Raw genomic sequence first — 121,896 nt, forward strand, 5'->3', positions numbered from 1 at the left:
AAGTTTATTTGTAGTAGCAAAATTTAAAAAGTTGAAATCAAAACAAACTGTTTCAAAAGGCCCAATTTTGTTGGATTTTCAGTTCACCAACATTTTGAGATTTTGACTTTTTCTTCTGACTTGGGACTGGAAGAAAAAAGTCAAAATCTTGAAAATTCTTGCAGGACAGGGAAACCATTTCCCACTCAGCTCTACTCCCTGATTACTTTCCAGCATTTACATGACTATATATGAAGTCGATGGCCCTGTAAATGATTCTGAATGAGCAAGCTTAGATAGAGCCTTGCATTGTTTTCAGGAATATGTACGGATGATCAATGGGCCGCAATGCTGGTCTCTGCAGATAGTTCAATCAGGCCTTTTTTGACCAAGGAAGTTACCATGCTGTCAAGCTCGTGAAGGAGGAAGCAAGATGGAGATGGTCTCCATTGAGGACTATTAAATAAAAAAATAGTTGAAATTTTTTTTTAAATGATTAAAGTCCTATTAAGATATGAAAGCAGAAAATGTATGTTCATATTAACTTCTTATTGGGGAAGAGTATCAATAGCTGAAGGAGATTTTATAGAAACTGGCATTTAAATAACAGTTACTATAGTTTGAACAATTTTAGAACTTACATAAGACAAGAACATTTTAGAACTAACCAGAGAAGCAAAACGTTGGCTCATTTCTCCTCCCTTACTCAAGTATATCTGAACAATGGTCATTTTGACAAATTAAGGAATCAAATTGTGTGGGCTACATTCTGTCCTCATGCCCATGATGTCCATTGACTTCAGTGTCAGTTATATGTGTGCAACTGGAGGCAGCATTTGGACACATGTTTCTAACTAAGTATAAAAAAATAAGGTAATTATGTGGAAAACTAAGAATGGAAATTAGTTTTCCATGTCCACTGAGAGTAGGATTAATCTGCAGTAAGGGAGATTTATGTTAGATATTAGGATAAACTGTCTAACCATAAGGGTAGTTAAACTCTGGAATAGGCTTTCAAGGGAGGTTGTGGAATCTCTGCCTCAGCACAGGGTGCTGGACTCGATGACTTCTCGAGGTCCCTTCCATTTCTACATTTCTATGATTCTGTGAGCTAACATGAATAATGTTTTAAAAGTATATTCAAAGAACAGCTTAATTTGTGTTTCATAAGACAACTAATTTCAAGTACTGTTAACCTTTACATATAAATGTTTGTGGTCAGTTCATGGTATTCTGGGCTGAAAAATCAGCAAACCCACTCATAAAGCTCCAACTAGGGTACACATAGATCTAAAGTATCAATGTGCTGCCATGTCCTGGGATCAGCTGAAAACTCTTATTCCTAATGTGTAGTGACAAAACTCCTAAAATCTAATATGAGTTATAAGTATAGGTAAACTTATATAGTCAGGTATGCTAAAACAATGTATTTCTCTAGAAGATGTGGTAACTGTGGTGAGATACACTGTGTTTTAGGGGAGTTAGTGTGGTCCAATATATAGGAAATCAGTCTGGAAATTAAGAGATTTAGGCTCTGCTTCCATCTATACCACCAGTATACTGTGTGTCCTTAGGAAAGTCATTTATACTTTCAGTACCTGAGCTTTCCCATCTGTAAAATGGGGATATTAATGCTCAAATGAAGTAAAAGGCTTGGAAAGGTATGGATCGAAAGCACTAAGTAACATATATAGTATTAAGTTTCTTTTATGCCCCCACATTATTAAGCAAATCTGCTTATTGAAGAAGTTATTTCTCCAATATAAAACAATAGCCAAGACTACATATGATTTTTTTCTATAAAGCTATTTTTAAGTATGAAGAAGCAGTGCAGGAGGAGAAGGTGCAATGGATATCTAATAGAGCTCCATCTATATTTTGTTTTCCTCATAAGTTTGATATGTAGCTAAAACCACATCTCTCATCTACTTTGTGTTCTCAGATCGTGTTAACCCACATTTACAGAAAGAAAATGGATGGTTAGGTTTGTAGTGATGCTGTGAACATTTGACTGAGAAAGTCAGTGCCTGTGGCAAATTTACATGTGCACTTAAAGAGACTGTGTTTAAAAATATGGCCCTAGATCACTTTGAGTATCCCATAAGAAGATAATACTGCTATAGGATACTTATTAGTAGCAGTACTGAACTTAATTGTAGCACTCAAACCAGGAGAGTGAAGGACCTCAACAGACCACCTTGCTGTAATAGGAATTAGGAGGATTATGGCTAATGAAGGGCATGTGAAAAAATCACTTTAATTTTCAAGATATTTAGGTAAAGGGGGAGAAGTAAGCTTCCAAGTGTTAAAGATGGGCACACCCAGAAGTAGTGTGTACAATGATGACCTTCTGCTTGGGTAGCAAAATATATAACTTTTGTGGATGAAGATTTTATTTTTATGAGTGATGTTTCTGATGTAATTTTGTTGTAAAATTATACGTATTCATCAATCAAGTTCTGTCCTTCACTTCTGGATGAATGACTTGTCATTTGTGCCTGTCAGGGGGTCTCAGGGCAAGGCTATTTAAGTTGTCAGCAGAAATGACATGGAAAAATCATCACAAATTATATACAGATATATATGGCAAACTTTCCACATGGAACTAAATGGAGAGATTTCATGGTCATTAACGCTGAAAGGTTTTTTATCATTTTCAATATTTTTTCTTCTCCTTCATCCATAGTTGGTGACAGGGCTGACAATGCTGGCAATATCTGAAAATGAAATGATATTGATATGAAAAGTTGACTTGAATGTGCAGTGACATGTTCTATATCTGCACTCTATATTATTTCATGAAGAATTACTGCAGGCTGCAGATTTTTCAGGTAGTCAGCTTTGTTTTTCACTTTTCTCATTAAATTAAGTGGTCTGTACAGTGACTAGTACATGATGGAGAAGACTGGTAATTTTGTGCTGCAGCCACCCACCAAGATCCATGGATCTCTGAATTTTGGCACAACCTGATGAAATTGTTAGGATGATTATTCTTCTATTTGCCCTAATATAGTATTCATTTGTGAGGAAATGCTAGCCGACATTTATTGTATTGATCACTCTTTCCAGAAGTGTCATCATCTTAGCTGTTGTACTGCTGGAAATGTTTCAGTCACTGAAATACTTATTTTGAGGATGTTGACACATCTCTTCCAGCAGAAAAATGTCTCAGTACTGCAGGTCAGCAGGCAACACAATAGTTATGATACTGTACACTTATTTGTAGTGCACCTGGCTTCAGAAGATCTCACATTACATGAGAAAGCATTAGACTTCACAACACTCTTGTGAGGTAGACACCATAAGTATTATTAATTTCATTTTTACAGATGGGCAAACTGAGGCATGGGAAGGTTAAATAAGGTTGCCTCTTGTCAAAAAATGATTCAAAAGCAGAGTCAGAAATGTAACCCAGGAATCTAGAATTTCAGTCCTCTGCTCTGACCAGTAGACCAACACTACCTATGAGTGTGCTGTGGTGCCAAATTTTTGACTATGATCACAATATTTTCCATATGCACATTCATAGCATAACCACCTTGATAAGAAAATACATGCTGTGATGGGATATTAGGGTGACCAGATGTCCTGATTTTATAGGGACCGTCCCAATATTCAGGGCTTTGTCTTATATAGGCACCCATTACATCTTACCCCAATCCTGATTCTTCACACTTGCTGTCTGGTCACCTTATGGGGTGTCTACCTCACACAAGGCTACAAGGGGTAAAGGTGGCCTGGTAGGCCAATTAATTTCCTGGGCTACACCTGAAGGAGAAGCCAAGGAGCAGGGAATTGATTAGACACGAGGCTCAGCTGGACAGGAACAAGAGGGGCCTGTATAAATCCCAGGAGCTGAGAGCAGAAAGGGGCTACAGGGAAGTAGTCTGTAGTTGCCTCCTGGGAAAAGGGAGGGATTTTGGGGGCTACAAATGAGTAGCTTGAAGCTCTTACCTGAGAGAAGAAATTTTGGGCTGGCAAACCAGGAGGTGGGGAAAGCTAGAAAGGTAGGAAAGGCTCAGGGGAAAAGCAGCAAAGAATAGGAGTGCAGACCTTGGCTGCTGATTAAAGAACCCCATGAGCTAGAAGCTGGACTAGAGGGTGGGCCTGGGTTCCCTTCCCAGCCCCTGGGAAGTGGCCCATAGTAGACAATGGGAAGCAGACTGCCTGGGACAGTTTTGCTTTGAAAGATGTTGATGCTCCAGAAGCGAAGGACCATAGCAACCTAGCTGGAGGGCAAGTTGCAAAGAAGAAGCACATGGAGTTGCAGAGACAGGTAGAGAGACCACCACAGGAAGGCACAGCACCTAGAAGGAGCTTAACCCCAGAGTGACTAGGAGGAGATGCCACTAGTAGTGAGTGTGCCCCAAGACAGTGCTTTGCATACACAACATGGAAGACAAACTAAATTTGTGTGTGCAATTTAGCAGGTAAGCTTGAGACTAGTTTGAAAATCTGGGCCTTCCTTTTTATTTAATCACTATTACATCTCTACTGGGAATGATCCATTGATGTGGAGATATTTATATAATGTTGATGGGGTCTGGCTACAGAGGTCACACATTAAGTTCATTCCATTTTTGGAAATGTTACAGATTTCAGAGAGATTTCCCTCATACTGAAAATCAGAATACTACTAGGCCTAGCTTGGAACTAACATTTTAAATGTGCCTACTGTAGTTAAATTTATCTGAGGACATTTTGAATAAATGCAGACACTGGCCTTGGTTCAACATTTGTCTGTGGAGGAAAGAGATCCTTTTGAACTTTTTGTTTCATTATGTATCTGTCTCCTTAAGACTGGCAGCACACTCAGAGGCCATTCAAGACTCACTCCCAGATAAGCCAGTCTACTGCTTCATATCATAAAATTCACGCAGCTGGTTCTTTTCATGTATATTTCCTTCCCAATAAACACTTTCAACTTCACCTTCAGATTTCTCCTCTCTAGCTGTTTCTACCTTCTTTGTACAGTCAAAGGAGGTCATCTATATAAGGAAGCTGAATCTAAGAATTTTTAAATATGCATTCTAGTGAGGGGGTGTCCCCTTCCTCTGAGACTGATGGGGAGGGACTGCCACTCAATCCCTGGAGGGTGGAGCCAGGGAAGCCATACCCACCATGCCAGAGGCAGGGGGCGGAGCCAGAACAGGAACAGAGTGGGCCCTACAGCTCAGACAGGGCCCAGCCACTGGAGGAGAAGGACGTCTTCTGCCAGCTGCTGGAGGAAGGAGCCATCGAAGACTCCAAGCCACTTGAGCAGTTAGACAATCCTGACTGCCAGCAGTAGAAAAAGCAAGTCCTCGCAATGTACCCCAAGGAGGCGGATGATGACCCTTGGGCCCAGGTACACTGGAACAGGGGTGGAGGAAGTAGCAACTTAGGTCCAGCTGGGCTTGCACTTGAGCACCTGTCAGTGAATTTTGGCTGGAGCCCTGCTGGCCCAGTGGTGGAACACTTGGCCACTGATAGGGCCCTGAGGCAATAGACTATGGAGAACTAATCCTCTTCCTAAAGCTTTCCCACACAGGTGAGGCCCTGAGGGGATGTGGCCTCCCTCCAAGACTGACAGGGAGGGACAGGCCACCTCTTCTATATGCATATTCTCTTTTTACTGCCACATTGTGTGTAACTTGCTAAAAATATTTAGGGCCTAGATTTAGTAGATAAATTACATTTACATTCCCTTATCCTGTCATCCCTACTTCGGAGACTTTTCAACTGCCTCCTGCACTCCAGAAGACGCACACAATTTCTTGAAGTTGGAAGCTTTGATTAGTTCTGAAACATGAAAGATTTCTGCTTTCTTTGATATACCAAAGATTCTCTCTCTGGCCATCAACAGTTTCCACTTCAAGATCTGTCCATTCAGCCTGCAAAACAGAATTGCCAAAGGCTACTGGGGAAATGTGTCCCTGTTAAAATAAATCCTCCCTCTCCTTACTAGTAATATGGTTACTTGATTTAATTAAAAGGATCTTAATCTCTCTTTCCATATGTTTTAAAGCAGTAGCCAGATGAAGGCAATTTGCGAAGTGTTCTCACAGGTGATGTTATGTCTAAGCATAGGGATGTTTCCAGTATTTTGTAATAGGTATTTTTCTTCTTGAATTTTACTTTCACTATTACTGAGGCAATTTATAGAGCTATCTTAAGATGTTGGAATGTAAAATACTCAAGAGCTTTTCCAGGGATTTTATATATGGACAGGGTTTATTGTAATTCATTGATAGTTGTATGCTGGTTGATGAATGAGCAGGCAGTAAAAATATGCTTCTGGAATGTTAGAGGCATAAAGCACCCAATTACATGATATAATCTTAAATTTCCAAAAAAAAGATAATGTGCAAAGAGATTTATTATGTGAAAGTCATTTTTCTCCATGCAATAATAATGAATTTAAGGAATAATGAGTTGGGTTGGTCCACGAATAATCCATAATCATGGTACGTGTGAGTGTACTCAAAACACAATTAGACCCAATAGACTTGGACATATCTACAGTATTAAGACAACAGCAGTGAGTAATGAAGAAAGGTGCTTGACTGAGGAAATAAAACACTGCTTGTAAATATAGAACAATAAGGACAAGAACAGCTATTTAAAATTTGACAATGAATAGTGTAGAAACTACAGTTGGTGTCAAAGCATTATTTCCCAAGGCAAGAAGCTTTAACTCATAATCAGAGTTAAGCAAACTTTTTACAATCTTTTTAGCCTTAATGAACTTAACCTTGTCTCTTTTCAAATTTCTGCAAACATTTTGATTAACATTTATTCATTATTCCAAATTTTGCAGTAATGTTCTTAAAAATATTCACCAGTCTGTGGGCTGTTTGCAAAACTATTTTCTTTGATTTTTGACTTCATTGTCTGTGGCATGCAATTGGTCACCTACATTATATTGCTTCCATTTCCTAAAATTTTAGGAGTAAGGGACCAACACTTCTTTCAGCTTGGAAAAGAGACGATTATAGGGGAATATGATAGAGGTCTATAAAATCATGACTGGTGTGGAGAAAGTAAATAAGGAAGTGTTATTTACTCCTTCTCATAACACACAAACTAGGGGTCACCAAATGAAATTAATTAGCAGCTTTAAAACCAACAAAAGGAAGTATTTCTTCCACAGGTTGACTCTGCATTGTGTGAACTCCTTGCCAGAGGATGTTGTGAAGGCCAAGATTACGACAGGTTCAAAAGAGAAGTAGATAAGAGCCACTGATTCTCCATGAAATTAGCCATATGGGCAGGGATTGATGTTTGCTAGAAGCTGCAATGGCAATAGGATGATTACCTGTTCTATTCATTCCTTCTGAAGCACCTGGCATTGGCTATTGTTGGAAGACAGGCTACTAGGCTATATGGACCATTGGGCTGACCCAGTATGGCCGTTCTTATGTTCTTCTTGCAGGACTACAGAAATCTGATCAGGGTATTATATAAAAGTATGAGATCTTTAAAACTGAGAAACAGGGAATAATGCAAATCCATTTCTATTGGGCCTGAATGGCTAGGGATGGCTAGTACAAATACAAACACTATACAACATTTGCTCCAGAGAGCACTCTGTAAGTGAACATCACAAAGCAGGGAATATGGAGTTAGTACACAACTTTTTTTTTTTTTTTCCCCCTGAGCATGGTCTAAATCTCCAGAATTTCCTGGTCAGACTGGGTATGTCCTCGAAAAGGAAATACACTCACAAAAGAGAGCTTGGGAAAGATTATTTGGATACTACCACTTCTGAAATGTATTCATTCAGATCAGGGACAGGATTTTGAGAACTACCCCATTAGAGCAATTGTGCATTTAGCTGAGGTAAGAAAACTAAGACCAGATCCCAAGCCATCCTCAAGGAGATTCTCAAACTGAGCAATTCAATCAATACGTGCTCTAGAACATTTTGGGAACTCCGACACAACTGAAAGCAAAACTAGTGTTAGCACCTCAGTGTCTTACCCCACGTATAAAACTGCACAAGTAGTGACGCCATATTTTGACTCACTTTTGTGTGTTTTGGAAAAAGGCTTACTTGCTAGTTTTGAATATTCTGGCAAAACACAAGATCTCCTGCCAAAGGAAATCACAGCCATGTGTCACTGAAAAAAAATTGTCTGGAAAAGCAGTGTATAAAGAAAAATCTGAACATTTAGAACCTTGTAAAAACAAACAAACTTATTTACCTGTTTAACTGATGGTATTTGAGATGTGGGTGCAGATGTGTATTCCACTCAGTGTATTCCACTTGGTGCCTAGTGCACTAAGAGCTGAAGACAGCACCCATAGGGGTGGCATACACATGGCTACTCCTCCTTGTGGCCCCTCCTAAACCTATATAAGCCCCAACCCCCTTCAGTCTCTTTTCACCAGATGGTTTAAGAGCTGGGATGGAGGGTGGGTTGCGGAATAGTCTGCACCCACATCTCAGAGAACAGTTATAGAACAGATAATCATTTTTTCTTCTTTTAGTGGTTGTAGACATCTTTTCCATACATGTAACTCCCAAGCAGTACCATTTTGAGGTAGGTTCAGAGTCTAGTTAACAAGGATGGCAATACTACTTGCCAAAGTTTGAACCACACCTGGATGTGGCAGTAACTATGTAATGTCATGTAAATGTACATACTGAGGACCAAGCAGCAGCCCTACAACTGTCCAGTAAAGGAACATCTTTCAGGAAAGTGACCGAAGTAGTCTGAGCCCGGTTGAATGGGCTGATACTCTGTGGAGCAGGGGTATTAGGTGCTCTGTAAGCTGTTGTAATATAGGAAGCAATCTGTCTTGAAATCATGTGCTCTGACACCACCTGGCCCCTCGTGATCAGTGTAGGAAGCAAAATGATGAGGTATCTGTGTAAAGGGCTTGACCCTATCAAGGTAAAAGGCTAGCATTTTGATATCAAAGTTATATAGACATTAATCTTCTCTACCAGAATGCAGTTTCAGAATTCTTTCTGAAAGATATTTTCAAGGTCAACTTTTAATTTAAACCAACTTCAGTTAAAACTTAGGATGAAGATGTAGGGCTACTTTATCTTGAAAGAATATTGTATAAGGAGGCCTTGGCATCAAAGCTTGTAACTCAGACACTTTTCTGGCTGATGTACTGACTACGAAGAAAGCCATCTTCTGACTTAGGTGAGGCCAATAGCAAGGCAAAGGGCTCACATGCCAGCCCCATAATCACAGTGGTAAGGTCCACGGTGGTACCATATCTGTAATAAATGAGTAGAGGCATGTGACTCTTTTGGAGAAGCCAAACCCTGGGCCACTATATCTTCTGAAAAGTGAAAGGACAGGATCCCTGGATCCAAAAGACACTTCCTGGGGCATAGGCTGGTCCTCCAAAGAGGAAACTTAGGAGGATAGAGGTCATCTAATGCTTGATATAGTTGCTCTGAGATTTGGACTGCCTCTAGGTAAGGGGATCTTGCATCCATGCTATACAGAGATCCAGATCTGTGGGAACAATAAGCACCCCATAGGTCCCAGGAGGGCAGGGGGTGGGGCACTGCGACATATGGTACAGCATAGGAGGCTAGTACATAGTAGACCAGGGCGATATGTCCTTACTAGTTGAAGTCGACCATGGGGGTTGCATTCATGCAAGTGTGCAGGGCCATTAATCGCATCCTATTGTGAAGGACTGTGGCTATAGGTAATGTGCAGGAAATAGTGGATGGCTTTCCACGCTTCACTAAGTGCAGTGGGGCAACAGATGGCATGCATTTCCCAATTTTGGTCCTGGACCGTCTTGCGATGGAGTACATCGATAGAAAGGGCTATGTCTTTATGGTATTGCAGGCACTGGTGGATCATCAGGATCATTTTACTGACATCAATGCAGAGTGGTCAGGGAAAGTGCATGACACATGCATCTTCAGGAACACTAGCCTGTACAGAAAGCTGCAAGCAGGGATTTTCTTTCCAGACCAGAAGATTCCAAAAGGGGATGTTGAAATGGCCAAGTGACCCTGGGAGACCCAGCCTACATCTTACTCCAATGGCTCAGGAAGCTTTACACTGAAATCCTTGACAGCAGCAAGGAGTGCTTCAACAACAGTATCAACAGGTGCAGAATAATCACGGAATGTGCATTTGGCAGATTAAAGGATTACTCGTGCTGCCTTTTTGGCAAGTTAGACCACAGTGAAGAAAATATTTCTATGGTCATAGCAGCCTGCTGTGCTCTGCATAACATTTGTGAAGCTAAGTGGGAAAAGTTTCCCCAGAGGTAGAGCATTAAGACAGAGTGCCTGCCTGATTTTGAGCAGCCAGATACGAGGGCTATTGGAGGGACTTAACAGAGGGCTATTCAAATCAGGGATGCTTTGAAGCAGCATTTTGAAAATGAGCCCCACTAATATGTGTTTCCGTAATGCATTCAGCCAGGCTTTGTGTACTTGCCACCTGGAATGATCCCTGGAATGATTGCTCCCTGAGCATGATTTGTAATCTACAAATGTGCCAATTACCACTGCGTATAAATTCCAGCAGCAATCTCCACGTGTCGGTGAAAAATAAAGATTAATTTTCTTTCCAGGAGTACAGTTTTAGCAAGCAATAAGCAATAGACAGTATTCAGTTTCTTGCAAGGGACATGACACTGACAAGCACTCTATTAAAAGAGGTTCTCGTGGCTGTGTCAATCCAGCTGTCATTAGAGAACCTGTCCAAGGGGGTGGAGTGAAAGGGATAGTGAGATGGTCCGAGAACATGCAAAGAGTGTGTGTGTGGGGAGAGGGGGAGGCAAGGGAATTTGAGTAGAGTAGAGTATGGCACACAGTTCTTTGCGCTGCAGTCAGAACACGTGTACTCACCTCCTCCTGCAGCCCGTAATCAGGGACTTCAGCATTGCTGTTTGGTCCCCCATCGGTTTTATCATCTACTCCTCGCCCTCTCCTAATCATCTATTTTCAATTTTTTTTGTTAATTGTCTCTCCACACCGTGTGATCATATTCTTTGGTGTCAGACAATTGGGGCACCTCCCTAAACAACTGGAGCATCTCCTTATCTGATGGAGGCACGCGGCCAGTGTGTAGGGGCACATCTCCAGAAGCACAAGGAAAAAAATAAACAGAGGCAGTATTATGAATGCAATCACAGCACTGAATCATAACTGTTAAATACACCTCTTTCTCACTCTCCCGTGGCAAGCACACAGCTCGGCAAGTGCCCTAAACATAGTGAGTTTGGTGTGGGGAGAGGGGGAAGGCCAAAGATGGGGCAAACGGTCTAGGTGATTTTTTTTAAGGGGATCATTGCAAGCACCTAGGGACACTGTTGTAAATTCTGCCACCATTTTCCACATTCGGGGGCAACAGAGGATGAAAGTGTGCACCTCCCACGTGCGTGCTGTTTCAGACTGGGTCCCTATGCTGCTCACCTGGGTGCCGCTTGGGACCCTGCAGAAGTGATTGCCAATTGGTGCAGCAAAGTTTCTTATAGCAGGGGAAGAAACAAAGCAGCTCTGCCAAGGAATTTTCAGCAGAGAATTGGCAAGTACCTCCAGGAAAGTTTTCTAGAGATCTCTCTGGAGGATTCCTGTGAAATTTTGGTGTGCATTAACAAACTTTTCCATGGGGCTCCATGGCATAACTGAATAGGGGAATGGGAAGCAGATGCAAACACTGCTATACATTTCTATCCCTTAACCCACTTTTAACATATAACAAAACAAAGGACCAATTTGTTGATAGGCATGTATAGGACACATGGATCTTGAAAGGTGTGTTGTGGAGGGGTACTGATCATCATCGTAGTGGAGATAGGTCTGCAGGTTTTGCATCTGTTGTTCTGTGAGGGTCTGGTGCTGCTTTGAGTTGGTGTGGCCCGGTCTGTGGTAGGTTGGGGGGAATTGTTTGAAGGCCAGAAGTAGAGGTTCAGGAAAGACTATCTCAGGCTGTGTTCCCCATCCAGTATGGCTTGTAATTGTTTAATGATACCCCATATGGGTTCCAGGGTCAGGTAGTAAGTGACAACCAGAGGTGTCCATTGGGGAGGGTTTTATTGCTGGGGATATTTGGTTGGCCTATTCCATTACATATCTATTTCTCTGGCAGAGTGTCCTTGTTTGGGGATGGTAGTTTCTAGTATTATCCTGCACTTTCTCCTCTGCTCATATTAGATTATTCTGTTCCAAACTATATAACAGTGCAGTGTATTCTGAATACATTTTGTGTGAGGAGTTAGTGCATTTTTACTGAAGTTTGAGTTAAGCAGAGCTCGTCAAGTATCAGAATTGATATTCTGAAACTTGTTTTCATCCCAAATCAGGCTGAAAAGTCAAAGTATACAATTTTTCACCGACATGGTTCTGATAAATTTCAATATGGAAATGACAAAACTTGTCATTTAGAGACTTTTCAATTGAGCTATGTTGAAATGTTTTCTTCAAATGTTTCATTTTTGTTAAACCTAACTGAAATAATTTTTGTCTCAGTTTGACGTTGAACTGTGTCTGCTTGAGCTGCTGTGGTCCCTTATGGGAACTGCAATTTGGAGACTTCATCTCCATTTTCTTCTATGGTCTGGGCTCCTTGGCTGGACCACATTGCCCAAGATGCAATGGTGGCTCTGAGAGTCCCCTGATGCACTGTCTGTTTAATCAATAGGGTGCTTTCAGGTGGTCACAGATTAATATCAAACTGACTTGAATCAAAACATATGGATTCAGCTTAACAGTGTCAAAGGCAGTGCATTTCATTTGTTGTTCATGTTGCTTAACCTCTGATTCAGGTTCCTTGTCTTCTCCCCCTCCCCCCCATCAAATAAGTGTCACCTTGTGGGTTACTACTTGGAAGTTGTTAAAACGCAATCTGATTGCCTAAGGAATTTTACTAATTCTGCAACTACCCTGCATTAAGTAGTATTTCCTGAGGATTTACAAGTATTATCTTCATCTTGCTGAGGGGTTTCAGAGACTCAGATGGCTAGATAGTTCCTATGTTGCAAGCAAAGCAGAGCTGTGCCACCCAGAGTGGAAAACAGGATGTAAAATATCTCCCAGAGGTCCCCAATGCAAGGAGAACCCATGCATGCCGCTACATCTCATGGCCAGAAAAATACTCTCTGCTAGCTGGTGTTGTGAAGATGTACACTTTTATATATACTTTCTCCCATTCTTTAAAAATCAGATTTAAGTTAACATGCTCTCTAGTAAGCTGATCCTAATGCAAACATAAGGGAAGAATGAGGTTTTTACAGGGGAGCCAGCATTCAAGGACTGTAAAATTGCCCCAAATAACAATATTTGTAAAGAAATGTATTCTATTTTTCTAGGAGAAGGTCCAGGAAGACCATTTATTAAAAAAAAAAGAGAAGGGCCCAGACTCGTGTGCTTCCTACAGGCCAAAATCTCCTGGTAATGTGAATAGTAAAATCCTGTGCAGCACCATGGCTTAGGCCTGAAATACACTTTCCACTCATTACTCAAGAGAGCAGACAGGCTTTATTAAAAAACAAAGCTCAGCCAACAGTATCTGCTTAGTTAATTTGCTTTGCTCTGAAATCTAAAAAAGTCTTACATTAATGCTAACAGTGAGTGCCAAGAAAGCTTTTGACTTGAGATTTAATTATTCAAGTTTTGAAGGCATATGGTTTGAAAAAAAAATTGTTAAATAGGTAGATTTTAGGACCATGTTTTGTGTATTCTCTGGATGTAAACCTACATATTTTAGGCCTAAAGCCCATATTGTCACTAATTCTCTAAGATATTAAGCTTCTGCTTTACCTGACAGTTAGGTAATAGACAAGGCCAGCTGCATTTGCCTTTATTGTGTAAGTATGTAACTGAGTTTCCTGCTATGAGGAAATAGTTTTTTCATTATGCATGATATCATGGGTCCATATAGAGATTTGTTCCTCCATGTAGACCACAATAGGATATTTGCAACTCAGGCTTTAAAAGATCACTCCCAAAATGTTTGTGATTGACTTAGATAGACCAGTGGCCTGCTACAATGGGTCAAAACATGGGCTCTGAAATTTCACTTTTTTGAGAAATAGGCCCATTATTTGATAATACACCAAAAATGTTGTTAACTTAGAATGAAGGTTGCTCAGTGCATTTCCTATCAATATAATCACTAAAATATAAAGGTCACCAGTTAAGACAACCCTAACATCAATACAATCCTCTATTCACCTGACTTACCACCCAAATATGAACATGTCAAAATAAGTCAGACTCCTCATATCCATAACAAGCCCCTCCCGAGGGAGTCAGTTTAGGCAGTTGGCTTGGAATAGGCAGTTGAATTCTGTGCTGCTTCACCTTTTCCTCAGTCCAACAGCCTTCACCCATTTCTCCAATCGTACCGCAAAGCTCAGCTCCCTGCTTTCATGGCTCCCTCCCCATCACTCCTATTCCCTTTACCCAGTTCTACATAGAGAGAATTTTTGGAGTTTATTTTTTGACATTTTATTGACTTTTTAATTCTAATACAGTTAAAAAATATGGAGATCATCTGAATTATATCAGTGTACAATGGGGTATGGAGACCTGAAACATGGAGGGAGGGGAAGAAAGCAGGAGGCCCAGTAAAGTAGAAAGCCAGGTATTAGGGTGAGAGAACTTGGCTAATCAAGAGACTGAGAATGGGTTTTCCAGCAGGGAACCCGGGTACCCTGCCATCCTCCCCAACACTCATGACAACCACAATGCTTGTCTTATTCTTGTCCCAACATCCTCTTTCACAGAACAAGGCTCCATCAGCTAGAGTAGTCTGACAGATGTGCTAAAGATCATTGGAACCAAACTCTCCTCTGATGAACCACAGGAGTTTCCCCAGATGAAGTAGCTGTGTCTGTAGTAGAGTCACAAGATGTGCTTCTCAAACAACTTCATCTGCAACTCTCCCCATCTATCTGATGCCTTTTCACACCATATCCTAGCCCTTTCTCCTCCACCCCCCATTATCAAGAGCGGACAAAGAAAGGTGAAGATTTGTAATCAGAGTTTCTACATCTGCTATGAAAGCACCATATTGGTCTGGCAAGCATCCTGTGAGCTGCCAAAGGTGATCCTGTGGTCCTGGGACTCCACTGCCAAAGGCTGTCACAGGACATATATAGCAGGGTGGGACAAGATGATTGTAAGGCATGTTGACAGAAACCAGAGAATGAAAGAGCAGGAGGGCTAGCAAGTTGGGGAGTGGGAGAGAAACAGTGTCAGAGAACAAAAGAAGCTTGCAGATCTTGGCAATTCCTTTGTCTTGGCTTTGCAGTGCTAATTTAAATTATGTCAAGTAAGGGGAATATGTTGTGTTTAAGCAAAATAATGTAAAAGTTTAACAATTTCCACTCCAAGTAAATATTTTATCAAACAAATTATGAGCAACCCAACCGTCCTCTGAAGAGTCATTTGGAGATTATATTAAATCTCTGAACTGTGAAATAGAGGGATTATTCTGAAATTAAATTGAAATCTCAACACAACTTTAACTATGGAGTTGCTACCAACACTTCTATAATTACTAGGTCATGCAACTACAGTCTGTTTTATTCATTTAGCAGAGATAAGTGAAACAGGCTAAACAGAGAATCCTACTTTGTTAAACCTCTGTTTTTAACTCTCTTTTCAGTTCATTCAGTAATCTCCCAAACAGATATTTGAGCAACTCTAGAGAGCCAAAAGTCATTTGCAAAGTTTGTAAAGCTCATGAGCCACATTTCCACTGTCAACTTTGTGAGGCAAGTCTTTTTTTAGTTAGGCTTAAGTAAATCTGTTTCTGCAACCTGGACCCAGCTGAATTGAAATTATTTGCATTTCTTCACCTCGAACATAATTGCCTGGTTCCAGCATTTGAGAGCAGTTGTAAGTAGTTTTATGCACACCTACTAAGCAAGCAAGATATTTCATCATTGAAACTTTCTTTACATTCTCTGAGGCACAATGTCACAATCTGGAACTATTTTAAGTGGGAAGACTATATACAAAAATAAATTAATATCCCTTTTCCATGACTTCACCACCTTGCAGAAGGAAATTGGCTGATATTACAGAGTTGATAAAAAGACATGTCGACTTCAGTATCACAAGAATTATAATTACAAATACTGGATTAGTCATGGGAAAGTTAAACTAAACAATCTGTGTATTAAACATATGATGTCTCAAACCTATGAGTCAATATGAGCAGAATTCCATTCATGTTTTGTCACACTACGGATCCACAGCAAAAGCAAAGCAATTTTTACCCAGACAGTTTGGTCAGGATTTATTTTTTAAATATGTTTATAGATATATGTGAAAGGTACTTACCTGTAACCAGATTTGTTTGTGATGCCCTCTGAACACTGACACTCAGGGGATATGTTGATGGTGCTGCCGGGATCATTGGAAATGTTTAGAAAGTAATGCCCTTTGGAGTGCCCTCTCAGCTCTGAACAGTCAGAGGGTTAGGGTATAAAAACAAGGCATGACACACTAACAACCTCAGTTCGTTCCAGTCTTACCTGAAAATCTGATTAAATTACCTGGACTCTGGGGCAGAGGGGAAAGTGGGTGCGGAGTGTGAAATGTATTGTCCATCTGAAGAATCTGGTTACAGATGAGAAACCTTCATTCCTTTTTCACATGGCCTCTGCACATTTCTAGTCATGGGAGTTTAGGAAGCAATATTCCTTACCAGGTAGGTCAGATGAGGTGAGGAGGACTAGTTAAACAGCAATTGGAGTATTCTTCTGCCAAAGTGCACACTAGACTTAAAGATCAGGTTAAGGAAATAACATTTCACAAACATATGGATAAAGCTCCAGTGCCTGCTCTGTCTAGTTCTGTGACAGGACTGTTTCAAAGGCAAGCCATAGATGTTGCTTTGCCTTAGGGCACTCTGGCATGGGTGGGTAAGATTTCTTAACACTCCTCAGTGTGGAAAAATGATTGGATTTTTTTTTCCCCGCCAGAGAATTAGAGGAATCAGGGGAAAAAAGCATAAAGAATCCTCTTCCCCTAGTGGAGGAGGAAGGCATCTCATATGTATCTGTTGTCTATTCCTGCACTTGAGCAATTTTTTTGGCATTTGTTGTGTTTTGTCACTAACAGGTCTATGACCAGCTGATTACATTCAGTGAAGATTGAGTCTGCTATTGCATCCTTCAAAGATGACTAATGTTGATCTGGTTGATTTCTGCTCTGTTGGTCTGCTGTCTTTTCCTGCTAGGTGAATAGTCATAGGATAAATGCTGTGATAAATACATCATTCCCACAGAGCCATGGCTTTCTTGCCTAATTGACTGGAATGAATTTCCCCCACCCCCTTCCTTAATGATATAAAACATTGCTGTGTTGTTGCCTGTAACCACCCGGACTACTCAGTCTTGAAGCTAGAGAAGGAAAGCTTTGAGATTCCAGCAGTTTCCACTCAATTTTGAAACACATAGAAGTTCCAGTGGTCATGGAGATTGGGAGCATCTGAGATCCCCGTGGCAGAGGGAGGAAGAAGGTTGAAAGATACCCCTCTGCTGACATTTTCATTTTTTGTTCACCACTGAAGGCACTTGAGTGCCACTTTGGGCAGCAAAAGTCACATACATGCTGTCTAGATAGGGTGTATATAATTTACCAGTCAGGGTTGAAGTGATCTCATTCTTAAATTCTTGATAATGGGGTTACATTGCTAATACCATAAGACCTATCAGCTTGAGGAATAATATCCTGTTGATGTGAACTCTCCTGCCATGACTGACTGTATTACACTGCAGGTTCTTATAAATTGGTCTTCTGGAAGGAAGATTTGGCCTTGAGTCACATCCAAAATTAACCCAATAATGGTTATATTTTGGTCAGGATCGGTGTGGGACTTTTCACAGTAGATAATCAACTACAAGCTCTGAACTATTTGGATGTTACCTCTGTGGCCTCCAAGACAGCTGCCTGGGATAGTGCTCTTGTCAGCCAATCATCTAAATGAGGGTAGATGTGGATGCCCTGCTTTCCTCAGGTCAGCCACTGCAGAAAGGCATTTCATGAATACCCAAGGCACTGTGGAAAGGTCAAATGAGAGGACTTTGTATTAGTAGTGATATTTGAATTTTAGGTATTTTCTGTGGTTGATGCCAATATGAAAATAAGTATTCTTCTGATTGTGAACCCAAAATTAGTCATGAAGGGAAAAGGAAGGAATAAGAGACCCAGGGTGATCATGTGGAATCTGATCTTCTTCATAATGAGTTGAGTTCCCAGAGGTCCAGGGTTGGATGAAGCTCCCCATCCCCTATTTCCCCAAAATTCAACAGGAACTTCTTCTGTTACCTCCACTTGTAAGAAAGATTTCACCTCTTCTCTTGGCATGTTCCCATGAGAAAAATCCCTGAAGAAGGACAGGTTGGGGGAAGGATGGAGAATTGGATGGCACAACCTTACTGAATATTTTCTAGGATCCATAGAGCTGATTTAAATCTAACACAGCAATCTGCAAAACGTTTGGTAGGTAGCCTTCAAAGTTTGGGGCAAGGTACACAGTGGTTACACCTAAGTTTAGATAGTCCATCATGCTGTCAAATTTGATGCTTTGAGATGGATGGGCCAGATGTAAGCAGTGGCCACTGGAGGCCCTCCTTCTAGAGGGCCTTCTGATCCCAGGCTGAATGTGGAGCATACTTTTTTTTGTTAAACACATAAAACAAATAATCTGGATCCAAACTTCTCCAAATCTCAGTGAAGTTCAAATCCACGGTTTGGACCTATTATAGAAGAGTGACTCAGTTGCAAATTTGAAGATCTGAAACCAAATCTCAACATTTGAATCTATGGTTTTGGATCAGGTCCAGCAGTAGGGTCTTTTCATTGACTCCAGTATGCTTTAGATCAGGCCCTATCATTGTATGATGTTTATTTGCTTTTATATCCTCTTATACACAAGTATTTGTTTCTTATTCTATAATTAGTTGAAAGCATTATTATTTACACACATCAACATGGACTATCATTCCTTTAATTAAAATGTACATAAGAGAGTCTCTCACCCTACTTATGGGTAACAGAGAAGCTACAGTTGGATAGCACTTAATTAAAAAGACAGACTTTTGTCAAGGCGTTTTCCCTGAGGGCTGCTCGACTCTGGTTTTCACATCCTCTCCAGTCCAGAACATTCCAAATCTTCAGTGCATGTTATAAGGCATCTATTTTTCCAGGATCTGTGGTAGTACAGATATGGCTGAGGGTTCATATGCTTTGCTGAGGGTTGGTGGGCTTAGGGAGGATGTGGTATTGTTAAGGCACTTTGTTTGACTGGTTAATTGGTTTAGATCAACATTTTCAAACATAGTTACCTAAATTATGAACCTAAATACAGATTTTGGCATGTACTCAAGTGGCCTGATTTTCAATGGTGCTTAGCACCCACAGCTTCCATTTATTCCAGGGGTAGTTGTGGATGTTCAGCATCTATACAAAACCCAAAGCAGATCGGTGACTGCTCTGCTTGGTCAAAAGCAGGGGCAAAGCATTTTTTGTAAAATGTGATGCATCTTTAGTCAAAATTGACATTCCCTAACTCTCATATTACATGATGTGTGGTAACTAAATGCCACCCTCTGTTCAACAGGTGTCTTTATTTCAGTGGTGCTGTATGTATCCAGATTGGGATATGCTTTAGGATCCTTCAGATTTAAAAGGAATATAAAAAAAATGTATTGTTACGTATGTTGTTTAAGTCCAAATTTGAAATCCACCTATACCTGAAAATATTTGTAAACCAATATATTTTAATCCATACCCTGAAATAACTCAAGACTACTTCTGAAAAACAAGTTGACTGTATTGAATATTCTCACATGATCTACATTTTTACTTTTTAATACAGTACACTTTCTAGCCACAAGTGAATAAATGTGTGGTAGAAGGAGGCATATTTCAGTGAAAACTTCTAACAGGGATCAGTGAAATTGGAAATGAAAATACTGCTTCATGTATTTGGAAGGCTAAACATACAGTAGCGTCATGCTGTAACTTATCTTCAGTGTGACTTTAAAGCTTTCCTCCCCTGCAAAGCACGTATTTCTTTATGAAGGCCTATATGAGGGCTCTGCATGTGATTTGTGTTGCTCTCTAAAAACTATTTTAAAAAAGTGTACTACAACTATTTTCATAAAATCATTTTTGAAAGATTCATATTTAGAGTATTTTATTGAATATATATTATGATGTTACTAAAGTGCACACTATACAAGGTACAGCTACATTTTTCACTAAACACTTTCATGACAAATCAAATCTTCAGGCAAATAGGAACTTATTTAATCATAGAAGCAAGTCTTCTAGACAGCACCTTTGATTTTAAAGGCTGCCAAGTATTGCATCCCTTTCAAAGTAAGCCAGTCAGCATGTTTTTCACTGCGGTCAGGGCTTAGGGAGCAGACTGCCCCAACTATTAGCAAGCTTTGATAGTATGGGCCTAAACACAAACAGCATAAGCATGTGCAGGTACCACTGAATTATTATTACTATTAATGTGTCATGTCCTAAAGTATACTAGCACCTAACATGCCCTGAAGAGCATGCTATCTAAGGACCCAGTTCTGCAACGAGATCTATATGGATGGACCTCTTCATAGGGATCCCAGTTGACTTCAAAGACCTCTACATTGGTGTAAGGGTCTGCCTGTATGGATCAGATTGCAGCATCTAGGCCTAATTTCACACAATGCAATGACAGGACAAGCAAAACAGTAGATGAAACTGGGGATCATGACCACAAGATTAAGTGGCTACTCAGCAAAGTTGTGCATACAGCATCTCCGAACAAGGTTTTTTCTTCCTTGTGAAGTGAAACGTCATGGCCTTGTCATTTCTTTTGGATGTCATAGTTGATGTGAGTTTTAAGAAGGGAATCTGAATGAGGGTGGTAGCCTGGTGAACCAGGGCAATTTAGTAGATAGTGGATCAAATGGGGAAAAAAAGATGTGGCAATACCTGTGTGAGAAGACTTCAGAAGGAAGATTTCTTTATACTTGGTCTGAATTTGGTTCCTTGCACATATTAAAAAAATTCAGACTATATCAGATACATTTCCTTCCCAGGACAGCCTCCAGATATTCTGCATTGATTATCTGGGGCATTCTGGACCAGTGAAGACCCGCCACAAATTTAGAATATTTCAGGTATTCCTCTGGAAACAAAACCATATTGTGAGATGATGTAGAACCTTTAGGATGAGAATAATGAGCTTGAATTCGATATGAAAATTTGAAGCTAATGAAGGGGTCTGAGCAGTGGGGCTGATGGTGTGAAAAGGTGAGCAAAGAAAACTACTTTAGCAGTGACATGTTGCAGAGGGAGAAAGATGGGAAATAAAAACAGAAAGGAAGAGTTACAGATGTCAAGGCACAAGATGACTGGGAAAGGGACAAGAATTTTATCTATGAGGACAATAAGGAAAAGGCAAATCATGGTGGTAATGAAGTGACAGAATATAGCAAGAGATGGGATGTTGTGGGAGAAGAATACAGAAGTGCAGATTACAATGAGATCGCACGTCTATCATGGATGACGGTCATTTTGCCCCCTCAAAGGGATGTAGTTACAATCACCATCAATAATGGACTCCAGACATCCCCATTGGCCATTAATGTAAAAATTCTTGATCAAAACAGTTTGTTTTGTGTTGTGAAGTTAGGGAATGGAGGCAAGATCCTCAAATGGTATAAACTCCATTGACTGCAGTGGAGCTAAACTGATTTACATCAGTTGAGAGTCTGGCCCTAAATTTAATTCAGAGTCTCCCTTACACTCACATTCAGAGGAGAAAGTGCTTTAGTTGTTTGTTGATGCTGCCCTTAATTTTAGTTTTTAGGAATAAATTTCCTCCCACCTCCTTATCTCCTTTTATCAGCTTCATGCATTTGCTAATGATTAGGAGCCAACACTGTCCTCCTGTTTGATTGGAAGATCAGTTATCTGGGAAGAAGGAAGGAAAGAAAGAAGAGAGATTGAAATATATGTTTCTGCTGGAGCCACAATGCCATTTTCTCCCCCTCCCAACATTAAATTACTTGATGCTTTTTAATGTGTTCTGCTTTGAAATAATCCACTGAAAATTACATATATATCATTTAATTCATGATTTATAACAGGGCTGTAGTGTCATAGTGTTTTTCCAATATTCAGAGATATAAAATTGTGCTTCTGGAGCACTTGCAGTAGGTGAATTGAGATAAACTATGTTGTTCCTCAAAGTACCACCACTTTTCAAAAAGAGCAAGCTCTCAGGGGAGACTGCTGATGACTAAGTCAAAGGGTCTCCCAGACTTAGGAGCCTTAAAAGAAAACTGCAGTGGAATGCAGAACAGTCACAGATCACTTGATCGAAACTAAAACTATATTTCTTCTAAATACCATATATATGAAAGATTTAATTGTGAAATAACAAAGTAGCTATGTTTCCTATATCAACAGGAAAATCAGAACTTTTGGGAGTGATGCAGGGAACTGAAATCACCTACGTAGGGAACAGTAGCTCTAGACAGTTCCATGGACCCATTTCTAACAGAAATACATGTGTGTGGGTGTAAAGTTACTCATGCACATAACTATCTTCAGGGTCAAGGCCTTAAGAAAGCTCTAGTGGCTCAAAGTCACAAGATGCTGAGCACTCAGCACCCCCAGTCAAACAAAGCACTTTGCAAGATTGAGCCCACTATTTTCTTTGTGGGTGTTTTGAGAGACTGTTCTGAGTCTGTGGAAGGGAAGAAAAAGGAACATAAGGCACATTCACTTACATCTTCCAGTCTTGATGCAAAAAGCTGCACTTCCTATTAGAATGATCACTAAAATGGCAGCCACCACGGATTTCATGGCTCCCAAACACATATCATTGGAGACTAATATTTTCAGATGGTATTTTTAAATATAGTTTCATAATTTACTTATTAATTATATGTATTCTTATTAGGTAATTTTTCCTGTAGTCATTTAGGGCCTGATTCAAAGCCCACTAAGTAAGTGGGAATAATTTCCATTGTGTTCAATGGAGTAATGACCTCAAAGCAATATTAAAAAAATCTCTCAACAATATTTCTTTAATAAGGTTGGAGATTTAAAATAAATTTAGAAACCTTAAAATATATTATTGTAATGTTCTTCCTGTCTTTTCCCCGTCTTCTTGTCACATTTGATTTGAATGCAATTTATTGTGACTCTTCCTGATGAGTTTAGTCATAAGATACAGATCCTTTCTGTTAGTGTAACATCCAGCACAGCCAGATTTGTCCCAATGGCTGGACATCGAGTTTGCTGATACATAGTGTACAGAGTGACAACATAAGTAAGGAGCTAAAAATTATTTTGCTAGCCTTCCTGAAGAAATGGTACATCTGAAATAACTCATGACAGACAACATTTAAAGTAAAAAACAAAACAAAACAAAAAACCCTAACCTGGGGGATTTGTTTTCTTTTCTTATTTGTACATTATCAATAGCTTTTGGAGAACTGAAGGAAATTGGAGACATTCATGTACTATATACAAGGGTCCAACAGCCTGAGGCACAGACAATCAGTTCCTTGGCCCATAATTTGCCTGCTCTGTGTTGCTGTGGCAACACAAGCTGCCGGAAAGCTGGCTTCACCAGATAGCTCAGAAGTCTCCGGATGGTATACTGGTCCCTGGGAACCACAGCCTGTCAAAGTTTAGAGCAGCTTCAGGATTGCTTTAAATTATGGTACTGAGCTAGCCAGCATGGAACTAGACCCAGGATCAGGGGGTCTCAAATGGCTCCCTTGTGACTGTCCCCTCAGCTGAACCCAGGTCATAATGCGCACAACTGAGAATCTGGGCCAGACACTTCACATTTACCTTTTAATTTGCTCTCATATATGGTAAACATCTTATTTAGTAAGACTCAGAGATGAGTACATCTCAGCACTTCAGGTTTGACTTTCCTCAACATAATGTTAAGTCAAGACAAAGCAAATTGTCATGTGAACTGTGAAAGATATCCTTTAAGAAATGAATGAATAGTGCCCATCTTTTTCCACAGAAGTGCATAAGATAATTCAATTAAATTCATCAGCCTCTGTTTTATTTTTTTAATGATATTTTGATGATGACTGGACCATCTAGTGATTAATTTGTTTGTCAATAATCTGCTACCAATGTCAGGACCATAACTATCCTATTTTTAAAAAAAATCTTGATGTGGGAAATCTCCTAAGAAACATTTAAAATACATCTGCCTGTTTCTTCTAATAACAAGAGGCCAGTTGCAGATGACAAGAGTGGAGGAATTAATACTAAAGATTTTTAATTGTTTGCAATATCTATTGTTATCATTCTGTACTGCATCAAAATAAACAGCAGTTCCAACTAAATGAAACTGAATTATTTAGTATAATTTGTTAAATCTGTGCATCAATTTATACTCTTAATGAACTCTAAGTACGTTTTATACATCCTTCTTGACTCCATCTCTCTTTTTGTTAATCCTCTTTACCTCCTGAATGGTCCTGGGAGCACTGAGGGTTTGTCAGATTAAAGATTAGTGGGTGTGTTTTACTTGCAGGTTTACTGTCAATGAATAATTAAGAATATATGCTCAGATGAATAAAGCAGCTTTCAATTATTCCTTCCTACACATCAGTTTCTTCCATTTAGTTTATGCAATATGGTCTTACAAGTTTAAAGTGTAAGCCTGAGGATACTAAATAATCTTTGCTTCTTTCCTTCCACTACCATCATCCATTAATTATCCAGATACTTGCTGTTACAGTGTGTCCTCTCCTCCTACGTGCACACACAACACATGCTACACTTCTTAAAACATCTTCCTGGAACACTTTAATGAACAGAATTTGGGACAGCAGTTGCAAGAAATAATGTTGGCAGCAAAATGGGAATTTTGATTTGCATTTCTTTTTCATCTACCTAAAGATGCTTGGGAATTTTCCATCAAAGGGTTTTTTCCCCCATCAACTACAGTTTCTGAAAAGTCAAAAAATGTCCATGGGAAGTTTTTCAATTTTCCTGATGGAAAATCAAAATTAAATTCCTCATTTCAAGCCTAGCAGACCCAGATCAAAACATACCAGTTTGACAAACAATCAAAATATTTCCCAGGAGCTCAACATTAATCTTTGTCTAATTGACTACTGTGGTAATTCATATGAGCTATAGGTTGGCTGCCTCAAACCCCTATTTTCTTCTATGAGCTGAGCTCACTATGGGGACTACTACTTCTATGATGCACCACAGTGTTCCCTCTGATTAAACTGATATAGCGCGTGTAGGGAGTCACCTTATCACAGTGCGTCAATCAGATGTGTAGTCCGACTGGAGAACCCAGTCTGTAGAGAACAGGGACAAGAGACACTTTTTATACAACTTATGAGATGTTACAGCAGCTTGGGTGACATTGTTCAGTGATGAACTAAGCTAAAACAAACTAGTTTCAGTTCAACAAATGAAAATGCACATTTCAATTCAGGAATGTCAGAATGTTTAGTTTTGATGGAAGTGTCAACATGCAATGTTTAGACATTTTTGAACAATTTTTTTTTGAACTTTCCATTTTGTGAAAAACTTAATATTTTCACTTTTCATCCCAATTCAGGATGAAATTAAATTTCAGATATCAGAATTTCCCATGAGATGGATGCTCCTATTGTCAACCAGCTTTAATACTAGCTCAATCAACTGTTTCAATCAAAGGAGCATGTTAGAGAGAAAACATAAAATGAAGTGTCTGTTTCTGAAACAAAATTATTATTATAAAAATCACCTATACCATACAATAAAGGAAGGGAAACAAAATGAGAAGTTGTAGTGTGTAGGAAAAAAAACATTTGGGCCATGGATTACCCTTTATATTTGCACAATATTTATAGACAGAAACGAAAGATTTGTGCGGCTCAAATGTAGTATATATAAACCAGAAGAGGGAAGAAGTACAGCAAAGTAATATGGTCATTGAAGTAGATTCAGCATATAGAATATTGGATTATCCTATATTTATTTCAGATGTTCAGTTAATATTGCTGTTACAACTTAAACAAAAACTACAGGAGTTCAGAGACAAGTACATAGGTCAATATCACCTCTGAATACAACTAAAATTTTTGCTGACTTCTCCAAATTTAAGTTAAAGTTCGCCTCAAATACTCTGAACTAAAAAAATTTATCAGTAGTGCTGGGTGAACATCAAAGGGTTTGGAGATTTGGTTCTGTCTGGATACAAATGCTCTTGTGCTTATCTCAAGTTAATCAGAAATTTTTGCCTAAAAGTCAGAATGGAAAGCTAACAAGAACTGTCTTTTAAAGAAGTTTCCAGTAATTCATAATATTGGCTGAGTCAAAAATGCCATGAGTAGTCTATCCAGACCACGTCAAAATAAACAAACAAACAAAAACAAAACAACCAGCCACCCATCCAAAAAACCAAACCACCACCCAACAACCACGCACAAAAACGAAAACAACCCCGCCCCCCCAAAAAACAAAAACAAAAACCAACCATCACCCCCACCATTATCAAAAGTGCAATTTCTGGGAGGTTTTGTTATTGTTTTTAAATATTCCAAAGTTTTTAGTTTGAAACAAAAGTTTGATTCAAATTTGAATTTTAGGCAATGGTTTAAATCAGTTTTTATTCTCACCAAACCAGATGAGCTGCTCTAATGAAATACTATTATAAATAGAAGAGGGGGATAAGCTTTTGGCTTCATTCCAGAAGATCATTGGCTGGAAAATATTAGAAGTTTTCTTTGTTTAGTACAGCATTTAATTGAGGCCCTTTGCACTCACATACTTGATAGTAATATTTGAGAGGAAGTCAATGAACTCTTACAAGCTCAGGTGAAAAAGCCACTGAGCTCACAAATTTAAACTTATAAATGTATTGCTCAACACATTCCTCAAAATAATCCCTTTGCTCCCTCTAAATAGCATGGCTCCTATGAGACCCCCCAAAGAAAGCATGTTGCATAGAGCAGCTGATCCCCAGTTTCCCATCCTCCATGAGTCCCCTGCCTGCAGGGATATGGAGCCCTGATCCCACAGAGGAGCCCGTGAGTTGTTTGGAGACTGGGAGAAAATACATTGGAGCTGCTTGTCTCCAGGCTTCCACTGTTTTTGCTCCATCTATGCTACTTCATGTTGCTACCCTGAGCAGGAGCAGAGGACAGCATATGGTCTAGTCCACAAAGAAACAGTGACATCTAGAGGCAGCCTCAATTCAGGAGAGCAATAGTCCAATTAACATCACTACCTCTAGAGCTGGTTGAAAAGTGTCAACTGTTTTTCTCAGGAATTAAAAAAAAACCAAAACAACCCCCAATTCCCTCCCCCCCTCCCCTCTGCCCAACCCTTTAATTTGCCACAAAAGAGTTTTGGTTTTTCAAAACCCAAACATTTTTATTTTATTTAGTTGCAAAATGGAAAATTTCAATAAGAAAAAAACCAAAAATATTTGTTTTTGTTGAAAAGCCATTTTCATTGGAGAAAAGGTTTTAATGAAAGATGTTCAACCATCTCCAGTTATTCTTTTTTAAATGAAGACTGAAAACCTCCCACATTTGATAAGAATAAATATTTCCTCTAATTAAAGGTCATTCTAGAAGTACATCCCATTATAAGATCCGTTTTCAGTCCTTGTAAATTTATCAAACTTTAACCATTTAGGCTGAAAGTTACCATACCGAGTGTCTGCATTAGTCTGATTTTTATTATTTTCAACTAAAATGGTCAGGAAAAAAATACATTGCCAGATTTTTTTTAACATAGGCAAAACAAAGTTGTCTTTGAAAACTCTAGCTCTCCCATGCTTTGGAGCAGGGACTTGAAATGTTACCATCCTCCTGAAAATCTGTTCAAATGTGGTTAAGTTATAAGCCTTTGAAAAAATTGCAGTTTGCACATGCTCAGTAGAAACTTCTTAGATTTTAGCAGCTTAAATTTCCCAAAGATTTTATCCACACTGAACATGTTCCAGCCCAGGTCTGAGCAGACTTTCTTTGTAATTGCAGCGCTAGGCTACTGCAGGCTGTGCCGAGTCCAGGTTGGTATATCTGAACTGAGAGCAGGCAAACTATGTCTCTATCCCCACACCCACCTTCAGCCCAAGCAGCATGGAGGAGCAAGCTTCCTGATTCAAATGCAGAGGGGATGAGAGCCAGACCAGGGATAAGGGCAGTGGATTGGGACAAGGAGCCTAGGGGTATGTGGGGGAGATTAGGACTCGAGGCTGGTGAGTGGGAAGAAGGGAAATAGCACTGGTACTTGGGGTGGGAGATTGGGACTGACTGGGCAAGCAGATAGAGACTGGAAGTCAAGGCAGTGGTGAGCCAGTGTAGCGGTGAAGGGGGGAGGCAGACTGGATGAGGAGGTGGGTGGGAAATTGACTGGACAAGAGCCTTGAATTGAGAACCAGTGGGGTAGAAGGGAAGGAGGTGAGTGGGAAATGGAGACAGGTCCAGTGAAGAGGTGGGATGATGGGGGAGAACTGGGACTGGCTGGGCAAAGAGACTGGGACAGGTTGCTGAGGGGAAGACATTGAGATTGGGACTCTGAGCCAGTGGGGATGCGGTGAGGGAATCCACAGGCCTGGGTGGAGAAGAGATCAAATGAGGAGCCTGGTGGGGACTGGGACTGGATGGGAAGAGAGACGGGGGTCTGGAGAGTTGTGACTAGGACTTGCTAGGCATGGAATGAGAAGCCTGGAACTCGCTAGGGGAGGCAAATGGACCTGTGACAAGGAGCCAGTAGTGGAGAAAAGACAATTGGGACAGCGACAGATTGGAGGGGATAGGGCTTAAGGGGTCTTGCTTGTGGGGGAAATGGACAGAGAAGAGTCTGTGCAGCACCTGGAATAGAATCTCATATTCCTGAGTCTCACTATTCCTCTGCTGGAATATCTGTGACATACCTGTCAAACTCACTGTCCCATTCCCCTCTAGTGGACCTGCTCTGTGGATGAATGAGGCAACCCTCATTAGTGAAGGAGACTTGTCTATATGACTTTGCCTCATTTGTTGGCCTGTATTTAGAGCATGAGGCAGGGGATTGCAGGAAGAGAATGGATGTCTCATAGTTAAGGCAGTGAAATGCTGCCTTGGAGAATTAGATCAATCACTGCCCACGCCACAGCGCTCTTATGTGAAGCTAGTCTACCTACTTAAACCACACTTTTCAGAGGGGGGCCACTAATCATGTGTTTCTCATTTTGTGGATGCCTGACATAGGAATCTGGGGTCTGATTTACAGACATGCTGAACAGACAGCTGAGGTCAACAGGAGTCGAGCTTTGAGCATAGAAAATGCTCTATAATGCTGAGTACTCCAAAAATATCAGGTCCTACACATTTCAAATTGGGCATCCAAAATTAGTGAACACTGTTGACCTTAACCTCTCCGTGCCTTGGTGCCTCATATGTGAAGTGGTGACAACACCCACTCAGCTCAGAGGTATTATGAAAATAAATTCATTCATATTTGTGAAGTGCTCAAATACTTAGGCTTGATAAAATTTGATGAAAATTAGGTTAAAATATCAATGATTAAAAATAGATACAAATAGAAAAATCTTAAATAAAAATGGAGATATTTGTAGTTGTTGGAAATTAAGCAGGAGGGGGAGTAGCAGTGGGGAGAGAGGGGGTTAAGGTTAGAGCATCACTGACAGTGGGGCTGCAACATGCTCCCTGCACAGCTGAGGGGCCCAAGACACAGGAATGCAAGGTGCAGGGGAGGCTGGAGTAGAGACCCCTGGCCAGGTCTGCAAGGAGGAGGAAGACCCTTCAGCTGTGGGGTGTTGCTGAACAGTTTCTGTTTGGTAACTGCTCTCATAATCCTGGTTGGTGAGTGAGTGGGCAGGGCCATGACAGCAGGGCTGCAGAGGGCTTCTCCTGCATGGCTGTGGGGTCAGTGATGCCTGATCCTGCAAGCACAAGATGTGGGGAAGGCTGTGGTCCTGCTAAGGCAGAGCAGATAACCCAGAGAGGGGGTTCCCTAAGGAGGAGGCAGAGTCCCCATCTTCAGGGGAAGCCACCCCAGTGTTGAATGGCTCCTGCCTGGGGATGGAACTATTCAGCAGCAGTGTGGCGTCCCCTCAGAATAAGGCTCCTCATCCTCATTGTCCTGTGGGGGGGGGGTCTCTGCTCTGTCCCACCCCACCAGGGCTGCAGGCTCCCCCTGCACCTTGTGCAGGCAGGGATCAGGTGTCAATGGCCCTGCGGCTGTGCAGGGAGACTTCTGCAGCGTGGCTGTCACAGTCCTACTTGCTCACTCCCATGAGCGCACAGCCACAGGGCCAGTGACGCCAAACTCTGCAAGTGTGCTGACTGTTCCCCCGTGATTTTCTTCAATAATGTCTACCAACTTTTAGTGACTGAAATCAAATCCTGACAAGCCTACAAAGATGATAGTGATGAGCGCCACAGAAAAACCCATGAAGTTAATAATTCTCTTTTCAGAGCAAGGTTTGAAAGTGTGCAGTAAATGTGGGTTGGAGACACACAACACATTGAACTATCCAGATAACACAAAACATTGAATTCTGCTTATTCTGTGATCACTGTCCATCCTGTGCACTGAATGATGCAGGGGGCCTGCAGAAAAAAATAGTATGTGATCATGTAATTGAAGATTGTAGCATCATGAATTTGCACAAGGAGGCCAAATTAAGATTGCACGGGCAACCTAATTTTGGCATTTCCTAACTTTTGAGCATTTGACTCTCATTGACTTCAACAGCAGCAGGAAATTCCTCACTTGGAGCTCATGTGAGGCTGTGCCCCATATAAATCTCATTCTACTAGGGAAGCATTAACCTAGTCCCTTCCTTTCTGTAGATATTGAGGCAGTGCTGGGGAGGAGGGAATTACAGAAGAGTGCTATGAAGTGGAGAGTGAAGCTTCATTATTGCTGCCCCTGCTGTGCTGTGAAAATGGGCAGCTGAGCAAAAAGATTTGTTTGGATTTAGCTTCAAGTTTGTGCAAAATGTTACTGCATGAAAATAGTGCCAAAAATTGCTTCTAAAAATATAATCCTATTAGAAAAAAAAATCCTCTAAACACCATTAGTTCCAAGTCATGCCTTTGATTCAGAGGTAAAAAAATATATATATTCTGATTCCATATTTGGATATTTTCAGAATCATCCATCTTTGACAGGCATGGCTGTGCATGGTTTTATGGCAGTGTTACACTCTGATAGTGAGAAATGATCTTTCAAACATACAAATATGTGAAACAAATATCCTGATACTCTCTTGGGTGAGCTGGGCCTGCCATGTACCACAAATGGGCAATGACAACATCAAAAGGCATAAAGAAATCTTGCAGAAATATTCCTGCTAAAAAAATCCTTCCAGAATTAGAATCCACGTATGGGTCCCTTAATCGGTGGAATGAAATTCATCCAAAATGAGAGAACTGAAAAAGTGGTTATGCTATCACATCTCTGGAAAGCTAACAGCAAGAGAAAATAATTTTTAATATATTTTGATATTTGCTGACAATAGAATAAAGCTACATGTAGAATACCTAAAATCCTTGTCCAAACAGACTATCTTGAATCACAGGTGATTTTAGTAAAGATACAACAAGGGGGAGTGTTGGCTATTGTGAGCTATTTGACTTGCTGCTCCTACTTAAACTACACTACATGACCATTAGAGACATGGTGTCCTAAAGTTGTCTGCTCAAGATCTATACATAAAGCCCTTTATTGCCTAACAAGATTTGAGTTTGTACTTTACGCGGGTTTAAAAATGTACCCCTAAATGGCTACTCTACGTCCATAGGACTGTAAACGTGCCCTTCTGGGGGCAGCGTCGGGGGTTCCCCTCTGAGTGCTTTCTAGAGGGGACCACTCTTCCTGACTCTCCCCTGCGGGGGAGCCTAGTCTTTCGCCCCGGCCCTAGGCAGGGCTGGTCAGGCAACAGACAGTCTAGTGCCCGGCCTGGAGGCAGGGCTGGTAAACAAGCAGTCTAGCGCCCGGCCCGTAGGCAAGGCTGGTAAGGCAACAAATAGTCTAGCGCCTGGCCCTTAGGCAGGGCTGGTAAGGAGGGTAAGGTTCTCCCAGGGTGGCTCGGGAAGGGGGGAGGGGGACGCAGGCCCACCCGTCTCCACTGCGTCCCTGCCCAGGGCCCTAGCAGTGGCAGGGATACCTGTCACTGCGTTGGCGGGGCTCCTGCCGCAACACGCCAACCGGGTTGCCCCGTACTCAGCCTCCGTTTAGGGCTGTCCCTGGGCTTCTTCCTCCCCGTACCCGCAGGTACCTGATTCCTCCGGGTCGCCAGGATGTGGTAGTCCCATCAGGCCCTCCTCGTCCACCGGTGGCAGCTCCGGCAACTCCATGGGCTCCTCCTCAGAGGGGAGTTCCTCCAGGTCCTCCGGCCCCCAGGCCGCCAGTAGGGCCGGTAGGTTCTCCAGGTCCCAGGCTCGGTACTGCTCAGGTCTATCCTCCTCGGGTTCCCTGGCAGCGGGTGATGCAGGTGGGCTCCCCTCCGACTCCCAGGCAGTAGGGGACTCAGGTAGGTTCTCCGCCAGTCCCCAGTCTGGGGTTAAGATGGGCCTTTCCCCTTCAGCGTGGGCCTCAGGCCTGGTTCTAGCATGGAGCCTCCAGAGAGAGGCATCCTTCTCCCTCGGCCATCCCCGCCTGACTGAGCTCGTGGGCCGGGATTTTAAAGGCCTGGCCCCTTCTCCCTGCTTCCGGTCAGGTGGTGTCCGCCCGGCTTCTAAAGGCCTGGCCCTGCCACCCTGCTTCCGGTCAGGTGGTGGCCCGGTTTCTAAAGGCCTGCCACCCTGCTTCCGGCCAGGTGATCTTCTTCTGGGCTCTAGCAGCCAGGGTGGGTTTGGTTCTCCCTCTGGGTCCCTCTCAGAAGGGAACCATCCCTCCCGGCTACAGGACCAAGTCACTGCCATAGTATAATAATAGAAAGAGTAATAATGGTTTAAATCAACATGTGTAAGTATGGCATATATTCCATATGATTTGTTTAAATAGCTGATTATCATACAAACTGACTTGTCGGAGCCAAACTATAAAGCAAGTACACCAGGAAACATGTTAGACTGTAGCCTGGTGTTCAGTGTTTAGATGTTATTCTTGCAACTGTTCTTAACAGGACCCTTCAGTCAGACCTTCATACTATACCTTTGCTCCACTTGTACATGAGCTTCTTCCAATTCTATTTTCCCTTCCTTAAATAAATCACTTACTAAGCCGGATTTTATTCATGACAGCTCTTGAAAAGAGCTAGAAAACTACCATCTTACACATTTCCCTAGTATATCTGTTTTGTAGGTTAGGCTCACACAAGACATTGCCTAGATGGTGATAAATCTGTGATTAAAATGGCCACCCAAACTCAGCCAGAGAAAAGAATCAGGGAGAGGAAGGGGAAAGTGGGGACTAAGCTCCAACAGGCAGATTCCACTGCAAGGTGCACATAAGTAGAAGCCCTAAGATGTCCACCTCCCCACCCCACCCCTTCACACACACATGCTACAGGCAACATCTCAGGAAATGAATAAATTAAAATGGAGAAATTTCCTAAGTTCAGCACATTGACACATAATTGTTGTCAGATAAACTACGCATGCTTTCAGCCCGGTTTTGGTTAGCATATTTATTAATGATCTGGATGATGGGATTGATTGCACCCTCAACAAGTTCGTGGATGATACTAAGATGGGGGAAGTGGTAGATATGCTGGAGGGTAGGGATAAGATACAGAGTGACCTAGACAAATTAGAAGATTGGGCCAAAAGAAATCTGATGAGGTTCAACAAGGACAAGTGCAAAGTCGTGCACTTAGGATGGAAGCATCCCATGCTCTGCTACAGATTGGGGACCGACCAGCTAAGCAGCAATTCTGCAGAAAAGGACCTGGGGGTTACAGATGACAAGAAGCTGGATATGAGTCAACAGTCTGCCCTTGTTGTCAAGAAGGCTAACAGCATATTGGGCTGCATTAGTAGGAGATTGCCAGCAGATTCAGGGAAGTGATTATTCTCCTCTATTTAGCACTGGTGACACCACATCTAGAGTATTGTGTCCAATTTTGGGCCCCCCACTACTGAAAGGATGTGGACAAATTGGAGATAGTCCAGCAGAGGGCAACAAAAATGATTACGGGGCTGGGGCACATGACTTATGAGGAGAGGCTGAGACAATTGGACTTATTTGGTCTGCAGAAGAGAAGAGTGAGGGGGTTAGAGTAGATGACATCCTGAGGTCCCTTCCAACCCTAATTTTCTATGATTCTATTCTTCAAAAAAGAGTTGGCAGTAAAACCCATTCTTCAGATCAGTTATACATCTAGAAGGTAGTTAATACCTAGCTATTTTTGTATATGGTAAACTGTGTGGTGAATTTAACATAGCTACATCCCTAAGCAAATAAAACAATCAGTATATCAATTCTATTTCTTGGCCTATAAACAGTGGTTACTGTCACTATTTAAAAAAAAGAGGAGATATTTACCCACAATTATCTTGTATTCTAAGTCTAGGGGAATATTGTACTATTTCAGATACCGTGATTTAGTAACTGTTGCTAAAAACTGATTAATAGGAATCACAATAATTCCTCCTTCGCCCCAAAAATGAAAATAGCTATTAAAATTAACAGTTTAACAGTAATATTATAAATTGTAGGTAACTAAAAGAATTCATTCCAACTTTTCAAGCCCGGTAATTCAGAGTCAAACAAGCAATTAACCCAAGTCTTTCAGAAACAATTCCTTCTGAAAGTTGCCTGTTGGAGTCTTTTCAGGGAGGGAGAGGAATTATTTAAGTTCAGCGCCAATGTGGCCACAAGAACTAATGGATATAAACTGGCCATTAGGAAGTTTAGACTAGAAATTAGACACAGTTTTCTAACCATCAGAGGAGTGAAGTTCTGAAATAGCCTTCCAAGGGGAGCAGTGAGGCAAAAAACTTAGCTGGCTTCAAACTGAGCTTGATAAATATATGGAGGGGATGATCTGATGGGACAGTCTAGTTTGGCAATTGACTGATCTTTGACTACTGAGGTAGGTATGCCAATGGCCTGTGAAGGGATGTTAGATGGGGTAGGTTCTGAGTTATAATGGAGAATTCTTTCTTGGGTATCTCACTGGTGAGTCTTGCCCACATGCTTAGGGTTTAACTGATTGCCATATTTGGGATTGGGAAGGAATTTTCCCCTAGGGCAGATTGGCAAAGTTCTGGGGTTTTTTTTGCCTTCCTCGGCAGCATGGAGCATGGCTCACTTGCTGGTGGATTCTCTGTACCTTAAAGTCTTTAAACCACGATTTGAGGATTTTAATAAACCTCTAACCTATAGCTGAGTTATTACAGGAGTGGATGGGTGAGGTTCTGTGGCCTGCATTGTGCAGGAGGTCAGACTAGATGATCATATTGAGCCCTTCTGAGCTTAGAGTCTATGAGTCTATGAGACTGGTTTTGTGTCTGATTCTGCATGTCTAAGTGTTTCACTGTCTGCTGCCAATGGCTGTTTCATGCCTGGACAGTAATTTTTCTTTTCAAGAGCACCAAAAACACATACACTACTAGTCACTACCACTGATTCTGCCCAGGATTTCACTTCAGCTCTAGAATTAGAGATTCAGGTCAGAAATCTGAGTCTGCAACAGCTATTTGGTTAACATATTCTGCCACTTTCTCATTTCTCTCTGTGCACCTGGGTAACAGAAAGTCATACAGTCATACAGTAAGTCCAGAAGGGAGCACTAGAACATCTAGTCTGATTTCCTGTGTATCACAAGCCACCAACACCACCCAGCACTTGCACACTAGCCCCAACAACCAAAATAAGACCAAACTATTACAACCCACAGGAGACTAGATTATTATGTGCCACCGGCAGAGAACAGAGGGACTGAGGTATACCACTACTTGAGGTCTCCTCCCCCACAAAGGCAGGGAAATGATTAAGTGAGATCTACCCAGATGATCCTGGCAAGTAACCCACACGCACACACTACAGAGAAAAGCGGAAAAAAAAAACCCAAGGTCATGTCTTCCTGACGCCACATGTGGTGATCAGTTAGACCCTGAGCACATGAGTAAGATCCAGCCAAGCATCTGAGAGCTTGTTCAGTGCCACCTCAGAGCGCTGGCCCACCCCACCAAGTGTCCAATCTCCAGCTGTGGCCATCTTTGATGCTTCAGAGGAAGGAAATTTTAAAAAGTCCTCCCAGAATATATTTGGGAGGAAAAATCCCTTCCTGACCCCTGCTGGTGGCCATCTGAAACACAGAAGCATGAGTAATAGAAGCATTTAGTAATATAAGACAAACCAAAAGTGAGTCCCAGGGCTATTGAGCTCTGCCCTCTAACATCACAAGCAACCTCATCATACAATAGCACCCATACATGTGTTCAGCTTTCTTAAACTAATTAAGTTGTTTGTCCCCACAACTCCTTTTGGGGTACTGTTCCAGAACCTCAACCCTCTGATGATTAGAAACTTTCTTCTAATGTCCAGCCTGAATTTGTTGATTACCACTTTTTATTCATTTTTTTCTTGTGATGACATTGTCCTTTAAAATCATAGAATCACAGAATATTAGAGTTGGAAGGGACCTCAGGGGGTCTTCTAGTCCAACCCCCTTTAGCTTTACTTTTACCTTAAATAGCTCCTCACTCTCCCTGGTATTTACCCCCACCCCTAAGTATTTATAGAGAACAATCATATCCCCTGTTGTCAGTCAGTTATGGCATGCATGCTGGTGTGAGTTTCCCCTCTGGGTGCTGCCTCAGCTTTTTGCAGTTAGCTAAATGGATAGACCTTGTTAAGCACGACACATAAATTACCACAGACTCCGATAAGCAGCGAAGGCACTCGGCCAGGTTTATTGCAAGCAAAGCATGGTACTAGCGTTGCATAGGAGCTACAGGTACACTAGGACGTGTGTGCTCGTCACAATGGACCAGCTCAGTTAACGGCGGGACTTTCCGTTAACCCCTAGGCCAGACAAAGATGCTCCTGCTAGGATCCCCTTCTTATACCCTGATACAAACAAGTTTCACATTGCATCTCTGATGTCGGCGATTGCTTTCAAATCAAACACATTTTCATCCATCATCCTGTTTCTTTTATCTTAAGGTAAGGGTGCCTCTGTACTGTCTCTCATGATTATGTTTATGCACCACTGTATCTTGGGGTGAATCTGTTCTGCCTCCCTATATTGTATGTCTGTTTGTGGAGCATAGGTACGGTCTCCCAGGATTGTGTTTATGCAATCACCATATATTGGGGGAGTTAGGACTACTATTGCTTTTAACAATATTATGTTTCTGTTACTGCTCCTTAGGAATGCCAATGCATTAACAATGCTGTGTTTCTGCCAAGTTCCTGTATCAGTCAGTGAACTTGTAAGCAGGCAAACAGTTGCTGTTTCCTAAAGCCAGACTTTGGTTCAGGCTTCATATCTTACATCTAGGCCTGTTATACTAGGGCTCAGGCTCTCACTTTCTACTACATTCCTTCTCAACCTTCTTTATGCTAGACTATACAAGCCAAGCTCTTCCACTCTCTTCCCATAAGATAGGCCCTCTATTGCCCCAATCATCCTAAGACAGGTCTTCACTTACCTGGAAATTCAGCAGCAGTCCATGGAAGTTACGCAAGCTACTCTGCATAGCTTGCGTAACTCCCATCAACTTCGTAACTCTTCTTCTACGCAACGTCTTCACTGTGCTGTGCTGATGGGAAACGTGTTCCCGTCAACGCTGCACTATGCCACTTGAGGGGGCATATGCCTTTTTTGCAGCTGCATCATATTGGTGACACATAGTTGTCCTGTGATCGACCCACACATCCATCTCTCTCCTCCTTTGTTACTTCCAGCTGATGATCCCTCCAGCTTGTAGCAGAAATTTTTATTATTAGACCAAGTGCATGATCTTGCACTTTGTACTATTGAATTTCATCCCTGTAGGCTGGTGGCACAGTCCAGCCAGGGGAGTTGCAACCTTTCCTTGGGTCCAGGCACCAAGGAAGGCCACGCCAAGGAAAGCAAAGCTTTTTGCCACTGAATCAGCAGTGATCCAGCTGCAACGCGCTGACTGACTCAGTCACACTCAGCCGCTCTCTAGTTGACTGTCCCTAGGCTACTTCCTCCCACCCAATCCTTGGGTACCTGCATCCAAGCGTCTCCCTCCAGGTCACTGGGGTAGATGGCGAGCAGGTGTTCTACGAGTCCCTCACCATCAACCGGTGGCAGGTCCAGAAACTCCTCGGGGTCGTCGGTGGAGGGCAGCTCCTCCAGGTCACAGGGCTCCAGGGGTTCCTCTGGTCCATGGGGTTCCGTCCACTCCGGTGGGTCCTCCCCGTCAGGCAGCTCCTCCAGGTCAGGGCTGGCCTCAGGAGGTTTCTCCCACCCAGCGGGCTCAGGTAGCTACTCCTAGCTACTAGAGTCCGGCAGCCCTCTCCAGTCACTAGGGTCCAGCGGCCCTCTCCAGTCACTCGGGCCCGGCGGCCCTACCCAGTCCTACCCACTCGGATCTGGCAATCCAGGCAAGCTTTGGAAGCTCCAGCTGGCCGGGTGGTTGCGCCAAACAGCCGTAGGGCCTGGGTCAGGCCTAGACCACAACCCCTGGGAAGACATGTCTGACTCCGGCAGCTACTTCCGCCTGACTGAGTTGCTGGGCCTGCCTTTTATACTTCCCTCCCTGGCCCTGGCTCTGCCTCTCTGCTTCTGGGTGGCTTGGCCTGCAGGGCCCGGTTCTGTCCAGTAGGGGTATCGCGACCCTTCCTTGGGCCCAGGCGCCAAAGAAGGCCACAGCGCCTTGCTACAATCCCATTTCTCTAGTCTTCAAGATCATCCAGATCTTCCTCAATAACATTTCAATCCCCCTGTACATTGACGATGCCTCCCAAAATTGTATCATCAGCAAATTTCATTAGCACATACCTACTTTTTGTGCCAAAATTTAATAAAATTGGTTCCAAGACCAATCCTTGAGGAAATCCACTAGTAATCTCCTTCCAGTCTGATCATTCACCTTACAGCACAACCCATCGCTTTCTCCCCTTGGACCAAATCCCTATCCACCTTATAATTCTTGTGCTGATCCCCAACTGGTCAATTTAACTAATAGTTTCCCATGTGGTACCATACCAAATGCTTTACTGAAGTCCAAGTATATCAGATCTACTGGACTTGCATTATCTCAAAAATCTCAAAGAAGAAAATCAGGGTGTCTAACATGATCTACATTTGGTAAACCTAGGTTGCATTATATCCCCTTTGCCTTTTAACTTTATAAATTATTCTCTCTTTCACAATTTGTTCTAAAACATTGCATCCTACTGAGGACTGACTAAAGAATCTGTAATAGCCCAGATCACTCCCTCTGTCCCTTTCTTAAATATAGATATGACGTTAGCTGTTCATATGGTATTACTCTGGACAGATTTATTAAAAATCCTTGCCACCAGATAGCAAGATAACATGCCAGTTCTTTTAATATTCTGGGATAGAAGTGATCTAGTTCCCCCCAATTTGAGTGCATTAAGCTCTTTAAGTTTTCTTCCACCTCAGATGTGGTAATATCCATTTCTGACATCCATTTCTATCAGCTGTGCTGCCTTCATGCATATGGTCCATATTATCTTACTTATGGAAAACCAAGGCAAAGTATTTGTTAGTTTTTGGCTATCCCTAGATTATCTTTAATCTCCACACTGCATAGTGATTCAACCTCATCCTTCCTTAGTCTCTTTTTATTCATATAATTAAAACAACCTATTTATTTTAATGATCTTGGCAAGAGCTAATTCAATTAGCAATTTTAGCAATTATCATTTTATTCCTACATTTTCTAACCCCCACTATGTAGTTTTCTTTACTGATCAACCCCCTTTTCCATTCCCTATAAGTTCTCTCCTTACCCCTAATAACCTTTTTGAGGTGGTTATTCTTCCAGCTGGGTCTGGAAACTTTTCCTACAAGTTACCCCCCCCCCCCCTTTTTGGGGATTTGAAGAAATTTCAAGCTTCCTCTGCATTTAAGTCCTTGAGTTCTTCAGTCCAGCTGACTTCTTTAACTAAGTCCCTTAATTTCCAAAAGTCTGCCCTTTGAAATCAAAAGCCATAGTTGACAACCTGGTTTTGATTATCTTTCCATTTAATTTAAACTGAATCAATTTGTGATCACTCAATCCAAGGTTATTTCCTACCCATAATTCTTGTTCCTCGGCAAAAAGGAAAAATTGTGTCATAAATCCCTCCAAAGGGCCTGACCAAAACTAGATACAGCCAGATAATCTTGTCTTTGAAATGTGCTCTCTGAACTATATAGATAAGTTTTTGAATTATGTCCATTAAATCATAGTTTTCTGTCCTCAGTGGTTCATCTCCTAGACTGCAACCAATCCTCAAAGCCTATTTGGTGTTTAAGTGACTGGAAAAAATGGTTTGGAAAGAAGAGAGATGTAAATATACCCCAGCCAGCCCACAGAAGAGAACAGGCACCCAAACTACAACTCCCATGCGGCTATGGCAGCCTTTCTGAAACAAAATTATGTGTTTTTTCAAAATGTTCAATTTGATTTTTTGCTGAAAAGTCAAAATATTTCAGGGCATAGGGTAGAGGAAATTCATTTTCTGACCAGTGCTACAGAAGGATACGTAACTTCAGGAACCTTTACCCTCCCATTCAGTCTCAGTCAAGAACCATGAACAGAAATGTCTCTTCCAATCAGTTGTGGTGAACAATCATAAGAGGATAAGCCAAAAGTCTAAGGAGGAGTAAAGAATGGGTAGGGATTCAGATTGCAAGCTGATATGTTGTTCCATAAAACAAAGGAATAAAGGAAACTAGCTTGAAGTTCTCTGACAATTTCAGATGTAACTCTTGCAGGGGTTTACATACAAAGACATAAAAGAGACAAACTTCGAATGTGGGTGGGATAGATGCATCTGCAAAAGTGCACATCACCCTTAAAGCCTATTAAAAAACCCCTACAACACTCAGTTACACATGTAAATTAGCATTTGTGCCTACAACTGTTAGTTATAATTGTATGTTATTGTATTACATTAGCACCTGAAAGTCTACCTAAGTTAGGGCCCCAATTAGGGTCCACAAAACACTGTACAGACCATATTAAGAGAAAATCCCTACTACAAAGAGATTACAGTCTCAATTCACAAGACAAAGAGTGTCTGGGAATTAAAGTATTATCTTCATTTAATACAGGAATTAAATGACTTGCCCAAGGTCACACAAAAGTCTTTAGCCAAGCTGGGAACCAAAGCTGAATCTCCTGAGCACCAATTCAGTGTCTAAATGACAAACTACCCTTGTTTTGTGTGCAGGTGTAGTACACTGGCAGGGTGTGAGTCATGTCCTCCTCTAGCAGGTGGTCTATTAGAAGATAACAGTCTACTATTGCTACCAGCCAAATAAGTAACTTCAGTTCAGGTGACAAATCTGTGTTGTGGTGCTCATGGTTCAAACACTTCTAATGATCCATCCTGAGGATACATACCCATTGCATCAAACTAAAAATTTAAATATAAATATACATCCAAACATAATCTAAGTTATGAATGTCCCATTATACCATCTGCTAGGTATGGCTCCATTTTAGAATTATTGGATGTGTGTCCTTCTGGTCACTTCACCAATGACACTCAAACAAAAGATCTGACTCATATCTGAAGAGTCAACTAATTTGTGTGGCAGGGCAAAGAAGAGAAAGAAGGAAAGGTTTAGTTTGATATCAATCAACTAAAAAAAGGAAACCAAGAAGTAGTATAATTATCTTAAGAAATTATTGTAGCTTCAGCAAAGTGTGACAAGATACATGCTAAAGTGTTTTACTCTAATTGCCTATAGTTTGAGGCAGAAGGCAGATTGTCATATGCTTAGTTTCAGAAATCCCAGAAGAAAATGCATTGTGGGGGTTGACGAGTGTATTCAGTGCAATTATTTTACAGATGATCCTGAGGCATCATTTGGGGCTCAAAATAATGATTATGTAGTCCTCTGACATGTTGCCCCCATCCACGAAATTATAACACAAATGTACAGAGGACACTCACCTCTTGAATACCTCCTGCTGGCCTTTCCCCACATTTGACACCCCGTGTAGATTGTCAACCTCGCTTGGTAGGTCTTCAGTTGCTCAGCATTCCAGCCAGGTCACACAGTCAAAATGAACCCTTTCCCAGGGTAGCAAAGAGTCCAACAAAACTGTCTGTCTGCCCCTCTCCAGGTCCTTTGCTCAAGCTTCTAAATGACCCTTCTCCCCCTTCTCAGGGTTTACACTCCCAATGAACCTTGTCCCTTTCTTGGGGTTTACACCACTTTGCTGGTGGTTGGGTAGGCCTACCTCCTACTCCACGTTCCAACCCAGGGACCCTATAAACAACAACCATGTACCACTCACTTCAATTAATTGCTGCTACTTCTCTGGGCCTCACCTGGATCTTTTATCTTCACCCCTCACCTTAAATTTAAAAGTCTCAGGTCACCTCACTCCCAGCTTAATTAAATGCAGCCAGAACTAAGCTCTAATTATCCCTCAGACTCCTCTGGCCAGAGAGAAGCACCCTTCTTTGCCCCTCCAAAACCAGCCAAGAACTGAACTTCTAAGGCCCTGCAGCAACTTTTATCTGAGAGTGCTGGTCTCTGATTGACTGTTTCCATACGGCCTCTATAGGCAGGCCTACAGGACCCATCTTCACTGCCCATTTCCTGGGGCAGGGTGTAGTAGGAATGCAGGGCCTCCAGCAGGAGGCTACAAAAGGCCTAGTACATACCATCACACTTTCCTCTGCAGTTGTTAAAAGCTTTTTTAAATCCCAGGCCCTGACCATAGAACATTTGCAGGAAGGCCCCCATAGACATAGAAATTCTTTTGGCATACACAAAATGTTTGATGCCTATTTTTCATATTATGTATAATGTCCAAGTTTTGGTGGATAATTGAAGGAAGGATTATCCTAGAGAATAGATAATTTTTAGTACCTGCAAATGGTTCTCTGCAGTTCACTGTACAACCTGTACATCCCTAACAGTGGCAGGATTCATTCAGCTGTGTACTTGTCATGTGAAAAAATGGCCCTTAAACTAATTTAAGGACAGCATGATACTTGTGCAAATTATATCTAATACAATTATAATTCAGATTTAAATATCCTGGGATCCTCAACTAGATCCTCAACTAGTGTAAATGGTAATATATATTTTTACATGTTGAAGTCAATAGTGCTAACAGTTTACACCGGTTGAAAATCTGGCCCACTATGTTAAGTACTTCTGTATGGCAGAAACAGAGGAAATATCAGGAGAGAATTATAATTTATTATAAGAAATTGTATGTTTCCTCCCACCCTTCCAAATCAAAATCCCAAATCCAAATAAATCCAAACTCTGAGAATGTTAAAAATCTGCACGCAAAACCAGTTACAAAATAAGTTTTGCTCGAATGAAAGTTGCCAAACTGACAGCTCTGAAGTTCTTGATCCAAAGAATAATTCCATCACCAGTAGCTGTAGTGGAAGTTTCCCCTTCTCTTTTCTACTATGTTGCTCAATCCTGTCCTGGAGAGATTGCCTCCATTTCTGAAAAGATAGCTCATAGCCACTGTTTGCTTTGCTCTTCTGCTGAGACTGCCAATAATGTGTTCATTACTGCTTGGTGTGGGGTTGTTTACATATCGAAAAGGCATTAGATAGAGACCACCAACTCATTTCAAATAAGCCAAACAGCCTTCAGATAATAATGACTTTAAATCACTAGTATCCTGTGTGGGATTTGAACTGGTGATCTCTAAAGCTTATTAGCAATTCCCTCAATGTATGGGAACACAAAGACTGATAGAAAACTGGGCTTGGCAAGAGTACATCCATGTTCAGGACTTGCACAGAATTTATGACCATACCGGAAATTTTGACTTTCAGTATCTGATCTCTATTCCAATGCTCAAATCTCATTTTCACTACATGAAAAGCAATATAAATTGTGAAAAGAAGATTTTATGAGCTCATTTGTACATGGCAAACCTATCAAATTCACTAATCTGAATTTCACATTAAATGTGAAATATTTGCAGAGCTCTGCTTATGAACTCTAGTCCCCATTGGTAAAATATGAGTTTATTATCAACTCATTGAATCTACTATGAAGTCCTTCTCATGGATCAATTATTGTGTGTAGTAATGAAAAACAGGAAAATATGTAGTTACCGTGAGCATTGTCATGAGATTTTGAGTAACTTCCCATGAAGACTTTTGATATTTCACAACAACTCTGTTTTATTCAACGGGGTCCTATTGTGAACTATTGGGCTGTGAAAGGAGGCTTTGAGAAGAATGTTAGTAAAGAACAGCAGATTCACCATTCATTACAAGTAATGCTAACTGTAACCTGATGGTAATGTAACCTGCATCTCTGTGAGACTTAGACCTGCTTTCTCCTTAGGAGACCTGCTTTCTCCTTAGGGCCACCATGTCAAACTATAATATCTACAACCATGTACCTAAAAAACTCATCACATTTTCCTTAATATTATCTTGGTTTGTGCTATTAATATTTCATAAACTCTTCAGAGAGTTGCAGGTAAAATTGCTAAAATAATACTTGAGGAGAAGTGATAGCCTGAGCTGTGAGTACAAAGGTTGTGAATAATGTTGTGTAAAATATATAAGAAAAAGAACATTATTTTACTGAGGTCACTGTGGCTCTTATCAGACAAATGGGTTTGAAAGGTACAGGTCAAGATGATTCCCTGGGAATTAATCATTGCCACAGCACAGAACAGCTAATGGGCACTGTCCACTGATGAAGCTTTATCTTTTTTATATTTTTGAGGCCCCTTGCAAGGTTAAAATACTCTCTATTATGTATTAAACAATGGGGAAAGATTCACTTGGAGCGTCTATACTAAGCAAGGGCTGTCAGTAATGTTTTATTTTAACTAAGGACACAGCGTTCATTTGAGGATGTGGTTTGACTCAAAGCTTGATCCAAAGCCCATCAAATTAAATGAAAAGACTCGGTTGACTTCAATGGGCTTTGGATCAGGCCCCAAGTGCTCTTTGGGATATTTGTGGTAGTGGATCCCCATCTATAGCCTAATTTTAGGTTTTCTTCTTTATTATGTATGCACTCAGATTTGAACAATACCGTTTTCTCTTACAGTGTTGCAAAATAAAAACTATAAACCCTGTCACCAAATCATGCATAACCAAATAACAACTGTTCTTTTCTTTACCCTTCCTTTCCAAACCACCCCATTTCATCCGCTTTACATTTGTTTCACTCATACAGTATCCAGGGGCACCAGATTAATTACCTTATTAGAATCTGCCTGTTGTTAGTAATAAAGTATAATGTAGGCCACAGTAAGAATAAGCCCTGAGCATCAACTTTATTCAATCTCTATTTTAATCTTCAAAATTCTAATGATACTAACTAAAAAAAGAGAGGTCTTTCCTTTGAAAACTGTCTCCATCAACACTAAAATCTCTGCAGAAAATGTCTTTTTCAGTAATGCACCACTGAGGAAGCCTATACCTAATGTGATAGTTTTAGGTTATGCCAAGAATGTAATCTTTACTTTAAATGGAAACAGAACATTGTTGTGTACAATCTTAGGAAACCTATAGAAGCACTATGTTTTGTAAAAAAAAAAAAAAAAAAAAAAAGTATATATATATATATATATATATATTCTGATTTATTAGCTAGTTTAAGCTGTATGGAATTTGTTCAAAATATATTATGCACTTATTAGGCCTAAGTGGTTAATTATCTATATTGTTTTGCATATTGAATTAAAAATGGGCCAAATTCTGCTTTCAGTTACACTGATATAAAATATTAGATGCATCTAAATAGTCCAATCCATGATGCACAAATGCAGCCACCTCCTGTATAGTAAGGGACATTTTACAGACTTGAGATGAAATTCTGGCTCAATTGAAGTCAATAGGAATTTTGCCAGTGACATCAATGGAATTTCACCTTTTTTCTTTTAAACATGATCAGCTATTTGACTTTCCTGACTGTAAGGCAGTGTGCCCTACCTCCCAGATATCTGATCTAATTGCAGACATGAGATTTGCTTGGATTCATCAGGTGAAATTCTAGCCCCATTGAAGTCAATGGGATCTTTGCAATTTACTTTAATAGGGACAGGATTTCATCATCATGTTTGAACGTCAGTTATGGAAATACCACCTTTTTATTAGCACTGGTTGCTGCATGAATGTCATTCATAAAAACATAATTTCTGAAGTGGTATTTTATGGAATAAAGCCAAAATATAAGCATATCTAGAAGCTTACCTAAAGGTGACCAGAAATTACTTAAAAACATGAACGTAAATAACTGATAATGATCCCACTCTACTAATGGACTACATACCCTCTGTCTCAATGTCTCTTCTGCCACGGTAGATTCACAACCACTCTTCCCTGGATTTGGAAATACATCATCTTCCTCCTGTGTGTTACAGACCGATATCAAAACATGAAAAAGAAATACGAAGAACTTTGACAGATTGAACAAAGTCTTGGCAGGTAAAAGTCCTTTCACATCACCTTTAAAAGTGCATTTATATATAATGCTGAACTTTGGATACAAACTCTGAGTTTTTAAACAATTTTTGAAAATATATTTATTTTATTTAAAAGTAATTCCATCTTTAATGAGTCTTTTTAAAAAAAAAGCTCTTTAAATCTTTAGGTAAAGAAACAGAACTTCACTCACAATGAAAAATATTCAAGTAGACTTGTCTGTGTATAGGAAAATTACTTACCTTTAATAACTGGAGTTCTTTGAGATGTATTGTTTATATATGTTCCACCTATGGTTGTGTGCATGCACCCCATATGCTGCAGATCGGAACACATTAGCCAACAGCATCCATCAGTCAGAGCTTGAGCCCCTTTCCCCCCAGGATTATAAAGGGAGTGGAGTAACCAATCAACCCTCAGTTCCTGCACCACAGATAAGTCCAGGCTATTAGACTCAGAAGTCATGGGGAAAAAAAAGTGGGCCATGGTACACATGTAAACAACACATCTCGAAGAACTTCAGTTATTAAAGGTAAGTAACTTTCCTTTAATCTTTGAGTGCTTGTTTACATGTTCCATTCTGGTGATTTCCAAGCAGTATGTAATAGATAGAGGAGGGTACCACAAGTCTCATTAAACAAAGACTGCAAAACAGTGTTCCCAAACTGGGAATATAAATTGCCTTATTTAAAGAGTACTGGCTAGAGGTATGTATACTGCTTCAAGTAGCAGCTCTACATATATCAGCTATGGGTATCCCCCCAAAAGAGGCTGCAGAAATGTCCTTTGCTCTGGTAGAATGTGACCTAACATGACCTGGGAATTCTATATTGGCCAGCTCACAACATAACTTTGTGCAGCGTGATACCCAATTAGAGATTCTCTGAATTGAGATTGCCTGACCCTTGAATCTCTTGGCAATGGAAATAAATTGCCTAGGGGATGGCCTGAATGGTTTTATTCTATTCAAATAAAATGACAGAGCACAAATATATATAATTGCAGTGAGGAATGATGTCTTCATAGACAAATGGAGGAAAGAACATAAGGGTAAGGGCTCAAATGGAGGTCTGGTAAGTACCATATAAAGATGCCAAGTTGGAGAGAATAGTCTTATTGGAGGAAAATCTCTCAGAAGACCTTTCACAAATTTTTTAACTGAAGGATGAGAAAAAAATTGTGTTGTCTTGAATTGGTGGATGATATGCAGAGATAGCAGCCAAATGAACACATAATGAGCTTAGCAATAAACCAGAGATTTTCAAGGGTATTACATACTCAAGGATATGGGGGATTGATGTCTCTTGTGCAGAAGGATTGTTCTGGTAAATCCAAGATGAGAAATACTTCCATTATGAAGTATAAGTTGTCCTTATAGACTGCTTTCTGCTATAAATCAATATGCACTCTGCATCAATAGAACAATTCTTCTCCAAGTCTCTTAGCCAGACTCTTTCCATGCCATGAGATATAGCAATAACAAATCTGGAAGAAATGATGTCCCATTGTTCTGAGTAATTAAGCCTGCTAGAAGAGGTACAAATATTGGAGGTGTTACTGATATATTTCTGCTGTCTGAGAGCCAGTATTGTTTGGGCCAATCTGGGTCTATTAGGATAACTGAGGCCTTGTCCTGTCTGACCTTCATTAACAGACATGGGAGCATAAGAATTGGGGGAAAGGCATACAACAGACACTGAGTCCAGGGGATTAGAAAGGCATCTCCTTGAGAACCCGAATGAGGACCCCTTTTGCATTTCTTGTTATGCAAATAGATCTATACAGGTTGCAGCCCTCTGATTGAAAATGGAATTGATGGTTGAAATCTTTATGGACTATTCAAAAATGCCTGCTTAGATGGTCTGCCAGAGTGTTATGTTGGCCTGGAAGGTGAAGTGTGGTCAGTGTTATGTTGTGCTGGATACACTAATTCCGTAGATTGATTACTTCTCCGCACAAGACCATTGATCTGGTTCCTCCCTGTTTGTTTACCTAAAAAATCATAGTGGTATTTTTGGTTCTAATCTGTACACTCTGATGTTTGATATGAGGTAGAAAGGCTATGCAGGCAAGCCATATCACTCTGAGCTCCAAGAAGTTGATATGAAGTCAAGTCTCTCTTTGAAACCATTGAACGTAGACTGTAAAGTTGTCAAAGTGAGCTCCATAACCCACCAATGATACATCAGACATTACTGACTTTGTGGGAAGTGCTGGGGAGAATGGAACTGGGGAGAATGGTCTGGTGTGTGTGTATCTTTCCACCAGTTGAGGAAGTACAACACTTCTTCTATATATGTTGTGAACAGCAGGGCAATAGGCCATCCATAATGATTGAAGACACAGTCTAGCAAATGGGCTGATCAGAGTACACGAAACCATGTGACCTAAAAGCTGGCAACATGTCTGTGCTGTAATACATTGATTGTTTTGCAGTTGATTTATCAACTCCAGCATGTTGTTGAATCTTGTTTGTAGCACGTATGTTCAAGCCATTGTGAAATTAAGTAGAGCCCCAATACATTTTTTTGCGCTGGCACTAAATGAGACTTTTTCTCATTTACTCTTATTCCCAGTCTCAAGAAAAGAAGCAAGACATACTGACCACTGCTTATCACATGCTCTGGAGACAACCCTCTCACCAACCAATCATTGAGATATGGGTAAACCAACATATTTCTCTTTGAGATGTGCTGTTATCATAACCAGACATTTTGTGAAAATTCTCGGGGCCATCAGCAACCTGAATGGAAGCACTCTGTATTATTAATGTGTATTGCCCGCTACAAAATGCAAATATTTCTTGTGTGCTGAATGGATATAAATGGAGCAGCTGCCATAGGACTGAATTAATAAATAATTACAGGTGTGTAATATAATTAATGCCAATCAACATGCATTAATGGAAAATAGATCCTGTCAAATTTACTTCATATTTTTTTTATTACAAATTTTGTTAGTAAAGGTACTAATGTTTGATGTAATATACTTAGATTTCTGTAAATCATTTGACTTGGTACTACACAACATTTTGAACAAAAAATTAGAACAACACAAAATTAACATGGTTCACATTAAATGGATTAAAATATGGCTAAGTATTAGGTCTCAAATTGTAATAATAAATGGGGAATTATTGAGCAGGTATGTTTCTAGTGGGATTCTGAAGGAATCAGTTCTTAGCCCTATGATGTTTAACATTTTTTATTAATGACCTGGAAGAAAACATAAAATCATCACTGATAAAGTTTGCAGATGACAAAATTTGGAGGCCAGTAAATAATGAAGAGGTACACTGGTACAGAGCAAACCGGATTACCAAGTTATCTGGGCACAAGCAAACAGTATGTTTTAATATGGCTAAATGTAAATGTATATATCTAGGATCAAAGAATGTAGGCTATACTGACAAGATGGGAAACGCTATCTTGGGAAGCAGAGACTTTAAAAGAGAATTGAAGTCCCACTGTGCGGCTGTGGCCAAAAGGGCCAATGCACTCCTGAGATGCATAAATAGGGGAATTGCAAGTAGCAGAGAGACGATTCACCTCTGTATTTGTCACTGGTATGACTGCTGCTGGAATACTGGGTCCAGTTCTGGTGTCGATAAATTCAAAAAGGATGTTAATAAACTAGAAAGGGTTCAGAGAAAAGCCACAAGAATGATTAAAGGATTAGAAAACATGCCTTAGCGATATACTCAAGCAGCTCAATTTATTTAAGGTAACAAATAGAAGGGATTTTAAGGGGTCACTTGATTACAGTCTGTAAGTTCCTACATGTGAAACAAATATTTGTTAAGGGTTCTTCAGTCTAACAGAGAAAGTTATACCATAATTCAATGGCTGGAAGTTGACGCTAGATGAATTCAGACTGGAAATAAGGCATAAATGTTTTATAGTGAAGGTAATTTACCATTGGAACAATTTTTCAAGGGTCATGGTGGAGTCTCCATCATTGGCAATTTTTAAATCATGATTGGATATTGATGCTGGGTACTCTGGAATTATTTTGGGGAAGTTCTATGGACTGTGTTATACATGAGGTCAGATGATAAAATAACAGTGGTCCCTTCTCACCTTGCAGCCTATGAATCCATGAATAAGCCTCTCTGGTAGATATGTATGCAACATTTTTCTTGAACAGTCTGAACTGGGATCTCCAAAGGTTCCACCATTTTGTGGACCAGTTCTTGAAATGACTTATAATCATGTAATGAAGATGCCTCAGGAGGAGCAATAGCCCCTTTCTGGAAAGAAAAAGATGAAATATTCTCTTGGATAGTTTCAAAAACGTTGCCAAAATATATGTTCATGTAGAGACTGACCTGGAGAAGAGTCTGTTTAAAGAATATGTACAGATCGCTGTGACTGTTTTTGCATGATAGGTGGATCCTGAAATAAAGGAAATCTGACCCTGGAAACTGAAGCTGAGAAATGAGCTTTTGAACAAACATGCATATATTTACCCCTATGTCTAACCTGACCTCAAACATATAGGGGTCATAAAATATATCCCTGAAGGGTAAAAGGGTGAATCATCTCTGTTTTCAGAAGAGAATGAAGAGGCATATCCATCCTCCTCTTCTAAGGGGAGGGGTGGTCATGAGGGGGGTCTGAGAATTACCCACTGAATAGGGATTACCACAGTAACCGCCAGCTGATTTAGAAGCATCTCCTGATTGACAGAAACATCTAATAAAGGGGAGTTAGGTTGCATGGAAACAGCCAAATAAATTCCTGGTAATAACAAAGCCCATGCTGGAGATACAAATACAGAGATGGTACATTAGAAACAGAAGCATCAGGCTTCCAAGACACATGCACAGGCAACTGCTGCTCAGTGTGAGGATACCTGCACTGAGCAAGTCAGCACTGCAGGGGTGGTAACTCATCCAGTCTTCAGGGAGTATGATCAGCAGGAGCCCCTGCTGCAGACAGCTGAGAGTTGATCAGGAAAAAAGGGCAGTGGTGCTGGCAGCAGAACTCTTCTTGGGTGCCCATAATATGGACACTGGTGAAATCTTCTGGGCTGCATCCTGCCAAATAGAGGTGTAAGGGGCTGCTTACAGAGCTCCCTGCTTCCCTGAGACATAAAGGGAAGAACCAAGCCTTTTCCTCTTTGTGGAAGTCTTGTGAGATCTTCCTCTGTGCTCTGAAAGGAGTAATGCCTGTTACAACTCACAGCCACAGACGTAGGAGCAGGCAGAATCCCAGAGGTTAAGACAGTTGCTGGGGCACTTTTCACTGAGGATTGTCCCAGTCTAGGAAATCTTGTCCCCTATCTGTTTCAGAGATTGTTCTCTGAAAACATCCACTCAATGTTCAGCAGCAGTCAAAAAAGCTAACAGAATTTTAGGAATCATAAGGAAAGGGATAGGTAATAAGAAAGAAAATATCATATTGCCTCTTTATAAATCCATAATACGTCCACATCTTGAATACTGCGTGAAGATCTGGTTGCCCCATCTCAAAAAAGATATATTGAAATTGGAAAAGATACAGAAAAAGACAACTAAATGATTAGGAATATGGAAAAGCTTCCATGTAAGGAAAGATTAATAAGACTGAGACTTTTCAGTTCGAAAAGAGACGATTAACGGGGGGTATGATAGAGGTCTGTAAAATCATGACTGATGTGGAGACAGTAAATAAGGAGGTGTTATTTACTTCTTCTCATAACACAAGAACTAGGGGTCACCAAATGAAATTAATAGGCAGCAAGTTTAAAACAAAAAAAGGAAGTATTTCTTCACATAACGCACAGTCAACCTGTGGAACTCCTTGCCAGAAGATGTTGTGAAGGCCAAGATGAGGTTCAAAAGAGAACTAGATAATTCATGGAGGCTAGGTCCATCAATGGCTATTAGCCAGGATAGGCAGGGATTGCTGTTTGCCAGAAGCTGGGAATGAGCAACTGGATGGATCACTTGATGATTACCTGTTCTGTTCATTTCCTCTGAAGCATCTGGCACTGGCCACTATCAGAAGACAGGATCCTGGGGTAGATGGACCATTGGTTTGACCCAGTATTGCCATTCTTATGTTTTCTGAGCTCTCTCTAAAAAAGAATGACTTCTTCCTGTTGTCCCTAGATTTAGCTGCATTCTTAGGCTATGTTTACACTTAGAGCTAAGGATGTGATTCCCAGCTCACACAGGTACATCCCTGTGCTTGTTGTCATTGAGTTAGCATGCTAAAAAAAAGTGTCTTCGTGGTAGCATGGTCTAGCAGCTCAGAGTACAAACCCACCTGCACCCCATGGGTACCTACTCGGAAAACATAGCTCATGCCACCACTCACTGTTGCCCATGTTGCAGCGGCTATTCTAGTCATTTTAGCATGCTAGATCAACGAGAGCTAGCACAAGTATGTCTGCAAGCTGGGAATCACATCCCTAGGTCCCTAGTGTAGACATTGCCTGTGTGAGGGTTTTACAGGCCTTACATTTTAAATGTCCCTCACCTAAACAGAAAAGACAGCTTGAATGTCGGTCATTGGTGGGCATAATAGCCCCACAGGACTCTCAAAATTTAAAGCCCAGGTGTTTTTTTCCCACAGAACTCTATACAGTGCAGAAAATAAACCTAGAGAAATCTTAAAACACCTCACTAATTACTACGCTATATATCTATGCTGAGGAAGAACCCAGACACAGGGGTCCTTACTTACAAGTCCATTGCCCAGCGAATAGTCCAGAATTAGCCAAACAACAGATTAGCAAAGTCAGATTTTTATTCTTTACGTAAAGAAGGTGGTCCCTTCAAATGTAAGGAACGACAACTTAGAATTTTATGTTAACAGCTTATATAGCCCCACAAAAATCTTTATACGTCACAGCTTCCATGGTCATACACACTAAAAAAACTACCCATCCAGGAATTTTCCCAGCACAGCATTTTCAACTTTCCTTATCTAAGTTACAAGGTCTTTCTCTGCATTCCATCTCTGCTGGCGTCTAGGTTCCACAACTATCTTGTTAACCCTTAACATTCTAAGATTTAAACTTCTGCTAGAAAGGCTCTTTCAATCTCAGGCTTTTGCAGCCATTTCTAAAAATCAATTCTCAGCAGAAAGAGAGACCCCATCTTCTTTTCCCTTTACAATGCTAAATAAGTAACTATTTATGAAATCCTAATAAAATACACAACTGGAAAAAAGAGTTGGCACTGCTAGCTGGGTTGTCTCACAGCCAGGTGATGAGGAAATGAGAGTCAGGGTCAGTTGGTCACTCTACTCCCACTCTAGCTTGAGCAGGGAGAAGCTTTAGTTCATCAGGGGAGCAGGCAAGACCACCAGTCATTGCTGGCTAAAGTGTTATGCTATCCAGAGCATTCACACCACTAGAAGAAGAACACATTTAAAGAAACATTCAAAAAAGACTATCTAAATAATTTTATGCTATTCACCCCCCTCCTCTTTTCATTTATAATTTGAATTGTTTTAAAGCACTGAAGATTAAGATCACCACAGAAGGAGTTTTCATTTAATAATTATTCCGTGTTTGGATTTAGTTTGTAAAAGAAACCACTGGGTTAGCATCCAAAAGTTATTTGATATTTTCGTAGTGCATCTGGAAAATTACAGAAATTCTTTTTTTTTTAACCCGCTAAGTTACATTTTGTTGGCAACTAATATATGCGTCCTGGATATATCATCAAAGAATTCTAGTTCCTGGAGAGTTAAATCTTGAAAATCAATATATCTTTTCAACAACTTGCAGTTTCTGGAATTCTCATCAAGAGTATTCTCCCTACAATAAACAGCAACAAATACAGATGACACCTAGTTTTTACTCAGTCAAGAGGTTTGATAGCAAATTAGTGAGTGTAGTGAGTATAGTAGATAGTACCTATAATAGTAAATAGTAATACTACCATTTATATGGTTTAACCCCTGACTAATTAGCCTCAACACACATATGTGAAGTAGGTATTAATTCTTCATCTTAGAAATTGAAGCAAAAAGGTTAAGGCCCAGATACTCAAAGGAATGTAAGCACCTATCTGCTCTTTAGTCACCTGAGTCCTCCACTGAGGCATCGCTGACATTTTCAAAACTGTGACACAGCTGCTGTGTACCCCATAGGCACCTACATCTCCTAGGTTGCTGGTGGTAGGTATGCACAAAGTTGCATAAGCCCCGAGGCTACCTCACAGATAATGAACACCTCAGAGGCTGAGTCAAAGGTGCAGCCACAGAGGTCCAAATCAGAATTCTCAAACTAGGCAGGGGAACGACTATCTTGCCAGTGAGGCCCGATCCTATAGATATGCTCTGAGCACTCAGATGTGATAATTGTCAGATCCTGCTGCAGAAGGGCCAGATGTGGGCCACCAGTAGGTGATGGTGTGGGGGTGTGTGTGACAGCACAGTACTTATACAAGATAGCTGAGGGCACAGGGAAATTGTGTATAACTTATAACTAAATTGTACAGTGCTCTCTGCCAGATGGCATGGTGAAGATGTACTGATTGTGGGAATTCCATACCATGAAAAATATTTTCAGATGTGAACCCCTTAATAGGTATCCAAATCTCAAACTTTGAAGACACTCAAAATGGCAATTACTATATGTGCACAAAAGGGCTATTTATTAATCATTATTATTGGTATTTCTGTAGTAGCTAGGAGCCCCAGTCATGGACTAGGACCCCAGTGTATTAAGCACTTTACAAACTAAAAACAAAATATGGTCCCTGATTAAAAAGCTTAAAATCTAAGGCCATGTCTATACTACAAAATTATGTCAACCTAATTTACATCGGCATACAGCCACCACAGGTATTAAATTACTTACCTGTGTGCACTCTTGGATTCTTGTGTCAGCAGTGCACATCCTCACCAGAAGCACTTTTATCAATTGTTTTGTCAGTGTGGGGCATTGTGGGATGGCTCCTGAAGGTCAATAAGAGTTGACATAAGCAACGCAGTGTCGACACTGACACTGTTTCAACCCAATTACACTGACTGTGATTCTATGCCACTCGGGGAGATGGTGTTACTAAATTGGCCAGAGAGGCACTTATTTCGGCAGGAGCCAAATTTCAGTGAAGACACTTCCACAGCTAAGTCTACTCAAGGCAGCTTACGTCGAGCTAACCATGTAGTGTAGACCAGGCCTTAATGTAAGACAAGAGACTACAGATAGATACAGACAGATGGATGGGGGAATACAAGGAAACAATGAGACAGCATTGGTCAGGAAGATAGACTGTGGTCTTAGCACATCAGCAGACTAATTGTAGTCAAGTGTTTTTGTAGACATCATGATAAAGGAAAGTTTTGAGGAAGATATTGAAGGCGGGGATAATGAAATAGATTTGTAATATTTATGGGAAGCTTCTCCCAAGTATGTAGGGCAGCATGGGAGAAAGTACGAAGGTGCTTATTTGAAAATGTAATAAATGGGTTATGGAGGCTGGCATTATGCATCAAAAACCAGAGGTGACATATGACATCGCGATAACAAATGAGAGTTGGCAAGTAGTGCTGAGGTAGGCCATGAAGGGCCAAAGATGAGCAGCTTATATTTGAAAAAGAAGGGGAGCAAGATGCAAAAATGGTGAGAGTTTGGACAAGAGTTTTAACTATGTGGATGGATAAGAAAGGCTGTATTTTAGAGATGTTATGCAGAAGGAATCAGCAAGATTTAGACATAGCCTGGATGTGAGGACCTAGGAGGAAACCCGAGTCAAAGATAACACCCAGATTACAGGAAGAATAGTGGGGTTGTCCATAATGATTGACAGAGGAGGAGGTGTGGCGTCGTGGTGAGAAAGATTAGGCACTCTGTTTAAAACACGTTGAGCTTGAGCTGATGGCTAGATATCCACAGGGAGACAGACCAAAATTTTTGTGTGGACAGATAGAAACAGGTTTGGCGTAGAGAAGTGGATCTGTGAGTTGTCAACATAGAGATGGTAGTTCAATTTGTACTTCCAGATGAGATTATCCAGAGTTAAGTTTTAGAAGAAGAGAGGGGGATGAAGGACACTGCCCTTTGGACCCCCAAAGACAGGTAGAAGACAGATAAGGAGAATCCTCCAATGGATATGCTGAAGAAGTGATTAGTGAGGTAGGAGACCCACAAGAGGAGAGGGTAATGGAAGCCAAAGGAGGACATAAATCATGAAGAAGAGAATGGCTGACATCAAAGGTGGCTAACAGGTTAAGGTGGATGAGGTTGGAGTACATTTTCTAGATGTTAGCTAGGACGAAATCATTAGAGACTTGACAAGAGTGGTTTCAGTGGAGTGCAAGGGGCAGAAGCCAGACTGGAGAGGATCTAGGATGGTTTTGGAGAGGAACTCTATACAGCAATTGTAGACAGTGAGCTTAGAAATGAAAGGGAGAAAGGGTGGTAGCTGGAAAGCAAGTGGGGTCAAAGGTGTTGATTTTAAAAAAGGCCAAAGCATACTTCTATTATGACAGTAAACATCTAGAGGACAGTGAGAGTTTAAGGAGAAGAGTAAGGGAGGGAATGAGAGTGGGTGCAAGGGAGATCAGGAGATTGGGATGTGGTCACGGGAGCAATTGGAGGGGTTAGAGGAGGAGAGCAGACAAGAAACTTATCCATCTATAACAGGGACAAAAAACGTGAGAATTGTTGGAGGGGAAGGGGGTTAGAGAAGGTAAGCTGAGGACAGGGGGAAGGTCATATGGTATTTTTTCAATTTTCTGTTGAAAGAAATTAGTGAGATCCTGAGAGGAGACAGAATTGGAGGCAGAAAGAGGGGACAGATTGAGGTGTGAGTGGCATTGCGGGTGTGGGATTCAATTGAGTTGGCGAAGTAGAGATGCTTAGTAAGGTAGATGGCAGAAATGAAGGACAGCGGCATCAATTCAGATATTTCTTTGAGCGGAGGGCAAGTTCTGGTCCCCTCAACATGGACCCCAGGTCTCTCTTCGCTGGGAGTCTTCACTCTCTCTTACCCACACAATGTATGAGCCTGTGCTGCCAGGAATCAAGTTCTCAGCAGACACCCTGTGCAGCAGGTCACAATGCCCTTTGGCCCAGCCATACCTCCATCTGGACAGAGGGGCAGCCGGGACAAATTTCAGTGGCATTGTGACCCCGTGTGCCAAGTCACAACACCACTCACCCCCAAATCTCTCCTATTTGGCACCACTGCTGAAGAAGAGAAAAATATTGTAGTGGAGGAAGCCAACCTGGCCACAGCATTTCCCAGAGATACTGTGTCATCTACCGCTGTGCTCTGTCAGTGCAAGAACAGGAGCAGAAGAAGCAGATGCTGAGGGGAGCCAGGGCTGGGGGTTGGCAAAGCAGACTTTGCAATGGAAGAGAGGGAGCAAAAGAGTCAAGAGTGGAAGTTAGTGGATTATGGAGCGAATCAATTACAGTTAGCAATGGAAGAAGGGTAGGGGGAGATGGCTGAAACCAGATGAGAAGTCATCACTACTGATGGCTTAGAAGCCATAGAAAGGCCTGGGCCTGGCTGGGGGGCTAATGGGTGATACTCAGAGAGACCAGGTTACGGTCAGAGGGGGAACTCAGCAACAGAAAGATCAGAGAGAGAGCCATCCTTGCTGTGATGTCCTTGAGCCCGCCCCCCCTCCCCAATACACAGGCTTACTTTTGTGTTTGTTTCAGTTTTGCTGCCTGAACAACAAAGTCTCCACAGCAGATAGCTGTGTTTCTATTAGCTCCCTCTGCATCTCAGCAACTGCTGGGCCAAATACAACATATTGGTGATGGGGAATTTATATCCCACGAGTGTCCAGTGCTCCCAGTGCCTGAACGAGGACAAGAAAAATTAAGTAGATAATATTTTTTTTTAAAAGGGAAAAAAGTTCACCTGGCAACAAAAAGTGCAGACTGCTGCTGCATTTTGTTTCAGGTACAGGGTGAGCCAGCTAGCAGCAGACAGGAAGTAGGCAAATAAAGCCAGAACAAAGCAGAAGAGTTCTGCAGTTACAGCCAGAGCTGTGCAAACAAAGCAGTGAAGAGAGAGCCTGCAAACCTTGCAGGATGTCACATACTACACCTATGGGGCTCAGCCTAGTTTACTTCATGGCTCCTATGCTAAAAATAAACCATTTTTTTCATGTGGGTAGCCATTCCATGTCAAGAATGACACATGAAATATATTATTGGAGTATTTAAAGGGAAAACACATCAGCATTCACTAATTATCTCACTGGCAAAGTGCTGCGGAAGATTTAAACCTTAAATTAAACCTTGGATAATAAATCATAAATCATTTGTTTCAAAGATCCCTGTGTGCCACATACATAAAAAGAAGAGAGAAGAAGAAAGAGTAGAAGACAAAATACTGGGTAATTCCAGTCTCCACAACCAATTACTTCAGTGTTTAGTTAATAGAAAAAAAAGTAGGGGTTTTGTCATTGAATCACATTGCTCTGCTCTGTGATGACAGTAAGAACTTTCATAAAATTTAGGTATAAAGGACCAAAATCAGTGACTGTGTCTGAGGGAAGAAAAGTTCTAAAGCTACCTTTTTAAAGCCAAGAGTGGGTCACACACATGCACCTAATTATAAACTATGTAAGACTCATGTGCATGCTTTATGTGCATTGCTCTGAAAAATCTATTCATAAAAGCTTACCAATATAGACAAATTGTCCTTTTAAGAGAAAGCTTTATTATACAATAATGAATCATCATAACCAGGTATTATGTCTGATTTTTAAATCCAATTTCCTAAAGGGGGAAGGGTGTGTGTGTACTAGATTACTGAAGTAAAATTATGTTATACGCCCCCATGTCCCGCAAAATAAATGATCATACAAGAAACTTGAAACACAGATAGGGCGAATCACTAGAAGCAGCAGTACCATGTTACAATGGCCACTTTTCTTCTGTTCTTAGTGACCATTAAGAAATACCAGCATTATGCCTTCAAAAAATAACTGTTTAAGTGAGCTGTTAGCTAAATTAACCTTAACTCTGCCCTGGAGTGAATGCCATGCTATATGGGCCTTAATTACATGAAGAAATACTATATCTCAATGATACTATAATTTCATACTATTAGATAGTTAAGTGTATCATCTTCTAGTACTGTGTACTGCTTTATGTATATGTCCCATAAGCCTGAATGTACCTTAACTCATTTTGCACTTGTTTTTCAGCAGCATTTCTTGTACATAAGAATACAACAAATTAATAGTGAAAATTTGCTGGTATATATAAGTCATGTAAGATTGCAGCTAAGTTAAGTTTTCAGTTATGTTCCTCATCACCTGAAATCCACCTAAAAAAGGTTGTATTGTTGCTTGAAACAATAGTACAGCACACGATGCTGACAGTGGCCAAAATTTTCCAACCTGGATCACTCAAGTTAGGACCTTAAATCCATTATTACAGACCTAAATAAATAGTAGGGATCCAATTTGCAGATGTACTGAGCTCCCATTGACTTGAAGGGGAATAATAATGCATTACACAAATAAGTTAAGGATTCTCAAAGTTAATATTGCTCAAATCCTGCACCTTATCTGTCTGATTTCTTTTTTTCATTGTACCTGTATTTTTTATACCATAGATAAGTGGTTTTGTTTGATTAGTCAAATGCCACTTCAGAGGAAGAATCAAATCGTAGGAACTTGTTTAAGTAAATACAGAGTAATCCAGATGCCAGTTAATGTAGGGTCTTGTTTTTTTCCATATATAGGTGCACAAAAAACAGGACTTCAAACACACAGTCATAAATCCATAAATGACTTAGTGTTGATAATAATAATAAAGGAACTACACTCCCGACCAAAGATTAAAACTCGCCTGTTCAGCCCACCCATTCAGGAGAAGTCTGTGTAGACAGATAAGTTCTATAAAGTGGCCATGTCAACAAACAGTCTTTTGGACTAAGGATAAGGGAATAAAACTGCCAAGAGAATTCCACTGAGAAAGCCTTGCTCAAGGCATCACATGAACAAATCAAAGGGCAATTGAATTAACACAAGCATTTGATCTCAACTGCTATCTTGGAGAAGGTCCAAACCATAAAAGGCTTTATAGAGCAAAACCAGTGCCATCAGTTGCATCTGGAAATGAACTACAAGCCAATATAGACTATGGAGGCCAGGCATAATAGGCTCTATGCATAAACTACTGTTAAGTAGGCAGGCAGCCACATTCTGCACTAGTGGAAATTCCGGAGTGATTTTCCCTAAGTCGGATTCATTACAATACTTCAGTCTGGAGATGGCGAAGATTTAGATAACCGTAGAGAGAGAATTTGAAAGAAAAGGACAAAATCTGCTAGCCAAGTGAAGGTGGAAAAGCATTCTTGGCCATTGTTCCTAGCTAGACTTATAAAAGCAGCTGAGGATCTGACAGCCCCCAAGGTTGTAAAAATGTGTGACAAATGGTGGACATTTGTCCTCATCAAAGCGTGGGAGTGGATTACCCCTATCATCGCCTCATTCTACTATTTTCTACCTATCCACCAGTCTCAGTTCAGTCTCATTCAAAGTTAATTTGAGCCATTTATCTCAGGCAAACCATATTCTCAATCAGATGCTGGGAAAGACCAGGGATTGTGCTGGTTGGGTCCAATGAAACAGATATAGGACCTGATTTTCAGTTACACTAAGGAGTCTTTGTGCCTCTGGCAGCATAAAGGGACCTAAAAGTTCATGGCATTACTCTGATAATACCCTGGCCAGCGTAAAACTGTTGTAAGGGTTCTTGAGTCCCATGCTCCCATTCTATGGTTTAGGGGATGGATTGATAGTGTGGACAGAGTGCACTGTTCTATGGTTATTCTCTGCTTTTCAAAGCTTGTGTGGGTTATGCTGTATATTCAGTAATGTACCAAGTTTAAACTTCTTGTCCTTTCCTTCAAAGCCCTGCACAGCTACATCATCTACTACCTACCCTGCCTACTTCCTTATAATATAGTTTCTTCCATTCCTGCCCCTTCATTCCACCAGTGCTGGTGTCCTTGTGGTCCTGTTTGGTCTCTTCTCCCATAGTGATCTCTACATTTTCTTCCACCCTATTCCTTATATTTGGAACACCCTGGCTGAGTTGGTTTGCCAGACCACTACTTTCTCAGTCATGTCCCTCCTTAACCACTACATCTGACATCATACATGTAAGAGAACAATCAATACAACTACTAATTTATTTTATGTATAGTTGAAATGAAAAACATTAATGTGTTCACCATGCTGTACCCTAATCTTAGCTGAGTAGCTGTGTAATCCTACTGCTATAACCACTGTCCTTCCCCCGCATCTCATCTCTACTGTTCTGTTTCCCATTCATCACATCATGACTGAAATTAGTGTTCTCTCTCTCTCTCTCTCTCGTTCACACACACACACACACACACACACACACACACACACACACACACACACACACACACACACACACACACAATTACTTCAGCTTTAATTGAAATACAACAATTAAAAGGCCACAGCGTGCTGCACAATAGTTTAGGATAGGAAATGATAAACAACATATGCAATTGAAACTACAGGGGAAATTTTAAATAGGCAGAATGCAATTATTCAGGCAAATTGGAGATTATCCAGATACTTGTGCCAACACTCAGACTACTACAAAATTATATAGGACAATAATATATAATAGTCATTATGCTTAGAATTTCTATAGCACTTTCATCTTCCAAGTACTTTATAAATATGAATTAACTCTCACAACACCCTTGTGAAATATGCTTGGTTATACTTTAAGGACCACAATTACTCAGGACATTGCTTTAACATCTCACCTAAAAGCCATCACCTCCAATAGCATGTTACCCCCTAACATCAAACTGGGACACTCTGACTCAAAAAGCCAAGCCATCCATAGAATCACCAACAGTACCTTGCAATTGCACTGAAGTTGTACTCAAATCACTCCTAAACAAGTAATGCTTAGGTCCAGTAGTGTTTAACTCATGAGATAACATACCAAGTGGTATTATTTCAGGAGACTTTGTAAGAATTATCACGGGACTGTCTTCTACCTTATATATTAACAAAGATATACGGTGAATTTCATAGTCCATATTATCCCTACATGACTTTTTCTTAGTTTGTCCAAACTGATTTCTGGAGTTCAGCATGGCATCTTTAAGTGCAGAAGGCTAGAAACATGAAAAGGTTGATAGAGAATAAATAATTTGCATCATTAATGTCATTTGATCCCACTCAAGGTTGGGAGATCGTACAGAAGTAATATTAATATTTTTGTATTAGTTAATATTTGCACAGGTCTTCAAAGATACAAAGTGCTATATAAGTGTTAAGTATTAATATTATTAATATTAATATGTTGAAGCTCTTGTAGTTATACTGCTACCGCTTTTGGGGTAGTATAAAAAGTGAACACATAGGGTGAGTTTAACAATCACAGAAATGTAAGGCTGGAAGGGACCTCAAGAGGTCATTAAGTCCAACTCCCTGCAGTAAGGCCAGATCAAGTAAACTTGGACCATCCCTGACAAGTCTTTGTCTTAACGTGTTCTTTAAAATCTCCAATGATAAGGATCCCACACTCTCCTTTGCAAGTCTATTCCAGGACTTAACTATTTCTATAGTTAAAATGTTTTTCCTGATATGTAATCTAAATCTCCCTTGCTGCAGAGTAAGCCCAGTATGTCTTCTTCTACTTTCAGTGGAAACAGAGAACAATTGACCACCATCCTCTTTAAAACGGCGTTAAAATATTTCAAGGCTTATATCTCCCCCTCAGTCTCTGTTTCTCAAGACTAAACATGCCCATTTTTTAAACTTTTCCTCAGATCAAGTTTTCTAAACCTTTTGATCATTTTTGTTGTTCTCCTCTGGACTCTCTTTTAAAATGTGGAGCCCAGAGTTGCACACAGTACTCCAGGTGAGGCTTCACCAGTGTACAGTAGAGTGGGATAATTACCTTCTACATTTTAGCTATGAGACTCCTGTTAATAAACTCCAAAATTATATTAGACCTTTTCATTACTTCATCACATTGTTGACTCATATTCAATTTGTGATTCACTATAACCCCCAGATCGTTTTCAGCAGTACTGCCACCTAGCCAGTTATTCCCCATTCTGTAGCAGTGCATTTGATTTTTCCTTCCTAAGTGTAGCACTTTGTACTTGTCTTTATTGAAATTTCATCTTGTTCATTTTAGACCAATTGTCTAATTTGGCAAGGTAATTTTGAATTCTACTCCTGTCCCCAAGTGCTTGCAACCTCTATGCATTATACTAAACCACTGCAGAGTCTGTGCTGCTGATGTTAGGAATAGTTGGAGGCATGTTGCAGAATTACCTACTGAAATGTCTCTTTCCTGTTTCAGATGGCTGTGTTCTAATATGATTAGATGGGGGTCTGACCTCACTTATAATGGTGTTACACTGGTGTCATGTCACTAACGTCACTGGTGTTACTACTAATTTACACCAAAGTGAAATAAATAAATCAGGCCCATTCTCTTTGTCTCTTCACTGTATTACATGTGCTGTTTTTGTTAGCACTGAAAAGAAGAGGGTTTGATCTGGTAATGTTTGATCTGGTCAGTTCTGAGTACAGCCACTTAACTAGCTTTGCTGCTGATGCTTTGTATAGATTATCGTTGCCCTTTTTGCTATCAGCATCATAATAAAGATAACACAGTTTTTCCCTTTTACGGTAACTTCCATGTGAGTATCCCAAGCATTTTATAAATGTTAACAGATGTAACCCTGAGGTAAGTATTCCCTCTATTTTATGAAGAGGAGATTGCTGCTGAGAAAGGTTAAGTGACTTTCCCAAGATCACACTGCTAGTCTCTGTGAGAGTGAGAAATAGAACTCAGTTGTCTTCACTCCCAGACCTGTGCTTTAATAGGCAGTTATATTACTAGCTATTGCAATGCTGCTGTTTCTTCCCACTGCATAACTTGCCCTTCTAGAGATTCTGTGCCTTTTAAAGCTATTTTCCCTGCTATTCTTAATGACCACATTTTCTTTCAAAGCATAGAGTGACACAGTCACTCTCTCCTGTATTTAGGCCCAATTTACATTAGTAGCCTGAAAGAAACCAGTCATCTTTAGCTGGACGATTTGTTGCAGGAACTATTACTCTTGTTTTGGGCTCAGTAATGGGTCATCTAGTGGCTCATAAAACAGTGAGCTTCTTGCTTATTTTTAAGGTTACTTATAGTACATTAGGACAACTGAAAGAAATCCAATTGAAGAGAAAGCAGCATCTTTCTTTTCCTGTCTCCTGCAGGTGGCAGACAGATTCTGACAGGCTTAACAACCAAATGAAATATGAACAGGTCCTTAATAAATAATGCAGTGGTATAAAGTTATCTGGTAGAGATGAAATCCAGAGGCCAGGATTATTTGGGCCCCTTTTATATGGCATATGTAAATTTTATATGACATATGTAAACTTATGTAAATTATCAAACATTTTTAAAGTGAGTTTGGGGTTGTTGAGAAGTAGCAGACTGACAGACCTGAAGACTGATTTTTGTTTTCAATTTATCTTTATAACAGACAGATTCTTCTTCACAAAGTTGCCTTAACCATAGTTTGGTGAGACTACCTACAGGAAGGAGAGTAGTTCAGGGTCCATGCTCATTTAGTCTTTGACCTGTCTGCCAAAACCACAGGCAATGGTCCTAGATAGTACTATTTGTATTGATGACTGTTCTTATGTGGAAGCCTGTCTGTCTATCTATCTATTGTACTGTCTCTTGTGATACACAAGGGGGAAGACGTGGTTGTAATTAATATAATGAGGACTCTTTATTGAGATCAGTAGACACAGATACAGCATGTGGTTCTGTGACTCAGTCACTCCCAGACCTAATCGGTATATCCTGCCTCTTCTTCTTTTCCTTTATGCTGCATTTCCTGGTGAGGGTTGCAGTGGAAGCATGGAGAGTAGGGGGGACCAGACCTCCCTTTCTTCTGCAACAGGTTCCAGCACCTCCTGGGGGATTCCCAGATGTTCCCAGGCAGTCAGGAGAAATAATCCCTCAAGCGTGTCCTGGGTTGGCCTCAGGGCCTCCTCCCAGTAGTATATGCCCAATCTACTTCCAAAAGAAGCCTACTAGGGGGCATCGCGTGCCCAAACCAGATCAAATGACTCCTCTTGATCCAGAGGAGTTGCATCTCTACTCCAAGGTTCTCCTGAATAGCTGAGCCCTTCACCCTATCTCAGAGAGCCAGCCCAGCCACCCTATGGAGAAACCTTATTTCTGCCACTTGTACCCGTGATCTCATCCTTTTGGTCGTTACCCAAAGTTTATGTCCAGAAGTGATGATGGGGATGTGGATTGATCTGTAAACCGAGAGCTTAGTCCGAAAACTTAGCTCCTACTTCACCACCGCGGATCAGTACAGTGCCCACATCACTGCCACTGCCACACTAATCTGCCAGTTAATCTCATACTCCCGCCTACCATCACTCGTGAACAAGACCCTAAAACATTTAAACTCTTCCATTAAGGGCAGCTGTTCCCCCTTCACCTGGAGAGAACACTCCACATTATTTTGGGAAAGAACCATGACCTCTGATTTGGAGGTGCTGATTCTCATCCCAGATGCTTCACATTTGGCAGTGAAATGTTCGAGTGTGCGTGTCCCAATCTGAAGAAGCAAGGAGGACATCATCATCTCCAAACAGCAGAGATGCCACCTCCAAGTCCTGTACCGGATACACTCTCCAACTCAGCAGCGCCTTGATATCCTATCCATGAAGATCAGGAAGAGGAGTGGGGATAGGACGCACCCTTGGCAGAGTCCAACGTCCACTGTTGAATGAACTTGACTTAATGCCAAGAATGAAGACACAACTCTCACTCTGGGAATAGAGGGAACAGATGCCAGTGCCACTGCTGCATGCTATCTCATACTCCCACAGAACTTCACACAGGACATCTTGGGGAACATAGTCATAAGACTTCTCTGCTACCCAGAGTTCCTTGATCCAGTAACTTTTAGTCTCCTCAAGTCGGTATCAGGAAATAAACCAAAGGAAATATAGTACCTCCATCTGGATATGGCTAGATACAGACAAATCAAAACCAAATGCTTTTAACTTAAAACTTTACTTCATTGATCTCTAGCAATTCCCATCAGAATCACTTTTACTGGAAGTCTTCACTTATTAGTCTTAAGCACATACAAATACAATAGGTGGTTAAAGTACCCCCAAAACTTGATAGTTACCCCACAAATCTGAGGCAGTTTTTGGGTGAATCAGTCACAGATTTCTGGATGGCTGGTCCTTCCGTATGTGGAATAAATCCATATGCAAAATAAATCCATATAAATCTGTATAAATCCGTATGTGAAATAAATCCGATCCTATCTGGGATTTCTGGCACTGCCTCCTGAAAGGAGGGCATGTCCATCAGGTTAATGGACCTTTCACCTCTCAACAATCTTCTCAGTTGCGGTCAGCATTTCACAACCCTTGCTGAGAACAGCCTGGGCAACATTCTGGCAACCCCTCCTAAGGTGACAAATGGTTTGCCAGAACACCTTTGAGGCCATCTGGTAGTCGTTCTCCGTGGTCCTTCCAAACTCCTTTCAGGCCCAGGATTTCACTTCAGTGACCATCACAGCCATAGCCCTCCTAGCTAGCTGGTACCTCTCAGTCATATTAGGAGTCCAATTCATGAACATTTCTCAGAAGGCCTCCTTGTTCACTTTGACAGCTTCCCTCACCACTGGTGTCCACCAATGGGTCCTAGAATTGCCACCATGACAGGCACCAACTGCCTTCAGGCCACAGCTTTTTGTTGCTGCCTCAATGACTGAGGCCCTAAACATGGTCCACTCAGCCTCAAGGTCCACAATCTCACCCAGAATGCAGGCGAAATTCTTCCAGAAGTGGGAATTGAAGTCTTTCCTCATAGTGTCCTTGACCAGATGTTCCCAAGTAACCCACACTGATGGTTTGGGCCTCCTGTGTCTATCCGGCTGGCATCCCATGCGTCAAATCCAACTCACCAACAAGTAGTGACTGGTTGATAGCTCTGCTCCTCTCTTCACTCGGGTGTCCAGAACAACAATCTTAGGTCTAAAGTTGATCGTCGATCTTTGGCCCAAGGTGTTCTGGTACCAGGCACATTTATGAGCAATGTTGTGTTCAAACATGTTGTTCATTATGGACAATCCATGACTAGCATAAAAGTCAATTAACAGCTCACCTTTCAGGTCCAGATCAACTAGGCTCTTCTTCCCAATCACTCCTCTCCATGTATCATTCCCCAGATGGGGTGCTGAAGTCCCCCAGTAGAATGATAGAGTCAGTAAGTGGCACTCTATCGAGCACCCATCCCACCATCTCTAAAATGGCCGAGTATTCTGAAACGCTGTTAGGCATGTAAACACATGCAGTGGTCAGAGTTTTCCTGTTTGAGACCGGTAGTCTCATTAAAGTGACCTTCTTGTCTACTGGAACAAACTCCAACTGCACAACACCTAGCTGGGGACTTGTGAGTATCCCCACGCCTGCCCGGGGTCTCTCACGTGGGGCCACCCTCGGTTGAGAAGTTTGTTTCCAGAGCCCCTGGTATGTGTGGAGGTGCAGCCAATTGTACCTAGCTGGTACCTTTCCACTTCTTCCACCAGCTCTGTCTTTTTCCCTGCCAGCAAAGTGGTGTTCCACATTCCTAGAGCAAGTTTCCATTGTGGAGGATCAGTCTGTCATGGTCGATCCCTCTAGCTGCCATTCTGGCATCGCACCTGGCCCTCATTCTTCACCTTGTGGGTGGTGGGCCCACAAAGCAGATCCACTTCGCCTTTTCAGCCTGAGATCATCTGGATTACCTGGGTGGCCCAGCCACCAGACACTCACCTAATATCACCCCCAGGTCTGGCTCCAGATGTGGGTCCTGATATCCCTAACCTAGGCAAGGTTCATGTGGTCATTTTTGGGCCTTCCTGAGGGTCTGTTCACCTAGGGTGACCCTACCAGAGCACTAAGCTCCTGACGACACAGCTCTGGTGTTCATCGGAACATGCAAGCTCCTCCACCACAAGATAATGATCTTTGGAGGGTCAGCATATTCTATACCTAATATTATTACACATGGTCTCCCTAAATCCTGGCCTGAACTAAGTAATAATGGAAGTACATTTGTGCCTCTATCATTCTGCTTCAGCTACTATAACAGTTGGTCCCTTACCCTATCTGTAAACCAGACACCAGAAGAAGACATCATATGAACATGTACTCACATAGATATATAATATACTGGCTATCTTCATGTCTCTATTTATACTACAATTATCACTGAAGTATCTAAGTAAGAATAACAAGAAAATAAAATAGGGTGTTCATTGCCAAATGGTATTTTCTCCTCTCCCATCCCACAGTTGTGATGGGCATTAATTACTAGAGGAAAGCTAAGGTGCACAACTGTTTCTTAATTCTGGATCTAAAAATTAGTGAGATTCATGTTAAAAATTGTACTGAGACAACCAGCTTATTTTGCATAAGTCACCTAATAGTTATCCAAAGTTTAACCACTCACTCGGCCTGTATTTGAACCTGTGAGTACAGATAAAAGGTTCTTTAACCCATTACCAGTGCCCAGAGCTTTCCTACTCTTATGGAGCAGATTCTGAGAAAATCTCATGTTGAATTGTACCTTGTTCCAAAGTAGTCACAGTGTAGTAAACTGGAACAAGAGTATCCAAACTGGCCCTATTTCAGCTATCAATAGCTAGGAAAACTTCAGTGGTTCTGCATATAACATTTTAATTATTGAAAGAAAAGAATATTAGAACTTGGTACCAATCTCTATTCAGAAGGACTGCAGTTGAGAGAAGACTGTAATAAGGTTGGTGTTTTACATGAGAAATTAGCACTTTTTTTCTTAAAATGCACCAGTGGTCTTCAAGTTATATTTGTGCTTGAAAGATAAGTCAAATGCCATTACTCTGTCCTGCAGTAGTCTGTATTTTTAGAATAGATGAAATAACCAACACTTGCATTTTTTACATCTGTGATATGAACCAATAAGTCCATGAAATTGGATGAGCACTAACCTTCTGTAAAAAACGATTAGCCCTATGTTCTAAGATAAAAATAATAAAATATGAAAAATATTTGATGGATGAGAATTGCTCTTTCTAAGTTGACAATTAGGTTTCTTTGTCAAATCGTTAAGAGCAATATATTTTTTCCAGAAATATATGAGGCAGTGAGTTAATATTATTTATTATTTTAAAATTCAGTGAAATACAGGAGGACATCTGAGAGTGATATACATTTCTAAAAAAAAATGTGCTAGCTGATATTTATGTTCATGCCTTTTAATTTGATATGTAGTGAGTGCATGCAGGGCAAATTTGCCAGTGGTGGTATGAAGGATGAAAGAACCTGTACTGAGCTTGATACTTTAATAGGTGTCAGAGTTAGTGCATCCTAAGTATTATTGGACCTCAAATTCAAACATGGGTTTTAGATATTATATTGTATTTGCTCGGGACATCATGGAATTTTTTTTTTTCAAAAAGAATATTTTTATATATAGTGCATTTGAATTTGCAAAGTAAGTATAAGCATGGAACACTTCAACAATTTCAGCATCAAGCTTACAACAGGGGTTGCATGTTTTTTTAATACTTTATGCTATAGGTTCTGGCTTTTGTTTTTTATTTAAAAAATACTTAAATGGCTCACTCCTATTAATTTCGACATTTGTTAAAGGCACATATTAAAAGTAACAGGATATGAATTTAGTCATGAGGCAAACAAGATACAGGGTACATTTTCAAAACTGTATACATGACTTAGGAGCCTAAGCTCTATTTCAGAAGTGAGTTAGCCACTTAGGAGCCTATAGGTCACTGAAAGTCAAAGGGGCATAAGCTTCCGAGTGCCAAAGTCACTTTTGTACTTGGGACGTTGGATCCTTAGTCCCTTAGGTACTTTTGAAAACATTACGCACTGGAGTGACTTAGCAGAAAGAATGAAAACAAAAATATATGAAACTGCAGCAGTACATTAATAAGGCATTTGTTAGACGCTAACTTTAACTATCTGTGCATTATGGGTTGCTGAAATACAGGAAGCCTATTAAGACATTAGAGTAGATATAACAAAACGGGTGAACAAAGACAACAGTCCTCAACAATGTAACCTATGGAAGATTAACACAAAGCAGTAGAATTTTACAACGTAGAATGGCTTTCTTTATCCCAAATGTTGTATTATTATTTTAATTATCATAGCATCTAATCATGGACTAGGACCTCCTGTGCAAACAGAACAAACAGACTTACAGTCTCCGAAACAGCTTATAGTCTAAGTACAGAGTAATGTTATATAAATACAGAATTAATTCAACATTGGTAAATAATAGAGAAGAGACATTCTTTCAACTGAGATGGAGGGTCAATAAGGTGAGTCATTGAGTGGGACAGATACAGGAAAAGCCTGATTCACACAACAAGAGTTGAAGAGGAAAAGGTTTTAAGACCAAGCGTATTGAGATTGTTAAGGGACAGAGGAATAATGCAAAACAAAAATCTGTGATAGGCTGGAGTAATATAAGGTTTTAAAAACAAGGAGATCAGTTTGAAACTGGATCTTGAAATAAATAGGGAACCGGTGTAGTTATTTGAGAACCAGGAGCAATAGATTCATTCTTGTTTATATCTGTAAGAAGCTGAATAGCAAAATTCTGCTCGTGATGGAGTCTGGAAAACTGGGACTTGGGAACCCACAATCAAGGAAACTTACATTTGTGAAGCTGAGAGATAAGAGGGATGAAGATTGCATCAGAAGAGGACCTGAGACAATGGCATACATGGAAAATAGTGCCAAGGTGGTGACAAATTTGCAGAAAGTTGATGAAGGTCAAACAGACCTCTCTTATATCTGTGCCTGCTTTTATATCAGCTAGTTCCACTTCATCCTGTTGGACTCTGACAGGGCCACAATGATCTAGGCATTTATTACATCTAATTTTGATTACTGAAATGCAGAGATAAAGTTGCTGACTGCAAAAAGACTCTAATTTATTCAAAAAACAGCCCATTTATAGTACTTAGCAACACAGACCAGTGAAATCACATCAGCCTGTCCACATACTCTGCTTCTTACACTGGTTCCCTATTGAAAAAAAATCCATATTCAAGGCTTCCATCCTGATCTTCAGAACCCACCTCCCCCCCACTCCCTGTAAATGGCCCAACCTAAGTAAGGGACTGCTTCTTCCTCAACCACCACGACTGCTTTCAGCAGCTACATCCCACTGGAACAATGGAACCGTCAACCATAAAAGAGAGAATAGCAGCCCAAGAGACAAAGCTTTCTTAGCCGCTGGCCTGCAACTGTGAACCTCACTCCCAGAGTTCATTGGAATTCCTGGAAGCATAACAAAGTGTAAAATACACTTTTTTGACTTAGCTATTCCACACTAACCACACATTTTAAAAACTCCAAAAGTAAAGCACTCCTCCTCTGAAGGATGGAAAGTGAGAGAAATTGAGGACATATTTCTTTTAAAGTTTGCAAGGTTCTTAGATCCTATGCTGATGAACACAGTTAAAACATAGATTGGATAGATTAGATAAAATAGACAGGGTAACATACATTACTAAGCTTATGGAGAATGGAGACAAAGTTAAGATCTGAGTCAGGAAGGGAGGTAGAGGAGATGGAATTCTGTTTAAGACTTTCCTCCTCTTGAATGAAAGAGACACTTTTGTCTTCAGGAAACTTAGCTAAAGGAAGATGAAACCAAGTCCCAAGTTTACTAGTGAAAACCAGCCAATAAGATTGTGATGTTGGCCTCTATGGGAGCCACGCTGAGATAGCTTAAACAGGGCAAACCTGCAAAGAATGGGGGAGGCAGACACCCGTGCTGGTGGTTTTTCTTCCATAAGATATACCAAGCTAGCAACAAACAGCTTCTGAGCACCTCTCCGTTTATTCAAAAGACAAGAACACAGTTTCCTTAAAACCATCCAGCCCTCTGGCTTCCACCCAGACAGCCAAGTCAAATATGATGGTGATTACTGAACATCTTTATTCACGATATGTAAAACAAGCTCTATCAATCCCAAAGGACTGAACACACTACCAACCAGGTCAATTAATATTTCAGATCTTACCCAAATACATGTTTAAAGCCAATGCTTATTAACTAAATAATATTTATATAAAAAAAGAGTATCAGTTAAAAGGTCATATACATACAGATGAAAATAAAGGCCATAAGTCAGTTCCAAAGTAGAGTTGATAACTGAGTTGCAAAGTTCTTAATTCACCAGAGTCTCTGGAAGTTACCCAAACAGCTTGGCGGTCATCAGTTCTTGTTTAGAGCATCTTTGTTAGAAATCCAGTCCAGAGAAATTAAGAAGGAAATGAAGACCTACAGAGTCTGTATAATTTCGTCCATAAGAAACAGAAGGATGAGCCAATCTCATGACCAGGACCTTAGGTTGGTGACTTGAATCTCCCTGATGAAATCCAAGCAGTCCTAAAACAAACAGGATTGGGTCCAAAGCTTCTTTTATAGTCTTTTAGCAAGTTATGACAGTCACTTGGCAGCAGACATCACAGCAGGTAATCCTTAGGCATAATAGATAATCAGTTGTGGCTTTGAAGTAACATTTCCTATTTTCTATGCCCACCAATAACTAGCTACATTAGCACAGTTAATAGCTAATTTACTTAAATCTCAAAAGAGAAATACAGACAAATGATGTTATTACATCCATGGTTAATCTAAATGTTAATATTCCATTTTGATCTTTGAATCAATAGAACAATAGTAATAGACACCAAAAGAGTTTATCTACATTGTTAACTTCTAACAAGATATAGGTAAACCATATCAAGATATAGGTAAACCACATATAGGTAAACCAACAATACACTTGCATTTCAAGGCTCTAGCCTATATGATACTATTTACAAGGAATGGCTCAAATTACCATTTCAATACTTTTAAACATGTCCTTAAAGGTCGATTTTGATTTATTTCAACCTGCTAGACATAACCCTTTCTGGTCCAGTGTCACAAAGATAAAGACAGAGGTGGCCTTAAATGTATCAAAAGATTATAAAAACAGATTAGAGTCACTGGCATAAAATGAATTCTAATGAAATCTACAATGGCCGTATTAAACATACAGATAAAATGATCAAAAGGATAGAGGGGAAAAGCAGACGGAAAAAAATACCCAGAAGACTTAGAATTGAACTTTGTGGACCTCTAAAGAGGAAAGATCTTGCGTCACAGAAGAAACCACTAGTAAAGACCAAGCAAGTGTGATCTGATTGGAGAAAGAAATCAGAGCTGCCTGTCAATAGCTACGAATGTAGTTCAGAAAGCTGGATTTGTCCACATTGCTACACAGATGCCAAGGAGGTTGAGTTGTGAGTAGTAGCCAGAATAATTTCAAATCTACTCTTTTATATTACAGATTGTTAAATAGACTTGGAGGGGAAAGTACAGCTTTCTCCCTGCAGAGCATAGTAAATTTTAGCTAACAACAACAAACCCAAATCCTTGGGTTTCAGTGTCCATCTCTATTCTGGATGATCCATTAGAGTTAGAGTGGGCCAGCTCTGTGTACCTTACTACTTGAAGAAATGAAATTTTCAGGTAAGCACAGATAATTATTCCTCTTCTTGTCTACAGATCCATTACAATGAAATTTTTATAGCAGCTTGCTTCCAGGGTGGGAAATTAGGATCATCATTCAAATATAGAAATAAAAAATGAGGAATATCTCCATTTTCACCTGGGCACTAAGGTGCAGAGAAGACTTTTGCAAGAAGAAGGGAAATAACATTGGCTGAGACTGGATGAAATATGCAGAATTTGGTGAACTAATGTCCTTCTGGCAAATATAAGTACATGGGACGTGAGGTATCTCATCATGGATGTCAGTGCTCCTAAGGACTGAATTTTGATGTTTAACTGAAGGAAGACTATGTCTTGATTTTGCTGAGGGAATGAATGCTATCACAATGGTGAGGACTACCTGTTTGAATTAGAAATAGAATACTAGGTCTCATTGTGCTATATTATCTGTTTGATCTCATATTTAGCTGTGGCATCCTGAATACATTCCCAGACCTGAAGAGGAGCTCTATGTACATTGAAAGCTCCTCTCTCTCCACCAACAGAAGTTGGTTCAATAAAAGACATCACCTTACCCACCTTGTCTCTCTAGGTCTCATTAGAGAAAGCTCCGAACTTCAAATAAAAATGTCATCTGACAATATCATAGCTATTGGGAGGCCTACTCTAATGGGCAGCAAATATAAACTGATTAGTGCTGTTAAGAAGCAGAATGAGGTTCCAGGAAACTTTGTTACCCCCAAGACAGGACAGTTCCTCTCTGTGGTAAGGCTGATCAAGTTCTTCCTATTTATTATGAAAAGACACTGACTGTCCTGAAGAGAACAGGTCTGCTATCCATGAATGGGGCCACACGCTGATACCTCATCTGAATCATTATGTGCCAGATAGTGGATGATCTGTCCTTTTCTAGTACCCATTCTCTGAACTATTGTGGTTGGATCCCTTCAAAAAATCTGATTCTCTGCCAGAGGATCCCCAGTTGTGTGAATGGAGGATACACAAATGGAGCTAGATCTCTGCCAACAAACGAGGTAGAGTGCGATGCATACAGTGAGATGCCCAGAATTACCAGACAGGTATCATATGAGCTCTAGCTCATTGAAGCATCCCTATGTATAAAATCAGAATTCTCAACGGGGTCCAGTAAGAACTTTTTTTTGTCCTGTAATACCACTTGTTATCCAATATAGCCATCTTTGTATGTTAACATTCTTCTGGTCTTAGCCCAGGCCTATGACTGAGCTGTGGTGACACCATGTGTCTGTGTTTGTCCTGAATCTAAGATACTCCAGAAACCGTATCACTCTGTGTTTACTTCAGCTTTCTCTTTCTACAAAACCCTGATTAGAAATATTGTCCCAAGAGAGAAGTAAATTTGCTTCTTCTATAAAGCCAATATTATTACTACCCTGATTTTGGAGAGAGGCCCTGGGAGCACACACAAGATCGAATAGTAATGACTGAAGTTTGGAGAAGAAAAAAAGCTGCCATCCATCTGCACTACATAAGAATTGTCTGAGGATGGTAAAATCAGAGTGCTTAAATGTCAAATCTCCATTAGCAACTTATTTAGCTGTTTCAGGCAGGGACCTGCACTGCTCGGCCCCAGTTTCCTGAAGCTAGAAATAGGATGAGGAATGGCTGCAGTGCTCCAATCTAATGCAGACAATGGATGATTTCATTCATGCTGTGGCCTCTTCATGGGTTGCTGAGACTGGGAATGGGACAAAGCTGTTCCTAAAATTCTTGCACCATTTCATAGGGTTCCCTCTCTGGACAATGACTAGTCACTTCATTTAATCAAAGCTAGAAGTAGCCCTTTTGCTCCCAAACTGAAAAGAAATCCACTTCCTGGACACTACAATACAAATAAAGGATGGTCACTTTAATACCACCCTATACCAAGAACCAACTGACCGCAATACATATCTTCATGCCTCCAGCTTCCACCCTGGACACATTACATGATCCATTGTCTACAGCCAAGCCTTAAGATACAACCGGATTTGCTCCGATCCCTCAGACAGAGACAAACACCTACAGGATCTCCATAAAACATTCTTAAAACTACAATACCCAGTGGAAAGGTGAAGAAACAAATTGACAGAGCCAGATGGGTACCCAGAAGTCACCTGCTACAGGACAGACCCAACAAAGAAAACAACAGAACACCACTGGCCATCACCTACAGCCCCCAACTAAAATCTCTGCAACACATCATTAAGGATCTACAACCCATCCTAGCAGATGATCCCTCACTCGTTCAAGCTGTGGGAGGCAGACCTATCCTTGCCTACAGACAGCCCCCCAACCTGAAGCAAATATTCACCAGCAACTGTACACCATACAAGAAGAACACTAACCCAGGAACATACCCCTGCAAAAAACCTCGTTGCCAGCTTTGCCCACACATTGACTCTAGTGACACCATCATAGGTCCTAACCACATCAACCACACCATAAGGAGCTCATTCACCTGCACATCTACTAATATAATATATGCCATCATGTTCCAGGAATGCCCCTCTGCCATGTACATTGGCCAAACCGGACTGTCACTACGCAAAAGAATAAATGGACACAAATCAGACATAAAAGATGGTAACATCCATAAACCAGTCGGAGAGCACTTCAATCTCCCAGGACACTCTGTGGCTGACTTGAAAGTTGCTATACTTCTACAAAAAAACTTCAAAAACAGACTTCAAAGAGAAACTGCAGAATTGGAACTCATATGCAAACTTAACACAATTAAACTCGGTCTAAATATGGACTTGGAATGGTTATCTCATTCCAAGAAGTAATTGTCACTGTTCACACATTATCACCTCCTAATCAATGGTTGTGAATAGGCCTCAACTACTCTAACTGAATGGACTTTGCTCATACCTAAATTCCCCATTGGTGTTCCTTACCCTTAGATGTATATATATATATATACACACACCTCCTCTCTGATTTCTATTCCTTACATCTAATGAAGTGGGTTACAGCCCATGAAAGTTTATGCCTGCAGAAATTAAATTTGTTAGATTTAAAGTGCTACAGGACTCTCGTTTTTGAAAAGAGCCTGGCGTCAGTTGGGGATCTAACTCCAGCTAGGCTAGGAGACCTGCAAATAGCTGTGAAGCAACAGAAGGCAGCTACATACCCTGCACTTATTCTAGCTACCTCTTGCAGAGGTATTTTCTACTGTTGCCCTTCAAGGATTGCTTCAATTTGTTATGTGATATGTATTCCTCTCTATAGTGCCAGTCAAGAGTCAGGATTGTAAATTCACCTTTTTGATGGTTCTGCATAATGTCATCTTCTGTAAAATTTCCCATTGTATCACTAATATGATATAATATCATTTGTGTGTGTATATATATATATATATAATAATATGGGAACTAATATATTTGAGCCTCCAATCCCAAGGGTCAAGCTCCATATAATTGCATGAAACAAATTTTAATTTCAGTCCCTCCCTGCTCTTTTTTTTTCCCCCATGGAAAAACCTTCAGGCCATATGATGTTTATGTTGAGAAGAACGATAGTTGAAATACTGTCCACCCTTGTTATCTTTACTTGTGAATGTATACAGAGGAACTTAGAGTGTCAGAAGTTCAGATTTGTTTGTTTCTTTTTGTTGGCCTGATGCCACCTGACAGTTTTCATACCCACAGGAGTGGCCTGAGAGAACTTTACCCTAGATTTGGCCACCTGTGAAGGGTCTGTATAGGGAGGAGGCCACTTTTCAGTTGAAAATCTCCCCCCGATGTAAATGCCAGGTCTCAGATCACCAAGAAAATAGACACAATTATCTACAGTAGTGATACCAGGTTAAAACTTTTATTGGTGCATGTTGACCGGTTGTTTCCCCCATTACGTAGAACACACAGGGTCACAGACAGATTCTTGAGCTGAAGAAGTATGTTGTTTATTTTCTGCTTCAGTGATCACTTCAGTGTTCACTGAAACAGGACACAGAATAAGGTTAAATGCAAACACCTCCCTCCCCCCAACATTCAGGTGCTCGCCTTAAATATATTATTACAAAGTTATTTTTTATATATTGTATAAACACTTTTCTGCCTAACACTAAGATTGGTTTGCTAACTCAGATATGTACCTGATTAGGTTGCTAACCAAGTTGTTTATCTGATCAGTTTGCTGTCCTCAACTTTTTACCTTGTTGTTCTCTTTCCTTGCAAGCAGGCACTTGTCACATGTCCCAACACCTAAAATATACCTTCTACATATTACATCCTACAGTGCATATTAAGGAAACTTCTGTCCTTATAAAATAGAATTCTGGGTGAATGGAAAGAAAGTGCCAAGAGGCCTCTTACTGACTGACAAGATTATTCCACATGTGGACTGCTGCCTCTCTCATTCCTGGTTATCTGCTGGGGGGAGGAGTAGGTGGTGGTATGGCATGGCAACCTGCAACAGAATGAGGCTAATGATGAGCTTGGGGATAGTGGTAGGGTAGTGAATGAGGACATGGAGGTAAAAATTACCACATCCGAGGCAAAAGCCAAACTCGATCATCTTAATGGGACTAAATCGGGGAGTGAGAGGGGATAATCTCCATCCAAGAATATGAAAGGAACTAACATGAAATTGCAATCCCATTAGCAAGGATTTTTAATGAATCTGTATACTCAGGGGTTGTACCGTATGACTGGAGAATTGCTACTATAGTTCCTATGTTTAAGAAAGGGAAAAAAAGTGATCCAGCTAACTACAGTCCTGTTAGTTTGACCTCAGTAGTATGCAAGGTCTTGGGAAAAAAATTTGAACGAGAAAGTAATTAAGGACATTGAGGTTAACGGTAATTGGGACAAAATACAACATGGCTTTAAAAAAAGATAGATCGTGCCAGACCAACCTGATCTCTCCTTTTTTGTGAAGATAACGGACATTTTAGATAAAGGGAATGCAGTGGATCTAGTTTACCTAGATTTCAGTAAGGCATTTGATAGGGTTCCACATGGAGAATTATTAGTTAATATTAATATGAATATTGATTAATATGAAAATTGAAAGGTGGATAAGGAACTGGTTAAAGGGGAAACTACAACATGTCATACTGAAAGGTGAACTGTCATGCTGGAGGGAGGTTACGAGTGGAGTTCTTCAGAGATCAGTCTTGGGACCAGTCTTATTTAACCTTTTTATTACTGACCTTGGCAAAAAAAAAAAAATGGGAATATGCTAATAAAGTTTACTGATGACACAAAGTTGGGAGGTATTGGCAGTACAGAGAAGGATCAGGCTATCATACAAGAAGATCGAATGACCTTGTAAATTGGAGTAATAGAAATAGGATGAAATTTAATAGTAGAAAGTGCACGGTCATGGATTTAGGGACTAACAACAAGAATTTCTGCTATAAGCTAGGGAATGCATCAGTTGGACGTGACAGAGGAGGAGAAGGACCTAGGCATATTGGTTGATCACAGGATGACTATGAGCCACCAATGTGATCTGGCTGTGAAAAAAGCTAATGCGGTTCTTGGATGCATCAGACGAGATATTTCCAGTAGAGATAGGGAGGTGTTATTATCATTATACAAGGTGCTGGTGAGACCTCATCTGGAATACTGTGTGCAGTTCTGGTCCCCCATGTTTAAGAAAGATGAATTCAAACTGGAACTGAGCAGAGAAGGGCTACTAGGATGATCCGTGGAATGGAAAACCTGCCTTATGAGAGAAGACTCAAAGATTTTGGATTATTTAGCCTAACCAAAAGAAGGTTGAGGGAAGATATGATCGCTATCTATAAATACATCAGAGAGATAAATACCAGGGAGGGAGAGGAATTATTTAAGTTCAGCGCCAATATGGACACAAGAATTAATGGATATAAACTGGCCATCAGGAAGTTTAGACTTGAAATTAGATGCATGTTTCTAACCATCAGAGCAGTGAAACTCTGGAATAGCCTGACAAGGGGAGCAGTAGGGGCAAAAAACCTAGCTGGCTTCAAAATTGAGCTTGATAAATGTATGGAGGGGATGATCTGATGGGACAGCCTAGTTTGGCAATTGACTGATCTTTCACTACTGGTGGTAGATATGCCAATGGCCTGTGAAGGGATGTTAGATGGGGTGGGTTCTGCGTTAGTAAAGAGAATTCTTTCTTTGGTGTCTGGCTGGTGAGTCTTGAAGTTTTGAAGCCAGCTAGGTTTTTTGCCCCCACTGCTCCTGAACTATAGGGACTCAGGCAAAATCTTTTGTCGGGTGTGTCATCCTTTTGGGGAGGGGGCCTGGCTGCCTCACAGCCAGTCAATTTCCAATTGCCTGCATGGAGGAGTTTGACTGAGACAGATTGAGCTGTGAGGGAACTGCATGCTGAGTCAACCAATTTATTTAATGAGACTCTCAGTAAGATGGTGAAGCAAGAGACCAGGCCCTTACTTTTGCCTCTTTTTTTTACAGCTTAGCTGGCTTCCTGAAGCCAGTACGTTACCAGCCTCAGCCCTGGTCTACACTTACCGGGCGATTCGGCAGCAGTTGATGGGAGTTACTCAATTGTCAACTGCTGTGCTTCCGTTCTGCATGGCATCTTCACTGCACTGCGCTGACGGGAACCGCATTCCTGTAGATGCAGCGCTTTGCCACTTGAGGGGGTGGTTTTACTACGTTGACTTCTGGATCGACTGAGCGGGTCTGCCCTGACCACTCAATTGATCCAGATAGGTCAATCTGACAGTGGTGACTTTCAGTGTAGACATACCCTCAGAAAGGGAAACAGAGCTGAGGAGGCGAGCTTCCCAACAGGCAAATGCAGCCCAGGGATACACCTGGGAACTACATAGATGCAATATTGATTTGAACGGTTTGTGGCTTGAAATGAAGTTTGGGAGTTCCCTCAGAAAAGCTTGGCAAGAGGGATGCCTGGGGGAATTGCCAGCTGCTGGGGAGGCAGAATAAACTGGAGGAAAATTTCAGAAGGTAGAGTAATTCCCCTGGTGCCAGTGACTGACAGGTCTGGTCCTGCCCCAAACCTGCAAGTCACTGACATTGATTGTAGTGGACATGTAAAGGGGGGGGGGGAAATGATTATGTACCACTGCAAGATTTAACCCTCAATTAGATGAACTGATGGGGAAGGGACACTGCACTATTCATGTAATTTGAGTAGTTTAGATAAGACATGTGGCTTGTTGGCTCTAGTTTCATTTTTAATATACAGACTGAATTTATCATGCATTTTATGTCATAATGCTGACATGAGAAAATGGCTCAATATTTACCACTTTTTGGTTAAAATTAACTTTTACTGAAAGTCAACTGCATACTTCTGGTGTAAAGAAGTGTCTGCGGATCCATTCATACTTTGGAAAGAAAGCCTTTTCATAACCTCACACTTTACATTCGTAAATTTGTAAAAGATATTGAAGCAAATACAAACAGTGGTAAAACTTCAGAGTGCTTTACATCCTAAGTCTTACAAGGCCTTCTATTTGTTTTAATTCATGTCTTAAAATTATTAGAGTATGATTTAACTGATAGTGCCAATTATTGTAGTAGTTCCTCTGTATGGCACAATGTTGCTGGGAATACAAGCTACTCCAGCTAAGTGGGGCAATTCAGAAAAGAATATTAAGTATTATTGCAACTTGATTAGCAGTAATATATAATAAAATATTGCAATTATTCATCAGGATCAGGGCCCTGTTATACTAAATAGTACACATATTTATTGAAGAGTTATTATAATGAATCAACCCTGTGTAGAAGAACAAGTGCAACGCCTACATACACATACAAATCCCATGTAAATCTAGAGGCCTTTTGCCTTTCCTGTATCCAGTGGTGAATTTCATTTCATAATAAATACAAGAACATCTCTAAGATAATTTCTCTATTTTCCCAATGGATTTTTTTCTTTTAAAAACTCAGAGAAGACTTAGAATATGTTTCAGTAATGAAGTGTCATTCATGAAGTTCAATGAAGCAATAATTGAAATTTTCTAGCACATGGAGTTGTACTACTGGTACTTAAGACACAAGATGACCACAAATCAGTTAGTTCTCCGAAGAATTGACAGCTTGCTCAAAAGTAACTGTAGGGAAGCCATTTCCAGATCCTGAAGGTGGTAAATTGACAGAGTAGATTGTGCTAGATTAAAAAAATTAAGAACAACCTTAACACCAAATGACAACAAACAAAAGGATTGCATAAAATCTCATTTAAAATATTCCTTGCCAGAAATGTAATTTGATCATCTACCTTTCAGCTGCCAAAGGCACACATTCTGAAGGAAATGCATCCTTAAAATTTATATAGCTTGAGAAATGCAGGATAGAGACAACAGCTAACAGGTTTATTTTAATTTGACATTACAATATAATCCAGGCACTTTTTTGCTTCTCTATTATCTATGCATGAAAGCAAGGTATACATAGATGACAATGAAAACCAGAGATAAATAAGTCTCTCTAACATTTATTTTTCCTCCATAAAAAGCCATGTAAAAAGAATGTCAAAGCTACATTTTTAAACACTTCACTGTCAGCAAGTGACAGTTAAGGTTGCAAATGCAGCCTTAGCTCACTGCCCTTGTACATTAAGTAAGGCTTCTGACACTGCCTCACATGATCTTCTCATAAACAAACTAGGGAAATACAGCCTAGATGGAGCTACTAAAAGGTGGGTGCATAACTGGCTGGAAAATCATCCCCCAAAGAGTAGTTAGTGGTTCATAGTTAAACTGGAAAGGCATATTGAGGGGGGTCCTGCAGGGATCGGTCCTGGGTCTGGTTCTGTTCAATATCTTCATAAATGATTTAGATAATGGCACAGCGAGTACACTTATGAAGTTTGCAGACGATACCAAGTTGGGAGGGGTTGCAAGCGCTTTGGAGGAGGATTAAAATTCCAAATGATCTGGACAAACTGGAGGAATAGGCTGAAGAAAACAGGATTAAATTCAATAAAGGATAAATGCAAATTATTCCACTTAAGATGGAACAATCAATTGCACACATACAAAATGGGAGATGACTGCCTAGGAAGGAGTACTGCGGAAACAGATCTGGGGGTTACAGTGGATCACAAGGGAAATATGAGTCAGTGTAACACTGTTGCAAAAAAAGTGAACATCATTCTGGGATGTATTAGCAGTGTTATAAGCAAGGTATGAAAATTAATAATTCTTCCACTCTACTCCGCACCGATAAGGCCTCAGCTGGAGCATTGTGTATAGCTCTGGGCAACACATTTCAGGAAAGATGTGGACAAATTGGAGAAAGTCCAGAGGAGAGCAACAAAAATTATTATTAAAAGTCTAGAAAACATGACCTGTGAGGAAAGTTTTTAAAAAATTGGGATTGTTTAGCCTGGAGAAGAGAGGACTGTGGTGGGGACAACTGTTTTCACATAAAAGGTTGTTACAAGGAAAAGGATGGGAAAAAAAGGTCCTATCCTCAAAGGTTTAATGAGAAGAAGCAATGGGCTGAAACTGCAGCAAAGGAAATTTAGGTTGGATACTAGGCACTTCTTAACTGTCAGGGTAGTTAAGCAACTGGCACAAGTTGCCTAAGGAGGCTATGGAATCTCCATCACTGGAGATTTTAAAGAACAGGTTAGACAAACACCTAACAGGAATGGTCTAGTTATTATATAGTCCTACTTTGAGGGCAAGGGACTGGACTAGATGACCTCATGAGGTTTCTCCCAGTCCTGTACTTCTATGATTACTAGAGAAACCAAGAACATGGTACTGATGCTGGAGTGAATATTGTCCATCCTGGGTTTTGGGCCAATGTAATTTTGTGGCTGAGTATGGGGGAAAAATTCTAAATTTGAGGAAAAGGAAGGATGATTTTTTTTTAATGTGAGATTTGTTTTAAAAGACAAAAATTGCAGTTTGAATCTTCTCAGCGGTTTGGAATGCTAGCAGACCCACCAGGATTAGTGATCAGAGTGACAGTGTGGTAGTCAATGGTGCACGATAAATGTATTTTCTGTGTGACTTTGAAATTTATCACATCAATATTACTGATGCCTATGTGGTATATACAGGGAATCCAAGAGTGTAGTGTGGTAAAAAATGCTTTATCAACATAAATTATGTGAGTCCTTCCAAGCAAGTGTCAATAAAACCTTTGTACCACACTATATACTCTATCTATGCCATATATATTACAGAAAACTTTTTAGAATTGTTTTACAGAGCTTTAAATTTTGAATTTCGATTATTCCAAATAATAGTAATATGCCTTAGTTACTATAAGCTCAACTGTACGTGGCTCTTAAATACGTCCAGAACTGTCCTAAAAATAACTTTGTATCAAAGCCATGGCTTTAACTGTTTGATATCATGGGTGGTTCAAGTGGTAGAATCTTCCAGGTCTCACTAGGAAGATGGAAAACCCCACCCCTTCAATTGTACAAAGTTCCTGTTTATTTCCCTGCAGTGCTGGGAGATATCATGTTTTAAAGTTGGCAAGGCGCTATCTGAATTAAGACGGAAATGTTACTGAGTAGACTGATACTCAGTTTTAAAATATATATTAACATTGCTGCACAAGACATTAATAGTCACATAATAAAACATTGTTAACTGCAGTAAGCTCACCGTGGGATTTTAGATGAGTTAAAACAAATAACTGCCCAGAATTCAAAAGTGATTCCTTGTGGCAATTATTTTTGATATATCAGTTCAAGCACACAGCACCCATACCTTTACAATGCACAATCAAACAAATTAACAGAAAAGGCAGTAGAAATAGCAAAGCGTGTGATCAAGAAAGATTCAAGCACAATACTGCCAACCCTGAGAATTCAAAAACTATGAGTCAGGATAAAATAAAATTGTAAGTAAAGAGATTGGCTTAAAAATGCATGAATTTTTAAAGTAGTAATATTTTGGGGACTCCTTTAATTTGTCTTCTGTTCTCTGAGCCTTCAGGGTACACTTGCTTCATGTTTCCAAGTTTTTCTCTGCAACTTTTTAGCCCTCATTTTTATCCTTTTAATGAAAGCTAAGGTACTTTATGAGATTCTCGATTCCAGCAGCTGGGGTTTTAAGAAAACACACCAAATATCATCAGACTCTCAATAAAATCATGTGAGTTGTCAGACCTACAAGTATTCCACATTTTCCATTGTTAGAATATCACAACATGCCACATTATGTTTTATTGCCTTGCATGATCTCATGAACGGAAGTACAAAAATATTAGTGTCAACATATAACAAGTTTTTGGGGCCAAATTTCATTTATCCTGAAGTAACTACAAGAGTCTGTACACCTGGAAACTATAACAGAAGATATAGTATGACAAGAACATCAGCCAGTTATCCCATTGTAAATGAAAAAAAGTGGCTGGCAACCTATCAGCATAATAGCTTTACCATCTGCACTATCATTATACATCAAAACCACTCTGGAGGGTTGGTCCTACGGAAGGAACACAAGACATCTAAACAAAGACGTCCAGAATGCTACTAACAGTGCACATGTGTTGAAAGAAGCAACACATGCCCACCCAGTCACTGATACTGGGGGGGGGGGAAAGACCCTCTCCTCCACAAAAATCAATAGGCTCCAGATGACAAATCAACCTTAGTAGCCAAATAGAATAAGGAACGTGTGATCAGATAGTCAATGAGATTCAGTGACAGTAATATTCTTGGCAGGCAATCAATAAGAATCAAAACAAAGATTTCATCTATTGAGGTTTCAGGTTGCTCCCCTGATCTATGTCAAACACAAGGATCAGGAACTAAACAACAGTATTTTACCCCACTTCTGTGTGTTACACATTTATTACAGAAGTAAACACCATATATGTGGTATGCAGATATATTACAATTACAGTCATTCAAAATAAAATGTAGCATGGTGAGGTTTAAAAGGCGATGGGGGACTTGAAAGTATCTACAAAACATATTAATAATTTACTTCAATTTTTTTCAGCTGAAACCTTTGACTCTGGGAGCTTTATAATATTTAAAAAAATATTACAATATAAAATATATGCTGCACTCACTGATTGATCTATACATAGAATTAAAAATAAATATACGCTATTGGAGTAAGTAACAAAGCTCCCCTTAATGTTGTTTTGGTAGATGTGTCAAATATCAGGATGTCCTTGCATCTGGCTCTTCCTGTTTGTTAATATAGTTAGCTCAAGATAGGGTCTCGGAGGGCATGCGTCACAATGCAATTTTATCCCTCTAAAGCCTAATGATACCACAAAAGCCATCATAGCCCCCACTTTAAATGCACTATACTGGTCAGCCTTCAAATACCAGAAAGAAGAAAATGACTTTCTGGGCATGCTGCAAAACCTAACAATGCTGGGTGGGAGCAGACCTGGGTGGGCATCAAGTTCCTCATGAAGAATAAAATGAGGCTCCAGCTCAAGTACCTCCACTGATCACAGATTCAGGTATATTTATTGCACAAAGAGGAAATACTTGATAATTGATTGAGAGAGATTTTAAGGCCAGAGCCCTTACATAAAATAGACCATAGAATTCTATCCAGTAATTCTTGAATCCAACTCAAGATCTTGAACTGGAGAACATCTTTCTAGAAAAACATGCAGTCTTCATTTAAAGACTAAATAAAAAAGAATTTACCACATCCCTTGGCTATGTTTTCCAGTGGCTGATTACCCTTGCTGTTAAACAATTTGTATCTTATTTCCAGTTTCCCTTTTTTCTGACTTCAGCTTCAAGCCACTGGATCTTCTTATGCTTTTGTGCCTATTAGATTAAAGAGGGCTCTAGTAGTAGATCTTTCCTCTCTGTATAGATAAAATTTAGAGTGGTAGAGATTAAAATCAACATCTTGAACTGCCCCAGAAATTTACTGGCACTCAGTGCAAATTACAGAGCAATGGTGTAATACACCACTTAATAAGCAAAGTACCACATTCAGCACCAGCTTCAACTTTTAATCTATTTAATCTCCAGAGACCATTCCAACATGCATGATCTGGCATTTGGGACTATTTAACTCAGAAGACATATCTTGAAAGTAGGCTGCAAGTAGATGTGACAGTTTATTAGAAATGAAATTGGAAGCCAAAGAGATTGGGATAAAATGATACAGATGTAATATGAGCTTGCAGTTTAGTGACCAACACATTTTGTCCAAGATTTAGTTTAACAGTATTTAGCTAAACCATGTGACAAACAAATACAAAATACTAAATACACACACAAAAGTGTGTGTTGGAATAAGTCTCAGATAAGCACAGGGCTAAATTCATCCCTGTTACAATTCGTGTAAAATAAACAAGTAACACTAAGATTGTACCCAGGCTCCATGTCACTGATTTCTGCAAGGCCATCTGCTACTACTTGGCATAGGGGTGGCAATATTTAATTCTATAGCACCATTTCACAATGGAACATGCTGCATTACAAATGTAGAATGCTGTACTGAGGACCTTACAATCAAATCTGAGCTGATACAAACCAAACATTTTAAGAGTGAAGCACAAGTCAGGATTGGGACAAGAAATAGTTTTAGGAGATTGATGACCGAAAGCTAGATGAAATAAGTAGATTTCAAAGACAGGACTTGAAGGAAGAGACAAAGAGCAGTTGGTGTCCAGGACCAGAGTCACAGTTCCAACAGTAGGGGGCAGGATGAATGAAACTATGAATTCAAGAGTGTGAGGAAAAGACAAAGGGAGAATTAAGAATGAGAAATGGACAGCATGAAGAGCACTGAAGGAGGTGCAGGACTAAATAAGGACTGAAGCGCAGGTATGGGTGGAGCCATGAGACAATTAAAGATAAAGACGAAGAAATGAATTTGACATGGAAAAGGACAGGAATCAATGGAGGGCTTAAGAGGGGAGGGGCAGAGAAGCAGGAGAAAGATTATTTTAACTATGGCATTTTGGATAGACTGGAGAGAAAAGAGCTCAAAAACAGGACAGGAGGCTGGTCAAGGTAAGAGATGACCAAGGCATGGACTAAGGTTTCTAAACACAGGGAAAAGAGGGAAGAATTGATTTTAAGGATGATATAAATCAACTAGGGACTTCTACAATGCCCATATAAATAAATTGGAGCCTTTCTATTGGCCTCATTGGGTGTTGGTTTGTACCTCCAAACAGAAAGTGTTGGTTGAACAAGGGATTCTGTAGATAAAGTAGTGGAAGGGCTAAAATGGTAAAGAAAAGTTGAACAAAGATACTGAACCAACATGGAACATAGGGAGAAGTGATAAGAAAAGTATGATTCATCCCAGAGGCTGAGAACAGACACACACTGTAACTTTTATGATTGCATTCTTACCAGTGACTCAGGGATAAGTGAATTGATTCACTTATTGAACAATTTTGTTTTGCCGGCTAGGCTTTCAGAAATAAAATAAAACATGCCTGCCGACTAATGAGTGTCAGTGTAGGTTGATAATTGCTGACTTTAATACATCAAGTATGTTTTCTCTTAAAAAAACTTGGATAATTGTAATGCAGTAGCAAAATGGTTATGGTTGTACATTAAAACATACTTTCAACTTGTTCTTTAGAAAGGCAGAAATTACTTTATCTCTTGAGAAAAAGTAATTAATTTATTCAGTGTTTATCCCTAGATCACTTGAAAGGAAACGTACGGGACTACAGTATTAATTACTGTATACATTTCCCACTAAATGCTTTACAAGTAATGTAATTACCACTTCAATATTTGTAACTCACATACCCTTTTTTAATTTCATACACTTGTGAATTACTTTGACATTAATATTACTAAGAAGAAAAAAGTATTGAAAAGTGGTAATAGTTAATGAAGTCACTAATTGGCACAAGCCAGGATAGTTTAACGTGCATGCCAGTCTACAACAACTTTAATAAATCCAGCATTAAATATTTCATATTTAAATATTTTTCTTACTAACTCCATTATGCAAATCCTTAAAAATAACCTCACAAAAAAAGGAGGGGGGGGAGGAGAATGATGAAAATGTTTATAGTTACTGCATTACAGGGGGATGGGGGAGGGAGGCAACAATTACTTGGCAATTATAGAATGAGCAACATCTTAAAATGAAACCTTGTTCCTGCTTCCACAATCCCTTCTATGGTCTTATTTACAAGTATCTAACTGCACCTAAATTTTATTTGCAAGAATATTCATGGACACATTGTAAATTCTAGAATGAATTAATATCTGGAAGAACACACATGCTGCAAGTGCTTTGGCAGCCATTTTGAAATTTCTTTATGGATTAGGTAGTGATAGGTTAAGAAAGGAATGAAGTTGTTGATGAGGAGGTGAGAAAAAAATACAATTATTAAAATGAGCAGCATTAGCAAAGGAGAGAGAGAGATTGTAGAGGAGGACACTGGCAAAAAGTTCCATAAGATATAAGGTACATACGAACATCAGGGATACCTCTGAACATCTTGCTATGTGTCTATAGTAAGGCATTGAAAAGTTCATAATTGCAGCCTCCTATCACCTCCACCACCAAAAGGGTGAGGATGAGAAGAGTACCACCGAGCAATTTTAGACCTAAAAATTGGTGGAACAGGAATCTGCCTCTGCAAATGAGTTCACTTCCTTACCAACAAAAAGCCCACCAGTAACACGATGTGCTATGTTTATACCAAGATGATCATATGGGTGGGTGTGATTGATCATGCCTGTATGTAGATAGCAATGTGTCTCCCCTTCCAGTCCCCAGCCCATGTGCTGTATGCCCAGTGCACTATTCCACTGTGTCACTCCACCCAAGGCTGTGTCATCCAGTGTATCCCCCTGGATTTTGTGCTCTCTGTTCCTCCTCTCCAATCCTTTTGGGACCAGTCTCCCCAATATAGTATGCCTGTCCTTACAGCAATACCTTCCTCTGCCTTGTCTCATGGTCTCCAGGCTTGGGGGAAAGAGTTTCTTCTGCTGTCCAAGAGTGCAGACTTCAGGAGCTATTCTGGATCCTTTCCTCTGGTTTCCCATATTGACTGAGTTAGGCACTGATTCTGCCTTTTAGCTTGAGTGAAATATCCCCTTCTGCTAGGCAACACCATGTAGGATGGACAGGATAGATGCATATCCTGCTGTTCAGAGCAGTGCATTTAGGGCTGGATCCTGTCTTCCCTTCCCTATCATCCAACACAAGATCAAAGTTGCAGGAAAGGAGAGTGGGAGACAGTGTTCCTCCCCACCCCCTACCTGAAAGCTGGGCAACAATACCACCTCTTCCCATTTACATCCAGTTGTTACATCTATGAGTAGGTAAATCATCAATCTGGGGACTGTCACCTCTAACACTTGGGGCCTTGAGGAATGAGGTTTATTTACCCTTACTGACAATTAACAGGTCTGGCTTTTGAACTGGCAGCAACTCTGTTGGGGTATGTTTTTAAACTTTGCCATTTGGACACCATTTTGGTGACAGCTACAATGGCATTTGGTGGACAGCGGACTGCAGGGATCCCCAAGGAATTTGTTCTTACAGCTATCCAACACCACCACAACTAACATGGTAGCAGTCCTGATACACAGATTGCTAGCAGAAACAGAAATTTGATTATCTGGTGATAATAGGAAGGCGGTAATGGGCTGGTTCCTTGCAAGAGAAATGTTTGGTCTTTCAGCTGTTAATCAGCTCACTGACTGAGGGAGATAGAAGATGAAAAACTTGCTGCTTTTACTGGTGACTACATCAGTTCTTACCAAAACAGGCAATGGCCATCACTCTATGAATCACTACATCAAGATCCCAGACCCATCCCTGCCCAAATACACAACACACACAGAGAAATGAGTGTAATAAAGAACACTAAAATATACCTTTCATGGAAAATCCTCATTTCTCAAGTCCTCTTTTCCACCCACAATGATGACTGGTTGGGAAAACAGATCTTGACAGTAAGGGTACATTCCTTCCTTTTGGAGATCCTTCTCCTCAACCTTGTCCCAGGCATTATTTCCTTCCTTCCCGATCACTAATACACCACTGGGATCTTTCTGTCCAAAAGTTTGGATTTTTTTCACTTCAATGAAGCTGAGAGTATGTTAATACTCACTAAAGGGGCAGGCATGCCTTCCTGTTCCACAGAGCAAATTGATGTCTTCAGCTTTAATGAACTTCAGCAATGAAAAAATAATCCCAGACTCAAGATTTCATCTTTTGTTGTTTGGCAGGTTTTGTTCTCTGTTCCTCTGCTGCTCCTCTTGCTTTATGTTCTTAGAGAGTTAAGACATCTGTACACAGGAAATTACAGAATAACAAACAGCTCATGTGTCCCATCATACTAAATACACATTAGAAAGTAGAGAAACATATCTTGAAAATAATTGTAGAAGTATATATGAAGCAGCTAAACATTTGTATTGCAGTTTCTTCCATGCATTTTTCCCCCTCATGTGGCCAAATTCCCAACTTCTGCTCCTGCAAATTTTTCTTTAACGGCTATTGCTGTAAAAAAGACAGGACTGTCAGATAGAAACATTAGGAACACCTCAGATATGTCACTCACAACATCTGCAATACCTCAGCAACTTGAGCGTATGTCGTCATCAGATAGAGGAGAAGAGTCTGAATTCTTCCCTTTATTGGATATCAATTGTGAGCAGTTTGGGGCAGGGCTTGTGACTTTCTAGTCCAGTAAATCTTCAAACACACTGAGCCTCATTCTTTGCTGCCTTAGTGGGGCAGCTACTGAAGTTACATATTTTAAAATCAGCAAACCTGGATAACTTGCGTTCAAGAGTTTTAAACAGAGCTGACTAAGGAGCTCACTGGACCATTAAAGTTGATTTTCAATAAGTCTTGGAACATTGAGGAAACTCCAAAAGACTGGAAGGAAGCAAATGTTGTGCCAATATTTAAAATGGGTAAATGGGATGACCTAGGTAATTATAGGCCTCTCAGTCTGACATCGATCCTAGGAAAGTGTAGTTGCTGATATGGGACTCTATTAATAAAATGTTAAAGGAGGTTAATATAATGCCAATCAACTGGGTTTATGAAAAATAGATCCTGTCTTGATTTTTTTTAAATGAGATTACAAATTTGATTGATGTTATATACTCAGCCTTCTGTAAAGCAAAACATCTGATCTGGTAGTGCATGACATTTTGATTAAAAACTAGAATGACACAAAATTAACATGGCACACACTGGTAACTCTCAAATTCAATTGTAAATGGCAAACAATCACTAAGCAGGTGTGTTTCCAGTGGAGTCCTGCAGAGATCAGTTCTTGGACATACACTATTTTAAAATTTTTCTTAATGATCTGGAAAAACAAAAATCACTGATAAAGTTTGCAGATGACAAAAAGATTGGGGGAAGCAGTACATTACTGAGGTCACTGGTACAGAGTGAGCTGGATTCCTCAGTAAGCTGGGCAACAAGCAATGTGTTTTAATATGGGTAAATGTTAATCTGTAGGAACAAACAATTTAGGCCATACTTACATGACAGGGGACCCTATCCTTGGAAGCAGTAAGTCTGAATAAAAATGGGGTTATGGTGGATAAACAGCTAAACATGAGCTCCTGATGCAATTCTGTGCTAATGTGATCCCCATGTGCATAAACAGGAGCATCTGAGTAGAAGCAGAAAGGTTATTTTACCTATGCATTTGGCACTGGTGTGACCACTGCTTGAATACAGTGTCCAATTCTGGAATCCATATTTCAAGAATGACATTGATAAATTGGAGAAGGTGCACAGAAGAGCCATGAGAATGGCTAAATGATTAGAAAGCATGCCTTATAGTGACAGACTGAAGGAGCTCAGTCTATTAAGGTTAACAAAAGGAAGGTTAAGGGGTGACTTGAACACAATCTATAAGTACCTGTTTGGGGAGCAAATATTTGATAATGGGCTCTTCAACCTAGCAGATAAATGTTTAAAAAGATCCAATGGTTGGACGTGGAAGCTAGACAAATTCGCATTGGAAATAAGGCATAAGTTTTTAATAGTGAAGGTGATTAACCACTGGAACAATTTACCAAGGGTCATGGTGGATTCTCCAGCACTGGACATTTAAGTCAACATTGGATATATTTATTTCAAATATATGCTCTGTCTTGATTATTTTGGGGACATCCTGTAGCCAGTGTTATCCAGAAGGTCAAACTAGATGATCACAACTGTCCTTTTTGGCTTTGGAATCTATTAATATAATCCTGTGGGGCAAAACGCTATCATATCTGATTAGTACTATTTAGTATCCAATATACATATGCAAAGTGGGTGCAAGCAACCACACAAAATGCAAGGCAATGAAGAATCTTACTGAAATTAAAATGTAGTATCTATTTCCTAAACACATATTAAGAAACTTTATAGGCTAAGCTATATTTATAAGATTCCTTCTCTAGTGTTCACCTGAGTGTCTTAAGAAAAAGGCTTATGACTTCAAGAATAATTTGTTTTTAATAAAATAAAAGTAGTAAGTAAATGCAAAAATATATAACATTAGACACTCACAATTCCCATCTCCCAATACCAAAATACTGTTACATTTTAGCTTTTTAAAAAGATAGAGAAAACCAGAGTAGTTCCCAGACATCACTGTTATAAGACATCACTGTTCACTGGATTAAGAAACCAAGTCGTGCATAGTACATTTCAGCTACTCACACGAAGCAAGAGTGATTTTTGTGCTAATACTATACATCTCATTTTGTCTCTACTTATTTCAGTGCATAACTATAGTAAATGAGTCCCAAAACCCAAATAAATACTTCATAACTAATAAAAGGGAACTGACTAAAAATCAAAATACTATTTCAACTGAGGAACTTTTTAAAGTCTGTTAAAAAATAAATAGAAAAAGGGTAGATTGGTGGATTCAAGTGTGCAATTAAATAATAGTCCAGTACTTAAACTAAACCACAATAATAAAAACATAAAACTCAGCATCATTACGAGAAGCATTTCAAATGGATGCATTAGCTGAATGTGTAAAACAATATTGGTGAAGGATAAAAGTTAAAGAGACCAAAGGAATTTTTAACCTTACATGAGAACAATTGTTCTAAAGACTATTGGTATAGGATTCAGTGAGTATGTAATTTTAATTATGTACTTAGGGTGAAATCCTGCCAGCTCCAAACTTGCCATGGAAGGTTCAACATATAGGGAGGCCACTACTGTTCTCCTTCTGAGACTGCATCAATGCATCTTAAAAGAACATCTCCAAGCTGTGTGAACCTTATATATTCATCTCAACCCAACATTAACTGTAAAGTTTAAGAAAGAAATTGATGTGTTGTCACTGTTAGTTATTTCATCCCAATCATTTTTTGTAGAAAGATCAAGCTAATGTGGTTATTTGGTAGGGCTGGATATCAAATAAGTTAAAAATTGAAAAGCCCTGTTAGATCATCTTATCCAACCCATTCTCAGTAAGGGATGACTTCCTAGAGCACACCATTAACTGATAAGGTAGCACTATCAGGAAGAGTTTGTAGGCACTTGATTGAGGGTCATAAGTTTATAAAGGAAACTGTTCAATATCTCCTTTTTATACGGTCCTATATTAAAAGGATAAAGTCTCACTCAGTGAAATTAACGTCTGGTAAATTTACAACAAAGGGAGAATGAAAAGAAGTATATATTCATAAAGGATCTAATCAGCCCATAGAATTCACTGTCGCAGTCAGATGATATGGTTGAATTTAAATATGTTTGGCTAATTTTATACCGAATAATATTTACAGAGACGCATTTAAATTAAGGATAAACAGATCTCATGCTCCAGTCATACATTACATTATTTTGCCAGACACAAAAAGCACTTTCCGGCTTGTAATAGGCTATACCTCCCTAGCACCCCCTTGGGGAGAAAAGCAGCATCCACTCTGTGCGCGCCCAGGACACAGCCCCTCCATCTGTCCCTTGACTGGGTGTGGGTGGGTGTTAAAGCAGTCTACGCAAAAGGTCAGTATGCTTCCACAGCCCACAAAAGGCAAAGCCTGGACTTTTGGGAAGCTAGGTAGAAAATGTAGAACAGAAAGGAAGTGGCTTTTCTCCTTTCTGAGAAGGCTCTGAGGGGGGGTGGGAAGGGGCAAGGCTCTGAGGTGGTTTCCCTGCTCAGTAACCTCTGCTTCCAGGGGCCGGAGAACTCAGTTGTAGTCCTGATCCTTCAGCGTGCCAGCTTGGATGGAGCCAGGATCCTCCCTTTTAAAGGACTAGCCCATCTTCAAGGTCACCAGGGTGAGATGGACTGTGCCCAAAAGAGCTTTTTAATACCTTCCTGATTACAGTGGGGCTCTGCCCCACTGCATCACCCATAAGATAAAATAAATAAAACTGGAGGGGTACATTTGTTTGTTTTACTTTTCTTTGAAGTATCAGCTATTGGCTATGACCACACGTAGGGCATCACACTTATATGGCCAATCTTACAAATTTTAATCCAGCTCTACTAATGTATGAAAAAAAGTTTCCAACAAAAACTGGGAAATGCTTTTTGGGATACTGTGTGGGAAATTTAGTACTTAACAAATAGTTCTAGTTACTACGGCCCAGATCTAAAAGGGATTTAGGTGCTACTGTGATCCAAATACACCCTGCTCAACTGCTGCCTAACCCCATAAGTGCCTAAACTCACTCCACACGTAAAAATACTTAAAATTTTCACTTAAATTGCTTTAGGCAATAAAGGTTCTGCCCCTGGGCACATGCACTGCTGCCTCAGGTAGGCATCCAGGTGCCTCACTCATGCCTCAGCCCCAAAGCATCCTCAAATCAGGTGCAGATAGGGCAATGGGGGGAAGAGGGAAATGCCTATCTGGTAGGCATGCACTGAGCACTTGTAGGAGACACCGCTTTGATTCCTTCCTCTTCCTGATGAGATGGGATTTGAACTGGATTTCCCTACCCCTTAATTGGACCAGAGGAGGAGTGAAAATGGGTGCTTCTGTGCCTCCTCCTCCCCCCAGTCATTTTGTGTGGAGTTAGACAGGCACCTGAGCTGTTCTCTCAAGAAATGGCTTAGGTATCTAAGCCATCTGACTCAAGGAGACAGGTTTCTGGCTGTGGATTGCAAGCAGATTTAGGTGCCAAACTCCATGAGAAAGGTGGGGCTTAGGACACACCTCTCTCATCAGCATCTCCCATTGGCTAGCTTAGGCCAGGCGCTGCCTAGCATGCTGCATTTGTAGATCTTATTCTCAGGCATCTCCCCCTCCCCATGCATCATATAGGGAGCCTAGATGTCTAACTCAGGCTATGTGATCCAGTGATCTTCAAGGTGCCTAAAAACTTGCCACAACACCTAAGTCTTTTTGTGGCTCCACGCCTATGCTCAAATAAAGGCATTGTCACCAAAAAGCTTTGAAAAAGAATAAGAGTCACCATACAACGGCACAGTGAATTTGCCTTTCTTGCTATATTTCCTGTTAGAAGCAGAGGAAATACCACAGGAGATTTCATTACTGTAACTCAGTACATGTTAACTTTCAAAACAAAATATTAGGGCAACTACTGTGTAACTGCAACAGAAGTGTTTATAGGGTTTTAACTTTTTATTTCATTTCATCTGCACAGCTGATCAAATATCATCCAGCAAAGACTAAAAACTACTCTGCTCTCTCATTATGCTTAAATGAAATTCAGGTGTATAATGTTTTTCCAGAATGGAAAAAGAAATACCTGATATCAAAGATAAGCTGAATTGGTCCACTCACTGGAGTTAAAGTGTAAAATATCAAGTTTTGGACGGGAAACAAGCAAATGCAACATTACATCTTGCACTTAATTCTATAAAACCACACAGTGACTAAAACCATAGATAATTCATAATAAAATCATTGTGCAGAATTAAAGGATCAAATTCTATTCCCTTGCAAAAATCTTCTGTATGCTGCTTTTGTATGGGAAGACCAATACAGAGGTTTGGAGAATGGAAAATATTACCCGGTTTATGGACTTTAGTATTAGCTGCAGCCCACTGTCCCCTTGAGCATGCACACACATATATACTGTTTGTGTAGCCAGTGACGATACACGGTTCACATAACTCAGGAAGTCAGCACTGCACCAATTATCATTCAGAAATTATCTTGGCAACCTTAAGGGCTAGAAGATTAAATTCTCAGAAGATTAATAACTGATAGGACCAAATAAATGTCTCTTCCTGCTCACTTTGATAGACCTGTCCCGCTTGTGAGATTTTTAAAATCTCTCCTCCAATGCCCCATTACTACCTAGTTGAAAAACTTATCACAATATTTTGGATCCTCTCTCTCGTCTATACCTCACTGGACATTTTTTACAGATATGTATATTTACAATATTAATTTTCTTACATTGTGATGTACATATCTATGTAAATTTAATTAGAGGTTTTGATTTTGTATATGGATTGTTTTCTGCACCTTTAAATTTAAGGAATACTCCTGCCTGCCTTTTGGGACAGATGTTCAGGTCAAGATGCATGTTATTAGGAAGTTAGTCACAAACACTCTGCTCTCTCTGTTTTATGGAGATTATGGAAAACAAAGAAGCTAAAAGTATGTAATCTCAAATAGAAGTCATTCAAGCTGAAGGTATGTATTTTGCTGTGTTTATGGAAAACATGCAAAAACAATTAAGGCAAAGATGGTGACTGCAAAGATTTTGAAACAAAATTGTAGGTAAAGTCTACAGAAGGAAAAACTAAAACTGGAATGCAGGTTTTGAAAGAATGTGGGGAAGTTCTTTTGTTTTTTTTTTTTTTTTTTTATGAGCCAACTCTTCTTAGATAATGTTTATTATTACAACACAAGCGGACCTACTCTTTTCTGGTTATCACATTCAGAACCAGTCCATGTTACAGTTTTATCATATACATATACTTTCTTCTGAACCATATTTTACTGTATTTCAGTGTGATTTGACATTGCAAACTCAAAAGACAGTTATGTTCATAGCTATTCCTGTCCAGATCCTACAAGGAACTAGCGGGTATGATGATTCTCAACATGTCCGTTAGGTCTTGTGGCATGCCTTCATGTAGACCAGCGGGTCTCAACCGGTGGTACGCCGAAGAAGGCTGGGTGGTACGTGAGCCGTACCGCACTGCCAAATCCGCCGCAGCCAGAAGGGCCCTCCCACCCACCCTCGCAAAACTCTGCTGCCGAAAAGGGGAAACGGCAGAAGGGTTTTGGCGGAGGGCATTGTTCCTGCCATGGAGCCCGCTGTGAAACCCCCCCCCTTTTTTTCCGCCCCCGAGTGGCACACAGGGAAAAAAAGGTTGAGAACCGCTGATGTAGACTAAAGTCACATTTTATATAGTATTCTAATATCTTTGTTTTCTTGTTGCTCAGCAGTGAATCCTGTGGAGAAATGGAAAGAAACATTACTTCCTGTAACTCAGCATCTGTAGATGAAGTGATTATTGTTTTAATTGCTAAGTAACTCGATCTCTGTCCTGTTTGATACAGAGAGCTTGTTTTCTCCTCTCATCACTATTTGGCTTTAATTCTTATGTTCTCATTGCACCAATGTATAAATACGTGAAGGTTTCTTCTAACAACTAAAAGGATAGCCGTTGCTACAGGTGGCACAATAGTTGCCATGTTAAGTGTTGCTCCGAGTATGACATTTTCTATAACTTAAGTAATTGGCTAATTTGCATATAACCTTAAACATCAGTTTTAAAATATGTGAATTAAATGCTGGTGAAATGTACTGAGTTGACATCAGATTTCCCACGCAGAAGCTGAGTACAATATGACTTAGGTCATAAGTAAGGCATTGACCCTGCCCACATAAATGTGTCCTCATGGGACCAAGTTGGTAACCATACATTTAGCTATTTATTTGGTCTCACACATAGTTTGTTGGTGCAGCTATATTTTTGAGAAATAGGCTATTGCAAAGAATTGGGAACTAAATATCAAAAGGTAAAGACTAAGATATGCAAAAAATATGCAAGTGTACGAGCATATGAAAATCTGTTTACAGTGCATACATGCAGGCATTTGTCTATCCATTTGCACATGTAATTAATTAACTTGTGCTCACAATGTAGTTGTGTGCAATCCTTCTGGGAGGAGAGTTTCAGAGGCACAAATGGGCATTAGGGCTCGGTTCCCATTGACTGTCAAAGGGAGTTGGAAGCCTATTTCCCTTTGTGTGTTTGAAAATCTCCCTTTACACTTGACCTCCACATACGTGCCCCATAAGATCTACAATCTGTGAGAGTTTTAAATCCTTTGCAAGAAGCTCAGCACTGTATTTAGAGAAGTACAATGAGAAGTCACCCTTTTGATAATGTGCAGTAAGTAGTGACTGAAAACTGAGTTTTGTTTTGAGTAATATTTTCAACTGTGATGGCTGAAAAAATACTGCATTTTTTAAACTGAAAATTTACTTTAAAATATTAAAATATGACCTTTTATCAAGTAAAAGCCATTACGCTTGACCTTCTACGCCCTTTTAAACTGCTGGTAGATGGCCATACTTCAAATGTTATTTCACAAAATACTAAAATGCTCTAAAAATCTTTGCAAGTCATTTGCTCTATGTTTAAGGTCCACTATTTAAAATTTACAGCCTATTGTAGTTTGGAGTGAATTAAATAATCAAAGTAGGATGCAAATCATTAATCTGAACATATTGCCATTAAGTTAATGTTAATATACTCAGATATCCATGATTTAAGAATTTTTGAAAATAATTATGAAACATGGATAGTGGACCTTAAACATAGAGCAAATGACTTGAAAAGCAATATGCAGGTAACACACAGCTTTACCTATCTTTTATCATATATGACCATGTCACTACTAGCATGATGGCCCAGTGCTGGTACAAGACCAACATATGAAGAAGAACAGTTGGCTGAAGCTGTATCTGAGCAAAAGAAAGGTGGTGCTGATAGGCAGAAGAAATAATTTTGAAGAATTTGCAGCCATAGCATCATCTCCTTTGATTGAAGGCTCACACCCACAACTGGTCAATTCAGTCTGTAGCTTAGGCGTGCTCCTATATTTCCTCACATAGAATCATAGAAATGGAGGTCTAGAAGGCACTTTGACAGGTTATCTAGTCCACTTCCCTGTACTGAGGCAGAACTAAGTATTAGGTAGGCCATCCCCAGCAGGTGTTTGTCTAACCCAGGAGTGGCCAAACTTACTGACCCCTTATGATAATCTTCAGAAGTTTGAGAGCTGGGTACCCCTGCCGGGGCTCAGGGCTTCAGCTCCAGGAGAAGCACCACCTGCACCTCCCATGGGGCTGAAGCCCTGAGCCCCAGCATGTGTCTCCCACAGGACTGAAGGCCCTACCCCCACCACAGGGCAGAAGCCCCAAGCTTCTCTCCCTCCACAGTCTGGTATACAGAGAATGAGGGGAACGTGGGGGGTTCCGCAAGCTACACCTTAACTATAAAAGAGCCACAGTTGGGCCATCCTTGGTCTAACCTATTCTTAAAAACCTTCAACAATGGAGATTCCACAGCCTCCCTGGGTAATTTGTTCAGGTGCTTAATTATCTTCACATTTAGGAAGTTTTGCCTAATGTCTAACCTAACTCTCCCTTGCTGCAATTTAAGCCCATTACTTCTTGTCCTGGTCTCAGTGGACCAACAGAACAATTCCACCCTCCTCTTTATAACAACTTTTTATGAACTTGAAGACTTCCGTCCCTCCTCAGCCATCTCTTCTCCAGACTAAACAAACCAATTTTTTCAATCTCTCCTTGTAGGTCATGTTTTCTAGACCTTTAATCATTTTTGCTCCTCTCTTTTGGATGTTCTTCAGTTTGTCTACATCTTTCCCAAAGTGTGGTGCTCTGAACTGGACAGAGCACTGAAGCGGAGGCCTTATCAATGCTGGGTAGAGAGGAAGAATTACTTTTTGTGTCTTGCTTACAATACTCCTGCTAATATATCCCAAAATTATGTTTGCTTTTTTTCCAACAGTATTACATTCTTGACTCATATTTAGTTTGTGATCCACTATAACCTCCCGATCTTTTTCCTTAATATTCTTTCCTAGGCATTCATTTTGCATTTGCACAATTGATTATTCCTTCCTAAATATAGTACTTTGCATTTGTGTAGACCGTGAAATTTCAGCTAAGATGGGCCTACTTATAAAATTAAACTACCAAAATAATAAGTGCATATTACAGAATATGTGAAATGGTGGCTGGAGTCCCTTTTGAAAAGGGGTGATTGTTTCTCATTGCAACACACCCACGCTGTCTTTCTATTCTCAAAGTATGTCTGTTATTTCATTAAGGTAACTGTTTATTAATTGCCTCTCTGTCTGGACCATTTTCCCTAATGAATTTATCCTCTGGGAGTAACTCATCTATGCAGTAAACAGAAATGTGTTAAATGCAGGGCGTGCTAGACCTCCACGGCTCCAGACCTCTCAAAATACCTTGTGATCAAAGATAATGGCTGGATACCACCCCAGGTATTGCTCAATTTAATCACAACAACCCCAATTCCCCCTTTGTTTGAAGGGTGGAACACTGAAACTAAAGAACAAATCTAGGTGGCTAGCACCTTTTCACTAATTAAAGCACATGGGTCTCTCCTTCTTGTATTGTTTTCTGGAATTCCTGTGTTTACTCATGTAAATTACCAAAATGCTTTGAAAAACATTGGATTTAAGAATATAAAAGAGAAGCAATGGAAATAAGCAAGCAGGCAAGCTTCAAGAGAAGAGGAATCACTCTTGACAAGAAACTGAGAAGAACTACCATCTTGCCCAGCTGCCTTCTGAGACCACGGATCCAGGCTCTCGGGGAAGCTGCTAAGAAACCATCACCGCCTCTTGCCTGCATTGGTGAGGATAATTACTTTTGCAGCTAAAATATACTGGACTTTTGGTTTGGGGGCTCATTTGATATGTTTATAAGTATAGTAATTAAAGCCTTTCTGTCATTATCGAACGAGAGTCGTGTCAATTCCTGAGCACACTAATAGCAGATCCCAGTCTGTGAGTTAACAATTTGTCCATATTGAATTTCATCCTATTTATTTTAGACCATTTCTCCAGATCATTTTGAATTCTAATCCTTCCTCCAAAGCAATTGCAGCCCTCTCCATCTTGGTATCATCCACAGACTTTCATTGTACTTTCTATGCCATTATTTATGTATAACATTTTCTATCATCTTGGGTTGACTGGGAGACTCTGCCCCATCCTGGTGGACAGTGACCTAGCTTCAGTTATTCATTCTTTTGTCACCTCTCAGCTGTATGTATGTATGTATGACAGAAATGTAACATACCTGGGCATAAAGCCTCCACCACATCAGAAGTTCTGGCTAGTACAGAATGCTGTAGTGCATCTCGCTAGTGACACTAGCTACTGCAAACACATCAAAACCTGTCCTCTCCTCCTTCACTGGCTTCAAATCAAGTTCAAGGCATTGGTACTTATCTTTAAAGGCAATCAATAGATTGGGTTCCAAGACAATTACTGAAGTTCTGGGATGAAGACTGTGGTCAATAACTTTGCTCCTATGGCACAACACAGATCTTGACAGTAAGAGTAAAGCTCATCTGCGAGGGAGACAGAGTTCCATCAGAGCCGAGTTTAAGATTGTGGAATGAACTAAGGATCATTACAAACCTGATCACCACCTTTTCCAAATGCAAAGTGCATTTCTTTGTCTTCTATAACTTACACACACGTTACTAAGAATGTGTGTATTATTTAACATATTTTAAACATCCAAAACACCACTCTACTGTACATACTTCTTTCTAGGGAGAAGAGAAGAGAAGAAACATGACAGCTGTTACTCACATTGCTTAGTGCACTATGGAAGGCATTTGGAGACTACAGAAGTGAGCATAATTTAAGAAACTATATGAATAACCTAGATCAGACTAGATTAGAAGGGGTGAAGTTCAACAGTTCTATACATTCTGTATGAACAAACATTCAACCCTTCTGTGAAGCTCTTTGTGCTGGAGACCGGTTGTAAATTTTGTAACTGGCTTTTTTGAACTATTTCCGTTATTTTATTGGAACTGACTCTGGAAGCTCAGACTTCAGCAGTGATCAAGGAGGGTTTTTCATGTTTGAAATATATGGACATTACAAACTGATAGAGATAGATAAAATGGTTCAGACTTCAGTGGAGGTTTGCTTATCTTTTGGTATGTGTCTTTTTTAAATTATATCAACTTCTGGTCCCAGCCAAAACCAGAAAGCTTAGTGATACATGGGGTTTGTTTTAAATTCTGATTTTTCTGAAAAATCCTTTCCCCCTATTTTATTTCATTATTTATTCTATGTGCATCACTGTAGCATAGCATATTAGTAACTTAATGGTTCACTCATTTTATCCAAACCACTTGTTATAACCTTAATGCTAATTCAATAATCACAAGAAGCATGGCCAAACTAGTAACGTGAGTGGGACAAACTGGCTGCCCTGCTAGTAGTCTCAAAGACACCAAAAGCTGATGGTTTGGGGACTAAATTACCTTCTTCTATATAGCAATTCCTCCAGATTAGGAAGAGTCACCCTGCTGGGAAGTTATGGAGAGATTGGCGATGCCATTATACTGTGCATAATGTAATTATTTGGTATGTAACCAGAGAACTTCATTCTTATTCTGACAAAAATCAAATAGAAGAAAAAAGGGGGGTAATAGCTGCAATTCATGTCAACCGATTGAGTTAAATACATACATTTGTGACCATCAACAACAAATCATCACTCACTCATTGCAGTCTACAACCTTAACGAAAATCTTCAGCTTTAATAATAATGCATTTTACATAGGTACTATATAGGTACATTAGCAGCATAGGGTTCGATATTGAATTGCTGCCAGTGCTGTGATTCATCTTTATCTCAGATCCACTGTATGGTCAGTAAAATGTTGCCAGTGCAATGATTTTTTTTTTTATTATTATTAAAGACCGAACCACTTGCTGACAATGTCTACACAACATTTGTTAAGTGCCTAGAGGCACCAGTAAGGGATCAGTATCCAAATGTTCCAGGTACTGAACACACTCAATGAAAAACCGGGCACAAATAACTTAAAATTAAGGAAGAGTATCTTGTACATGTAGTATATTGGTAGGAAATATTTGTTATACCTTTTGATTGTAGCAAGGTTTTATGAAAGACATAATGTGAATTTTATTACCTATGAAAAATTTTCAGTATCTTGATATTTTGGCATTTACATATCAATGAGCACTACATTGAGAAAAAGATGGATGTGATTTATGAAGTCTCTGCTGAGATCCTTCACAGCTACCAAATTAAACCCTGGGACAGGCTTCACAGACAGCTAATAAGGCTTAATACAAAGTTCACAAAAATCAATGGAACAACTCCCATCAACTTCACTGGACTTTGGATCAGGCCTGTGGAGAGCAGGAGTTCAGTGACAATAGTGCAATGATACAGTAGGCCAAGATTGGTGTACTCTCAATGAGAGCTTTAAATCTCTAGGGATGTGTAAACTTTCTCCCATGACTTGTCACTAGCAAAAGTGGCCACACTCTAATTTCTAGGGGTTCCTTCTAAAGACAAAACACTTGTGTGAGCTCCCACCCAGAAACCTGATAAGCTATATTATATATATATACATACACACACACACACACACACCCCGGGCACACCATCTTGATGGGCAATACATCCCCACTCACAAGATGAATCCAGGGGTTTTAAAAAAAAACAACCCACAACAACTTTATCTGGGGCTGGGAAGGGGCAATGGAATAAATTTAGGAAAACCCACAATTAATAAACTAACAATAATAGGTGAGATGACCACTCCACTCCCTCCCAGCTACCTTACCAATAGTCCCTACCTCAAACCCTCTCTGAAGATGTAAGTGGCTGATGCAGTCTACCTGCTCCATTAGTTGTTCTGGGATGGTGGCGTATTAGTGCCCTGGCAGGTCACTGTTGTCTGTGCTGCTTTATCACCTGACCCAGCTTAAGTGATTCCATTTTTAACTGCTGGATGGAGAGGCCCACACCAGAGTCCCTTAAGTAGGTTGTTGCTCTGTCTTTTCAGCTTTAACCCAAGCCACCTCATCTCATCTCTGCCCTGTCCATCTATACAAGAGACACTGTTACCTCCTGAACACTTCCTTTCATCTGAGTCTCTGTCTCCCCTGTGGTCTGCCTCAGTTTCCCTCCCTCAATGAGATAACACAGATCACTTAAACCACCGGTCAGGGAGAAGCAAGCCAAACACTCTACAGTGGAGTATCTCCCTTTAGTAAAGCCTTCTGAAAAGGAGCACCTGTACAGTCATTTAAAAGCTCTATCTCATAGCTCAGACAGAACTTAAGCTCCAAAACGATCATCTCTGGGGTCCAGCAGAAATTGCTTCTGCTGTAAGACCACTGGCTTTTCTGCTGCCTGCAGAGCTCTGCAGTCTCTTCCCAAATTTCCTGCCTAGAGAGCTTCAGCCTAATTCACTATCCCTGGGAGCTTCCTTTCTCCTCAGGACCTTTTCTAATTGAGCACTACTCAAGTTTTTCATTAGGCCCAGGTGCTCCTTAGTTACCTGCCTAAGTTAGCTGGAAGGTAATTAAGTAAGTATCTCCAGTTGGACCTAGGTTGGCTCATTGGCTTCAGTGGAGCCTGGTAGACTGGGCATCTGACTCCCTTAAAGGACACACCTCAAAGCCACCTCAGCTCTGTGCCATCTGTTGCCTTGAAGCTGCCTCTGCCCTGCTCTTTAGGGAGCGACCGGGGGTATCAAGGACCCTTGACAGAGTCCTTAGCACCAAGAGGCACTCCCAGCAGAAGAGAGGAATCTTTTTTCCCCTCTCCCCCTCCCCCTGCTGAATGCTATTGAGGACCCCATACCCAAGGGTGCCTGACTGCAGTCTTAATCACGATGACCCCATGCATATTTACTGTCCATGTTTTGTCCCTTCATTTTCCCACAGTAGCATTTTATTGCCTTAAACTCAAAACTTAACTGCCTTTTACCCAAAATGCCCCAAACTTGTCACACAGGTATGTCTATGCTGCAGTTAGACACCTGTGGCTGGCCCATGCCAGCTGACTCAGGTGAATGGGGCTGTTAATTGCACTGTAGACATTCAGGCTAGGACTGCAGCCTGAGCTCTGGGACCCTCTCACCTAGCAGAGTCTAAGAGCCTGGGCTCCAGCCCAAGCTCAAACATCGACACCACAGTTAAACAGCCACTTAACCTGAGCCAGCTGGCATGAGCCAACCATAGATGTCTAGTTGCAGTCTAGACATACACATACTCTCTCGGGCTTCAGGCCACAGAGTTTACAGGTGTGCGAGGTTTCCTCCCAGGTAAAAAAGAAACTTTGGAAGGTCAGACTAGGTTGACAAAGGTAAGGCACCTCCTAGTACATGTTCAAATATTCCCTATGCCCAGAGATCATTCACTTTTTATTTATAGTGAACCAAGAAACTTTGGGTACAAAATTTTTTACGTGAAATATTGTAAAACAAAATGCATATCATATTTGCTCTTTTAACTGTAATCACTTTTTTTCCCCAAAAATTGCTGACAATTGCAGCTCTGTTGATTGTAAATGAAGATAAATATTTTAAAAAAGCAAATAGTTATTTACATACAATGCAGGGTTCCTCAAATTTCTAAATTTAGGTTACTATAATTTAAACATAGTTGGCTGAGACGAAACAATGTCACACAGTCTACAACTAAGATTGATCCTACTAGGATTTCATCCTGGGGGAAACAAAGCAATACCTGAAAAAGTTTCTTTTAGTCAAATAATTGTCAGCTTTTATTTGCCATTTTAGCCTGAAATGAGCTGGAAATATCTCTGACTTTTCATGGGCTTCATAAATATATCTGTACTTGACCACAGCAAACCTGGGCCAACTTCACAAAAATGAGAGTCACTATTTAGCTAAGTAGGCACAGGTTTCAGGAGGAAACTTGTGATTTTCAGGTACATTGCTTTTCAGATACATTTTGCCTTCGGTAGTTGAAAGTCGCAATGTTTGCAAAGATTTGCAAAGATTGTAAACAAGTCCAGAAAGATACCACCCTGGGTTAACTTGCACATACTGGTTCAAACTGGGTCTTCTGGAGACCAGGAGACAAAGAAAGAAGCTGAAATGTATAAAGACTGAGTTTAAACAGACCAAGGTCCTTCATAGCACTATCCACGTTGATTTTTTTTGTCGGTGAAATTTGTGTCGGTCACACCTGACTGACAAAAGTTTTATCAACAAAAGTGCTAGTGTAGACAAAGCCTAACTTTGTTTTAATTTCCTGAAAAAAAACTGACCATGGCTATGTTTTACCACTCGATCATGTGTGTCTGAAGAATTCCTAAAATATACCTGGAAAGTAGTTACAGTAAAAGGTTTTACTTAGCACCTTTGTAGTTAGATAACATTGCAGAGAAAGGAAACGTTTGGCACTCATTTAGTCCTGGAGAGTTGATTAACATCATTATAAAAAGAGAATTGAAATTAGTTCACCAAATAGTAGAGTATATCATTCAGCTTCCACCACTGCTACTTATAGCCTGACCTTAACTCAAGATTTTTGCTACAATAGGTGTGATGGATGAGAGATAAGAGTCCAAATAGATCAGAGAAGAGTCTGTTGCTTTAATAGCACAAAAGCTAGTGATCACATAAAAGTTGCCAGGCATCTCTCAAAGGAGGCCACACCGAACTATTTGATCTTTCCCCTCCCCCCACTCCCACAAGGTAAGCTGGTTGAAGCATAGATCCTTTCAAAAGCATAAACTATAGCCTATCACACACTTCCCTTTTTCTTCACTCCATAGTTCTCTGCATATGTTAAACTGATGGTTGAAAAATAAATCTTGCTAGTCACAAAAAGATTGTAGACTTAGCTTACCTCCACAATATCAGACTGCCTGGCATGTATTTGATAGACAATTTGTCAGTGCTACCTCCTGACTTTATAAGGATATTGCAATACCAATATATAAAATATGCAAGCAAAATTGGGAAACAGCATTTCTAGAGTATACTTTTTTATATTTTGAATGTCTTTCAGATTTGACCCTTTCCTGAATTTCAAATATTCAGAACACATTCAGTGCATTTATGCTGGTACTTGACTTCATGCTCACTGGCAGCTTTAACAGACTTTTTTTTCCAAAAGGGTGTCATTCATTTTAGTAATGATATTTAAACATTTAAGCAGCGATCTACATTTTTGAAGCAATGTGCAAACTTTATCCTCACAATACCTTTGTGAAAATGTGTAAGAAAACACTATCTCCATTTTACAGATTGGGATACTGATGCCATATCTACACTAGTGAACTTACAGCAGAGAGATCTCTTGTGTAGCAGCTCTATGCCGATGGGGGAGAGAGCTCTCCCATTGACATAATAAAACCACCTCAATGACGGTGGCAGCTATGTCAGCGGGAGAAGCTCTTCCACTGACATAGTGTTGTGACACTACCACTTATGTCGGTGAAACTTATGTCGCTCATAGGGGGTGTTTTTTCACACCCCCAAGCAACATAAAAGTTTTGCCAGAATAAGTAGTAGTGTAGACATGGCTTGAGACACATTGAGGTTAAGTGATTTACTCAAGATCACACTGCCATAGTCCACCCGTTATGTTGCCATGTGGCAGGTAGGATCTCTTGTCACCTATGAAATCAGAAGATCTCAATTTAATGTAATTGAGTTAAACTGGATGGCTGTTTAAAGCACAGCTAAGAAGTGGAAGACTTAAAGATGTTTCCATAGTTAGTTTTAAAAGAACTGACTAGGCTACACAAACAAAGCAAATCAATTATTTAAAAACACTAGTCATTTAATAGGGTAAAACCATCATGATTAAGTGAATTTTCTACTTTCATGAACCCCTTTGTTGAAGGGAAAGTAATTTACCCACCATGATTATCATCACCATCCCCATCCCTCTACCCCCAGCTGTTTAAAGAATAGCAGTTTTTTAAAAGGCTGGAAAGGGTTTGTTTCATTGTGATAATGACAAAGACACAAGTTTGGCCTTCCACACAGTGATTTGTTACTTGGAGAGAAGAAAGTAAGATTCTACTTCATAGAATTTTTATCAAAATGTATTTTTATACTGTAGCCTCTCTAGTCTGCTATTCATATAGCATTTTCACAGTAAAACACTGCCACTGCAGCATATAAAAACAATGGAGCATGATTAAACATGACAAGATGGTGCAAGGGCTGTTTCATATACATTTTTAAATAAGGAAGCAAGCACTATCAATTCTTTAAGCTTGTTGGTGTGTGGGATGGGGAGCTTCTATGGCTGTCTTTTCAGACATATCTATCTATATATATATATCTTTGCATCAGGAAGAAAATGGGTTTAAAATTCTGACTTGCTCAGAAAATATGGCATTAATTGACTTACCAATGTGGAAAACTTATGCAGTAGTTAGAGAAGAGTGCACACATTTACTAGAACACAGACGTAGGGGAGACACACAGAGTTTCACCATAAAAGGGCATTGAATATGGATGTCATGCGGTATTTGTAGTACACCATGTAACTTTTTTTTTTTTTTTTTTAAAACCACAACCAAAAGTTAAATGGCTTCCAGAAGGACAGCACTGCCCTTCAGCAATCTGATCCCGAGAAAGCAGCAACCAGAAAGTTACAGCTGACGAAATCAAGCCACAGTAGTCAGAGAAACCAGTGATGGAGCCTACCGGAAATCTACAATCATTCCATGCTTGGGAAGAAAAATTAATATGTTCTCCAGGTTACTTTCAGGGAAATAAAGCTACTAAGCACACACTAAATGTGGCCAAAAGGACAGGTTCTTATACTACAGAAGGGAACCAAGAGAACTCAACCAGGCACAAACGGCAGGGGAAACACCAAAGAGATTAAAAATTGGCAGGCACTGATTTACCACATGTAACAGAACAGTCATCATGTACCTATTGGGGAAGTGACAAAAACATTCTCTTCAGTTCTAACATGATGAACCAGTGTTAGAAGAAGTGAGAATGTTTGTGTATCATTTTCCTTAATATAACAAGGTTAAAGACCCTGAATAGGAATGCATAGCTGTTAAGTCAACCCTGCATTAAGTTACAAGGAAATTACTGCTGAGCTATACTGGCTGCTGTATCCTATTAACTCCAACCAGCCTATTAAGGAGTGTTTCTGCATGCAGTAGGAACTAGGCCAGAGGTGGCCCTGGAGGGAAACGCTAGAAACAGAAACAGTCAAGACTGAGGTGGAAGCTTTGGCTAGATTCATGTATCTAATTCTTCCTGAGCCATCAGTAAAGACAAACTCCAAGAAGGTATATATTTTGTAGACTAATTCAGGACTTGTGTGCTCTCTAGTGAAGATGGAGCGGGGACTCGACCCATTCAAAAATACCTTTATTACTTATTTTTTAATTATAGTCTAACTTATTGTTTAGAAATATGAATGTATCCAGAGAACACAAATCTGTGCTTATTTTTCATTATTGGGACCATCCTTTATTCTTTGGGCCCTCAACACATCCACTAGCGTTCAGCAGAACTAAGTTCTGGGATACAAGGAAGGAAGCATTGTAAGTATCTGGTACTGAAATAGCCTTTATTCAGGATGGTGTGGTGCCCAGTACTTTCCAGAGTTCTTAGGTGTGCAAGGGGCACATGTCCACAGATACACCTTTTCAGAGAAATCTAAGCTTCATTTCCCGTGGAACTGGCTGACTCCTTCGGCTCATGCGGAGGAATGCCGTACCTTCTCCTGTCCCAAAATGGGTTTTAATTTTGTGCTGGAAAAGGAGCACAGCAGGAGAGGGGAGCAGCAGAGCTGGCAGTAAAGGACGGGCTGCACCAGTATCGTAGAGAACAGAACAGCAGAGAGCTGCAGGGTGTACCCAGGAAGCAAAGATCAACCCTATAGCAAGGGAACCAGAATGATCCTGCCCTATTTTTAGGGGAAGATGTGTTTGTAACTCCTTGTAGGAGTCTTTTCCTGGGGCTCACTTCTGGTACAAATGGAGGGCTCACTCCAACTGAGATAAGGGTGTTGCTCTATGGGTAAGCATAGTATCCATTCCTAGGGGTTAGTTGCCTGCATCCCCAAAAGGGGCTTGGTGCTGAATTAGAGGCACATGACCTCGGACTCATTCAACTACTAGCATCTCTGTGTTCTTGGGGAACCAGGGCGCAAAACCCCGACTCTCTCTCTGGCTCACCTGAATCCCTCCACCCCCCAGGCTGCTTGAACCAGAAACCAGAAGGCATTTCAGTATGAAAAGGCAGTGGAAAACCCTCCCATCAAACCCTCCCCATGCCTCATTTACATCAAAGATGTAAAAAGGGGGCATACAGAAGCCTCATCTACATCGAAGATGGAACACGCACTGAAATCTGGGATTGCCAAAGCAGGGACGCACTGCATGTTGGGAAATCTCTGCTCTTGATGTAAATGAACTAACACCTGTACACATCCAGCTCCGCTATTATCAGACCATTCTAGTTATTGATATGCAAAACACTGAATATATCCTGGTTGCATTGTGAGCTCTCTCAAGGAAAACGGCCCAGGAATGATCGGCTCCTTTTGTCCAGACATTGTTTATCCGTAAACAAACCTGTTATCTACAATACCCCCTATCAGAGTTCAAACCTCTGTTCTGTTGCTTGGATCCAAATTCTGCATCAGTTCCACTGGAACCTCTCCTCTTCCTGACTGATCGTGCTGGGGGCTCTGCCAGACTCAAAGCGGTCCAGACCCTAAGCTGACCAACCTGACTCCTGGGAACCTCTGAGCTGCATGGAGTGGTGAGACTGCCCCCTCCCCTTCTTCTCCCAACACACTTTTTGTCTCTCTCCCTCTCTCTCTCAGTCCAGGTGTAACTTTCTACTTTTGTGATCAAACCTGGGCTAGCTTTCTCCAATACCCCAACTGTAATTGTGTAGTACTGTAAGCATTTGATTGTTTTTCTCTCCTTGCATGGTATTACTATTAGTATCATAAGTTTTATATACCTAGCAATATAATAACTGTTATAAGCAAGCTGGTTGCCTCTCTCTCTCCCCCCAAATTGAATTTACTCCTTTGTGTTCTTGGTCCCTATCTTGCTCTGCAGTAACACTTCTCTTAACTAAGCCAAAGATCTCTGGAGTGCCCAAAAATCCTATGGGGTTTGCTCATCAGGGGGGTTACTGTTAGAACAATTGTGGTATAAAGGGGGATATGAAAGGGACAGCCAGGAAGTGCTACTCTGCCTACCCTATGGAGTCATGGGGCAAATAAGGGTGCGGCTCAAAGTGCTGTTTGACCCAGCCTGATTGAGTCCAGGGGCAAATAAGCCGAAAAGTGCTGTTTGGACCCAGCCTGCTCAAGAAGTGTGCTCTATTCTGGTGCATTGCAAAGAGGCACATAAGGGTGGCCACTGAAAGTGTGGTGTCATCCAGCCTGCTGAGTTCAGGGACATATAAGGGATCAGCTGAGAGTGACCGCTCAGACGCACTCTGTTAATCTAATTTGAATCTGGTGCTGGAGGAACTCAGCCCTGAAAACCTTAGGTCCTGCAGGATAGCTTCATTGGGAGAACGCTTGTAGCCATATGAACACACAAGTAACACAAGCAGTACATTAGTAGAATCACACCACCTTCCAGGAAGGTAACCCTAATACATGAGCATACCTCAAGGTGAAGGGCAAATCTGGTAACAAACCCCAGAGAGTCACCACCTGGCAAACACAATTGGCTAATTGCTGATTTATTTCCACCACTGAATCCATACACAAACTCTAAGAAAAAGCTGGATAACAACAAGACACATTCTATACTACACTATAGAACTAACAAATTAAACTTTTTCACCAGAAGCCAAGCTTTCACTAAACTTTTACATCTAAATAGATAGGACTTTTTAATATCTTCAGTACAGGAGCAGTGTAACTGGATGAACAACATCCCATAAGCCACAAAATATCACAGGAAAAGCTCTACTTTAGTAGAGATTCCATATGGGTCACTTTACTAAGTTGTTTGCAGTGGTGTTGTAGCCGTGTTGGTCCCAGGATATCAGAGAGACAAGGTGGGTGAGGTAATATCTTTTATTGAACCAACTTCTGTTGGCGTGAGAGACAAGGTTTTGAACTGCACAGAGGTCTTCTTCAGGTCTGAGAAAGGTACTCTGGGGTCAGATCTACACTACAGATCTATATTGGTATAACTGTCACTCAGAGGTGGGAAAAATCTATACCCTGAAGTGTTGTAGTTATACCAACCTAACCCTCTGTGGACACAGTGATATGTTGACTGGAGAGCTTCTCTGGTCAACATAGCTACTACCTCTTGGAGAGAGAACTTCTCCCATTGAGGTAATTAATCTATCTTGTCAACGTAGTAGTATCTTCACTGAAGTGCTACAGTACTGTATGTTAAGACAAGCCCAGATATCACAACTAAATAAGGTGGAACAGATTGTTTAGTGTAAGTAGTTAACACATTTCAAGGGATCATTCAAAGTGAAGTGGTCCATTAACATCCCTGCAGTTATAGGACAATAGAGGGGTGTTACAGAGTGCTGTAGTAACCAGTGTCTTAATTTTTATTATTATTATTTATATAATTTATCATTTTATTTTAGTGTCTAGCAAAGGTATTAATTTAAGCTCAAAGGCTCATCTTTTGTACGTGTTATGCAGGTTTCCTAATGTCATTTTCCTCTGCAAGTTCATTTGTGAGCATAGCGATTGTTTGGTTTCACCCCTCTAGTTATTGGGGCTTTTAGTGCCCAGGATGTGGTACACCACACATTGTGATAGGCCGGCGTGGGGCCCATAGATCTCAAAAGGTGCGCTGGGCATAGCACTCATCATCATAGCAGTGGAGATCTGTCTGAAGGTTTTGCATCTGTTTTTCTGGCAGGGTTTGATGCCTTTTACTAAGATCAAACAAATAATCCGGGGGGGGCGGGGAGGGGACATGAGAGGGGAACTCCGAATCACAAACAGAATATAAACTCTAACCTCAAGGTAAGAGGAAACTAGTGGACATTAAAAGGCAAAAAGAAGAGAGGAAAGAAAGAAACAACATAAGAAATCAGTTAAACTCTTATCGCTAAGAAATCAGCATATGAAGTATGAACCATTTCTTATATAAAATGTGTAAAGGATATTTTTCCAGAAGAATATTACAATACTCTGTGAGTGAAGGTATCAACAATGGTATGCACAAAAGCATTTTTATCTGTAAAATATACATAGTAATAATATGGCAGTTTTACGCAATGTATTCATTGCTATCTAAATTTTAATTTGGAGGCATTAAGATGCTTTTTAATAATGGTTTCTCAACAGTCAGTTGAATTGTTTTATAAGTCTCATTACAGAGACTGAGCATTCTAGTCCATATGTAGAATAATGACCTCCTTTTTCCTTCCCCTCAAACTCATCTCCTTTAAAATAAATCCTTTCGTGTTCTACTCTCAGAAGGGCAGCAATGTTTAGGGGGTACTAGATTAAGTAAAGAGATCCAAGTTCTGTTCTGAGCTCTGCTTCCGACCTGCTGTGTGATCTGAGATGTGTCACTTTACCTCTCTCTGCCTCTTATCCCCCTCTCACCCTTTGTTTATCTTGTCTATTATAAGATCTCCAAGGCTTATATTATCTCTTACTGTGTTTTTGTACAGAGCCTAGAACAATAGGACCCTGATTTTGACTGATGCCTCTCAGTATGACTATCATACACTAATATAAACTGAATAATATTATTTGTAAATAAATTGACTACTTCAATTCCATTTTACCAATATTGGCTCTGTAGTTCACCAGCATGACTGATAGCAGAATCTGGATCACAGTATTTTAAACATAAATGGATTTTTTTTAAAATTACCAATTATAAACCCGGGGAAAATAGTTTTAATACACAATATATTTAAACTACTATTGCAAATAGATATTGGCAATCACTATGCTGCACTTAAACAGAAATTACTACTCTCTACTCTGCTAATGTAACAAACTGAAAAGTGTTAGCATGTGTCAACATTCTCCATTCCAGGGCTGAGCAGGACTTCCCCCACAATTGCTTTTCCCAGCTTCCAGAGGCCACTGTTCAGAAATGAGAGTAGAGAGACACTGTGGGTAGGTCTTCTCTCACAGCAGCATGGTTGGTGCCACCTGATCGATTCTTCAGGATAGATTGAGCAGCAGTGGTGCTCATGAGGAAATTAATTCTGTATTAAAGACAGAATTTAGATGATATTCTGCAAATACACTGTGACTACACAATGAATGAGAAGGCTAAAACAAAATATCATTCAGTAAGCACCATCCATCCTGTACACTGAATGAGGTAATGGTCTTGAGGGAAAAAAATAGTATGTGATCTTTTAATTAATACACATGCACATGAGAGCTGAATGAAGGCTGCACAGGCAATCTTAATTCTGGTATTTCCTAGCTTCTGAGGGCTTGACTTTGCAACCTTAATGTTCTTTTAACCTATTCTAAAATCTATTATATGTTCATGTTAACTAAACTTTCAAATGGAACTAAAGTAGGATTTTTGCTCCATCTTCACTCACAGATGTGAAGTTTATTGGCTAGAGTTATTCCAGAAGCATTCAGTATTAACATAAAAGCCAAGACCTCTGTAGTAGTCAAGCTGTCCTGCTAAATTCTGCTAGGAGAAAGCATTTGATTTTTAAACAAGGGAGAGTGCAATTTATCAAGTACAGGATGCATTATTGATGTTTGTCATCAGTTAACATAAAAAATCCTTACTCATCTTTAGATTTGAGAATTCATTCTGTGGGGGAATTAGCTGAGCTCTGAGGATCAATGAGTCCCAGAGCTACATAAATGTTAGAAAGAGTACCAAATTTAGATACAATATTCTTCAGAATTAGCCTACGTCTCCTAGGCAATATACCTTCTTGATATTCAGCAAGATAAGGCTGTAAATAGGATTGGTCAAAACTGTTTCTTGATGGATAATTGGGTTTTTGACCAAATGAATTTTTTTCATGAGGTGTTTCCTTATTTTGGAAAAACAGAATACTCAAAAAATATAAATAATTTAAGCCAAAAACAAAATAGTTAGTTTTGGATATGGTGTCACAGCACCTAATGGGAGTTGTAGTTTGATATTTCCAAGCGAAATCTGTTGGCTTTCAGAAGGTGTGTGTCGTTTGAATTTTTGCTGAAGTTTTCTGTGGGGGAAGGACAATGAAACAAAACCAAAAAACACTTTCCAATCAGCTCTATTATTAACACCATTAAAAGAAAGCTACCAAGTGAGTCCGTATGGAACAGAAACCATTGTGATTGTAGCCTCATTCTTTCTTCACTAAGTTATTAAATATTTGATGTAAGAAATAAGGTGCTCAAAGAGCTAGAAGAGAAAAATAAACCAATAAAAATGGATCTTGTTCCTCTAAGCTAGTGAGCTCATGGTCCAGAGCAGGAAATAAGGCATCATCAGCCTTTCTGGGGAAAAAGAAGATGCTCTGACAGTCATTGCCATATGTAAAGACACTAACCAACACCAATTAAATCAGACACAACAAGAGAAAAATGGAAGGGAAAGGTGGATGCAACAGACTCTAAAATGAATAAATTCAGCAGGAGTGCGCATACTGGGGCACAAACAAGTGAAGTGGTAGACAGAATTTAAAAGAAAAAAATTAAAGATGAATTTCTACTTGTGTGGACAGTAGATCTAGAGAATAGAAACAGATCTTGACATCTAAGATTAAATTGACTGGAGTAAGAAATTGAAATAATCAATCTTAAATCTTTTGGTCAAAAATTGTTATAAGATCGTACAAAGATGTAAACAAAAGTCTGTCTTTGAAATAGAAGAGGTCCATTAAGCTGAAAGACCGAAAGAAGAAAAATAAAGTCCATATCCACTTATTCTATTTATAAGGTTTCAAGATAAGGAATATGTTCTCAGATACTCAAAAAAGAAAAACAATTTAAAGAAAATCAAATTTTCATTTATCTAGATCTGAGTTTGGAAACTTTCCACAAAAACAGAGAATGGAATAAACTGAGGCATTTGCTGGTGGGAAAAAGAGTTTAAGAAAGTAGTTTGCTATCCTGAGTTACATTTTTATATTTAATAGAAGAAGATTTTTTCAGTGCTTCTCTAGAGCTTCAGGCTCATTCTGTGACAACACAACTTCGCAGAACCTTAACCAAACCTATTTATCTTCTGACACGTTGCCTTTGGCCCTTTTTTAATAATGTTTTCTAAACAAATACCTTATATCTTTACATCCCAAGACCATGGAAACTTTAGAGTCTGGATCCAAATCCCAATCTCTAGTCTTGGGCTTTTTTCCACTCTGGGCATTATGCTGGGGTTAGCACAAGTTATGCTTCCAAGATGTCTTTTGAATTGCAATATTAGTATCTTGCAGTTATTGATTGGATGATAAGGATTCACGTTGACTGAGAAACTTCAGCTTTCCTAGGTAATCTAAAAGACAAAGGGCCTGATCCTGATTCTAATTTTCATTAAGATTCCCTTTGCAGTGAAGAGGAACTTTGTAAATGAAAATGAGACCGGAAGTAAATAAGTATCTTGGAGATCGCTTTGGATCTCTTCAGAGTGCACTAATAGTTATGTGGACAGTTATAGGGATAGAATATGTCTATACAGCAATAAAACACCCACAGCTGATCAGTCTTGTGAATGTTTTAAATTGCAGGGTAGATGTCTGGGCTCAGACTACAGCCCAGGCCTGGGGACCCCATGAGGGGTGAGGGTCCCAGAGCCCAGTCTCCAACCTCAGACCAGATCTCTGCAGTGCAGTTTTATAGTCCTGCAGCCCAAGCCCCACAAGACTATGTCAGCTGAACCAGGCCAGCCACAGGTATTTTATTGCAGCATAAGCATACTCAGAAGAGAAACTAAAAACTGACCATTGTACATTAGCATGTTTTGCTCTTTGTATCAGCTAATTTCATATTTATGATAAAATCTGTGTTGTCCAAGGAAGTTGCTTAAAGTCTCATTATAATGAATACTTTGACACTTTAGCAACTAAGTTAAAAATAAATAAAGGTCTGTAGCAATAAATATTCACTCTAGTCATAAATTAATGGACATGCGGTTCTTCCCAGTCTGTGGAAACAACTTATAGGAGCCAAAAGGCCTGCTGAAAATTAACAAGGGGCTTGAAAAAGGTATCTTTGAAGTTCAGTGACCATCATCTGGATCAGTATGATATTGCTTGAAGACAGAGCTTCATGAATGTTCAGTGTCATGGCTTTAGATTTATAGAAATAATTTCATGAAGTTATGTTAAATAATGTGCCAGAGCTATTGTAGGCACTTTAAGGAGACTAACAGGTACCTTCTGAAAGTTGAACAAACTGATTTGTAAACAATGGAATTTAACCAGAAGATAAGCAGTCACAGTAATGATGTGCATAATTATTTTCTGAGAAGACACTAGATGTTTTATAAGAAGTGATGCAAGCATTTTATTGGATGTTAATGCATTAGGATTTATGACTGCATGTAAGAAAGGGATTTAGCACGTTAGGGGATTAGCCTCTAACCATTTTGAGACTTCACATAACATACATTATACAAATCAGTTTCTAAATCAGTACCTGTAAACCAATGTAATTTTATTTTTCACCCCACTTGTAACTCATCTCAGGTATGCAAAATGGGTTTTGTAAGGAAATGATTCTTAGCTGAGGTTTTTATATTTCATTCATTACCTCAGGGTCTCGGTTCTTGTTATATAGATTCCGTCCTTCAAACTTAAGAGTGCCAATTGATCAAAGCGTTCTTGCAGCAGATTCATGGAAATTTTTGGTTGTCATATACAGTACATGGTACTTGGACTAGGTATTAATAATACTTTACACTTATATTGAACCTTTCATTTAGATATCTGAGAGTGCTTTAAATGTGAGAATGCCTTTTATAGACAGTGAACCAGAAGCCAAGATTGGTCAAATGAGTTGCCTGTGGTCAAACAGTGAATCTGACAGTGGGGAATCTAGATCACTGACTCCCAGTCCCCTTCTCTAGCCACTGGAACACAGTTTCTTCTTTTGCTTCATTCCCCCAAAGGATTTTAACCTAAGAACTCCAGTGTCATGTCAATGTTTATTTATTACATTTATACAGTTTTGTTCTTTCTTTCAGTAAAAGTGGAGCTGGCATGTAATTCATCCAAATAAATCTCTGTATAGTTTCTAGCAGCATTGTCTCTTCACATCTTCCAGTCTCTCCCCCAACTGTTGCTGAAGAAGAACCTAACTCTCATCAATTTACAGGCAAAATATTTCTCAGTCTGGCCTCATTTTTCTTGAGGCATTTGGTTGCTGTCAAATTAAAACTGATATCTGGTAGTTCCTTAGTAACTTCAGCTTGGATGGGGGAGGAAATAAGCAAACTAATACATTTGGGGAAGAAGATGATTTAAAAAAACGTACTTTATGGCAAGAAAAAAAACTAGGGAAAAAGTAACAACAAATATTGCTAGGGGATTGGAGAGAATTATATTGTCAATAGCAAAAAAAAAAAAAAACCCATGTTCACATAGAGCTAAGGTTGCTTGGTAGTATGTCAAGACTCAAACTTCTAAAACCAGGAAATGCACAGTTAAGGGTTGCCATGCAGCCTTAACTCTGCCCTCTTTCAGCAATGCCCCAATGAAGACCATTAACAGACATACCATTTTTGATACACACACAGCACATGCTCATGCTGGCCCTTAGCACTATCAGATTCAGGAGGTTTCAGATCCTGGCATATGCTCAGCTAATGCCCCAGGAAGAATACCCCACATGTATAGTCTAAGAACCACTTCACAGCCCCCCACATACTTACTGACAGGATACTATCTCAGCCCACACTTTCACTTAGCCACCATCAAAACGTTAGAATCTTTTCATAATCCATCTCACTTCTGACAATCATTTTTATAATGAAAGCCCTGTGCACTGCCACTGACATAGTTTACGTAATTCAGGAGAGAGGTGATGCAAAATATATCCTGAAGAAACACACTCACCTTTTCCTTTTCTTCACAGGAGAATGTGCAAAACAGATCTCCTCATATCACTATCACAGCTCTGTCGCACACTTTGAGGTAATACATAGATCTTTCAAACACTTCTGCCAAGCAGAGCTAACTATTGCCTTCACCATGCTGCACAGCTACACCTTATACCGACCACACTCACTTTACCTAGAAAGCATACGGATACTAAAAAAGCCCCACTAATTAACCCAAGGTAAAACACGCCCCCCTTCTCCCCTCACCAGCCATAAATATATATAACCCCAAAAACATATATAATGATCATAATAACAACACTAAATTACATAAATAAATAAATAATAAGTGACTTATCTGAATAAGAAGCTAAACCTTCCTTGGCGCAGTCACCACCGCATGCCACGTGTGGTCCTGCCTCTTCCCGTCCCTCATGGACTAAGGGTAACGGGGGCTGGCCAGGGCTGCTCCAGGCCCCTCCCAGCGCGTGGCTGCTCACCTGGCCAGCATGGGACTGGGTGGGGGACTGCTCCTCTCTTCTGGTTGGGGCAGAGTATGGGGGGCAGGGTCTACTCCCCCCGAGCTCTGCCCTGGCCAGAGCGGAGGAGGAGAGGGGGGACTAACTGACCTCAATATTACTGAAGCCTCCTCACGGACCCCCTGTAATCTTTGGCGCGCCCCCTCAGGGGTTTACACACCAGTTTGGGAACCTTTGACGTAGACTGCTCTCATATCCCAGCCCACTACTGCCATTACCCTTTATAATAAAACCCGTATATATCCTTCTAATTCTACAAACATACACAATTTTGTATAGAAGTGATCCATACTGGATCATTTCTCTTTCTTCTCACACATCAGAGAGTGCAAAACGTAGGCCTCCTCATAAAATCAGATCTCATTCTCACACCTCAGAGTAATCCACATATGTCCTATATCACAAACACACCATTACCAAGCCAGCCCAACTACTGCCATCACTATTTAGCACAGCTACACCCAACATGCTGACTGCACCTAGAATGTTTGCAAGTAATTCCCATTGGCTACTGCCCATTCCAGAGGAAGAAAAGGAAAGTGGCATTAGCAACCTTTTTTTGGTTTTGTTTTTGCTTCTTTTCTTTTGGCCATTTAGTAGTGTTTGATGGAATTCTGGGGGTGAGATCAAATAGTTGTAAGAGGACATGAAGAGCTTAAACATTTCAGCAACTGTGGGCTGACAAAGTAAAGCTATGTGAGTTAATAGACCATAATGGGTGTCATAGAACAGGGTTCCTTCATGTTGGATTTCTTTCTGTAAACAGTTCTCACACACACCAGTAGTGACTTTAATACCACATACCCCATTTACAGTATTCTATACAAGTTCTTGTACCCCATAATATACATCTTTTTACCTTCTCCCTAGGCAGAGATCAGAGGCTTCTCTAATCAGTCATTCCCCTCCATCCTTCTTGTCTCTGTTTAAACTGTCCTCATCTGATGAACTGAATCACCTTATTAACTGGCTAATCATCCAGGCTTTAACCACTTACCTCCTCAATGTAGCCCATCTGCGGATACTTACCAAGTAGTGCCAGCTTTTGGCTACTGATACTCCATCACACTGGAGCATTGCTGAAAGAGAGTAATCTTTTTACCTTATTCTAGTTTAAAATCTAAATGCTTACCTAGATCACAAGCTTAACTTTCAAGATCAGTGACTCAAAGCTTCCTTGGAGGGCACTGGGCACTATGGCAGCTGAGTGAGTCACTCCTGAGTGATACTTCTTTATCAAAAGAATAAGCTATAAAGTCCAGGATCCAGGTAGTGAATAAGAGGCAGGAGGGGTGAATGATCTAGCCACAGGTATAAATTTTAGAGGTCTCCTCTCAGAGTCCCTTTGAGCAAAGAGAACCTGTAACAGATAGAGAGCACAGTGACAGACTGAGCTGCAAAGGCAAGGAAAATCTGGCTGTAGTGGGAATTCGGCTGCAGGGGAGGCAACTGAGGGATTTTAACAATTAGAAAGGTAC

General features: G+C 40.3%; 1 long non-coding RNA gene across 3 annotated transcripts; it reads right to left on the reverse strand.

The window, feature by feature from the left end:
• Positions 1–2,255: 2,255 nt before the first annotated feature.
• Positions 2,256–121,340, reverse strand: LOC137156782 (uncharacterized). 3 transcript variants are annotated; one of them, XR_010920887.1, is made up of 4 exons: positions 121,278–121,340; positions 90,773–91,186; positions 46,311–46,388; positions 2,256–2,696 (listed from the first exon to the last, which is right to left on the reverse strand). It is a non-coding gene; the product is annotated as an uncharacterized lncRNA (long non-coding RNA). The 3 variants fall into 3 exon arrangements; XR_010920885.1 differs by lacking the exons at positions 2,256–2,696; positions 46,311–46,388 and adding exons at positions 81,232–82,123; positions 89,826–90,081; XR_010920886.1 differs by lacking the exons at positions 2,256–2,696; positions 46,311–46,388 and adding an exon at positions 88,680–90,081.
• Between the last annotated feature and the right edge of the window lie 556 nt (positions 121,341–121,896).

This window comes from Emydura macquarii, unplaced genomic scaffold (genome assembly GCF_026122565.2).
Source record: "Emydura macquarii macquarii isolate MOO-44397 ecotype Brisbane River unplaced genomic scaffold, CSIRO-AGI_Emac_v2 contig_1477, whole genome shotgun sequence".
In the NCBI taxonomy this organism is placed as follows: Eukaryota; Metazoa; Chordata; order Testudines; family Chelidae; genus Emydura; species Emydura macquarii.